Source organism: Acartia tonsa, chromosome 12 (assembly GCF_053477335.1).
Source record: "Acartia tonsa isolate MP-2025a chromosome 12, ASM5347733v1, whole genome shotgun sequence".
In the NCBI taxonomy this organism is placed as follows: domain Eukaryota; kingdom Metazoa; phylum Arthropoda; class Copepoda; order Calanoida; family Acartiidae; genus Acartia; species Acartia tonsa.
This window is the reverse complement of record NC_137271.1, coordinates 52,355-168,720: the sequence shown is the minus strand read 5'-3', so window position 1 is coordinate 168,720 and position 116,366 is coordinate 52,355. Positions and strand designations below refer to the sequence as shown.

The 116,366-nt window shown below is 34.7% G+C and overlaps 3 protein-coding genes and 2 long non-coding RNA genes across 5 annotated transcripts; 1 reads left to right on the top strand and 4 right to left on the bottom strand.

Moving 5' to 3' along the window:
- Positions 1–3,070: 3,070 nt before the first annotated feature.
- On the bottom strand, positions 3,071–4,262 carry LOC145333027 (uncharacterized). The gene is made up of 2 exons (XR_013884410.1): positions 4,140–4,262; positions 3,071–3,368 (listed from the first exon to the last, which is right to left on the bottom strand). It is a non-coding gene; the product is annotated as an uncharacterized LOC145333027 (long non-coding RNA).
- A 29,962-nt stretch (positions 4,263–34,224) lies between these two features.
- LOC145333563 (N-lysine methyltransferase SMYD2-like) lies at positions 34,225–86,447 on the top strand. The gene is made up of 18 exons (XM_080178724.1): positions 34,225–34,295; positions 55,005–55,129; positions 56,521–56,569; positions 56,986–57,022; positions 57,727–57,788; positions 59,213–59,304; positions 61,528–61,578; positions 62,695–62,755; positions 72,249–72,292; positions 74,145–74,210; positions 76,891–76,931; positions 78,244–78,292; positions 79,999–80,055; positions 81,191–81,237; positions 82,687–82,749; positions 83,162–83,222; positions 83,992–84,067; positions 84,429–86,447. Exons 1-18 carry the CDS (start codon positions 34,229–34,231, stop codon positions 84,512–84,514), a joined length of 1,134 nt encoding a protein of 377 aa, XP_080034850.1. The 5' UTR covers positions 34,225–34,228; the 3' UTR covers positions 84,515–86,447.
- Positions 86,448–86,458: 11 nt separating this feature from the next.
- LOC145333564 (uncharacterized) lies at positions 86,459–92,410 on the bottom strand. The gene is made up of 2 exons (XM_080178725.1): positions 92,078–92,410; positions 86,459–87,654 (listed from the first exon to the last, which is right to left on the bottom strand). The coding sequence occupies exon 2, from the start codon at positions 87,590–87,592 to the stop codon at positions 86,633–86,635; it is 960 nt and encodes a 319-aa protein (XP_080034851.1). The 5' UTR covers positions 87,593–87,654; positions 92,078–92,410; the 3' UTR covers positions 86,459–86,632.
- A 989-nt stretch (positions 92,411–93,399) lies between these two features.
- On the bottom strand, positions 93,400–94,991 carry LOC145333889 (uncharacterized). Its single transcript, XM_080179146.1, has one exon. It carries the CDS (start codon positions 94,928–94,930, stop codon positions 93,422–93,424), a length of 1,509 nt encoding a protein of 502 aa, XP_080035272.1. The 5' UTR covers positions 94,931–94,991; the 3' UTR covers positions 93,400–93,421.
- A 3,527-nt stretch (positions 94,992–98,518) lies between these two features.
- On the bottom strand, positions 98,519–102,104 carry LOC145333530 (uncharacterized). Its single transcript, XR_013884530.1, has 3 exons — positions 101,164–102,104; positions 100,001–100,078; positions 98,519–99,465 (listed from the first exon to the last, which is right to left on the bottom strand). It is a non-coding gene; the product is annotated as an uncharacterized LOC145333530 (long non-coding RNA).
- Positions 102,105–116,366: the final 14,262 nt, after the last annotated feature.

Genomic DNA, 116,366 nt, shown 5'->3' with positions numbered 1-116,366 from the left:
GATTTAAAACTTTACATGGTGGTTCCTGTAGTGGTTAGGTACGATTTAGAAAGTGTAGCAACTCTAAAATCGTTACTAGAATGTCAATATGTTTATTTTAAACATATTTATTTTTAACTTTTTTAACAAATATTTCTATGTGTTATGATAAACCGATTGGTCTGAGTTTTGGAATCTGATTCGCACAACAAAGTACATCGTAACTCTATAATTATGTCTAAAAATGTAAGTATGTCCTTATCCTGCATTTCAGCAGTACAAGTTTACTTACAATTTTGTTTCGTATTTAATACATTTAAAGGGTGAGCAAAACAAATTCGTACATTTCAAAATTCAAATTGCACGGCTTGTGTTAATGTTAGAAAACAGGTGAGCATACCGTTAGAACTGCTATAAAGTCTTTTTTTTGGAAATATAAAATCAATTCCTGTGCTAGGCATTGGTAAGGAGCTACGCGTTAAAATGTCCCAACTGACGTAAAACTTGACTTGCAAGTATATTAGAGAATAGGGTGTGCAAAAAGAGCTACGTACAATTTGAATTTAAAATTCCGTTTGTCCTACCGTTTCAGTGCTTCGCTTTTATGGATGCTGTCATCCTTGTTAAAATTCAAATTGCGCGGCTTGTGTTAAAAGAAGAAAAATGTTATGCATACAGTTAGAACCGCTATGAACTATTTTCATAGTAATATATGGACGGTTCTTGTGCTACAATGAAATAATCTAGGAGCTAGGTGATAAGATGTCCTAAATTTTACTGGCAAGTCAAGTTTCGAGTCAGTTGGGACATTTTAACACGTAGTTCCCTCACTATACGAAGCAGAGGAATCGTTTTTATATTCCCAAAATATAAACTTCATATCGGTTTTAATGGTATGCGTAACTTTTTTCTACTATTAACACAAGCCGCGCAATTTGAATTTTAACAAGGATGACAACATCCATAAAAGCGAAGCACTGAAACAGTAGGACAAACGGACATTGTCAGAACTGAATAATCAGAATATAAATGTATAAGAGTAAAAGCAAAATTGTAAGTAAATTTGTTGAAAAACTGCTTGATACAGGATAATATTTATGGACATTATCATACTTACATTTTAAGGACTTGTTTATAGAGTTGCTTCACTTATTACATTATACTTTATTGTCCCAGGAATCAATATGCCAAAAATCTGATCAAACAGATGATTAGATCACATAAAAATTTGTTGTTGAAAAGTAAAAAAATCAACATGTTTAAAATGGACGTACAGAAATTTTGGTAATGATTATAGAGTTGCTACGCTTTCTGAATCGTACCTAACTACTAAAGGAATCACCATGCAAAATTTGAAATCGATAGGACAATTCTAACATGCCTGAATTAACGAAAAAAGCTATCCGTTACGGACGTACGGACGGACCGACCCTAATTATAGAAAAGCTTCGCTTTTAAAAATGTACGCATAGTAATTTACAAACTTTTCAGTGTAATATCCAAAAACCGCCTAGGGAAATTTTAGGTACCTTTGGAAATACATTTGGATTCACACAATTATACTAGAAACGTCCAAAATTTAAATCATTGCCTCAGAATGTTAGAATGAAGTATTATCTAGAAAGTGAAGCAACTCTTGTGACTATTTAATCGGAAGACCATAAATACACTAATTTTTTAGATATTTATTTATGTTCTCAGTAAAAAGATCGTGCGATCAAAGGGATGGTTGTCTAAAGAGCATGTGAACATATAATCATGCTCGCACAGCACAATTTAGTAAGATTTATTTCAAAGATGCAATAAAATAAGATCTCATGTCTATCCTCTCCTCATAAAATATCTTCAACCTGTATGTCCATAATATTTGTATTGTAATTTGGGGGAAATGTGACTTTCTCGGCTGCTAATGAAGATAGAGAGCTATAATTTTCAGTGAAAATTCCATTGGCAAATGCCTGTCTAGTCTATACATTATTTGCCCCTTGTTTGTCAGTCGTGCTTATAAACATGTTAATCCATTTCATGATTTTCGTTCTTTGCTACTTATGGATGGTGTCATCATTGTTTTATTTAACTTCTAATACATTTGAAGGTGGATAGGTTAAAATTCAACAAATAAAACTTGGTTGGCTCATAGAATGTATGAATCAAGAAATTCTTTCTAAAATAAGTATTTTATTTATCAAAACATAAAAAAACATATAACAGTAACTTCAATCTTTACAAATAAATACAAACAATGATCAAAGTTGTGTTATACAATATTTAAAGGAGTCATTCCATGTCATTTTCAGGTGAAATTAAAAGAAAGATAAAATCCATAGGTAGAAATTATAAAAAAATGTTTCCATGAAGTGCATTTAACAATTGCAATTCAATATTCAGATGAGAATAGTTATTTATCGCATCATATTATAGATAGCATTCTGCAAATATAAAAATAAAAATGTTTAAGATATGAAGCCAAACTGGAAATAAGGGAGAGGGTGGAAGTGACAATTTTTTTAAACCAAATATAAAAGTCAAAGAAATTCAATTAAATAAAGAGTTACAGCTCTGAGATTTGACATGGCAGTTGTTTTGTAGAGGTACAATATGGAAATATGAAGCAACGGCGGTTGAACCACCGCTCCCGCCGAAAACCGCCGTTTTCCGCCGAAATTTATATTTGCCTTTTCTCGCTAAATTAGACAATTTTCAATCATCTAAGATATTTTTTTCCATATAAATTTCCCTTATATGTTCACTTGACACTTGGAATATTTCAAACATGTCAATATCAAGATTGCAAGTGTCAAGTGTAAATCTATTTATACTTCATACTTCCAGTAAAACCACAATTCTCAACTATTGCATTAGCAGCCCTCCACTTTCCTGACGTTCCTTATATTTGCATTTGGCGAGAAAGGGCGATAAAAATTCGGCGGAAAACAGCGTTTTTTGGCGGGAGCGGCGGTTCTTCTGTCATTTCCTCACAATTCCGCAACTGCCATGTCAAATCTCAGAGCTGTAACTCTTTATTTAGTTGCGTTCCTTTGACTTTTAGTTTAGGTTTAAAAATGTCACTTCCGCCTCCCCTCTTATATAGTTTCTGGACATTCAAATTAAATCTCAAATCTGTTATAAAAATAAAAAATTAATAGCAATTAAAACAATATTAAATGTTTTGTTTACTGCAATGTGTAGGTGTAATATCATTGAATTAAAAAATATGACAAAAAATCACAAAAGTTATACATGTATTTAAGTATTGAATTATCCAGTATCATGATTTAATTTTTAAAAACAAAGCTCTGCTATTTCAAAACCCAAAATATTGAGCTTTCAACAAAGTGATTTTGAATGATTATCTTCAGTTTTTCTGATATCACCGTCGTTGCCATTATCTAAAGAAAAAAATAGTTTTAATTAGATAGTTTTAAGACAACGTATATATCAAGCTTGGGCTGATTTTAATTTTGAGGGATGTAAAAAAAAATGCGCAATTCGCACATCTATTATTCAACTCAGGGATCGACACTTTGATTTTTGAGTGGGTGGATGGACATATAGGGGGGTGTAGGCAACCCGCTGACATAAAAAATACACCCTTTTGTTGTCTGTTATACAGCCCCATCGATTTTTGTATAAGGAGGAGTCAAATTTTTTATTGCGCTTCACAACCCCCTGACAAAACCCTGTGCACGCCACTGATTAGAAGGTGTTGTTAATTCATTTTAAACATGATTGACGTAAATCCTTATAATAAAGTAACAGGGTCTTTGTTTCTCTGTACCTAAGGATCTCGCTAACCACTGAACCGATCTGGTTCTCCTTCACAGGGCAGCTTCCCATTGGTCCCGGGAAGGTTTATAATTATTTTGGGGTAGTCTACCACCACACTCCCAAGAGAAATCGCCCGTAGAAAAAAATACCCCCTACCCCCCCCCCCCAAAAAAAAAAACTAAATTTTAAAAAATGGGGTTTGGTATTCAACTCTCCTCTCAAGTACCGCTAGAGGCCTCTAGGGGCGTAGCCGCTAGTAAATAATAAAGTAAATAAATATCCTATACATTCATGTTCAAACAATTTGGATCAATAAAAAATAAATCCATATTTATTACAAGCCAATCGGGGACGTGCTTTGGCTTTCATCTTAATCTGTATCAAATATTTACCTTTCACAAATTTAAGTAATACGGATGTGGTTCAACTTTGATGTTAATCATATTCTTAATTTCTGAAATTTTAAAATGTAAAATCAAACATATTCTAGGATTTTTAATATTATGATACATGACAAATGTTATAAAGGTATTGTCGTCTAACTATACTCTTTGTTAATCCAAAAAATATAGAATATTAAGGCAATTGAATTAATATGGTATAAGAGTATAACATAATCTCATCAAAAAACATAAAAAATCATCACAATTTAATAGGACTTAATTAACTATTTTCTAGGAATGATCATATTAGAAAGGCTACGCTTCGTTTATTGTACTTAAACATATATAATATATATGAAATATAAAAATCCTGATTCTTCAAAAATATTTAAGGGAAGCCCTACTACGTTTCCAATTTTGGTTTGTATGACTTATATTTTTTAACTATTCTGCATTCACTAATTTTGTCTTTCATATTATAAAAAACTAAAAAATGTTAATATGTTTTAAAAACTCATTTTAATCTAAAAAATCAAATCAAATATGAAACAAACTCGGAAATCAAATCTGCTACAAAACAATAACAAAAGTCAGCTGCTACAAATTTTTCTGTAGAGGTAGAGATGGACAAAATATTAGTCGTAATTTTTAACCCATACCCAAATGAGTATTTGTAAAAAACATATGTATTTATTCATTTTTATCAAACTATTTTGCAATAAATACAATTACAGCATTATAAGACTATGAAAAACAAACTTTTATTCTTTTATACTATGATAAGTAACTAAAATGAAAACGGAAAAAATACTCAGGAGAAATTTGTCTAATTCTATATATTCTATAAATTGGTATAAGGATTTGGATGGAAGTACTAGCCTAATCTAGACATTATACAGATAATTTCCATTTTAAAATGCTTCATTTATCGACAATTACACAGTAACAAAACAGTAAAATAAAAATTCGATATAACATAACTAATTAGACACTGTTAGGAAAACTTTTAAGCTATATTTTATAACCAAATTGTCATTGGAAATAGATTTAAACAGTAAAAATGTAGTCAAAGCAGCTTAAAAAATTTTTCTTCCCTTCCCCAACAAGGTTTTTTCGGGTTTAAAAAGTAAATATTTTTTTTCACAAGGAACTTTCAGATATTTTTTTTAGTTAATGTTGTTTTAAAAACACCCTTTTTTTCGTATATTAACAGAAAGTTTTAGCTTCACACTCCCTTTAACCAAAAAAATAACAATTTTTTAAGTCATAAAAGTAATATATATTTCTTATTACTTAAAACACCTATTCAATTAAACTTAAAGTAAAGAAAAGTTTTAAAATCAAATAAATGATTATCCAATAATGTTTAAGCTCTTATCTGAACTATCATACCTTTTTATTAGGGGGGGGGGGTTGCTCGATATATATTAATCTTGGATCCCATTAAAGCTAGAAGTCTAAAAATTTGTATGTGTTTTGCTTGATCAAGAAAAATATTCTTATTTTATATTTTTAACATTATATACTCCCTTTACCCTTTTATTGAGCAACCTTTAACAAAAGGTTCTTTCATACTTATTAACAAAGAAGAGTAGAATTTATGTTGATTAAGATAGAAACTGTATCCTTTAAAGTAAAATGAAAATAAAAATCAAAGTCTTACATATCTATGATCTAGAGGGATAAGACAATTGCCGATAAATTAATGTATATCCCCAATGCTAATACACAAAATTGCCCCTTCTATAAATTGCAATTAGTTGTTGAAATGTTTGGACACTCAACTAATAAACCAACCAATCAAATTAATAAAGTCTAAAAGTTGTTATGCCTACAAATGAGAAAACACTATTATAAAACATTGTGGACTAGAAAAATAAACAGCCCATTGTTCCATCCCTCCCTGCTAAAAAAAAAACACAGAAAATGAGTAAGAAATTGACTGATCTGTATGTAAACTATGTATTAGAAATCTCAAAATATAAATTTTAGGGGCAGCGGCCTGCGGTAAAACAGCTGCAGATTTTCATTAAATATTAGTTGGTCGTGTAATGTTGTTAGATTAGCTTAAGTTAAAATTTGAAGTCTCTAAGTCAAAAATTGAGGTAACAGGAGCTAATTAAAGATTTCTTGAGACCTGCAGGATCAGGACCTCCAGGATAATACCTGGAACCGGAAATTTACTTGAACAACTAGATTTCATATTGGGATGTAGTATTATAGGATATTTTAGTATTTGAAAGATGAAGTGCTAAGTTTAAGTCATGAAAAAATAATTTTGCTCTTTACCTGTATGATCCTGCCAGGTATCCTGGCATCCTGTGCCCGCCAGGATGGAGATATTCAACTTTCAGTTATGTATCGTGCCCATTTTAAACAAGTCACTCAGTTGAAGCTCTATATCTTTCACACACAGAAAATGAGATAAAAAATACCTGTAAGGAGGGGGGGGGGGGGCGCCCCCCCCCCCCCCCCGACTGTTAAGGGTTACCTAACATTGATTATTGGATTGTGCAATATCTTTTGATATAATTCCCGTCAATGTAGCTCAAAAACAAAGGAAGGTACAGCTTCTGATATGTGCTTATTAGACTATCTTTAAACAACCCCTTGACGCCCTTTGTGTAAAACCTCTATTATAAGTACTTTTCACCATTATTTTAAAAGATATATGTATACTTATTGCTTTTTAAATAAAATTTCATCAAAATGTTCAAAAATGATTTTTTGTCATTTTCCGGGATTTCTGGAACACAGTGCAACGTAATCTTAATTTATTCTTTATTTACACATTTTAGCAGGCTTTGTTAACAAGTACAATAATGTACATAGTTGCAGTGGCGTGCAGATGATTTTGACATCCCCCTTAAACAAAAATCAAGGAGAGTGGGAGCTTATAGGGGGAGGGGTGTATGTTACAGAAAATAAGAGGAGTGTATTTTAAGTTTTATGGGGGGGGGGGGGGGTTGATACACCAACCTAGTTGTCAACCAACTTACTCCACAAGGACTCTGGTAGGAAATTGACAACTTATTCATATGTACTGTACTAAATCAATCATTACTTGGACTAATTTAACCAAATTAGGGTTTTTTTAGGTTTTTGATATTTCATACAACCCCCTTAAGTTATTCATTACAGTAAAATACAATTTTAAAATTTATTTACTGTGTAAATATGCATAAATATGTTGTTTTTACTGACAATTATGTTGATTTTTACTCAAAGCATATATCTTGTAGACAATAAAATGATTATAACTTTCGTTCTATTTAAGATAAATTGATGAAATAAAAAGTACATTCAATTTTATTAAGCTGAAAAGTCACTTATTGATATTAAGAAATAATAAACCCCTTTGAGTGGGGGAGGGGGGGGGGGCATTGAGTATCGAAATAAGAAACTAAAGTAAATTTCTTTTCTACGGTGGGTTTTAATGATTCATATAGCAGCCAAACTGTTTTAGGCAATACCCATTTGTCTGTCTGTCCCTCTGTCTGTCTGTCCTTTTGTCTGTCTGTCCCACCACTTGTCTGTCTATCTGTCTAACTGCCTCTCTTTTGGATTTCAATGAATCATCTAGCATAGCCTAATTGTAATTTGTTAATGCCTCAAAGACTCTCTGTTACTATTTACCTGTCCCTCTGTCTGTCTGATCATTCACAGGTTCTCTATTGGATTTTATCTAATTAATTGTCTATTTTAGTAAAACTTTGATAATTCTTCTTGCCCGTCTGTCTGTCTATCTACTGAGTTTCTACCCTTGGTCTAACAGACTTATTCACTTAATTTAAAAAAAAATAGATTTAACTAATAATATGGTGGTATCTTGGGATCAGTAATATTTGACATAATATCATTTGACATAAATTCATTTCACATAAAACATTTGGCATAAAATCACTTCACATAAAGGTACATTTGACATAAAAACATTTGCCATAAAGGTACATTTGCCATAAAGGTACACTTCACATAAAAACGTTTCACATAAAGATACATTTGACATAAAGGTACATATGATATAAAGGTACATTTGACATAAAGGTACGTTTGACATAAAGGTACACTTGGCATAAAGGTACATTTGACATAAAGGTACACTTGGCATAAAACGTTTCACATAAAAATACATTTCAAAGTGTACCCGAGGTTGTCATTTTTTTCCCCGAGCATGGCAACCGGTAAACAGAATCTCAGTTCTGCACCACAAGCCTTGCACGACTGAAGTTCCCATGTCTATACAGTCATATTTATATGAAAATATTTTTAGAAGATTTTTGAATTTTTTTTTGAAGATTTTCCCCAAGGTAATTTTGCTTTCTTTTAATAATAAATAAAAATTTCGAAAATCTTCAAAAAAAAATTCAAAAATCTTCTAAAAATATTTTCATATAAATATGACTGTATAGACATGGGAACTTCAGTCGTGCGAGGCTTGTGGTGCAGAACTGAGATTCTGTTCACTGGTTGCCATGCTCAGGGAAAAAAATAATACTAGGAAATAAATGAGATACCAGGGAAAAAAATGACTACCTCAGGGAGAAAAAAAGAATATTTACATCCACTATTTAAGGGGTTATTTATATGGGAATGTACCTTTATGTCAAATGTACCTTATGTCAAGTGTACCTTTATCTGATATGTACCTTTATGTGATATGTACCTTTATGTCAAATGTACCTTTATGTCAAGTGTACCTTTATGTTAAATGTACCTTTATGTCAAGTGTACCTTTATGTGAAATGTACCTTTATGTCAAGTGTACCTTTATGTGAAATGTACCTTTATGCCAAGTGTACCTTTATGTGAAATGATTTTATGTAAAACGTTTTTATGTCAAATGTACCTTTATGTCAAATGAGTTTATGCCAAATGATACTTTATGTGAAATGTTTTATGTGAAATGAATTTATGTGAAGTGATTTTATGTCAAATATTACTGATCCGGTATCTTGTACCAAGAGATACACAAATAACCTTGTGTTGAAAACAAAAAAAATAAAAAATAATTCAATTTCTTCTATGAAGAAAAGTGTAATACATGTTCCTTTATTCTCTTTGTACATCAAAAATATGTTTCAAATTTATAATATCAGGTTATATTCCATTAATTTATTAACAACTAAATTTTTTGACACCCCACTTATGACTTTTAACAGCCCCCTTTAACTAAAATCAAGGGTGATTTTATTAAGATTTTACCAAACCTACTTTACATAAGAAATTTATTACATTTTAAAATTGTTTTAATAAAAAGAGGATTGGGATATATCTCCCTCCCAACATTAACTTTAAAAACTATTGTAAACTCTTGGCCGCTTCCAGCTTAGCTGCGGCCATTAGCAAGCTGCCAAATGAATTTTTTTGTGGTATTTTAAAAATTAATAAAATAAAATTAATGGTCTTCTTATCAATAAAGGGGGGTTTGGTGCTGGAAGGTGGGCAAAATTGATACATATTGAGCTAAATTTTTTTAACAACCTAGTCCAGTAGTTACTGCATCTAAAAGAAAAACAAAATTAAAATTTTTTTTATAAGTTAGGTAAGAAAAACTGCAAAAATGGAATTTGACTTTGCAGATTTCTTGCTACACCTTCATATGTTATTATGTTTTTTTGGTAAATTTTAGGTTTATATTGACATACTAGAATTGAAATTTTGTAAAAATCTTTAAAATTGAGATCACACAAAAGAACTAAAAAAACATTCTTTTTGCAGATTTCATTTCTTTGAAGTGCTCGTGAGGTCACAATTATTGCATCACAGAAAAAAATATTTAGCATTTTTTTGCTTAAATCAACCACATTTTTACTGGGGGCAAAAATTTTTTCAAAATTTTTTCATGGTGGGATGATTTAATCTACAATATATACTTTTGGCTGTTGACAGCTGTTCTCAGCCATTTTTGGCAGTTTTCAGCTGTTATGACAGCGAAATCTAGAAATTAAAAAAGTGTTTTTAGTAATATGTCCTTGTCCATGACATAAAGTTATAATGTTAATTAAGAAAAGTTTAATTCAATGGAAATATTCAATTTTTTATATCCTTATAAGCCATTACCCAGCTGCCACTATTTTTGGTAGTATTTTTCAGCTCAACACCCCTTAAAACCTATTCCTAATGAATGATTCCTACGTAATTATTGCTGGATTTGCCCTGAAAATAGCCCAAAAATGGCTAAACAGCTGAGCAAACAGCCCTTAGCCATTACTTTTCTAAATTTTTGTTCCATTTTTGGAAAAAAGATCTACCAAGGATTACTCATGCCAAGTTTTGTAATGAAATTCGAATTCTAGGTGCCATTTGTGCATTGATTACATGATGGTTGCCTTAACCCCCCCCCCCCCCCTAAAGCTTAACTTTTTGTTAAATTTTGAAAAACAGACCTACTAAGGATTACACATGCCAATTTTCATAACAAAATTTGGATTAATTGATTATGGGATGGTTGCATTAACTCCTTTCCCCCCCCCCCCCCTACATATGTTTGAGAGTTTCCTCATGTCTCAATTTACTAATTAAAAGTTGTACAGTACAGTTGTACAGAATATTGCAAGATTTTTTTAGTAAAGTCTGGTAATTAATTTACCTAAAAATAGATAGCATAGAATTATCTGAATCAGTGACTTGCTTAAATACACCCTCCTTAAACACCCCCAACCCCACTTTATTTTAAGGGGTGTACATTTATTTCCTTTATACTCCCTTGGAATTTATAGAGGGGTGTATCTGAGGGTGTAGGCTCTTGTCAAGAGGGTGGACATGGGTGGACACCTAGGGAGGTGTATCCATCCCCCTTAATTTTACAAGGGTGGTGTAAACAACCCCTATACCAACCTTTTGCACGCCTTTGATCTTAACTATACTTTTAGAGTACATAAAGTTGTAAATTCAGTAACTATTCTACAAAAATTATCTTCCTAAATTGATATATGATTTTCAGGGTAATCTCCGGTGGACTAAACATTAAAATTTTATGGAAAAAAAGATATCTTTGGAACATGCATGTCTTGAAATTATCCCCCCTTTGTACTCAACACGCATTATTAATTCTAAGTGCGTCAATTTTGCGTTTAAAGATACCCTTAGTTTAAGCATTAATTTCTTCAAAAATTGATGAAAAAAGATTTGATAAAATGATAAAAGTATATGTTAAATGAAATAACCAGCAAAAAAAATTACAAAATTATGTTAAATAGAACAAAAATTAGAGCATTTTGTATGCCTTATAAAATGCGTATTTCTCATAAAAATTGTAACAATTTAGTGTGTTGAGTAAAATATTTACAAACTTCCCGCTTTTATAAGTAGCTAGAGCCTTTGTGACTCAAAGTATAAAAAAAGTGTCCCTGAATTGGTATAGGGGGTGTAGAAGAGTTTATGGGGTTGGGCACCTGGGAATAGTGGACAAAATAATGCCATATCTCCCATACATACGCCGTCATGCGTCAGGTTGGAATGGTGACGCAAATTTCAGATCCATCCTCCCCCCTTTATTTTGCCAAGGGGGGGAGGGGGGGCTTGATAGTGATACCCCTCATTCTGCATGCCTCGGCATAGTTGTTCATATTTGTTTAAGACTGCAAAAAAAACAAAATGTTGTACTCATTTTAATTGATTATATACATTAATTTATAGTCCATTGTCCTATCCCTTAAGATCCCTGATTGAAACAAAAAAAATCAATGAAATCAAAATACGCATTTATTGATTATTGCTTATTTTCCTGTTTATTGGTTACCATCGTGTCGCGTACGTGTCTGAACATGTCTTACAAACAACGTTTACAAGTAAAGATTTACAACATTTAACTAGTGTCTTTGGAACGGTTGATTCTAAATGAAAATTTAAGCATGCTAGAATTATCCTATTCATTTCAAACCTTAGGGTATGGTCCCTTTCGTGGCAACGCCTCTTAAGGGGCATTTCGTCGTATTTTCACAATAACTTTCCATCTAATTCTAATTACCTAACCCAACTTATCCTAAACTAACATATTAAAAGCTAATGTGAAAATACGACGAAACTCCTCTTAAGAGGCGTTGCCACGAAATGGACTATACCCAAACCTTGTTTGTAGAGGAAATGAAGAGAAAAATTTAAAAATTAAGATTATAGAAAAAAAGAAAAAAAATGGGGTGAGATGATTTTTTTTTCGTGGTGGGGTTCCCATCCCCTCCTCCTTTAAAAATAGCTCAAAGCCAATGCTGGACCAGTAGATATATTCCCTGAGAAGCATAACCTTGTCGGTCAAGTGGTTTCTTTAAGATTCTAAGCTTCAGACAGGCGGACGGACGAACATCTATGATATGTTTGTTCTTGTCTATTAAATTCTATAGGTGCCTCTTAAATGGATATAGAATACGTGGATATATTGACAGGGGTAAATTTGTCGTAAATTTAGGTTGCTAATAAAGATCTGATTATTGTATACTCGTATATTCAGTAGGAAGGAAAAGTGGGAGATGGGGTAAATAAGGTGTTTCATGATTTTAGCCAGCTGGTCGTACATGAAAATCTGGTGCAACATCCATGTGTTTATATATCGATTGCCTCTAACTAAAACTGTACAAATTAAACAAACGTAAAGCCAATGCTTATGAAATTCAGAACAAGGTCTTTTATCAACAACAAGTGGACCAAGTGGAGGGAGGGGACATTGGAATGTAAATCACACTGTTACCCTAAGTTCTCTATTATCTTATTATAATTATTATCTTATTCGTTGGCTTAAAAACTTTAGGTACTTGAATTTTATTTAATACTTAACATCAATATTTTTACAGTATGGCTTCGAACCGAATAATAACCTCTATATTAGAACCGGTTCTCAGCCACACTGAAAAATCATGTGATGCAAATAATTTTCCACAAATATTAATATAAAAATCATAAAATTGAAATCAATTTTGTCAGCCCTGACCATTTTAATCTTATAATTTTACATTTTGGTATCCGCGGAAAGCTGTCTGTAATACGGCACGATAAATAAATATTCTCTCTAAAAATGGGAGAGTATTACAAATACAATAGCAATAAAAAGTATATTGCCAGTATAAATGCGCAAAAAAACTGTACAAAATTATTTGATAAAGTGAAAGTAAAACTCAGTTCATTTTTATTTTTTGTTTCGTTCACTTTTTCAAGGCGAAGCATAGCAAATTTTTCCAGGGAACGTCAGCCGCGCAAAGGTCCCGAATTGAAACCCGCTATTGTGACAAAAAAATTTTCTCGAAAAGATGGAATGTCTGTTGAGGAAAAGGTTTGGACATCAAGCTTAATTTTAAAGTTGTAATATAACGATTTCAATAAGGCCTACACGCGGCTGACGCGTGGCTGCCGAGCCCTTAAAGTTATATTTATCTTATTTTTCGTTCTTAAAAATTATAGTAAATCTAAACATTTTTTCATATTTCAAAAGCGTAGATTTTCTATATTTAACGTCATTCCGTCCATAAATCTTTAACATATTGATCTCAATTTAGGTATGTTAGAATCGTCAGACTAATTTCAATCTTTTTTTGTGACAGACAAGAACAATTTTTGTAGCAACTCTATAATCATTACCAGAAAGTATGTACATTTTAAGCTCCTGATCTTATATTAGCTTCAGTTACGTGATTCTGACAAACAATAATAAGTGAAAATTCCCCAGTTTTTTTTCCACTTCCCTTTAGTTACAGAACAAACAAAGCAAGTTTTAAGCCAAGTGGCGTACCACAAAATATCTAAATTTTGAGCAATTTCAAATAAAATTGCTGAATCACAGCTTCTGATTAGGTATCTGGACAATATGTCTCAAAAAACAGCCATGTGACGTCATAAAAATGAGGGATTATCCATCTCTTTTTAGGGGTTTTCTTTCCCACTTCTCTCATCTCTCTTGTTTTTATTACGTCACATGGCTGATTTCTAAGACACCTTGTCTCGAAATGGTAATTCCTAGGACTTTAACACACACTGTTATAAGCAAAGTTTCTTTATATTTCAGTAATAAAATTATAAAAAAAAACATAACCACACTTTTGCTTTCATTATGAGTTAACTTCATAAATCACGTGCATCATTGTTGCTAAGAAAAAGATATGAATGCATAGACATACTGTTGGATAAACTTACAGACAGACATACAAACCTATAGACAGACTTAAAATTAGATAATTAAGAAAAATATCTCTATGATCACATGGAAATTTACATTGCTGGAAAGAAAAGACAGATAGACAATCAATCTTACAGACAGACTGACAAACAGCCAGACAAACAGACAGACTTAAAACTGGATTATTAAAAACCTTTATAATCACAGAAAATTCACAGAAAAAAACAGACAGACTAATAACCCACAAATAGACAGACAAACTTACAAATAAACTTACAGACAGACATAAAAATGAATATTTTTTAACATTACCTCTATACAGACAGACGGACAAACAATCTTACAGACAGATCGACATACAGACAGATAGACCTAAAATAGATTATTATAAAACCTATTTATATAATCACATGCGACTAACATATGCTGTTAACAAAATAATTAAAATTCTTTACATTCAATTGTTTAGTAGCGAAGCCACTCTATGATTCACTTTGTCCTTTCGTTGCGATAAAGGGGAAATGTTATTTTCTCGGCTTCTATTTAGGATAGGATTCTCTTTTTTTGTGATGATTCCCTTTCTAAGTTTCTAACGAGCACCCTCTATAGAATTTACAGAGTGGACACCAAACGGCGATTTCCAAAAAGGCAAAATCACAAAATGGCCAATGTTACAAAACAGCGATTGTTACAAAACGACGATCACAAATCGGCGAATGTTGGATTTTTTTAAATTTTGAACATTTTTTATTTTGAGTGTAGATTTTAGGTTTTGTAAAAGTTGCAGTTTTGTGATTTCGCTGTTTTGTAAAAGTCGCCGTTTTGTAACATTCGCCGTTTAAAAAACGCTGTTTTGTATCCACTCCAAATTTACTTGGTCCGACGTTTCAGTTCTTCAAAAGACACGTCTTTTTATTTTTTTATGAGTGTTTTATGATCAAAGGTTTTGTGATTTAAAAAAAGTATTTATTACATTTTTTATCTTTTTGAATCTTTTTTTGACAACTAAACTTCTTCTCTATGACTCACTTTGCTCGTTCGTCCAACCATGATTATCTTGTGCTTCATTTATTGCATCGTAGGACAGCTTTTCGCGTTTTGTTAGCACCGAGGAGCCAAAAACTGGTATTAATATATGATTTTATGATATATGAATATATGATTTTAATATACATTACATGTCTTTTAGGTATCGTTCAGTACCGGTTCTAATCTAGCGGATATTAATCGGTCTCTAAGCCATACTAGAAATTGCTTTAAGGTCTTATATAAAACTTGAAATCAATGATTTTCCTCACTAATATTTCCTTGTGCGGCTCTAGACTTCCTTGTTGGTAAATCTTAGGATGTCTTCTAAGATCTTCTGAACGGCTGGACCGATCGATTCACAATTTTCATATTTTTACATAGATTTTGGGAAGTTTCAAAATTACCTAATTCATGCTCAACCAATGACAATAAGAAAACAACATTGAATTACGAATCTACTCTCCTCTCCAGTACTACAGCTCGAGACCTAGCCCTTGTGGAGAATTTTTTTTCTACATGGACAGTGCATATTTTATTACAAATTAGGACAGGTTTGGCATTTTTAAAAAGAACCAACTGTCTAAAGTACTTTAAAGCTTAGATAACAATTAGTGGCTTAAACGTTTGGATACCTAACTAAATGAAGTAACAAATTTAAAATTCAAGAGAAAAATCCCCAAAGTTTTTAATACAACAAATAAGAAAGCATTGTTATAAAACCTTGGCGAGTAGCGTAATAAACACCCATAGAGAAAAAAATAAAAGAGAGGAATCGAAGCAACTAGAAGACGAAAATAGGCAGTGGGCCTAGAGGCCTACTCAGCGCTGTTGCCGCGCTAAAATTTATTGCCATTGCACTACTTTTCAAATGGGAGGATTAAAAATTATTTTAAAAAATATTTGGCGTTATCCTCTTTTTGTACCCCCCCCCCCCCGACTACAGACGAACAACTATTTTAGGTTAGGTTTTAGGCTAGGGAACCGAGCGCTGCGGCTAGGCAGGCAAGGGGGCCGAGCGCTGCGGCTAGGCAGGCAAGGGGGCCGATCGCTGCGGCTAGGCAGGCTAGGGAGCCGAGCGCTGCGGCCAGAGTTCAGAGTTCGCTGTTGGGGGGGGGGGTTACTAAAATTTTCAATATTGAAAAAAAAATTTCTAAGAGGATAATACCAAATATTTTTTTACTTTTTACTATTTCCATATTTAGGGCAAGAATATTAGATTAGAAATTTTTGTTTTAATGTTTTAATTAAAAATTACATAGAATTTTATTTTTATTTAAAAAAATTTGTTTATGAAAGATGAATCCTTCTATTTCTAAAAAGGGAGAAATTTTTTTCATAATGAACATTCAGCTGATTCTGACCGCCCACGGCTGTTTGCTAAATATCGCTTTTCTTTTTATTCACATTATTATTTATGATTGACTTACAAAAAGCCCTGGGCGGCTTTTGATTTTCGTCTGCTTCTAAATTTAGGGATGGGGAAGTAGTATTTTACCATGAAAAAAGGGTGAGTATTCATCCTCTTATCCTTTTTCCTTATGTAAACACCCCAAAGTCTTTTACCTCCCTGTTTATAGAATAAATTCAGCGATAGATAAATTGAAGAAATTTAATTTTAAAGAACTTAATTCATTGTAGCATGAGAGTTGTTTGAAATATCCTTTAACTAGCGGCCTTTAGGGGGCACTTGAGGAGGGGAGAGTCTAATTTATTATTTTAGATTTTAGGTAAAAGAATAAGTAAAAACAATTTTTTTTTTTTGGGGGGGGGGGGGTGGTTAATTTCTTTCTAGCGGCGATTTCTCTTGGTAGGGTGGTGGTACACTGTTAAAAATAATTTTTTTTTTTAGCATCAGATGATACTCTATATTCCTCACATTAATGTATAGTATCAATCCGTACGTAGTAGGAAAAAAACCTCATTACGATACAAGGAAGTTTTCAATGCTGTTTTAAGTATTAGGTAATGTTCTGTGAAGTAACACGTAGTACTAAATAATGTATTTGTCTGTTTAGTATTGTCTAATACGCTCTTGGGAATATAATTCAATACGGTAGAAGTAATTTTTCATTGCCCTCCTTCGCAGTTGTTGTTACCCTCTATCATAATTTTTGATACTTTGTAGGGAATGAAACAATGATAGTTTTAGTTTATAGTATTTTTCAAAACATACTCAAAATCTTAAACGATGGGTGATTTCGTAGTGAAATGTTACTGTTTTCAATATTTTCAAAATACTAAAATAACCCTAACAATATACAAATTTCCCTATATATTCAAACGACAGGAAATTGAGACTTCACACCTTTGTTAACATTTTCATACGGATAGAAGGGGTCAACTTATGCTAGATTTGGGATGTATTTGTAAGATACTACATATGTTCACATATCTTTACGGTCAAACATTGTCAGAAAATCATAAAAATTCCGGAAAATATTATCATACGAAGAAGGTTTATGGCCTCACTAGAATTTTATGACTTGGAATAATAAAGGTTTGGTGAATAGATTTTTTTTCTATCATCACGCAATCTCGTAGCAAGATTATCAAGATAGTTAATCTTAGTTCTTATTGCTAATTTCGCTTGTTTTTTTATTTTCATTTTAACAGCATTTCATGCTTAATAAACCAACCAATCACAATTAAAGAAAAAAAGTCTCCAAAGTTGTTATTGCTAATTTATCTTGCTTTTTTATCTAGCGGCAACTTTTGACTTGTCCAGTTACTTTATGTTCTGTTGTGTTTGTCAGTTCAAATAAAGAAATAGGATTTTGTAGATTTATTAATTATGTATTATTTTTTAAAAATGTTATGTAACCCCCCCCCCCCCCCCCAATCATATTTCTTAAAATATCTTATACGTGAGTCACACACAAAGGTGCATATATATTGTTCATGAATTCTGGCGTGGGGGGGGGGGGGGGGGTTACAATGATGCATCAGATTCAGAAGTAGCTATTTATTTATCTAATATACCAACCAAAGGTTTTTTTTATAATATCTATATGTGATACTTAATTTTTCAAAATATTGCTTGACTTTGATGTATCAATGATCAGAAATAGCTATTTATTTATCTAATATACCAAACAAAATTTTTTTTTATAATATCTATATCAGTTACTTAAGTTCTCAAATTTAAAATATAGCTTGAATTTTCTAAAGAATAATTCTTACAACATTTCTGTACGAACACCTTGGCTGACCGTAATATCATGTTACCAGTTACTTACCACCCCCCCCCCCCATATTGCTAATTTCTCAATTATGAGATCTTATTGGACAATCACATATACATTTGCCTATTGTAGAAAAGGATATATACGTGGATATTATGACAAGGGAGAAATAGTGGTCTATTTAGATTGCTAACAGTGAACTCCCTTATTGGTTAGGTCGATAATTCATTAGGAGGGGAGGGGATGGGGTAGGGAAGGAGAAGGGAGTAATCATTACTTAGACTACTGCGTAATTGCAACTTAAATTCAAATTAAAAAGCTGAAATGTTATATGAGTCATTATAAAAAGCTTGAAACAAGAAGGACGTTATCAATCTGTTATGGGCTTTATGGCAGACAAACAAAATTATATATAGAAAAAATTTAAACTTATAAAATCATTAGATTAATTTAATATCCCTCCCATATATATCTTTACTAATACAACAACAGGAAGTTGAGGTTTTGATATGAGCAAGGGGTCCAACCTCTCTTTTTATAAAGCAGGGCTTTTCTATAATTAGGGTCGGTAGGTCTGTCCTTTAAACATTATTCTGTATTTAACAGTTTTACAAAAAAACAACGTATAATTTTGTCAAAAATAATCCAAAAATATTATGCTTAATTTCTTCTGACACTCTACAAAAGTTAATATTAGTCATTCCATTTTAGAGCTTCGCTTTTATGGATGTTGTTATCCTTGATTTTCTCAAAGGAGATAGTGTAAAAAGTAATGATAAATTGGAGGAGGAGGGAACAGTATTTTTAATTATCCAAAGTAGTAAGCGTTTTTGTCTGTCCCGAAGGATCTCGCTAACCGCTGAACCGGTATTGTTCTCTTTTACAGTAAAGCTTCTTATAGGTCCTGGGAAGGTTTTAAACTCCCCCCCCCCAAATATTCTTTTTTTACTCTCCTCAGATTCCTGGGTATGAATCATAGATTATTTGTGTGTGTGTCCATTCCATTTTAGAGGCGCTACTACAATGGAAATATTATTACTTGGATGCTGCATCATATTTTCATGTATTCTGATAAAGTGAAACTCATAGATGGCTAAAATAACCATACCCCCCACCCCCCAATCTACCCACTCCCCTTCTACTAGATGAACTAATGAACAATAAACGAGTTCTATGTTAGCAAGCTAAATTAACTACAAATTTTCTTTCTCAATATATCCATGTATATTTCATATTATTTCATTGTTTGTCCATTTTAAAGGTGCTACTACCCGGAAGGCAAGTAGGGATTGAATGGACTGTAAAGTGTAAATTATACTGGTACCCAACGTTTTATAATCACGTTTTCTCATTCGTTTGCTTGGACTTATAAATGTATTATTTTTGACAAAATCATACGTCATTTTTTTTTGTAAAACTGTTAAATACAGAAAACTGTTTAAAGGACATACCTAACCGTAATTGACGGACATACAGACTATAATCATAGAAAAGCTCTGCTTTATTAAAAGTAAGGTTTCAAGTTCGACCCCTTGCTCAAATCAAAACCTCAACTTCTTTTCTATTATAAGAGTCGGTCCGTACGTCTGTAACAGTTAGCTCTTTTCGTTATCAGAATGTCCGTATGTCCATTTCAAACATGTTGATTTTCAAGTTTTTCAACATCAAGTTTTTATGCATTATAATTATCTGAATGATCTGATTTTTGGAATACAGATTCCTAGAACAATTATGTATAATGTTATTCAGTTCTGACACTCTACAGGTGTTAATGTTTGTTTGTCCTACTATTTCAGAGCTTCCCTTTCATGGATGTTGTCATTCTGTTTTTATAACTTTTATAAATGCTCAAATTAAAATCAAAGTTTAGAAAGCGTAGCAACTCTATAATCACTACCAGATTGACCGTACAACTATTTTAAACATGTTGATTTTTTTAGTTTATTACATACAAAATGATATTTTATTTTTCTAAAAAAATAGCTGTTTTAATGCATACAAAAATTATTGCATGAGAATACTGAAGGGGTTGGAAAGACAAAAGTATAAGTACAGATTCTATATATAACATATCTCCGCCCATTTCCCTATCCAATTAAAATTTTAGCTAACAAAAAATAGCTATTTGTTCTGAATGGACGGAACGATCCTAATAATAGAAAGCTTCGCTTAAAAAAAAAGCTTATTATATAAGTTTTACAAGCAGAGAATCAATACAAAACAAACAGATTCTATTTTAAAAAAAGATTAATTTTGCAGATTTGTAATTGATTGCTTTCTACCTATTCCCTAGAAAGGTCCAGGTCATGCTCTAACTAAGGATCTCACTAACCGCTGAACCAATGAACAATAAAGCTTCTTAATTAAAAGTGAAAGTTAAATTTTGTTTCTTTTAACTTTTAAAACTACTCATATTTAAACATCAAGTTCCTATTGTAAAGATTTATGGGAAGGGGTGGTTATTATATCTACTGCTGTTAAAAACAAAGCTTTTCTATAATTGGGGTTGGTTTCACATCCGTCCGTCTGTACATCTAGAACAGATAGATTAAGAAAGTGGTACAACTTTATAATATTAACTTATAATTCTGTTTATACTTATACATTTATATTCTGATTATTCAGTTCTGACAATCTACAAGTGTTACTGTTTGTTTGTACTACTGATTCGCTTTTATGGATGTTGTCATCCTTGTTGATAAACCTTCCGATTTCCTTTATTTGGCTAAAGTTAAACAGAGTTGCCTCCCCCCCCCCCCATATTCAATTGAATATGATTTACTACTATTTTCTGCCAAAATAAAGGTAAAAGGTAAAACATGGACAATAATAGTTATTCCTTTCATTTACTAAGTATATTTGCGATTACTTTTATTTAATGAAATCTTCCAATTTTTAACATGTACAAAACGGCCTGCCTAATTGCTTCAAGATCCATGACAGATCTATATAGGAAATAAATGTCTATAAACGAGCTCAAGTTTTCCAAGGAATATATGATTAAAACTCATAGTGCTCCAATAATCCATAATAAACTCTCATTGCCCAGAACGATAAGACCCATTATTTTACTTTATTAAAAATAAATTCATTTTTTTCATTTCATGTTGCTATTTACCTTATATTGACGTATTTAATTTCTAATCATAAAAAAGAAAATTTAAATTTATAATATGATAAATTTAAGAAAACTCTGTTTTAAAAGAATTCGATTGTGGCGACATTTTGTGTGTTCAAATATTTAACTAAAATTGCAATCATCATCATTAACCCTTTGGTGATGGTAATGTAAAGAAAAAAATATAATTTAAAAAAATCTTTTAAAAATCATTTAAATTATTAAATATTTACTTTCTTTTAGATAGTAATGCCGGGTAAGGAAAATAGATTTTTTGAGAAATAGATATGCATATAGAAAACTAGCCAATAGGGAGATAATTATATCGAGCCAACTCTAGTTGTATTATAAACGGCTTTCCGCGGATATAGAATGTACAATTATAAGATTAAAACCAGTTTTTAGCCCCGAGGTGCCGAAGAAAAAAAATAATTCTATATTCTAATCTCCCTCCCCCCCCCACAAAAAAAAAGTTGCTCTTAAGAATTCATTTGTAGTTCAGGAAGGGAGCAGAGAAAATAAGAACGGCTTGTTTTTTTCCTATGCCTTGTAAAGTAAATCATATTCAATTGAATATGGGGGGGGGGGGGGGGTAATAAACCCTGTGTGAACACACCCCATAAACCTATACAATAGGAAGTTTAAATATGAGCATTTATAGAAACAACAAGGATGACAACATCCATAAAAGCGAAGTGCTGAACTGGTAGGACAAACGGACATTAACATTTGTATAGTGTCAAAATTGAATAATCAGATTATAAATGTATAAGAGTCTATGCAAAATTGATTATAGAGTTGCTACGCTTTCTTAATCTTACCTAATTACTGCAGGAATCACCATGCAAAGTTTGAAATCGATAGGACAATTCTAACATGCCTAAATTAACGAAAAAAGCTATCCATTACGGACGGACGTACCGAGTGACGGACGGACGTATGGACGGACCGACCCTAATTATAGAAAAGCTTCGCTTTTAAAAATTAACTTTTATGTGAGACAATGTTAGATATACCTTTGTAAGAATGTGTTTCTAAGGACCAATTTTTAAAAGCGAAGCTTTTCTATAATCAAGGCCGCTCCGTCCTTTACTGATATCTCTGACAATATCCATTAAAGCGAAACATTAACATAAATGTATAAGTATAATCAAAATTATAAGTAAGTATTATATAGTTGCTATGCTTTCTAATTCTATAAATTCTATACAATAATAACATATTAATGATGGACAGACTGACGTCTATAACCAACACAAATTATAGAAAAGCTTCGTTTAGTAAAGAGGAGAGGGGAATTTATTTATTATTTCCTAATTTCCATATGTCTTGTGTTGTTATTCTTGGGGGGGGGGGGGGGTCATAAATCAAGTTCATATATCGGGGAGTATATTGTCAAAGCTAAAGCCATATAGAATTTCATATCGGTCAACCCTTCTTAAATAGGGGAGGGGGGGGGGGGGAGTATATTGTCCAAGCTAAAGCCATATAGAATTTCCATTGTGTTCACTTCACTATTTTTAAAAGCGAAGCTTTTCTATAATTAGGGTCGGTCCGTCCGTACGTCCGTCCGTAACGGATAGCTTTTTCCGTTAATTTAGGCATGTTAGAATTGTCCTATCGATTTCAAATTTTGCATGGTGATTCCCTTAGTAGTTAGGTACGATTTAGAAAGCGTAGCAACTCTATAATCATTACCAAAATGTCCGTACGTCCATTTTAAACATGTTGATTTTTTTTACTTTTTTAAATAGCTTTTTTCGTTAATTTAGGCATGTTAGAATTGTCCTATCGATTTCAAATTTTGCATGGTGATTCCTTTAATAGTTAGGTACGATTTAGAAAGCGTAGCAACTCTATAATCATCACCAAAATGTCCGTACGTCCATTTTAAACATTTTGATTATTTTACTTTTTTAACAACAAATTTTTATGTGATCTGATCATCCGATTGATCTGGTTTTTGGTGTATTGATTCCTGGGACAACAAAGTATAATGTAATAAGCGAAGCAACTCTATAATCAAGTCCTAGAAATGTAAGTATGTCCATAAACATTATCCTAAATCAAGCTGTTTTTCAACAAATTTACTTACAATTTTGCGTTGACTCTTATACATTTATATTCTGATTATTCAGTTCTGACACTATACAAGTATTAATGTCTGTTTGTCTTACCGTTTCTGTGCTTCGCTTTTATGGATGTTGTCATCCTTGTTCATTTAAAACTTCTTAAATCTTAATGAATATTACGTAAAGAAGTTGTATCAACTTTTTTTTTATAGCTAGCCGGTCCTTTTAGTAAGTAGTAGATGTAAAATTTTTCATAGAATTCAGATATGCAATCGGTTTTTTTGTAGACCTCTTATTTTTTAAGTAATTTAAGTTTAAAAAAAAAAAATTAAGTCGATTTTAAGGTACTAAAATGCAACAAAAAAAAAAGAAAGAAAATGGCCATTATGAACAAAAATAGTAAGATCTTTAATTTGACACCTTACTTTTTCAATTCTGTCAGGTAATTATTGAAAAAATCAATTTTTTTAAACCCACGAGAATAAAAACTTTGAACTCAATTTTATCATTTCACAAGTAAAAAAATATGGGTTCATATATACCTTTAGAATCAGAAAAATATTACGAATCCAATGTAAGCAAAATTGAAAAAAAAAGTTTACAATATAGTATATAAACTACAATAAAAGGAATTATATGAAAATATCATATTATATTGTACAGGCAACGTCTTAACTTTTGAATTGGGTATAAAAATGGGAAGGGGGTATAGAGGGGGTAAAGAGGGGGTAAAAAAGGGAAGACGATAGTGTTGCCAGAACAAAAAATACAATTGGCCATTTTTATATTTTTTTATTTTTTTACTTTTTTTCAATTTTGCTTACAATGGATTCGTAATATTTTTCTGATTCTAAAGGTATATATGAACCCATGTTTTTTATGTCTGTTTGAGAAAATATTTAGGTCTAAAGTTTTTATTAAACCGAGGTTAAAAAAATAGATTTTTTCAATAATTACTCAACAGAATTTTAAAAGTAAGGTGTCAAATTAAAGATATTACTATCTTTGTTCTTACTGGCCATTTTCTTGTTTTATTTTGTTGCGTTTTAGTACCTTAAAACCGACTTAATTATTTTTTTAAAAAACTTAAATTACTTAAAAAATAAGAGGTCTACAAAAAAAACGATTGCATATCTGAATTCTATGAAAAATTTTACATCTACTACTTACTAAAAGAACCGGCTAGCCATAAAAAAAAAAGTTGATACACCTTCTTTACGAAATCTTACTGGACAGACATACTTACAAAACTACGTTCATATATATTTAAGATTTTAGATTTGTTTTGTAATTTGTTCCTTCAGTATTTTATTTTTTTTTTTAAGCGAAGCTATTTCATAATTAAGTTTTTGTTATAGACATTTTTCCGTGCATTTTAAATTTGTTTCACTTTTCCCATGATTACTAAAATAAAAGAATAATGTCAGTTGTCTATAATACGATAGGATAAATATCTATTCCAATATTGCTTTTAAATTACATATACGGCACAAATTTTGACGTTGAATGTGCGTGTGTGCGTCTGTTTTGATCTAGCTGACCTTTACAGGGTAGCTTCTTATAGTTTAATTTGTATATTTATCTTTCTTTTTTGCTTTTAAAAATTTATGTATTTATTAACGTTAAGCTTCAGACACAAGCCAACAAAAAAAACTTTTGCTAGAAATATGCGAAGGTTCTGTGATCATATGAACAGGCTATTTTATTTGAGAAATCCAATATTTTTAAAAAACCTCAAATTGCCCAATAAAATTAAACGGTCTAGCTAAGTTTTGGAAAGGGATAATTAGTGATTTACAACGATATCCTGGCCGTATGAAAATGTATAGCTATTTCAATATCTATCATATATCCATTTAACCCCTTCATTTCACACGTTTAACCCCCAGTATGAAAATTAGGGAATTTAGCAATATTTGGCACCAATTTTAATATTTTGAAGCCTTAAATTAGTTTTTGAAACTAACGATATGACTGGAATGAAACTGTTTTACTTTGTATGAAAGATCAGTTTATAATATATGATTATTATATGTACATATACATTTTGTTATATCAACAAACATACCAAGCAGAGCCATAAAACATTAATTTAAATGTAAATTTAGTAAAAAAATTACTTTAAAGATGTTTAGGACTAAACATTATCCTTAAAAATAAAAACTATGGTCAGTCATAATTACAAAAAACAAAACTATAAATCTGAGCATAAATAGTAACATTTCATCTTTGTCTAAAACGACCAAGCATTGAAACACTTCCATGAGAGGTGTGCATGAATGGTGCCTGTTTCAATTATTCTTTACAGAACAGATTCGTACCCTAGAACGAATGAATAGTTACTATTTTAATAAACCATTCTCTTGTGTATTGTCTGATACGCTACAGCGTATGAAATAGTACTAAATCAAGAAACATTTCTACAGCGTATTTTCCGATACCCTACAACGTATAAAATATTACTATTTTTATAAACTTTTCTACAGCGTATTCTATAGTACCCTAGAGCGTATCAATCGATACTAAAAAAAAAGTATGGGTTCTGTATAGTAATAATTATTGTGTTATATAGTATTACATAGTGTTATATATTAATTATATAGTTGTAGGGTACTTACGGGTCCAATACTCTCCAGAGTATCAATTGATACTAAATAAAAAAATTATTTTTAACATTGTAACCTCCACCAAAATAGTTATAAACCTTCCCGGGACCTATGAGAAGCTACCCTGTTAAGGAGAACCCAATCGGTTCAGCGGTTAGCGAGATCCTTTGGTACAAACATACAGACAAACACACATCCTGTTACTTTTAAACGATGCGATTCAAAACTTTTAAATTGTCATCAGACCTTATCTTGTTGACGATAAAAATATGTTTTGATCATTTCTACACTTAAGTGACATGTAAAAATCAAAGAATTTTCCTTTTCAACAGCAAGGCATACCAGGATGTCTGTCTGTGTGTTTGTAACGAAAGATCTCGTATTACAAACAACTTTCTGCAGATATTAAAATGAAAAATTTTAAGTTTTAAAAAAAAAATATTAGCCCCGCTTTTAACCTTCCCAGGACCTATGATACCTATACAATAAGGAGAACCATATCGGTTCAACGGTTAGCAAGATCCTTTGGGAGAAACAGACACATCTGTAATCCTATTATATAAAGTAGTAAGCTTTTTTTGACTGTAGCGATGGATCTCGGTAACCGGTAAACCGCTACAGTGAACCTTCTTATAGGTCCTGAGATGGTTTTAGGCTATTTTATTTTTACAAATAAGTCTGGGTTTGATATTAGGCTATTTTTCTGCCTTAAATATCCCTTCGGATATAGAGCTCCTAAATGCTAGGGGGGCAACCGCTAGTTATTTTCTAAAAGGATAAATAGGATATAATAAACATTAGACTATAAAAGTTTTAAAGATTTTTAATCAATATAATAGATTTGAAATCTGCATAAAATTTTAAGGATTTTTTTTATAAAATTAGTTTTTTATATAATTCTTTATTTAAAGGCGCAAATACAAATTAAGTTAAATAATTTTGAGATCTGTGATTGGTGGATTGAAAACTATCTGCGCTCTGATTGGAGAAGCTTAAGTGACGTACATCATTCAACCAATTAGAGCGTAGGTAGTTTCCAATCCAGCTATCCTATTGGTCAAAATTTATTAACTTAAATCGTATTTGCGCCTTTAAATAAAGAATTATATAAAAAACGAATTTTATAAAAAATCCTTAAAATTTTATGCAGATTTCAAATCTATTATATTGATTAAAAATCTTTAAAACTTTTATAGTCTAATAAACATACACGAAAGATACACGGACCTTCTCTTTTAAATTAGAAAACTTCGTCGGGAGTTCTAACATTCTTACTAAACAGTTTTGTTATAGCAAAATAAACATTTTATGAAAAATAGATATAAACATGGATAAAACAATGAACAATAAATACATTTTAATTTTCAACATAATTCTTTACCATTAAGAGATGGGAAATGCCATGACTATGGTAACTGGACAAAGTGTCTCAAAAATCAGCCATGTGACGTCATACAAATGAGGGATTATCCATCTCTGTTTTACTGGTTTTCCTTCCACTTTTCTTCTCATCTCCTTCATTTTTATGACAGCACATGGCTAATTTTTGAGACACTTGTCCACATGTCCAGTTACATGAATTGAATATGTAGGAAAGTTCTATTTGAAAATGAGACTTTTCTACAATTAAGTCAGCCCTTACGTCTGACCAAAACAGATAGCTCTGCCTCATGGTGATTCCTCGGATGACAAGGAGTCATAAAATAAGTATAAAATCTCTACAATAAAGTCCTCTTGCATTGAGTGCTACAAACAGAGACCCTAAAAGTATATTTAGCTAAAAACTCTATTTTACCTATTTTGTGAAAACAAATTGAATTATTCCGTGCAGGGAGGAAGGGATTATTTGGCTATTTATTACTCTAGCCCCCAAAGTTTTGTAATATTATTCTTTTATCAGTTGTCTTAACAACTTTGGCTTGGGGACTTTTATTAAATCTTTATTTATACAGTGTGTTTTTTATGAGAACTTTTTTTAATGCAATTTTACCCCACTTATAGTTATCAGAATTTAATGATTAATGACTTATTTTCTTCGTTTTTTAATGCAATTTATAAAAACAACAAAAAATATTACAGTTTTTGTTGAAAAAGTACAGTAAAGTTCAAAATTCAAAACTTAGGTGTCAACATCTAAAAATGGTTTTAGCGCATTTTTCTTATGTTCAAATCTTCTACCTTTTGCAAAACGCCTCAAAGTTGAGATATAGAGCTATAAATTTTTACAGATACTGTTGGGGACATATGAATATGTCAAAGTTTGAAGGCCATATCTCAATCATGGAGGGAGTACAGGCCCCCCAAAGTGGACTACTGAAAATCCAATTTTTTTCTTGCAAATGGTAGAAGATTTGAGCATAAGAAAAATGCGCTAAAACCATTTTTAGATAGTGTCACCTAAGTTTCGAATTTTAGATTTTACTGTACTCTTAAATTAAAAAACTAAAATATTTTTTGGTTGTTTCATAAATTGCATTAAAACACGAAGAAAATAAGCCATTAATCATTAAATGCTGATAATTATAAGTGGGGTAAAATTGCTTTCAAAAAAGTTCTCATAAAAAAAACACACTGTATGTTTTATAAATTAAGTATCCAAACATTTCAACCACTAACTGTAATCTACAAAAGGGGTAATTTCATATATCATCATTTATTGGCCATTGACTTATCCCTTTAGGTCTCTGTATTCCGTATCTTTCTCTCCGTCTCTCTGTGTATCTATCCTAAGCAAGTTTCTAAAGCTATTCAAAGTAGTTGTGTAACAGTTCTATATAAGCCTCATCTAACCTTGAAACCTGCTGATATAATAGGGAAACTATTTATCCCTAGGAATATGTTATCCTAATCAGAGAGGGAGGGGACCTTGGCCCCAAAAGTTTTATAAAAATAATTTCTTATTCGTTGGCTCAACAACTTTGGGGACTTTTAATGAATCTTGAATGGTTGGTTTATTAAGTTGTGTGTTCAAACGTTTCAACCACTATTTCTAATCTACAGAATGGGTAATTTAGTGTCACATCATTGGGAATATACATCAATTTATCGGCCATTGTCTTATCCCTTTAGATCCCTGAATCCAAATACTTTCCATTTCTCTCATTATCTCTATAAGCCTCTTGCTTTCTCAATTTTTCCCTATATCTCTCTCTCCTTTTCTCTCCCGCTGTCTCTTTCTCTCTCTCTCTCTCTCTCTCTCTCTCTCTCTCTCTCTCTGTCTCTCTCTCTCTCTCTCTGTCTCTCTCTCTCTTTCTCTCTCTCTCTCTCTCTCTCTCTCTCTCTCTCTCTCTCTCTCTCTCTCTCTCTCTCTCTCTCTCTCTCTCACCTTTCTCTTATTCATGATATCTTTCATGAGAATCTTACAAAAAAGTAAAATTTAAAAATCTATAAAATATTCAATTTTTAGTTATGCTTTTAAGAATCTATTTTTAGGAAAAATGTTCAATATCCTCGGACAGCCTATATGGGAATTTATTTTACTTCTGAGCCTTTGTCAGGAAGTCCTTATGAGAAGTTTTTACATTGTATTTTTAATGTCTTTAGATATGACACAGTGTTAGGAGAATTAAGAATCCCTATGTTTAATGATATTTTTATGAGAAAATGACAATGCTTTTTAAATTTTAAAATTCTTTTAGATCATAGACGTCCAAGGGGGGGTAATGGGGCGATTACCCCCCTCATTTAAAATTTACCCCTACCCTGGGGGTGCCGTAGGCACCCCTAACTATTTAGGAGGGGGTATTTACCCCCCCCCCAAACAATTTTGGGGGGGTAAAATAAAAAATCTCTAATAAAAAAAAAATTTTGCGCGCTTCGCGCGCATTTTTAATACTATATATTTTATAAAATTTAAATTAACCCCCCCAAAAATTTTACCCCGGGGGTAAATTTTGGGGGGGGTAAACTAAATTTACCCCTGCCAACAGATTTCAGGGGGGTAATTACCCCCCCAAGCAAATTTTACCCCCGGGGTAAAAATTTTGGGGGGGGTAAAAAAAATTTGCGGCGCGCTTCGCGCGCCATTTTACCCCCCCCCCCCAAAACGAATTACCCCCCCTTTCAAAATTTTTTACCCCCCCCAAAATAAAAAGCTTGGACGCCCCTGTTTTAGATCTTTTATTCTTTTTTAATTTAATACTTTTCTATAATTTTGACTATATTTATAATTTTTATTACATTGTAAAATACCCTTTCCTCTGTATGTGTTCTATTAAAGCGATTCCTAGAATGTATTACGTCTCAATCAGTAACAGTATTAATATACTCGAAACGTAATGTGATAATATGATAAAAAGTTACTCTAAAACCCGCCTTCACTTGAGAGAAAAATCTGTGAAAGAAAATTTTTGTTTCAGTAGCTTTTTATTTTCCCCCAACAGTGCATACTATATATATCTAGTGATTTTAAAGTGACAGTTTTACTTGGATAAAGTATTATAGTAGTAAGGATTTTTTTTGTCGTCAGATAATTAAAATTATGTGATGAATTTTAGAAAGAACAAATTATTCTATACAGGAAGGGAGGGGACATTGGGCTGTTTATTACACTAGTCTCTAAAATTATATAGTAACGTTTTCTTATTCGTTAGCTTAACAGCTGTCAGGACTTTTATTGGTTGGTTCATTAAGTTAAGTGACCAATCGTTCCAACCACTAATAGTAGTAATTTACTAAAGGGGTAATTTTGTGTATCATCTTTGGGGTTGAACATCACTTTATCGGCCATTGCCGTAACCCTTTAGATCCCCGTATTCTGTCATACTGAAAGATCATGTATAGCATTGGTTTACAAACAATTTTCCATAAACATCAAAATAAAAAAAAACTAAGAATAATACCATATTCATTTCAATATCCACGGAAAGCTGTATATAATGTGATGCAATGAATACCTAATATAGTTATCTAGAAGAAGGATAGATAGATATCAGGGATCTAAGAGTTAAGACAATCGCCGATAAATTGATGTACATCCCCAATAGTGAAACACAAAATCACCCCTTCTGTAGATTAAGATTAGTAGTTTAAACTTTTGAACTCTCAACTTAATGAACCAATCATTAAAAATTCAAAAGTCCCTAAAGTTATAAAGCCAACGAATAAGAAAATGTTATTATAATACTTTGGGGACTAGTATAATAAACAGCCCATTAGCCCTTCTCTCTCTCAGTAAATATACAGATAATGTTATTAGTTGACCGTATAAATAGTACGGCGTACCTTTTTACAACGAGATTCAAATATAGGTCGCTGCTATAACATGGATGTTTTGGCGTTTCTTCATAATTTGAAAATTAGCAATTATTAAAAAACAAGAATGACAATATCAAGATAGAGAAACTCAACAAATCAGACATACAAAACATAGTGCCTGATCGTCATAGAAATCAGTTAATTAGGATTTTATGATATACCGAAGAAAGTTAAAAAATCTAAAAATTATTAAAATTACTTTGAAACCGATTAATGTCTGCTGGAAAAGAACCAGTTCTCAGCCATACTTTTTCGGCCCTTAGGGGCTCATATAACCGGATTTAATCTAATAATTAATCATTTACTATCCACGGAAAGTTGTCTATAATACGATGCGAAAATAATTTATTCTGTTAATGAGTTTAGAATTAAAACGCATTCTTATGTGTATATTATTATTGCTACAAGAATTATCAGGTTTGAAGTCGATAGGACAATCCTAACATGCCTAAACTAACAATAACAAAATATTACAGCAAAAATATTTGTTATTTGGGGGAAACATATTATTTTGCTTTCATTCGTACTAAAGTGTAAAACAATGGATATAAAATACATGGATATATTGACAGGGGAAAATTTGCCGTCAATTTTGGTGGCTAATATGAGCTTCATTTATTGGTCAGTTCTTTCATCCATTAGGTGGTAAGAGGGTGGGTGAGGGTTAACGTTATTTTAGCCAGCTGCGAATACCACTTTATAAGAGTACATAAAAATCTGGTGCAACATCCAAGTAATAATATATCGATTTGTAAAACATGCTTTTTATCCGTCCTATGAAAACAATCTTTTTACAATATTCATCTACTTTTTAGTTGAAAAGCATTTCATTAATTCGGGTCTGTCCGTCCGGATAGCTCTTTTCATTAATTTAGAAATGTAAGAATTGTCAAATTGATCCAAACTTTGCATTCATCCTGTATTTATTCATTTTGCAACAAAGAGACCAGTAGGTTGCCGGTAAATTCCGTAAAGGTGTGAGTTTTAAGGCTTAAAAACAGAAGTAGAACGATAATATTCTCTACATATGTGTATTACTTATTGAATAGAACCATAGCCAAAAATAAATTTTCCAGTTAACGATACCTGAAAGTTTTTTTAAAAACCTTAATTTTTCACTGAATGCTTTGCTAATGTCAAGTTGACAAAAATAAATTTTTAACATATAATACATAGAATTACCTTGGACAATCAAATAATGTTTAAAAAAATTAATATCTTTAAAATAATTGGCATTATTTGTAATTTTTGAAACTATTTCCAATAATTTTTTATGATTCTCTATATTGTTATTATTGTCAGTTTGACATTAATGAAGCATTCAATGAATTTTTTGAGTTTTAAAAAAATTTTTTTTTGGTCTATAGTTCTTTTCAATAAGGAATACACATATTAAGTGATTATTATCGTTCTACTCCTGTTTTTAGGCCTTAAAACTTACACCTTTATGGAATTTATCGGCAACCTACTGGTCTCTTTACGTACAATTTTGCTTTGATTTACAAATTCATGTACTACTTTACACTCTACTAGAGTTGCTTTGGAGATGCGATCCCCAAATTTCAAAATTCTTTGAACGTGCGAACACGACTTTTACAGAAATGCTTCGCATCTAGTCCACTTACCTATATTTACTATAAATTTTACATCATATAAAATTCTGATCTAAATATTTGATTGACAAGCCATGGTAATTATCGCGCGTAACTCAGGCACAAGATACAATTACTCTGGCTAGCCCTAAGGCACTTTTTATATGTTTTTACGAATTTATTAGTCTATTCTTACCAATATAATACCTTATATGGGTAATGCTAGCCTAATCATGGTAAACTGTATGTGATTGAATATTGTTATATGCTTATTAAAACATTATGTCTATTGTTAAAGTAACCATGTAACCATCCTGTACTAGTATGTATGCCTACAACCATAGTTTCATTTACATCACAAGTTTAACATACAAACACTTTATTAAACAGACAAGGGCTTAGATCCTTATAAATAGTTGTTGTTATAACTTGCACTTCTTAAAATATCTCAGTTATTCATTGACTCTCAAACCATCAAGTTCTTCTGGCTTAATGGTAATGACTTAGTTGTTTTGGCATGCATTGTAGTTTAAATTTAGGTCCCTCAGTACTTAGCATGAATTGTGCTTAGGTCTTATGTTAGAGATCTAACACTTAGCACAATTCAAGGCTTTGGACTTAGGGCATTTTCTGTCCTACACTACTTATGTTTATTATCACTTATCCTGTAAATATTTTCATACTTAACTTATTCACTTGTAATGTAAATACACTTTATAAAACCATCTTCCTTCTTAAGTGCTTAATATACTTATATGATATAGATCGAACACCATAACCAGCCATTTATTCTTAGATTAAAGCAATATAATACTTCGCGTGGGTCTTTGTTGAGCTACCACGGGTTCAACCAAATTCGTATTATACTTGCGGGAGTAAAAGGAAAAGCATTCTAAACTGACGAACCGACAATGAGAATGTCTATGTGTATTGCAGTAAAAGTAGGTTTTTAAGTAGTACTCATAGAAGAGCGATCTCCATACCATAATATTGGACAAGCGCCCCATTCGCACTACCAGCTTCGCTCATAAAATTAATTTAAGTTAGCCAACTTGTTTTAATTCTGTAATTTTCATTTTAATGACCGCGGACAGCTGTCTATAATACGATGCGATAAATAACTATTTCAGATATAAAAATGGGAACAGAAGGATGTTCCACGTGTAGTAAGACTCAAGCCAAAAAATGTACCAATTGTTGTAAAGGTAATAGATAGATATACAATAGATAGATATACAGATGGATAGATGGTTAGACAGATAATTAGATAGATAGAGGTACAGAAAAGTAGATAGATAGATATAAAGATAAATAGATAGATATATGGTCCACATTGTATGAATAATAAAAGATTATTTGCAACGCATCATGTTTCATGCATTATAGCAATCTACAATTACAATTATCTTTTAATACTTTTAATAGATAGAAAGAGAAATTAATAGATAGATAGATATATAGATAGACAGATGGATAGATAGATAGATGCACAATCTATTATGGACAGATGGATAGATAGATAGTTTTACAGATCAAAACAAAGCTTGTTAAAACTTTACTGGACCCAAAAAGCGAAGAAAATATATTCTGTAGAATAAAAAAGTTACATTTTTATTCGATTGTTATTAGTAGCGAAGCTACTTTATAATTCGAAATGTCCGTCCGTCCGTCTGTCCGTCTGAGACAGAATAGGGGAAACGTGATTTTCTCGGCTCCTATTAAAGATAGACAGCTGAAATTTTTTGACAACATTCCCATTATTAAGGAGCACAATTAACTATAAAACATTAAGGGCGGTCTTAGCAGGTTTTAGGCTATTTTTGTATTTTTCACATTTTTCTCCATATCTTCAGTGTTTATGGTCCGATTTTCAAAATTTTTTCAGTTATTGATATCAAAATTAAATTTCCTGTCATTTACAGAAAACAACCATGACGGCCACACTGCAATTTTGCAGGTTTTATGCTATTCTTGTATTTTCACATTTTCACCATATCTTCAGCGTTTATTGTCCAATTTTCAAAAATTTTTCAGTTATATATATCAAAATTAAATTTCCCTTCGTTTAAAGAAAACAACCATGGCGGCTAGACTGTCTTTTATCAGGTTTTGGCTATTTTTATATGTTTTACATATTTCCCCATATATTTGGTGTTTTTGGTCCAATTTTCAAACTTTTTTGGGATAAATACACTTTAAATCTACTTTTACGTATTTCCATCCACGATTTTTTGTGCTTCGCTACTTATGGATGTTGTCATCCTTGTTTATTCTATGAAGCAGGGGGTAAAAATATCCACAAATTTGAAAATAGGCCAACCAACAATAATTTATAGGTATGTGAAACTAAATAAACCTCAAAAGTAATAAATTGATATGTACTAATTGCAAGCGAGCTTTTCTATAGTTATTAAAAGCAAAGCTTTTCCATTATAATAGGTAAAAGCGTATCAACTCTATATTCTTTACCATAATGTCCGACATCTATTAATAACTTTTTGACAACTTTTATGTGATATAATCATACTGATTCATAGAACAACAAAGAATAATTTTATACGTGAAGCATCTTTATAATCAAGCCCTAAAATGTCCTTAAACAGTATCCTTTATTTAAGTAGTTTTGTAGCCAATTTACTTACATGGGTTTGTTTTGATTCCTTAATATAAAAAAATCTTTTATATTTAAACGGAGGAATATGACATAGAATTTCTATAAATCTAAAAATTACATGATTCATTGTTCTATTTCTATTTGTCAGAAATATATTTTTCTGGTTATTTTCAAAATAACAAGGATAACAACATGCAAAAGTTTTTAAAAAAGAATATTGATTGAACAGACAGACAAAGCGGGTTAAAAAGTAGATGCTCAGTAGAAAATAGAAAAAATAATAGATAAATTATTTGAAAGGGTATTGTGGTATTCGGCAACCGTGAGCCATGCCTATGGCACCCCTGACCGGGGTTCGGGGAAGGGCCAAAGGCCCTCCCCCGAGTCCTGGGGAAGGGGTCTGCCGACCCCCTCCCTATGCCTAGAATTAATGATTGAATCTGACAGCCTTATTATGGTTAAGCTGCATTGTTAATTCTCCCCACCCTTCCCAGGGATGGGGGATCATTATTGCCCAAACTGACTATTGTATATGTATTATATTGCTTTTATTTATGATTATTTATTCCTATCTGTGTAGCTATTGTTTGTTGTATATAACTTTAGTAATCCTTAGACCTTCAATAAAGGAACAACTGAATAGATGCTGTTTGTTATTTAGTGATTGCTAGAGAAGCGTAGCTTCTCTATAGTATAGGTGTCCACGTCTGTTCACACTGCCGTAGTCATTTTGAACTCTGGTGTCTGCCATTTATCCTAGGCGGATACCACAACTTTTGGTGACAGCTGTGTGAGATTACGGCAAACCACAAGTGTAGAGCAGACGCGCAGCTGAGGCTAAGGTACTCCCAGCAGTGAAACTGGCAAAACTGACACAAGCAACCTGAATTACCCACCCTGGATAGCAAGGTCTAAATCTGTATCCGGCAGTTGTGGAAGCGAGACAGCGAAACTTGACGGAGAACCGCGAGAAGCGCCGACATCTAACGGAGAATTGAGCGCTCAAGGGCTGAAACAGGCCTGCGGACCGGCTGAAAATAGGCCAACATTTACTGCAAGAGATAGCAGGATTCGAACCAGCGGCGCTGCAGGACGGGACATTCCCTGCCGCCGATAGACTGAAACAAGCCAAGGATTCGAACCAGCGGCGCCGCAGGACGGGACATTCCCTGCCGCCAACAGCCGGATTCGGATACACGGCGCTGCAGGACGGGACATTCCCTGCTGCCGATAGGCTGAAACACGCCAAATAGCTGCGAGCTGCGAGCCAACATACGAGTGTAGTGTACCAAGCAGAGGAAACTACGTCAACTCCAAGTATCCTGAGAGGCTACAGCGCAGCCACCCATCTAGAAAAAGCAGATATTATATCACATTGTAGGGATTACCACCCTAGTGTGATGGCTAAACAATAGATTTATGAGCAAGGATTGGCAAACAATTTGTTGTATATTGTGATAAAACTAAAAATAGAACAGGCTTGGTAAGCAAATCTGTTATGTATTATGATAAGGCCAAAAATAGAATCTAGATGTAATATAACAATGCCTTGATAAACAATCTAACCACCCAAGCCTCCAGCACAACAAATACACCCCTTATTCCAGAGGAAAGGGAGGGGCCCACCCTCCATTGAAGAAAATACAATCAAGGTGACATAACAATAAGCCCAGGATTAAGGAGAAAGGGCATCATTACCTCACCACACAGTTACCTCAAACCCACAGCACTCCCCCTTCCCCACAGGGGGAACGGACGGTTTTACCCCGTCCCCTCACGCGCTTCCCCCCTCCTACCCACACTTGACTAAGTCCGCCCACGGTGTGGAGCTAGCGACCGGGAGAACAGAGCGCCATTTACGGGTCGCGCAACAGAGTTCGGGACATATCATAAAATTCAACGGACAAAGCGGACCAATGAGAGAGCGAGTTGAGGGATAAGTGCGCGTTTTACCTGTGTGCGCGGATTTGACAGTGCGTAAGCGCGCTGCAAGGAAAGGATATTTCACGCACACACACACACACAGGAGCGGAGCTACTCCATAGCATCTAACAGAGATATTTTTAGAAAATAAGAATTACAAGCTTCTCCCTCCTATCTATAGTGTGATAAAGGAAAACCCAATCAGTTCCTGACAGCAGTTCAGACCCTCAACAGCTATCTACCCCTACCAGCCTACTCTACAAACTCAGAATAAAACTAGTGACAAGTACATCTAAGTTATATCTTTGTAGCTAAACTACCAACCTAGTGATAAACAGTGTTGGCTGCTAGGCTAGAAAGCCTCAAGTGTAAACCATTTATAATATTGCCTTATAACTTTGTGTCCCGCCGCTGAACCGTTGACCCGATGGAGCAGCCGCAAGCGCCAGGAGGCGACCAAGCCCAAGGATGGCTCCAGGATGACCCCCAGCCGGCTCCAGCCGAGTACCGCAAGCTGATGCTGAGAACCTGCCGGAGTATAGAGGGCCGCCCAAGCAATCCTGGAGTTCCCACATCCGCAGACTCGAGATGTCATGGGCGGCTTACCGCGTGCCGCCCCATGACACCCTCAACCGCCGCAACGCCCTTTTACTGTCACTGGTAGGGCAAGCGGCGGAAATGGCTTCTCATCTGTTTGGCGAGGCAGGCCAAGCCTTGACATACGAACAAGTCAAGGCCGAGTGTGAAATGTTATTTTGTCCAGCCTTTGAATCCCAGACTTTGAAGCAAGCCTTCAGGGATTACAGGCAACACTCGACAGAACCTATACAAGCATACATATCCACAAAGTGTGCCTTGTATAGGGAGGCCTACAGCCATGAGGATCTCGAGTTATTAATCGATGAATTAAATCGTGGCATTCGTAACGCTAATGTGAAACGTGAAATGATGAGTCATGAGATCGCCTCTGTACCTGAGTACACGAGGCGAGCCATGTTCACCGTCACAATGATTACCAAGCAGCTGAAGGAGGGTGTGTGCCTAGTGGACGCCACCGACGGGCTCACGGGATCAGCCAGCGTCCAGTTGCCCAACTACGACGAGTCGGAGCCAATGGAGATTGGCGCCTTGGCTCCGGGTCTCCACCAGATGGGGAAGGTCGCCCCAGATGACAAGACTTCAGGCTGCTGTTACCGCTGCCAAGGGAAAGGCCACCGAGCCCGAGACTGTCCGACGCCTATGGAAGTCAGCCTGGAGGAGAGACGAACCCAGCCACGCCGTGACCGTCCTGCCAAGTGCGAGCGTTGCCACTATGCTGGCCATACGGCGGCCGAGTGCAGAGCCGACTGGGACCAGGTAGCCGGCCGGAGGCGCACTGCAGACAAGGGCGCTCCCCCAGGAAAGCCCAGCAGAGTAGCCAACATGGAAGGGAGCGCGCCCCCAGCACCACCGCAGCAAGCAGCCGCCCCCAACGCAGCGGGCCGAGCCGACGGAATGCCGCAGTTTGGAACCGTTCCAGCTAGGATCAACGTACTGGGAGGCGCGGCTGAACCCAACCAGGTTGGCCTGGGCTTCAGCCTCAACCACCTGGGGCCGGAGTTTGTGCAGCCCAACAACATTGCCGAGCCAGAAGTTCTGAGGCCCCAGCCCTTTAGCCTAAACATGATGGGGCCTGCCCGACCGAGCCTACCCAGCAAGAGTGGAGGGGCGCTACCCAGCGTCACTGAGACAGTGTACGGGGAGGCCCTGGCGGCCGTTGAACGAGAGAGGCAGGAGGCGCTAGCCAGCGCATCAGAGTCGATGTATGGGGCGCCACCCGGCGCCGCCACCTGCGATGACTGGGGGGTGCTATCCAGCGCCTCCAACCTGGTGCCTGGGGCGACAACCGTCGCCGCCACCAAGATACCTGGATCCTGGAACGAGCCAGCAGTCCCAGAGGAAGGGGTGGCACCCGTCACCCCCAGTCAGCCAGCGCCACCAGCCTGTAGGGAGAGCCCAGCCATACACCATCCAGCGCCCCCTGCCAGCCGAGGGAACCCAGCTGCCCAGCACTTCCAGTCGAGCCAGGATAAGTTAAATTTAACAAATGTATTGTATCCAAATTATTGTAAAACCCCAACCTTGCCTGTGCCTCCTGCACCAGAGGCTGGGGAGATTGAAATTTGGGGATATAAGGACTTGCCTGTGCCACATGCACCTGAGTTTCTAGGGCAGGGGAGGGACGTGAGTCAGGGCGAGCCTGTGCCACACGCACTTCAGCCCCATGCCACTGGGCATGCCATGGACAAGGGAAGGGACCCCTTGGGGCTAGGGGAGCCGACACCCAGGCAGGCGCCAGTCGCCTGTCAGTCTGTCATTGGGGAGGGTATCGGGGTGCCCCGGACACACAAAGATAACGCTCAATGGAAATTTGTATCTAGCCAGGAGCAGCCCAGCCGTGTCCAGCCCCAAGAAGCAGCCGTGACCCGAGCCGAAGATCCCCAGCCGCGTGCGCGAGGTAGATGGCTGTCTGGTAGCTTCTCACACTGGTGGATGGTTCTGTGGGGACTACTGCTGGCAGCCGTGTGGCCTACAACTAGCTACGTCCTGGTAGGGTGGGACTGCGCCAACCCCACCCACGTCACCGCCTACAATAAGGAGAAGATGTGTAGCACGGAACCGCTACACCAGGAGGTGCCCCTGGGCCATGAAGTACATGTCCTGCAGCAAGTCAAGATTAGGGAAACAACAGGATACAGTTGTCAGCTCACCGTGTCCCAGTGGACATTCAGGTGTGGGGTATGGGGTCACCTCAAGGTGACCTCGGTCCCCACCCTCATGAGGCCAACCAAGATTGATCCAGAAACATGCCGAGACCTGGCCAGGAACCGAGTCTACACGCTGCCAGGCAAGACCCAGCCACTGACGTTCCAGCTGAACCATCCCCTGTTCTTCACCCTCGACATGGTGGGCGCCCTGGTCAACAGCCCCGAGGGGGTGGGTTGTGAAGGGGAGGACGTCCACTTCGAGGGCCAGCTGTACCGCAATGAATTAGTGCTCCAGGAACGACGGCTGCTGGTCAAGGAAGAGACCTACGTAGTAGAGGATGGACGGGTGGAGTCCCAATCTGACCACCTGACCCTAGAATGTCCCCATTCTGAGCTGTCTTGCATCACTGGGGAAGCAACCTACGTGTGGGACCACCTGGGGAGAGACTGCCCCTTGAGGCTGATCCGCAGCCTCCAGCCTAGCCTAGTGATGGATGCGTTCCTGGTTGACCATCAAGCCCAGTTCTTCATCAACATGACCACCCCCACCTCAATAGTGAACTGCGACTTTGAGGCCCATGCCACCAACCACCCAGCATTGTTCGTGGCAGCTGACCCGGCCGCGGCCGCGCTGCCCAGAGTATCGGCCAGGGATGTGGATGTCCCCCTGCAGGCCCAGATACATGCAGGCTACATTGGATTTACCCTGGAGACACGCATGAAAAGCACAGCGGCAGAAGAAGTAGCGGCCAATTGCTGGAAGCTCCAGCAGCTAGACCCGGCCCACCCGGTGCGTGTCCAGGGGAGCACGTTCTCTGTGTTGAGGGGAGATGTCCTGCTCCAGCTTACCTGCCAACGCAACAAATACGTTGTCCGTGAAAGCAATGAATGTTGGGACAAAGTACCAGTGGAACCCACAGGATTTGTAGACGCCGTGACACGGGTGTATAGCGGCCACGCCACCAAGATTCCCTGCTCCTCCACCTACCCCCTGACTGTGCACGCGGAGGAAGGCTGGATAGAGCTAACCCCCGCACCTAAGAAGAGGCCACCCCCGCTGGATACGCCCAAGCAGCTGCTGACAGAGCCCTTGGATGACTTTAGTTCAGGAGGCTTGTATTCGCAGGCTGAGTTGAACGACTGGCAGCAGCTGCTAGCGTTCCCAGCGTATAAAGCCGCCATGCTGACCATCCTGTCCTATGGCTCATGCGTTCAGCAAGGTAGCTGTTCGGCCACCGGAGACCATGGGATCGTGTCCTACAATATCGACCGACTGGCGGAGGAAGGAGAGGCCGCCCTGGATGTCTGGGCTGGGTTCAGACAAGCTATTCACGAGTGGGGAGATGGCGCAGCCATACTGTGTTTGCTGTTGTTGATCCTCAAACTGCTGGGGGATCTGACCATCATTTCCCTGGCAGCCGCACAAGGAGGTGTACGGGCCGCCATGAATGCGATGTCACAAGTGTTCCTGTACCATCCAACCTTGTACAGGAAGGCCTTGGCCAGAGCCCGGCTCACCCATGCCAAGTCCCGGGACTTTTCAGTAGACTGGGATGCCATTCCCATTGGCCGGGAAGCCGCCGAGGAAATGGTGTCCATGCAATCAGCCGATAGCGGGCATGACCGCCCAGGCAGGCCTGGACCGCCCTCTGGAAGACCCCGCGGCCCCTCGGGAGGCCAGGCTGCCGCTCAGACGGTCAACTTGGCAGCCAGTGCCCCAGCCGCTGCCAACAACAACCAGAATGCCCCGCTGCTGACCGGCCCCGCAGCACCTGTGCCCCACGCCAACCTGACACCTGCCGGCGCCGAGCTACGTGTCCAACCAAAGCCAGCCTCTACCTTCTATCCCACGTTGGGAGCCCATCAGCCCTGAAAATCACCACTAGGATTCCATTGAATCATTATCATTTGTATATATCTTAGCCCTAAGGAGCGGGCGGAAGGCCTCAACCACTGTCGGAAGTCTGGCAGGGAGACCCCCTCCCAGCCTTCCGAGGGGAGAGTTGTGGTATTCGGCAACCGTGAGCCATGCCTATGGCACCCCTGACCGGGGTTCGGGGAAGGGCCAAAGGCCCTCCCCCGAGTCCTGGGGAAGGGGTCTGCCGACCCCCTCCCTATGCCTAGAATTAATGATTGAATCTGACAGCCTTATTATGGTTAAGCTGCATTGTTAATTCCTCCCACCCTTCCCAGGTGTAACGGATCGGACGTGATTGATAGCTTTTTTAAAACTAATAGAGCCCGCCTCGAGCGGTGTGGCGGCACTTCACGTTGAGTTGGTAACGTTGTGGCTGAAGCGATTCAAGAGCGAAGCAGCTCGTTCCCTTCGTTTGTACGTCTCCGCTAAGTTAAAGAACGAAAACTACACGCAAGTACCCACAGGGGATTTTATATGTTTCTGGATAATTAATTGCAGCTAGAGATAGCTGCCCATAAATTGGAGTTGATACTCTACTAACAACTGTTTGTGCGGAACTGATGTATTTTCAATAGACAAGTATAGTTTACACAAATTAATGAATACATATTATATCAATATACATATAGGAAAATTACAGAGAGTATTGAAGTAATGCGGGGGCGTTTCTGATCATGCAGGGATGGCTAGGGATACACGTAGGTCTGCACAGGATATATCAGCAGGCCGGAGTGTATGTTGAGTTTCCCGTTTAGTCACGTTCAGTTGTGCCAGGGAAATCTCCGTGATGCATTGAGGATGCCAAATCCCTGGATAACTGGGAGCCTTTCTCTACAAAAGTACATAAGTTAAGTATCGCCTAAAACCTACACGCGTAGATTATAAAAAGGTCAGATATACATATAAATGCGCAGCATTATATGTATATCAATTTCTTGGAAAAATATGGCCTCATATGAGATATCATAAGATTTTAACAGAATATAATAAGTACAAATGTTTCATAATTAAAACTCGAAATCCGTCATTTGTGGGCTTAAAAATTCAAATAAAAGTAAAATCAATAGAGAAAAATAAACGCTTTAAAATGGTACTAATTTCATAAAAATCTGTCCACTCGTTTAGGATCACGAAAATGTCATTCTGCTTATTTTACAAGTATCTCAAGTAAGACCCACTACATTTTCTCCCCTTTTTATCTGGCTAGACAGACGTGCCAGATAACATAACGCTCAAATTGGCAAAGACAATAGACTGGTCGGCCAATATTACCTATTATTCTGTCATGGTATTAAGGTTGATAGCCTAGATGTTTTAGTCGCAGTGTTGTATGATGGCAAGGATGCAGGATCTAAAATGATGGGCTGTATCTCTGTCATCTGTATCTTCGGGGTTGATGTCGTTGGCAATAGCGACGTTGTCTCTGCTGATGTCGTAGGTTCTCGCCTCTCAGTTCTGGTATCGGCCTTCTTCTTTCTCATAAGCTTCTGGTAGGAATGCTTGTTATAAAGATAAAGGTGGGCAACTAAGGCGATGGCGGCTCCAGGTCCTACACGTAGAAATGTGAGGATAATGCATATCAGATTAGTAATAAATTTTAGCCCTAGGATGACCAGGCATGCGAATGCCATTAGATCGCCATATTCATGGAGCCAGCTCTTGACGCTGCTCCATAAGTCAATTTTGCGTTCCATGTCCGGCACTAGATTATCAAGGGTGTACAGGGGTAGGTTGTTGGTGGAAAGTTGGTTACAATTTCCGTCGCCAATGCAGAGTCCGTAGGTGATCTCCTTCAGGCTTGCCTCGGTGTAGGAGGGGAAGGTGAGGGTGTGTAACCATTCAGCTCTCTCTCTTTCCGTGTAGATTCCTCCATGGCTGAAATCCGTCCAGTTAACTAGAGGGGTGTCGATGGTCATCTCCATGGGGGCCTGAGTCTTGATGATGGCGGGAGTCAGCTGAATCCAGCCTTCTTTAGACTTGACAGTTAGGGGGAAAGTCGCGGAACACGTTACCCTTGTAGAATGCAACTTATAATGTTTAGTTGCAGCATCTGCATAGCCATCAGGATCTAAAGGTATGTCTTGATAGCAGTTGATGTCGTCCTTGATCTTCTGAGTCCTCTTGGTGCATTGGAAGGTCATCAAAAGGTCTCCCTTCAAGAGTCCATAAGTCTGCTCGTGTAGCAGCACTGGTTGGTCTGACTTTCCATGGTAATGGGTCTCGCATATGGTCTTCCGTAGTGTTACATCTAGTTGGCTGAAGGTTTGGCGCATACTGTAGGCTAAATAATTTAAATGTACTGCAGCTTGAAGGTTAACATCTATTTGTCCGGGGTCGATGGTGGCGAGTCTGCTGAGGTCGCTGGTCTTGCCCAGGTAGATGCCGTCGTGGTCCGTGGTGAGGACATTAAAGGGGCAATGCATTAGCTTCATTGCACCTGTAGTGTTGAGTAAAACTTGCTGCTGGTGGTCCACTAAGTAGGTGTCCATGGTGGTGAGGGGGTTGATGGTGTTGACCATCTGTAGAGTGCAGGAGCTGTCGTTGATATTCCAGACGAATGTCGCGGCGCCAGTGATGCACTCCCCTTTATGATATGGACATGGTAGAGATAGATGGTCGGTCTCACTCTCTACCTTGTTGTTGCTTACCAGGAAAGTTTCTTCTTTAAGTAGAATCTGGTACTCAGCTAACTTCAGGGTGTTGTAGTGGATGGTGTCGCCCATGCGGATGGTCTGTCCAATGCAGGTGATCTTGTCATCCTCCATCTTCAATGATCCGGCTAAAGTTGCCGAAACGTAGGTCGGGCGGTTAAGCTTCACTTTAATCGGGTCACCGTAGCCAGAAATTTGATATTCCTGGACCAGTGACATGCGGCGGCAATTTTCTGCAGTAATATCCTCGTGCCTCATGGTTTGGGGTACCTGTTGTAACTTGAGATGGCCCCAAACTCCACACTTGAAATGGTATAGGGATACCCTCACTTCGCAGGAGTATCCGTATACCTTTGTCAGGGTTGGCCTCTGTAGAATTGTGTAGCGCTCCTTCACTGGAACTTCTTGTGTAGGTTCCTCTGCTCTGCATATTGTTTCCTTGTTGAACTTCTTGATGGTGGAAGGGTTTGTGCAATCTACAATGTCTAGTGAGTAAGCCTCACTAGTTGGTGCTACCGAAGCCGTTAGCACCGCGATCAGTGGTAGGAAGATTATCGACATGATAAAATTCCACCTCGCGAGTCTCTAGGATCACCGCTTGACACACTCGTTGATTCTTGTTGAACTCCACTGTTTCGGTACTCAAGTTCCAAAAGACTGCTTGTATCTCGCCGGTGTAGTCGCTGTCCACTAATCCTGCCAGTAGAATTACTCCTTCCCGTTCTATGCTTGAACGGCCAAATAACTTGAGAAAATATCCGGGGGGCACACGGGTGTGTAGCTTGAGAGGGACGCAAGTCTGCTGTCCAGGGGGAAGGATTGTGTGGGCGGGGCAGTATATGTCATGGCCCGCACTTTCTCTCGTACCCTTGTATGGCAGCTTTGCTCCGCGTTTGACGGGGATTCTGATTGTCCGCGCAAGTGTTGCCACTGCAGGCGGGTCCATATCCTCGTCCGAGCTGTCTAGCACCTCTTTGCTCTCTTCCACTTGCTGTTGCCAAAGTGTCCCACTCCTCTGCTTCTTTCCTCCGGATTTAACCCTCTCCCCTTTTTCGGGTGAGTCCGTGGACGGCTCCTCATTGTCGCTCAGAGCGCGCTTCTCTACCCGGGGTGCGGAAGGGTATGTGTATGTAGCTCGCTCGCGCTCTCTATCTCGGCGCGGTGTCTGCGGGGGCGAGCTTCTTCTCGGGCTTCTCTCTCTATCGGGGGTTCGCTTGGCATCTCTCCGTTGAGTGCCCGAACCGGACGGTTCGCAAGATTGATCTCTCTCCCTCCCTCTCTTCTCACTCTGCTCTCTGCGCGGTGTGCGCTGCATCGTTGGTGATCTGGGCGGTGGTGTATCCGGTAGGGGAAGGTTGAGGGGGTCAATGTTGGGCGGTGGTGGTGGTGCTCCTCCCGGTCTATTGGGGGGTCCTCCCTCTTCATCGCTGTCATCCCCATTTGAGAAATCAACTCTTGGATTAGGCGGCTTCGCCTGTTTTTCTGGATTCAAGGGAATTTGCTCCCCTGCTTCATCTCCGTCTTCTTCAAATGGTTCTGGGGGAGAAGTTGGGTCTCCGTCTGTCATCGCTGGGGGGTAATATGGTTTTAACCGACCAACATGTACAACCAAGTCCTCCTTTTCTCCCGCTGGTATTGTCTGAATCTTGTATAAAACGTCGGCACACTTCTCGGTAATTAAGTATGGTCCACTCCAATGTTTGGTCATCTTCTTCTTTGCTTTACCATGGTTGGGTGCCAAATAAAAAACTTTATCGCCTACTCTAAATTCGCGATTGCTGTGATACTGCAAAGCATTTCTTCGAATGGTGCTTGCTTGACTCTTCGCCATGGCTTCATACATGGTCGTGTATCTGTCCAATAAATTTCTCACGGCTGTGGGAATATCCTTGTCATCGTCGGGGTTTGGTAACCGCAAAATCAAATCCGCGGGTAGAGTAGCCTCTCTACCCTGGAAGGCGAGAAAGGTGGTCACGCCGGTGCTGCTGTGGATCCTCGTGTTGTACGCCAGGACAACTCCAGGTAGATACTCTGGCCATAGAGTCTCCCGTCCTTGGATCACGGTTCTCAGCGTCTCTTCCATGGTCCGGTGCCACCTTTCTATAAGGTTACTCTGGGGGTTCGCCACGGGGCCTAGCTCGTGCTTAACACCGAGCTTCTGCAAGAGTTTCTTCATGATGGTGTTGCAGAACTCTTTTCCCTGATCGCTGTGGAATGCCTGCGGGCATCCAAAGGTACAAATGAACTTGTCCATGATCGTCGTGGCGACCTCGTCGGCGGTCTTCTGTTTCAAGGGGTACGCTTGAACAAAGCGCGACCATCCGTCCTGCAGCGTCAGGATAAAATTGTATCCTTCTGGGGTTGTGTCGAACTTGCCTACCACATCCATGTAGATTGTCTGCAGAGGATACCCGTTTTGAATGGGCACATGCGCTCCTATCTTGATGTTGGCCTTGATGTTCTTCTGGACGCAGTCATGACAGACGGCGATCCTCAGACGGATGTCTGCTTGATGTCCCACATAGTAGAAATTCCTCAAAAACTTTGATATCGTGGAGTGCATGCCAAAATGCGCTCCAGTGGTAGTTCTGTGGCAGTGAGTGAACACCTCTTCTCTCAGGGACAAAGGGACCATTATCCTGCGTCGCTTCCCTGTGAAGGTCTGTATCTCCTGCTCAATAACTCCATCTTCTGCGATCCGCAGAGTGTCAAAAATCTCGGCCAGCCGGTGCACGTCCCTACTTTCTCCACGCAAAGTTGCCTTGTCTGGTGCACGCCGGTCGACGCCAATCCATCTACGAACCTTCTCTAGAATAGGGTCGTCTAACTGATGCTTGTACACTCGGTCTCTGTACCGTTCTCTGTTGTCAGGAAGCTCGTCGGCCGGCTCATCCTCTACAGCTCCGACGTACTCCTCTTGCTCAGCCTCTTCCTCGGCTGTCGGGTCTGGCATATCAGCATCGGTGCGCCGGCTTAACGCGTCGGCGTTGGTGTTGAGTCTCCCTGGCCGATGAACCACACGGAATTCGTAACCAGCCAGCTCCTCTGTCCACCTGGCCATCATGCCAGTGTTCTTCTTCAGTGACTTCAACTGCTTGAGGGCGCTGTTATCCGTATTAATTTGGAACGGCTTGAAGCTCAGGATCGTCCGAAACTTTCTGATGCCATAGATGACTGCGGAGGCTTCTCCTTTCCATGAGGGATATCTCTGCTCCGCGCCAGTCGTCTTGCGTCCCATGGCGGCGATCAACCTTTCGGCGCCATTCTGAACCTGACTCAGGATCGCACTGATAGCTCTTCTCGAGTAGTCGGTGGTCAGTTGGAACGGGGTATCCGCTTCAAAATCAGGCACAGCGCGGATGGGTGCATTCTGGAACTTGTCCTTCAACTGCTGGAACTGCTCATCCATCCCTGGGGTCCACTCTAGCTTCGTGGCTTTCTTCTGTGCATTCATCTCACACGTCAAGTCGGCGTACTCAGGTATGAATGTCCTGTAGTACCCGTAAAAACCGAGAACACTATTCAACTCAACGCTCCACATACTCAGGCACCATACCAATACCTTCATGACTCAGCATGTGGCCAAGGTACTGTATCTTCTTCTGGAACAGCTTGCTCTTCTTTGCCTTCAGCTTGATTCCTGCCTTGCGGTGGGCCTCGAAAACCTGTCGCATCTGGGGTACATGATCCGCAACTCTCAGGTTGTATGATATTACGTCATCGAGGTAGCATTGCGCTACCTCGCTCCCCAGCGGGTTCATTGCGGTACTGATGAATCTGCTGTAAACCGCTGGTGCTGTGCTGATGCCGAAGGGCATGCGGCGGAATTGCCACAAACCCGTTGGCGTGGCAAAAGCCGTCAGCTCCCTGGATGCTGGATCGATGGAGATGTTGAAGTAGGCGGCTGTGGCATCTAACGTAGAATATACACGATGTCCTCCTGCGCGGTCCAATAGAGTCTGTATCCTCGGCAGCGGGTAGCTGTCTTGCTCTAGACAACTGTTTAACCTGCGGAAGTCCACTGCCCATCTGATCTTTCCATCCTTCTTGCGCACAGGAACAAGGGGGCTCGCCCATGGCGATGAACTCGGCTCGATCACTCCTTGGTTGAGCCAGTCGGCCATCTGCGCCTCCAGGTCCTTCAACATCTTGGGGTTCAACTCCCTGTATCTCTGCCTGATGGGCTCCGTCCCTGGCTTGAGCTTCAACTTCATTGTTACCAGGTCTGTGTGCCCAGGGGCCTCTCGACTGAATATGTCTCTGTACTCGTAAATAAGCTCCTTGACTTGCTTCTTGACGTCGGGGTGCTCGTTCAGTAACTCGTTGTCCTCCATCTCCAGGTCCTCCCACACTTCCTTGAACGTGGGGTTCTCCATCTGTTCCTTCGTCATGGGCTTGTTGGGGTCGCTTGCGTTGATCTCGGACATCGACTGTATAACTTCGTGGGGCTCTCTCAACACCAAGCTTTCGGTGTTGATCACCATACTGCTGTCCTCACAAATCTCGGCGGTGAACACACACCCGGCCGATGCGACACACGGCTGCTCTTGTAAATTCACAACAGGGATGCGGACAATCCCATTTTGTTGGGCTCTGTATACTCCTTCCAACACACGCACTGGACTATCATCTAAAACGGTCTCTTCTACCATGACAGTCATTTGCGGTCGGAGTTCTCGGCTAGGAAGAAAATTCACGACAGACACTGACTCTGGCGCGAGAATCCTAGTCGCTTGGACGGACAAACGGACAGGACGCGGCCGCTTTCCTACTGCGACGGTTTTCAAACGAACGGCCGGCCCTTGGGAATTACGAAGCGGTCCCTTGACATTACGTGTCCAAACGTTTTTGCGCTCAAAATCTGCTTTTGCTTTGTGCTTAAAAGAAAGTTGCGCAACATATGATTCGACGGAATCCGGTTTAAGTGCTAAAAACTCACGTGAATGGTGCACATTACCATTTGCAAAATTATCTTCTGCTTTACATAATTCTTTAATAGTGGGTTTGCAAACATTTAGGGCACTACTATAGCTACTTATTTCCGCATTCAATTCCTCGAAGGCTCGTAATGAAACACTTATCTGAGGGTTGGGGGGCGAGTGCTCCCCCGGCGGTTTTCCAGACCGCTCTTCGTCTTCTGAGGCACTTGGAGCCTCGTAGTCGATGGACTGCACAAGCGGAACTCTCGTCTGCTTCACGACTAACGCCGCCTGCACCGGTGATGAATAATCTAGAACTCCACGAATCTCCTCGACCCACTTGCACCCAAGATTGATGGGGGTGCGAAGCTCAGGTATAACCAATGCCTCTCGAATGTAGCTAGGACAGTCATCTCCCAGGATGACGCTAATGTTGTAAACACGGCTGATGACGTCCATATCTCCGCCATTCGCCGCTGTTCCCACTGTTAAATTGCAAGGAACGATCGGCAACTGTAGTTTCCGGGCTAACTCCTCATTTACGGCGACTCCTTCGTGCAATTTATTACCGGTATCGATGAGACCATAGGTCCGCACAGTCGGTCCATTTGCACGCAGGCTGATCTTGACCATGGCCCGGGCGCCTCGTCGTCCTTGCATCTGGTTGAGGGTGGTAGGGTCTACAGCTGCTGAGGGACTCCGACCTACCGACGGGAGCCCTCTCTCACATTTTTTGAAGTCTTGCTTCTGTGGCCAACTGCTTCCAGACAGTTGACATCTCCATAGAACTGTGCCTGGTCATCATCTCCTACGCCGCTGTCAGTGTCTCCAGGTTCGTTGGTACGCATCTCTCGCACGGCATGGCGGCCACGGTCTTGCTGCTGTCGGCCGCGTCCACCGCTGTTCGCGTTCTTCTCCTGGTTTCTCTTGCGCACGTTCGCCAGCCGGTCCTCAGGAATAGTACACGTCTTCTGCCAATGGCCAGGCGTGCCACACCTCCGACAGTTGCCTTTCGGTTTGTCTTTGGTGGCACCGCCCGTACCTTTACTCGCTTGCTGCTTCTTCTTAGGACAATTACGCGAGTAATGGCCAGTCTGGTTACAATTGTAGCACTTGACGCTACTGGTTCCATCTCCGACAGCGTTGACCTCCATATCCTCGGTGCCGTCGTTGCGATAGATGACACGGTTGGACGTGGCAAGGCCATCCATGGAGGTATCCTCAGCGTCTCCATGGTGAATAAGCTGGCGCTGCGTGGCAATCTCGTTCATAATGACATTCCGTAAGACACCCATGCTGGTAATACTAGGTAACTGACAGAAAACTCTTTTCCGTACTTCTCGGTGGCGTAAGCCAAGGGTTACCTCCTTCCGGAATTGACCTGGGTCGCGGTTGTCTGGGGAGTAGGCCTTCAACCACATCTGCTCTTTCTTAGCAAGATACGTCTGCGGAATCTCGTTCTTGCCTTGCGACAACTGCTTATACGCGTCCTTGTTGATGTCTGAATCTGACGGTGCTAGGAATATAGCATCCAGCCTCTCCATCACTTGCTAAAGGGTGAGCACATCTTGGTTGTCGGCGACTTCTCTGGCCATCTGGAACGCTTCTCCGTCGAGACTCATGATGTACTGGCCTTTCCTGCCCTCTTGATCTGATGGGTGATGACGGGCAATTCTAAACGCATTGGCCATCTTTGTCTTGTGGCCATCCCAATCTTCTCCGGCACGGTTGCAAAACCGAGGGAAATTCTGCTTGTTAAGTTTCCTGCGCTGGTTCTCCAACCAAGTGTTGCCTAGCGCAATGAGCTGAGCGTTCTCATTCGGCGCTCCTTCTGCTTGTGCCTCTTGAATGGCACGCTGCAAATTCAACTGTTCTAGGTCGGCAGCCTGGGCAGCTTGCGCCATCATTGAAACTTAACGAAAGTTCTTCAAAATTTAAAGAAAACTTTACCAAGTTGGTGTTCCAGACGTCAGAATGGTCCCACACTGGTCTCCAAACACAGGGGTCTTCGTCCTTTCTGATCTCAGTTCTCATAAAAACTGTCTGGTTGCACACAATCGTCCGAAATTACCGTAGTTCCTCGGGGTAATTTCCACGTAAATCTCCTGTTGAGCACTTCGGTTTATCCAAGCACAGCTGACACCAGTTTGACTGTAACGGATCGGACGTGATTGATAGCTTTTTTAAAACTAATAGAGCCCGCCTCGAGCGGTGTGGCGGCACTTCACGTTGAGTTGGTAACGTTGTGGCTGAAGCGATTCAAGAGCGAAGCAGCTCGTTCCCTTCGTTTGTACGTCTCCGCTAAGTTAAAGAACGAAAACTACACGCAAGTACCCACAGGGGATTTTATATGTTTCTGGATAATTAATTGCAGCTAGAGATAGCTGCCCACAAATTGGAGTTGATACTCTACTAACAACTGTTTGTGCGGAACTGATGTATTTTCAATAGACAAGTATAGTTTACACAAATTAATGAATACATATTATATCAATATACATATAGGAAAATTACAGAGAGTATTGAAGTAATGCGGGGGCGTTTCTGATCATGCAGGGATGGCTAGGGATACACGTAGGTCTGCACAGGATATATCAGCAGGCCGGAGTGTATGTTGAGTTTCCCGTTTAGTCACGTTCAGTTGTGCCGGGGAAATCTCCGTGATGCATTGAGGATGCCAAATCCCTGGATAACTGGGAGCCTTTCTCTACAAAAGTACATAAGTTAAGTATCGCCTAAAACCTACAGGCGTAGATTATAAAAAGGTCAGATATACATATAAATGCGCAGCATTATATGTATATCAATTTCTTGGAAAAATATGGCCTCATATGAGATATCATAAGATTTTAACAGAATATAATAAGTACAAATGTTTCATAATTAAAACTCGAAATCCGTCATTTGTGGGCTTAAAAATTCAAATAAAAGTAAAATCAATAGAGAAAAATAAACGCTTTAAAATGGTACTAATTTCATAAAAATCTGTCCACTCGTTTAGGATCACGAAAATGTCATTCTGCTTATTTTACAAGTATCTCAAGTAAGACCCACTACACCAGGGATGGGGGATCATTATTGCCCAAACTGACTATTGTATATGTATTATATTGCTTTTATTTATGATTATTTATTCCTATCTGTGTAGCTATTGTTTGTTGTATATAACTTTAGTAATCCTTAGACCTTCAATAAAGGAACAACTGAATAGATGCTGTTTGTTATTTAGTGATTGCTAGAGAAGCGTAGCTTCTCTATAGTATAGGTGTCCACGTCTGTTCACACTGCCGTAGTCATTTTGAACTCTGGTGTCTGCCATTTATCCTAGGCGGATACCACAGTATAATTATCAGGGCTTGGCATCCGCGCTTAAGCCGCGTGTAAGCCTCAGTGAAATCATCATTTTATAACCTTAAAATTCAGCTGGATATCTAAACCTGTTCCTAAACAGACAACCCACCTTTTCAACTTTTTTTTGCTCACAAGCGGATTTAACTTTGAGGCTTATGTGCGGCTGAGGCGCGGCTGCAGAGCCATGATAATTATTTGATATACGTTTTTATGTTTTTTTTCTTAATTTATATTAATCAATTATTCATCAAAAAGGAAAATTCTGGTTTACACCAGATTTTCTCAATATTATTTATGTCAAAACAATTTTATTTTTAGATTATAATAAAGAAACAGGATCTGTGTGTGTTTACCGAAGGACCTCGCTAACCACTGAACCGATATGGTTCTCCATTATAGGGAAGTTTGTCATAGGTACTGGGACAGTTTATAACTATTTTGGGGGAGGGTACCACCACCCTTCCAGGTGAAATTTAAAATAAAAAAACTTTTTAAAACCATAATTGACAGTGGGACTCCCCCCCCCCCTCCGGCTTAAAGGCCCCTAGAGTCTTATATATTTATTGCCTGTTTATTAACAATAGTACGTTCTAAGAGAATATATAAAGATGGTAAATAAATAAATTTATAAACAAAAATAAAAACTTTAGAGTTCCAAAAATAGAATTGTAAACATAATAGATTCTATCTATCTATCTATCTATCTATCTATCTATCTATCTATCTATCTATCTATCTATCTATCTATCTATCTATCTATCTATCTATCTATCTATCTATCTATCTATCTATCTATCTATCTATCTATCTATCTATCTATCTATCTATCTATCTATCTATCTATCTATCTATCTATCTATCTATCTATCTATCTATCTATCTATCTATCTATCTATCTATCTATCTATCTATCTATCTATCTATCTATCTATCTATCTATCTATCTATCTATCTATCTATCTATCTATCTATCTATCTATCTATCTATCTATCTATCTATCTATCTATCTATCTATCTATCTATCTATCTATCTATCTATATATCTATCTATCTATCTATCTATCTATCTATCTATCTATCTATCTATCTATCTATCTATCTATCTATCTATCTATCTATCTATCTATCTATCTATCTATCTATCTATCTATCTATCTATCTATCTATCTATCTATCTATCTATCTATCTATCTATCTATCTATCTATCTATATATCTATCTATCTATCTATCTATCTATCTATCTATCTATCTATCTATCTATCTATCTATCTATCTATCTATCTATCTATCTATCTATCTATCTATCTATCTATCTATCTATCTATCTATCTATCTATCTATCTATCTATCTATCTATCTATCTATCTACTTATCTATCTATCTACTTATCTATCTATCTATCTATCTATCTATCTATCTATCTATCTATCTATCTATCTATCTATCTATCTATCTATCTATCTATCTATCTATCTATCTATCTATCTATCTATCTATCTATCTATCTATCTATCTATCTATCTATCTATCTATCTATCTATCTATCTATCTATCTATCTATCTATCTATCTATCTATCTATCTATCTATCTATCTATCTATCTATCTATCTATCTATCTATCTATCTATCTATCTATCTATCTATCTATCTATCTATCTATCTATCTATCTATCTATCTATCTATCTATCTATCTATCTATCTATCTATCTATCTATCTATCTATCTATCTATCTATCTATCTATCAGTATCTATCTATCTATCTATCTATCTATCTATCTATGCTAGTGAGTTACTGCAGCCAAGAGTGCCAACGAGCAGACTGGCCGAAGCACAGAGCCATATGCTACCCAGTATCTGCACAGAATGTTGGTCTTGCTGGCAGGGGGTGGGTGGCTACCAGGAAAATTAAGGTAATAGATAGATAGATAAATAAATTTATAGATAGATAGATGGATAGATAGATACATAGAATGTTGGTCAGGCTGGCCGGTGGTGGTTGGCAACCAGGAAAATTAAGGTAATAGATAGATAGATAGATAGATGGATAGGTAGATAGATAAATTGAAAGTTGGTCAGGCCGGCATTCGTTGGATGGTAACCAGCAAAATTAAGGTAACCAAATATATAAGACTAGCGGCTACGCCCATATCCCCTAGCTCAACCAAAATAATTAGAAACCTTCCCAGGACCTGTACATGGCTACACTGCACTGTATAGAAAACCCATATTAGGTCAGATGTTAGCGAGATCCTTCGGTACACACACAGAGACAGACACGGATCCTGTTACTTTTAAATATGGATACTATAGATCAGCCTCGGTGCTGACAAAACTGGTTTTAATCTTTTAATTTTTTATTCTAACATCCGCGAAAAACTGTATGCAATTCGATGCTATACATATAACTATTACTATAACGTAAGAGAAACTTTTTATGTCACTTAAGGAAACTTGTAGATTTTTTTTTCATTTGATACTGTTGTTAAATACTTAGAAACTATTTGATCATTCTGTTCAGTTATGTCAGGGATCTTAAGGGATAAGACAATGGATGATAAAATAATTTACATCCCTAATAATTATGTTCTATATTAACCTTTTTGTATATTCAAATTATTGATTGAAAAGTTAGAACCGACCAATCAAGCTTTAAAAAAAGTCCCAAAAGTAAGAAGAACCATATCAATTCAGAGGATAGCAAGATTCTTTGGTACAGACAGACAGACAGACATCTTATTACTTTATTATCAGCATTTACTTTTTCACGTTAATTGGCCTCATAGTTGGTTGTTTACTAAATTAGTCCCCAAAGTTTTATAATAATGTTTTCTTATTCGTTGGCTCAACAACTTTAGGAACATTTATTCCATTTTGAATGATTGGCTCATTATGTTGAGTTTTCACACCTTTCAACTAGTTATTGTAACCTACAGATTGGTTGATTTTGTGCAACATCATTGGGAATGTGAATCAATTTATTGGCCATTGTCTTATCCCTTTAGATCCCTGAAAGTTTATATAAGTTTCGCGTGCTGCACAATTAAATTAAAGAAAACATTTTAATTCCCAGCATTCTTTACTTCAGGCTAGTTTCATTATGAGAATAGAGTAAATTTTAGAGATAAACAATAGAGGGGTAGGGGATTTAATAACTGTATGTCCCCTGCCCGAGGACCCTGTGCCGACTTTCAATTGGGTCTTTGAAAATAAACCAATCTTTTTAGAAAAAATGGATGGAATTAAACTGCTGGAGGCCTCTAGGGGCTAAATCCCTATTGGTTAATAAAATAATATGTTTTAGATGGGTGAGTTGATCTTGAGAGAGACTGCTTCAATCGCTTTACCAGAAGGAATTTAGACATTTTATTTTATAATAATCTAAAACATGGATATCATCATTCATATAACCGTAAAAGCGAAAGTCTAAAATTGTACAGTAGAACATACAAACAATAACGCTTATAGAGTGTCATAATTTAGTAAGCACAATTTTGATTTTTAAGTATTAACAAAATTGTATACAAATTTGTTGTAGGATACAGTTTAATGATATACTGATATATTTTAAGGAGTTAATCTTAGAGATGCTTGTTTTCCTTGTTTTCCTTGGAATCATTGTTTCAATAAAATCAGAAAAATAGGATAATTATATAATGAAAAATGTTGAAAATAATCACGTTTAAAAGTTTAAAATCTATAGGACAATTTTAACATGTCCTAACATATCTTTTTATGAGTTTATTTTGAAATGTCTGAAAACTTGTAGAAACTGGAATATGGGAAGCGGGAGAAAAAATATACAGGTAAATATGTTATTGAATTTAAGAGGTCAATCCTTATATAAAAATAACAGGTTGTCTCTCTGTACTAAAGGATCTCGTTAACTGCTAAACCAAAATGGTTCTCCTTTACAGTGTAGCTTTACATAGGTCCTGGAAAGAAAAAACAGCCTAACTTAACACAATATTTCTCAAGATAGATATTTTAAAATAATACATTTACATTTTACTAGAGGTCTCTGGGGGGCATATCCACTAGTAGATGATAAATAGATGATAGAACAAATGGTTTAGTTAATTTAACTTTTAAGTTTAGAAACAAAAAAACTGTAAGTTATATAGTCAAACGCTTTGGTAACATCAAACTGCTAAAACTGTTTTTATTTAACTTCAAGAAAGTTCTACATTTTTGTTCAAACATACCTTAATCTATATATGTGTATAATACTGTTATATAAAGTTGTAAGTTTTTTGTCTGAGGCTTAAGATCTCAATAACTACTGAGCCGACTTGATTTTCTTTTTAGTTAAGCTTCACATAGGTCCTGTGTTGGTTTTAAGCTATTTTATTTTGAGAATTAAGTTTTGGGATTGTTTACAATTTTTTCTAGCTTCACTCTTTCCCTCTGATGCTAGGGGCGCAGCCTCTGGTATCTAATGATTACTAAGAATCATTTATATTTATCTATCTATCTATCTACTTATCTATCTATCTATTTATCTATCTAGACAAGTAGAAAAGCTGACTAAGACCCAACAAGAGGAATTCTACAAATTGACGAGGAAAAAAGGTGAGGGATATAAAGGGATAAGACAATAACAAATTAATGTGTATCCCCAATGATGATACGCAACATTACCCCTTCTTTAAACTTCAATTAGTGGTTGAAACGTTTGGACTCTTAACTAAATGAGCCAACCAATAGAAATTCAATAAAAATCTCAACGATTGTTAAGCCAACAAATAAAGAAACCGTTAATATAAGACTTTGGGGACTAAATGAAAGAAAAATAATACTTCCCTGCGAAATCAAAGATAGAGGTGACAATGGACTGTAAATTATAATAGTCCCCAAAGTTTCATGAACACGCACTTCCATTAGTTGGATTAAAAATTTTAGAGTTCAAGGGGTAATGTTGTTTATCGTAATTGACCATCAATTCTTATTTTCTTTTACAGTTGAAAAGTTGTTAATATGTCCTTGCTTTGCTATTTAATGTATTATATTTGTACTATTTATACAATCATAGGTTGTGTTATAAACAAGTACTACAACACCTATAAAAGCGGACCTCTGAAACCGTAGAACAAACGAACATATTAACCTCTAGTAGAGTGTCTTAATAAGCAGAACATTAATTTGTAAGTCGTAACACAATTATACATATATTTTGTTACAAAATTTCGTAGATATAGGATACAGTAAAATGACATACTTTCTTTTTTAGGTTTTTTTTTACAGAGATGCCTCGCTTATAACATTGTACCTTGTTGTTATATGAATCATTATTAGAAAGCCCAAATGAATAGGATAATTGTATCATACAAATATTGTTGTCAAAAAGTTTTAAATCAGCACGTTTTGCATGGACCTTAATTAACCTTAATTATAGAAAAGCCTCGCTTTTAAATATAAGCTGTATTCAATTAGTAACTAAAAATGAGAAGTTTAAAATGAATAAACTACGGATTATAATTTTTTATTCACTTAATTTTTAAATTTTATATATTTATTACTCTGATAGTACATAAATTCTAAAACCTGTAAAATTATGATTATTAATAGAGAACTAAAGGATAAAAACATTTAATAAAACTGTTTCCAAGCTGTTGCCGAGAAATTATGATTATTTAATACCTATCTTACACTAGCGGCTACGCCAATTTGAGGTCTCTGGGGGCACTTGAGGTGGCGTGGGGTTGAATTCGACCCCCCCCCGTCCATTTTTCTATATTAGTTACAAGAAGAAAAAGTGAAAATTCTTATTTTAAGGGGGATCGTATATTTCACAGTTTTAAAATTATTTTTGAATGAGAGTGGTGATCTCCTACCCAAAAAAAAGTTCTAAACCGTTCCAGGACCTATAAGAAACTTCATTGTAAAGGAGAACCATATCGGTTCGTTCAGCTGTTATTGAGATCATTAGTTTTAAACAGACACACGTAGTTTCTGTTACTTTTATATAAGGATAATTATGTAGAAATTAATTCCAGGTTTGCTGGAGGTTTCTGAAAACCTGCTGGAGGCTGCTGGAGATGATGAAAAGAAATTGGAGATGGCTAAAACTGTTGCTAGGACCATTGAGGTAAGATCACGTTCTAATATTCTGTTTACCCCAAAGTTTTTAAGCCATTGAATGGGATAACGGGTTTATATACCAGTATGATTTACCATGAAGTAGGGCTGTTTCTTACACTAGTCCCAAAACTTTCATTATAACCTTTTCTTTTTCGTTGGTCAAGCACCTTTGGAGACTTTCATTGAAGTTTAATTGGTTGATTTATTAAGTTGAGTGTCCGTCCAAAGTTTCAGCCACTAATTGTAATCATTAATTTTGTGTATCATTTTATCGGCCATTGTCTTATCCCTTTAGATCCCTGGCATTATGCAATGTTACAGAAAATAGTTTTCATTGAGTTGCACTATCCGTCTTGTCTTAATTTATGCAACTAAATTTATCAATCAATATATTTCTCATTTATGTCAAAATTGATTGAAACTCTGTCCGCGTTATTTTCTCATTTGCCATTAGAATTGATATATTATTACTTGGATGTTGCACCAGATTTTCATGTACTCTGATAAAGTGATACTTACAGCTGGCTAAAATAACGATACCCCCTATCAACTTTCTTTACCCCTATCAACTCGCATTCTACTGGATAAACGAAATGCCAAATAAATAAGGTGTAGGTTTGCAAGCTGAATTGACGACAAATTTTCCCATATCAATAATTCCACATATATCATATATCCATTGTTATACATTAAGCATGTCTGAACAAGGATGACAACATTCATAAACTAATAAATAGTCAAAAAAAAGGGACAAATTAATATTTCTTATAGCTTAGCAGTACTTTTGGTTGTCATAAAACGCAATATTCAATATAAGTCGGGTACCGTAGGGGATAAGACAATAGATACCAAATTGATATAAATCCCTAATATTGATTAAAATTTCCGACATTGTTAATTAATGAACCATCCAATCAAAATTTAATAAAAGTATCCAAAAGTTTATGCTTACAAATAAGAACATGTGATTTTGAAACTTTATGGTTTAGCCAGCTACAAGTTCACTTTATTTGAGTATATGATAATATGGTATAAGATCCAAGTAATAATAAATAGATTCTAATGTTTATATAGATGAATAATAACTGTACTAATTCATACTGAAAATATATAGAAATTTTCAAATATTTTAAATATATAGTAAAATTAAAATATTACATAATTATAGAAATGGAAATTGATTTTCACCAGAGAGAGAGGTGACATTTGGCTGTTTATTACAATAGTCCAAAAAGTTTTATGATAACGTTTTCTTATTAACAACATTAGGAACTTTAATGAATTTTGATTGGAAGGTTCATTAAGTTGAGTGTTCAAACGTTTCAACAAATTATTAAATTTAATTGGATGTACATCAATTTATCGGCCATTGTCTTATCCCTTTAGATACCCGGATTTTCACACTACAATTCCATTCATTCGCATTTCTTTTGCCGGCTTAATTTCTAATTTTGAAATATGAGCCAATATAATCCTCTCCTTTAGTTTTTATTTTAAAGCGAAGCTTTTCTTTAACTAGGATCAGTTCGTTCGTCCGTAACAGATAGCTACTTTATTTTGTTAATTTAGACAAGTTAAAATTGTCCCATTGATTCATTTTAATGATTCATATAACAATTAGGTACGAATTAGGAAGCGTAGCAACTCTAAAATCGTTATCAGAAAATCAGTATGCTATTTTTTGTACTATAATCAAATCCGAAAAAAGAAAGTTTGTCCTTTCACTAAATCCTGTGCTAGGGGAGGGGGGGGTTATTGGTGCCCCAAATTAAAAATTATGGATACTACAGATTTTCTCGATGCTTTCATATTGTATCACATGCATAGAAAATTATATTTGTCAGAAGTTCACAACATTGCATTTCCCTTAAGAAGTTAGAAAATTTATATTTATACAAATTTTGAGTTTGATGTTTTGAGTTTAAATCTACATTTTTTCAGTACAATTACTGTTTATTATATAAGGACATTATACTATACATAACTACATACGTGCCAATCGATGTATTATTACTTGGCTGTTGCACCAGATTTTCATGTACTCTGATAAAGTAATACTCACAGCTGGCTAAAATAACGATACCCTTTATCCACCCTCTTAGTCTTTACTACCACCCCTCCCCTCCTACTGGAGGAACTGACCAATAAATGGAGCAATCAAGCTACTTGTCTTTTATTCTATCCAACTTTTTTCTATGTTAAAACAATGATGAAGATATTTTTTGTTCAGGAGACTGCAATATTTTTCAACAATGACATCAAGACAGAGGATAACTGCAAGGAATATATACTTTATGCAATAGATAGATAGATAGATGAATAGGAACTATAAGTACCTTCACCTCAAAGAAGACCCATATCTGTTCAGCGGTTAGAAAGATCCTTCGCTACAGACAAAAATTACTACTTTTTATAATATCCATAGACACCGTGTTTCGCCCTTTTAGGGCTCATCAGTATGGCTCAATTCATCAGAGTTAATTTTGCACGTGGCGGGGCTTGAACCGGGAACCCTTAGATTACCAGGCCAACACCCTACCCATGGCGCCATTACCCTAATAGGATTGATTGATAGACCCGACTTTGAAATGAGTCTTTGAAATCAGCTAATAGCGTCGGAAATATAAACACAGGCGAGTCCCTACAAAAGAACAGAAATCAAATTGCTAGCAGACGGATAGGATCTCTGTCACTTGAGCCAGATAGTTGTCTGGATTATACATCTATACTTATACATTTATTGTTAATGATGAGAGAAAATTGTCGTGTCTTGTGTCATGTAAACAAAAATGTATGAGGTGAATGGATATATTATTACTTGGATGTGGCACTAGATTTTCATGTAAAGTGATACTCGCAGCTGGCTAAAATACCGATACCCTCTATCCACTCGCTTTACCCCATCCACTCTCCATACTGAATGTACTAACTGACCAATTAATGAGAACTGTCATAGCAAGCTAAATTGACAACAAATTTTTCCCTGTCAATATATATCCACGTATTCTAAATATTCTATATCCATTATGAGGTGTATGGACAAAGATACTTTCTCTTTCTTATTCAGAAAACTAGTGGCGTAGACAATAAATGTATAATAATAGATGAATAATCCAGACAATTGCTCATCCCAAGTGGTGGAGACCCTTTTCATCTGCTAGCACATTGCTTTCAGTTCTGTTGTAGTGACTCGGGTGTGTTTATATTTCCGACGCTAATGGCTGATTTCAAAGACCCAATACAAATTTGGAATAGAGTTACCGCCCTCTGGACAGAGTTACATATAGCTTGTGTCCCCTCTATTCTTTACTTTAATTTCGAGAAAGCTTAAGGGGGGGGGGGGCTTAGCCGCTAGTGATAAATATTTTCATGCTTAAAAGTATATTGATCACCGTAGTGCCTATTTTTGAAGCTGGCCCTCACAAATCACAGCTGTGCACCAAACAGCAGTTGGACAGGTAAAAAAAGTTTTAAATCGTCCGTTCGTCCGTCCGTCTGTCAGTCAGTAAGGCAGTCCGTAACGCTTTAAGGTAAATATGATTTTATCGGTTGCTATTGAAGATAGACAGCTGAAAGTTTTAGTGAAGATTCTTATGACATATGAGTATCTAATATATGCACAGTTTTGTCCGTTTGTCTATCGGTCATGCTTCAAAAGAAATAACCCCTATTTTGTAGAGGGACAAAGTGACTCAAAAATCAGCCATGTGACGTCATAAAACTGAGGGATTATCCGTCTCTTTTTTTATGGGTTTTCTTTCCTACTTCTCCTCTCATCTCCCTGATTTTTATGACTTCACAAGGCTGATTTTTGAGTCACTTTGACCCTCTACCTTATTTTTCATGATTTTCTTTAACTTATTCTCTATAACCCACTTTTTCAGTTGCTGGCTAGGATTTGTACTATTTAACTTTTCTCTTAATATCATAAATATTTATTACATCAATGTGTTCTAAAATTCCATAATGTTAAAGCTAGGCAGAAGAAGGGACGTTTATAGCCATAGGGTAGATGCTCATTGGTGACAGAAATATTCTTAAGGATTTTCAGAAGTCTAACTATTAAAGCAGGGAGTAAAATGAGCTGTATATCTTAAATAGCAGAAAAGAAATTTGCTTTTACAAAAAACGTGTGCTAAAACAACCTCTTGAAACTTTTGAATTAACATTAAAACTTTGTTTTAACAAAGTATTTTTATCTCTGAGTCTAAGTTTAGAATAGTTATTTATTGCTTCGTATTATAGACAGCTTTCCGCGGACAGTAAATAAAAAAATATAAGATTAATTTTTCCGGGCTATCAAAACTGGTATTGATATTGTGATTTTTAATTTTATTATTCTTAGAAAATTGTCTATAATACGATACGATGCATGATTTTTCAGTATGGCTGAACAGCGGTTCTAATCCAGCGGATATTAATCGGTTTCGAAGCCATACTGGAATACATGTTATGCGTTATGATAGTTTTATCTTAATGAAGTAGAAATGTTAAAACAACATTGTTAAATATAGACATATAATACAAAACAAGGATGAAAACTGAAAAAAAGCGAAACTTAACAAATTAGATAATTGATTATTAATATTAAAAAATATATGCTAATTCGCTCGTAAAAATGTAAGATGTTTGACGTTTGAGACATGGAGGGGGTGGACATTGGGCTGTTTATTATACAAGTCCCCAAAGTTTTATAATAACTTTTGGGACTTTATTTATTAAGTTGAGTGTCAACTACTTATTGTAATCTACAGAAGGGGTAATTTTGTGTGTCATCATTGGGGATGTATACCAATTTATCGGCCATTGTCTTATACCTTTAGATCCTTAAGGGCGTTTGATCCACAATTATCAATTTGCTACGATAATAACATAATGCCGAATTGTCATAAGAATCAATAAATAGATTTTAAGTTTAAGTAATTGGGATAAGTATATTGAGTTGCTACACCTAGATTATGCCTTATTGTTATAGTTATCATTATTCATACACAGTAGATATTTAAGGGAGATTCTTATATTTAATATTAGCGGATGCGCCTCTAGCTTATAGAGGCTCTATATTTGAAAGTGTAAGAAATTAAGAAAATAAGGATAAAATCATTCTAAGACATTATAGCCTAAAACCATCTTGTGACATAAATGACGCTTCCCTAAAATGGAGAATGGAGAAAAAAACATGCTTTATGAACTGGAATTCTATATTTTACAGACAGTTTACTAAAAATCCTAAATGTATAGAACAGCTACGTTTTTAAAATGCAATATTTCTTGCAATAACATGTCAAAAAAGGTGTTCGCCAAAAAAAGTAAAAAGCAAGTGTTTGTGACTTACTTATCATCGACATAAGGGAGGGAGGGGGACATTGGGCTGTTTATCACACTAGTCCCCTAAGTCTTATTATAACGTTTGGGGACTTTTATAGAATTTTGATTGGTTGGTTCATGAAGCTGAGTGTCCAAATGTTTCAACCATTAATAGTAATCTAGAGAAGGAATAATTTTGTATATCATTTTGGCGATGTATATCAATTTATTGGCCTTTGTCTTATCCCTTTAGATCCCCGAAAAACGTGTCAAAAAGGTTTTTATCCGAAGCTGTTCAAGACTGACATATCATCAACATGCCTTTATATTTTAAAACTTTACGTCGACATTAACATTAACAATGCTATTCTGATAATGACATTTTTTTACACACGCCAATAGAAAGATTAATGTGAAATTTAACAACTTGAATTTCTTTTTGAAGGAAAGAGGTAAGGATTTTTCACGTTAAAATAATCTTGTAAATTGCTTAAACAAGATTTAAAGAAACCTTTTTGGAGAAGTCCATTGGTCCATTGGTTTGCTGGATTTTTGTACAGACAAACAGAAAGACTTTTACTGTTTCTTTTTATATAAGTATAACTATAATAAAAATTTGTTTTAAAGGACCGCACATTAATCAACTAAATTACAATGGTCAAAAACCTACAAACCTAATTATGAAAACAAAATCTATTTTAAAAGGTTTAAGGAAAGCAAAGCTTATTAGAACAAACTTTGCGTGTTTAAAAAAGCAAATATATGTGCAATAAATTTTTAAAGCAAAGCTTTTCTATGATTAGAGTAGGTCCGTCCTTCCATCTGCCAGTAACGGTTGGCTGTTTTAGCTAATCTTAACATGTTAGAGTTGTTATTTCAAAATTTGCAGGATGATTCCTATAACAATTAGGTACGATTTAGGAAGCGTAACAATTGATATTAAATTTTTTGTATGGTATTATTATTCTGTTCATCTGATTTTTGGAATAAGATTTCATGACAAGGACAACAAAGCTCAGTATTAAAAGCAAGGCGTCTCTATAATCAAATCCAAAAAAAAAGAAAGTATGTCTTTTTTTGTATCCTGTATTTATTCAATTTTGCAACAAATTTATGTAGAATTTTGTCGAAACTTACAAATTAATGTTCTTTAAGTTCTGACACTCTACAAGAGTTATTGTTCGTTTCCCCTTCTTTCTGATTTTAGAGTTTGCTTTTATGGATGTTGTCATCCGAGTTTAAGTAAAAAGAAAGTATACTGTAGCTAGAGGAGAAATTCCTCAAAAAGCTAATATAAAAAAACAAGGATGACAACATCATAAAAGTTAATTGGATTATAAATCATACTTGTACGTCCAAACTTTTGTTAACTTAAAAACTTTGGGTACTTTTATCAAATCTCAATTTGTTGGTTTAAACTTTTCAACTAAAATTTAAAAAGGTTTAATATTGTTAATCATCATTGGGAATGTACATTAACTTATCGTCTATTGTCTTATCCATCTTATTATATAAAGTAGTAAGCATTTTTTTTGTCTGTAGCGAAGGATCTTGCTAACCGCTGACCCGATATCTTCTTATAGATCTAGGTCCGTCCGTCTGTCTGTCTGTCCCATAAGATCTCGGTAACCACTGAACCAATCGGGTTCTACTCTTCAGGGAATATACCTACTGGTCCTGTGGTGGTTTTAGGCTATTTTCTTGGTGGGTGAGACACCCCCAACCCCCCAAAAACAAAAAATCCCCCCCCCCCAATTTTTTTTTGTAGGGGATTTCCTTGGTCCTTTTACGTATTTCGCCCAAATCTTTTTTATCACCTCTTGGGGCTCTGCCCCAAGAGGCTAGGGGCGAAGCCGCTAGTATTATTTAAAGTAGTAAACTTTTTTTTGTCTGTTGCAAAGGATATTGCTATACGCTGACCCGATATGATTCTCCTTTACAGTGAAGCTTCTCATAGAGGTCTTTAACTATTTTGTGGATGGTACCTTCACTCTCACAAGAAATGTATCCCCTCCCCTAAAAAATATGATATATATCGACTATAAATTACCAAAAATTAACAAAGCGTAAAGTGAATCTACTAATGTTGTCATCCTTGTTTTTATTTTTCAACATTCCTTATAATGATGCAAAACTAAATATAAACAAACCCATCTTTTTTTTATAAAGATCAAGAATAGTTATTCATTGCATCGTATTATAGACTGCTTTCCGCGGATACTAAAATGAAAAAAAATTATGATTTAAACCTTTGGCAACTCGGGGATCACAAAACTTGTATTTATGATTTTCAATTTTATATTCGTGGAAAATTGTCTATACTTGATTAACCGGTTTCAAAGCCATACTGGAAAAATATTTTCGTCTACTTTTAGTTGTTAATGTCTTGCTTCGATACTTTTGGATGGCTACTTAAAAGGATTACTATGAAGAATTTTACTAAGAAAGATTAATTTATTGCCCATTGTCCTATCCCTATATTCCTGCTGTTGATCACATGAGATAATGAACAGGGAGGGAGGGGACATTGGGCAGTTTATTTTTAGTCCCCAAAGTTTTATAATAACATTTTCTTATTCGTTGGCTTAACATCTTTGGAGACTTCTATGTAACTTTGATTGGTTGGTCCATTTAGTTGAGTGTCATAACGTTTTAACCACTAATTTTAATCTACTGAAGGGTTAATTTTGTGGATCATAAATGGGGATGTACATCAATTCATTAGCCATTGTCTTATCCCTTTAAATCCGTGGATAATGTTAGGTAAAACTCAGGGGTAAATTACGCCCCTTTAAGTGCGTATTAGGTACAGGGGGGGGGAAGGGGTGAGCCGACCCTTCCCTACTTTCAATTTTAGTTTCAAAAAAAGGGATGAAAAAATTTAGTATGGCTAATTTTTTCAAGGGGGAATTTTTTGGGATGGTGGTTGCACCCTCCCCTCAAAAAGTTATAAACCTTCCCAGGAGCTCTGAGAAGCAACATGCAAAGAAGAACCATATCATTCCGAACACAGTAATAGTGTCTGACTGATTATGACGTATAACAAAAAAAATTAGCCAATGAGAGGCCACTATAAATTTTACCATTGGTCAATAACGGCCTCTCATTGGCAATTTTTTTTTGTTACGTCATAATCAGTCAGACACTATTACTGTGTTCTATCATTCCAGACAAACAGACAGACATCCTGTTACTTTTATATAAGTCCAGTAAACTGTATGTTAAAATCTCCTCAAATAAGCATAGCAAAAACAGTGATACCTGCCAGAAAGAGAGGGGACAATGGGCTGTTTATTACTCTAATTTCAAAAGTTTTATAGTAACGTTTACTTATTCGTTGGCTCATTTTTGATAGGTTGGATCATCAAGTTGAGTAATTTTAATCACTTAAACCACTAATTTTATTCTACTGAATCATCATTGGGAATGTACATCAATTTATCGGAAATTGTCTTATCCATTTAGATCCCTAGATACTTGATTTTTCTACAATAATGATAAATTTTATCTCCATTGTGCTATCCCTAAATCCATGTTGAGATCTGAGTCGATGTACTGAATTTTAGTTTACGAAATGTACCTAGCTTCCGCGTCCTATCTCAATATTTACTACTAGCTAAAAAAGCTTCAAACTTCAAAAAATATATTCAAATTTGAAAAATTTAAATTTTGAATGTATAATGTATAAATCGTTTATACATTATATCGCTTTTCCCTTTGACCGGAGTAGCTGAAAATAGCGTTTGCAATAATTGGGTTTTCTGCTGTACAACTTTGGAAATTAGGGAAGAAATAGGCAATCCATTTTCAGCACATCTCTGAGTCACATGATAGTTGAGGCGGGGAAATACTTTTCTAACATTAGGAACAAAAAATATCAAGGGTGTCCCCTCCCTTCTGCATAATGTTATACACAAGCGGTTTGGCTCCTAGCATCTAGGAGCTCTGTAGTCGAAGGAGTTAGCAAAATAGAAAAATAGCCTAAAACCAAGATATAAGACTTGAAAGCCTAAAACTTTCCGGGGCCTATAAGAAGCATCCATAAAATAAAGAATCGGTTCTGTAGTTATTGAAATCTTAAGCTACATACAAAAAAAAACAATAAAACTTGGGTTTATTAAAAGCAAGTTGAAGGGGTAAATAGCAACTTTAATACTGCTTATAAGTGTTGAATTTCTATTTTATAATAACGTTTACTTATTCGTTGGCCTAACAACCTTAGAGTCTTTTACTGAATTTTGTTTGTTTAATTTATTTTGTTGAATCTACACAAGAATAATTTTGTGTATCATCATTGATGATGTATATCAGTTTATTGACCATTGTCTTATCCCTTCAAATCCCTGATTTGCTATTGTATATTTAAGCAATTATAAAATACTCTGTATGTGTGACATCGATAGCACACCAAATATCTTTCCTATAGTTAGGCGTAGATGCATCAGGTGTAACTTTCAAACAGTAAATTATTTAAATAAAAAATACTACTTTTTTATTTTAGTGGGAAGGTCAAAAGGACTCATAAATAATAATCTACAAATTAGATTCAAATATACAATCAGTTTAGTTTATTTGGTCTGGGGTTGGTTTTCGGCTATTTATGCCCTCTCCCTTCAAATATATACTGAGCCCCTAGGTGTTAATGAATATAGGTAATATATAGAAAGACTTTTGCTCTTTTTCAATATTATTTTTTGATTAATTATATGAACATATTTTTTGTTCCTCATTAGATTACTAAGAAAAGGTGTTTATACGTTACTGTTAAACATATAAGTACAAAGTTAACTTTTTTTGAGGGGTGGGGGTTAATTTTTTTCTAGGGGTGATTTTTTATAGGAAAGTAGGTGGTACCCTCTCCAAAAATAGTGATAAACCTTCCCAGGACCTATGAGAATTTACATTGTAAAGGAGAACCGAATCTAGATCCTTCGGTGCTGACATACCCACAGAGATCCTGTTACTTTATTATAAGGATATACAGAATACATTATTGTCATCTAAAATCTAATTCTTACGAGTATTTATGTTGATAAAACAACAACAAAATACCTTCATACAGAAAAATAAATGTACGCAAGGTCAATATTCTGAAATACACAAGAAAAGAAACTTAAAAATCAAATTGAGATTAATTTATCTTTTGTTGTCCCATCCATGTATCCCTTTAATGCCTGGCCGTGGAATTTGTAAAATTTGAAATTGTCTTACTGACCTTATTTTTCAACAGTAAGGTTTATACAATTAGTAAAACAATTCAGCTGTTATCATTTCAATATTAACAAAAGTAACAGTATCTGTGTGTATGTCTGTACTGATGGATCCCGCTAACCGCTAAAACGATATGGTTTTCCTTTACATGATAGCTTATCATAGGTCCTGGGAAGGTTTACATTTATTATGGAGGAGGACACCTCCAACCTCCCAAGAGAAAATAATTCACCATTTTAAAAAATATCCTCCCCCCATTTTTTCAAAAATAAAATAAAAATTTGGTTGTCGACTTCAACCCACAACGCACCCCCCCCCCCCCTCTCAAATGTATAAACACCATTATTAAGGCTTGATGAAAAGAAATTATCTAAATTGTCCGTCGTAATTTATACAGATGAAAGATTCTTTAAATAAAAAGAAATATTTTTAAGATTATTTTTAAAGTTTTAGGCAAAAAATAAAACTACAAATTATAATGTCTATCCTTTTATATAAAGTAGTAAGGTTGTTTTGTATGGAGCTTAATATTTCAATAACTACTGTACCGATTGAGTTCTAAAATTTAGGGAAGCTTCACATAGGTCCCGGGTTGGTTTTAAGCTAGTTTATTTTCGGATTAAGGTCCCCAATCAATTCAGAGCCCTTAGATGCTAGAGGCGCATTAATTCGCTATCCTATAATAAAAAGTACTAAGCTTTTTTCTGTAGCAATGGATCTCACTGACCTCTGAACTGATATGGTTCTGCTTTACAGTGGAGCTTCTGATGGTTATGAGAAGGTTTAAGGCTATTTCATTTTAATAACGGTTTGAATCTATTTTTCTGGCCTTTAATATCCCTTCGAATATAAATATAGGGCCCCTATAAAATTCTTGATTTTTACAAATGATCTTTGAATCTCCTTGTCGGTATTACCATCCATGATTTTTAATGTTTCGCTACTTTTGAATATTATCCTCCTTGTTTTATTGTTTAAAAGAAAGCAAATTTGAAAATGTATCGAATATAAATGTGTCGTTGACCCTAAAGCATAAAATTGTAAAAAAAATTGTATTTTATGTTATCAATGCTTCATTGCAAATTGAATGCAGTCAAAGATCCCTGTAACAGCATAAAACATAAACTTGTAGTGTCAGAACATAATAAGAATAATATAAATTTGTAATTATAAACAAAAATTGTACACAAATTTGTTGTAAAATTGCTTAAATACAGGTTTCGAATGTCTTTAGGATTGTAAAAATGATTAGCTTATGTGCTTGTTGTCCTAAGAATCATTATGAAAAAAATCCGATGAATAGGATAATTATGTTATACAAAAATTGCTGTTTAAAATTCAATATGTTTTTAATAAACGTAAGATAATGTTTATAGAGTTGCTACGCTTTCTAAATTGTACATAATTGTTACAGGAATCATCATGCAAAGATTTAAATCAATAGGAAAATTCTAACATGCCTTAGTTAACGATTAAAGCTATCCGTTACGGACTTAAAACAGATCCTAATTAAAGGATTGCCTTTAAAAAACTTCAAATTATCAAAGTACAGAAAAAATAATAAGATTGAAACTTACGGAAATTTTGCCTTTAAAACATATTAGTGTAAAAATAATCTCTTAAAACTAAAGTTTACATACATCAATTTAGCCTATGTCACAAAAAATGCTTGCTCGCCGTGTGTGACGCAAATCGGCGGATTTCATAATTTAAAAATGTGTAATATCACAGTTCACTTTCAGCATTAGCTAGACTAATATCTTACTGTTATTCTACTGAGAATAAATGTCTATTGACCCGACTTAATATTTGTACTTTGAATTCCCAACTAAGTTAAAACTAGGAAAATTAGAATATTTTCTGAGCGGAAGTAAAAAAGATTATGTGTGCGAATCGATATATAATAATTAATTGGATGTTGTACCAGATTTACATGTACTCTTAATGAATGATGCTCACAGCTGGCTAAAATAACGATACCCCCTTCCCCCCATCTTCCCTCTTTACCCCATTCCCTCTCCTCCTACTGAATGAACGAACTGACCAAATCTATAAACTTGTTCAATAATATTTTTAAAATTTTTCCTGCTAATCTTTTTTTGTCTTTTAAATATTATGTTTACTGAATAAAACTAAAGCGAAGCTTTTCTTTAATTAGTGTTGTTCCGTAAAATATAGCTCTTCTCGTTGATTAAAGCACGTTAGAATTGTCCTAGCGTTTGCAAGCCTTGTATGATGATTCCTGTCATAGTTAGGTACGATCTAGAAAGTTATCAGAAAGTCAATACGTCTATTAAAAACGTGCAAAACAATTCATTATATTAATCTGATTAAAAAAATAATGATTCCTACCTGTGTTTATAATAAGTACGATTTACAGTCCATTGTCGAAGCCCTCCCTCCCTAAAATAACTTAAATGTATATTTTTTTAGGAGGAAGTAAAAACCCACGACAGCTGGAATTGCGAGCAGCTAAGGTAAACCTTTTTTCAGATAAAAAACAATGTTCTGAATAACACATTCAATTAGAATTATTAAATGTTATAATTTGTTATATATATGTATATATAGATATTAGGTTATTTAGGCAAAACTGTATTATGATATATATAAAAGAACCAGGTGCCATTTTTATACCTATAGTTTGACGAAGTTTTATTTGCGTGTAATATATTACTTCTATAAATATCGCTAAGTTCTCTCTCTCTCTCTCTCTCTCTCTCTCTCTCTCTCTCTCTCTCACTCTCTCTCTCTCTATTTCTCTGTCTCTTATATACAGTAAAATGAATATAAATTTTCCATAATAAGCAAAAGTTAAGAGTTTCTTAAAATAATAGAGCAAAACGCAGAGATCTAAAGGGATAAGACAATGGCCTATAAATTGGTGTACTATACAACCCCAATGATGATACACAAATTAACCCTTTTGTAAATTAAAATTAGTGGTTAGAACACTCACTTAATAAACCAACCAATCAAAATTCAGTAAAAGTCTCCAAAGTTGTTATGCAAACAAATAAGATAACGTTATTATAAAATTTGGGGACTAGAATAATAATAAACAGCCCATTGTCCCCTCTCTCTTTGTGCAAACCAGCAAAACCACTCTAACTTGAAAATGGACCACAATTAAAAAAATAAAAACGAAATTTCATCCTCATTTTAGTAAAGGTTAAAAACACATTTTCAAATAGTTAATATAAGTGGGAAGGGGATTTTATTAATGTATTTTGAATCTTATTAATTATGTTGTATATTTTCTTATACATCTAATTTTATTCATGGAGGGAATGGAATTTGGACTGTAAAATACAAAATTTAAATAAGCTCTCTCGCCTGTTAAATTGAAAACTTTGGGTACTTTGATTGAATCCTAATTGGCTGTTTAAAACTTAAGGTGCCCAAACTTTTCTACCAATAATTTTACGTATCATGTTTGGAATGTATACACATTAATTTATGGTACAATGTCTTATCCATTAAGATCCCTGAATATTATTACAAGGTAAAATTTGTTTAGAAGAATCACATACATTAGGACTATTCTAACATGGTTAAAATTAGGACTTAGGTTAGGACGTACAGACGGACGATTCTATCCTGAATCTAGAAAAAAACTTTATTAAAAAAAATTAATAGAACTAAAGTAAACATCAGAGTAAATTATCAAACACGTTGCCAAGTTCAAACTGCTCAATAATCAGAACATTTATTTTATTTTCAATCTTTCTATCAAGTTTTAGTTTCATAACTCTATTATTGTCACCTATAATAAAAAGTTATTTGTTTATCTATTTATCTATCTATCAATTCATAATCCATCAATACAGCTTTCCATCTATCTATCTATCAATGCATCTATTTATCTATGATCTATCTGTATATAAGCTGTTACATATATATCAATAAGGCTACTTATTTATCTATATATCTATGTATGAATCTATTATAACAATAACTCTATTTATCTATGATTTGTCTATAAGATATTCTTGATCAATCCATTTATCATTAAAGCCACTTATTCATCTATCTCTACCTATATAATAATACATCTATTCATCTATTTATATATCAAAAATGCTGTTTTATCTATAATCTTTTTGGCTGTTCTTGATTAACCTATCAACAAATAAATCTATCTATCGATATATCTATTTATCCATCTATACTTAATATCATTTCAGCTATTTATCTATCATCTATCTATCTATAAGCTGTTTTTGGTCAATCTTTCTTTCAGTAAAGCTACTGTATCTATCTATCTATCAATGCATCTATTTATCTATCTATCTATCAATTAATCTATTAATCTATTAATCTATTTAGGTTATATCAGCTGGGGAAGAAGTAACTGTAAACTATATCATTGTAGAAGCTAGATTCTCAAATAAAGTAAGATATTTGTTTTTGCAGGGCTCAGCAGCTGCGCATTAGCCGCGACTAAGCCTTAAATATAAACCAGTTTGGATACTTTGAAATTTTGTTTTGAAAAGTGGGATTTCCATATTTGAGTCAGGTTTAGACTTCCTGCTGATTTTTATTATGAAAGATTAATTTCCCTGAGGCTTACAGGCGGCTGACGCGCGGCTGCCAAGCCCTAATTTTTTATCAGCTCGTATATATAGCATAGAATCACAGACAATTTTCTACGAATATTAAAATAAAGTCATAGAACTAATGCCTGTTTTTATACCCTGGCCCTTCGGACTGTCGTGACTAACAAAACTGATTTCAATCTTAAATTTTCATTTTAATATCCGCGGAAAACTGTTTATAATACGAGGCAATAAATAACTGTTTTGTGTTTGCATTATTAAATCGTAACAAAATTATTTTAAAACTAAAATTAGAAAAAGCAAATATTTAACGTAAGCATTTCGAATAAAAATCTAAAAATATAATTTAAGAAAAGATGTTTTCATTCTTAAAGTGACTCGTAAGCAATTCCTTTCATAAAAGTTTTCTCCTATACATAGCAATTTTAAAAACTTATATATGATGCACTAGAATAGATATTTATAGCATCGTATTATAGACAATTTGCCACGGGTTTTAAAAGTTAAAATTTGTAAGATTAAAATCAGTTTTCTTAGCCCCAAAGGGGCTGCAGGCCCGGGCTAACAAAACTAATAGTAAATTAACAAGCATATGAATATTTAGCACATTTAAACTTTTTCTTGGAGAGAGAATGATGAGACCATTTATACCTCCTCCCTCCACGAAACAAGATATTTATAAGAGGGTTAAATCACACATTTCCGGAGTGAAATCACGGGTGGACCCTCAGATGTAAAAACTTTATTTTAGTGTTTGGCTAAAATGACTTGTATCTGTAAGTACGTCTAATAACACCCTTTGCTATTTTTAAAATCCTAGAAAATTTTTTTTGCAAGAAAATTGCATAAATTCGCAACCTTTTCTAGCACCACTACTTAACTCGAGTTTTAAAACTTTTTATATAAAATCCTTTTTACAAAAAATATCAATAATTACTTAAAATTAAACCTGAAAGAAAAAAAATCTCATTACACGTGTTAATTTTCATGTTTTAGGTCTTTTTTTGAGGAAAGTATAACTTCCACATTTTTGACAATAATATATTTTTTTAACATTTCAAAGTAAAATGTAATAAAACTTAAACGACTTTTCTTGAATTATCAGTTAAAAATTTCATCAAACATGCAATTTAAGTGATGAAAATTTAATAAAATCATTTTTTGAATGTTTAGAATTACCAATTTTCTACATTTAAAACAAAATGTTAACAAAATTTAAAAACATTCTAATATATAACTTTATAAATCAATAACATTTTATAAAATGATGTTTTAAAAAATAAATCATTAAAAGGTATTAAAATGCATTTTAAGTTGCTTAAAATTAAAACGAGAATATCTTTTTACACTTTATTCTTTGTAATAGAGATTAATCGTCATTTGCTGAAAATGAAACATTTAATAAACTAATTGAATCTTTTTGTGACCATATTTAAAATTTTTAATTTTTACACTAAGGTGTTTTTTAATAAAAAATCTTTGTTAATTTCTGTTTTACGACAAAAAAAGAAAGGGACTTTTTTACTATTTCTAGGTTATCTTATGCAATTTAAACTATATAATATGAAATATATTTTAATTGTCTTTCTTTTGAGCCACAAAACACTGTAAAATGTAACATATATGCAAAAATAACAATTTTTTCATGAATATTATAATATCCTTATATGACATTGCGTCAGTGCTTATTCTTAAGATCATATGTTCATGAAAAGTAGCCATAACTTGGAGGGTTGCGCTATTTATTAGAATATTAAATAAACTTGAATGGTAAAAATATTAGCATAACCTTTGTCAATTCAAATGCTTTAGGTATATGATTCGGAAAGTAAGTTAAAAAATAGAGAATTTGCTGTGTATACTGTTGAAAGACTTTTAAAAATGTGAATTACAAAGCAATCCTAAAAGATCAGGTCGTAGGTGAGTCTTAGTCGGGGGTTTTCTGATAGCAAATATTGCGTTATTGGTATACAATGTAAAAAAAACATTTTAAAGAAATTCTTTAAATAAAACTTAACGTGTATTGACAGTGCAAACATCTTAATGCTAGCAGACATATGTTTATCAACATTTGCCGAAAACTATTTCCAGAAGAAAAATTATTCAGGTTTCTACTTCATAATTTTAAATATTTTTTTTCTGATAAAATGTTTGACATATATCGTATAATCATTTACCAAAAGAAATATTTTGATAATTCAGATTTCAGAGAAGATGAATCCCTTAAAAAAACTAAGACGACATTTTGCATCTTCTGCTATGACATTTTAGAAAAAAATATAAAAAAAACAAAATTTAGTATGAAAACTATTTTTATCGATTTTTCTGAAGGTATTATTATAATCTGTTGGTTTGTTATTACCATTTACTTATATCGAAAGTGCCAAACATTGTACCCTAACTTATTCATTTAATAAAAAACTTTCCGTGTTAAATGTAAATAAAATCTGTTTAGTAAAATCCAAGGACTAAAATTATTAATTATATTTTTTTATTAAATCTTTTATATTTTTTAGAGTGCCAGATTGAGGAGATTATTAGATGGTTGGGGGTTCACGTAAGTAATTTTTAAAGGCAAAGCTTTTCTATAATTAGAATCAGTCAGTCCTTTTAATCTTGATATTTGAAATAATGATTCCTAGGACAATAGTTTTCAATATTATAGGCGAAACAATAGATAATCAATTCCCTAAAATGTCCCTAAACAGTATCCTGTATTTAAGTAATTCTGCTATAAATTTATACACAATTCTGTTTAGACTTGTAAATTAATATTTTCTGACGACCTACAAGTGTTAATGTTCGTCTGTCCTACAGTTTCAGAGCTACTAGTTTTAATCACTACTTGTTTTGAACCACCCAATTAAAAATCAAAGTACCCAAAGTTTATTAGCCAATGAATAATTTAACGTAGTTATAAATCTTTGGGTGCCAGTGTAATTTACAGTTCAATTTCCACTTCTTCGTTGATAATAACCAATCCTTATATAATGGTACCACTACCCTCTTTAGAGAATTCTCCCCTAGAAAAGAAATACAAATATTTTAAAGTGCCGCTATAGACCGCCACTGGCGTGGAAAACATTTTTCAACAAAAAATATTTTAGAGTGAGGCTAGAGAACTTCAATGGCATAGAAAACATTTCAAAGTGCCACTAGTAGCCTCTAGGGGAGAAGCCGCTCGTACACAATATTCACGAGTTTGCCTAATCTAGGTTATGTCAAATAACGTTTTTTTTGTTACCAACTCAAAATTATGGCTGACCTAAGCTGAAAATGAATTAAATGTACTTTTCCCTAAAGATATATGTCTAGAAATATGTCGGTATAAATTTAGCCTAATTGATCAATAAATAATGATAACTCCTATTTTATAAATAGTAAGGTTTTTTGTCTAGCTTAAAATATCGATAAATTCAGCTTCCATTATATTAAAGCTTCATATATGTCCTAGAAAGTTTTTAGGCTACTAAATTTTTATTTTTAAGTCTTGAGTTTAGGCTATTTTCTGCTTTTTCTACCCTTTCGAATGCATAGCTCCTAGATGCTAATGGCGCAGCCGCTAGTTAATATATAGAGATATTAAAAGAATCATTGCCTATAATATAAAAAAGTAAGTTTTTTTGTTAAAATATAAACTGCTACGTATGTACTTCTTATTTCACTAGTCCCCAAAGTTTCATAATAAAGTTTTATTATTCGTTGGCTTTGAGGACTTGGATTAAATTTTGATTGGTTTTGATTTCAACCATTAATTGTTGTCTACATATGGGATAATTTTGAGTATCATCATTGAGGATGTACATCAATTTATTGTTCATTGTCTTATCCCTTTAGATCCCTAACTTGTAATTGTAAATTTAATTTAGGTGTTGTTGTAATCTTTGTGACTTCAATGATGAACATTCTCAATTACAGGTACACAGTTTTTCGGGAGTGATGGGGGGGGGGGGAAGGATTGTAGATTAGTTTTAAATTTTACTATCAGAGGAGTGCAGAAGCGGGTGTATCCACCCAGGGAGTAAGGGAGGGGACAATGGGCAATTAATTCAATATAAGAGTTATCAAAGAAAGGGCATGAAATCCAGTTTAATCCAATAAATTTGTAGGAAATTACAAAGGGATTGTCAATTGAATAATAGATTTCCATAGCGTCAAGTAAAGTGAAATCATAACTTGTTTTTCATGAAATATATTGAGGTTTTATGGTGTGATTTTTATATTATTGGACCCGGCCAGCTGCTAGCAAGAATATGACTGCCCCTTTTTATTCTGTTTATTTCCCTTGCCCCCACCTCCCTTCTCCCCGTCTGCTACATTCCAAACTAACACAACGAGTAGTTATTTCCCTTGCCCCCACTTCCCTTATCCCTTCTCACCGTCTGCAATATTCAAAACATACATAACGAGTAGCGGCATTTCATGCGCAAGTACCCAAACTCAGTCAGAAACTGCTAAATTCTTGCACATTCCCTTTAAGCCAGTACCCAAAGTCTGAGACTCCTAAAAATTGAATATTCGATCCATTGTCCCCTCCCTTACTCCCTGGTATCCACCCCACAATGCGTATGAAGGTGCTTTGACTTTTGTGTCGGAACCTAAATTGGGACATAGTGCATTTCATTACCCTAGGTTAGGTAACTTCATTTCACTTTTCAATAAAATCTAAAATGCAGCCGTTTTTGAGAAAATTAGATTTGAAAATTTCAAGTTCAATTTTCATCCCCTAGGAGTTACCGCATAATCATGACAAGAAAAGCAAATATTGTTTATTTAAAATGTTGAACAAGTTTGCTTTTATAAAGTTCTTCATATAACCACTTCTGAAGTGAGTTGATTCATAGCCATTGTTCAACATTTTAAATAAATAATCTTTTCTTTTCTTGTCATGATTATGCGGTAACCAATTTAGGTTCTGACACAAAAGTCAAAGCACCTTCGAACGCACTGTGACCCCCTGGCAAAATTAATGCATTTTTAGTGTGGGGGGAGAGGGTGGATACACCCCCATCCTAGGTGTCCACCCCATACACAAAAGTCAACACCGCTCTGATACAGCCAAGGGGGGTTGCAGGGTAATAAATTCACACAACCCTAAACCAATCTGGGGAAGCCTTTTTTTACTTTTTTTTGGGTGGCTGAAAACCAAGGGGATGTATTTATGTCTGTTTATCTGTATGTCTACTCTGTCCTTGAATTTGTAAAGCTCTTCTTTACTTTATTTTTTTGGTCCTTTTACCTATTCTAAACTATTCTAGATGAAGGAAGACAACATGAAAGCTGTCTTAAAGTATTCTTTACGTCTATTCTGTCCTTCAATCTATAAAGCTCTTCTTTACTTTAATTTATTACTCCTTAAATTAATTTATTGGACCTTACATTTGTAAACTATTAATTGATGTAGAATTTACGAGTATAGTATGACAGGAGAAAAATTGACGCCAATGTAGGTTGCAATTTCCCCACGCTTTTATTTGTCGGGCCGTTTATCCAGTAGGAGGGGAGGGAATAAGGTAAAGGAAGGGGAGATCGTTAATTTAGCCCGCTACAGAGTTTACTTTCTTAGAGAACATGAAAATCTGGTGTAAGATCCAAGTAATATTATATCCATTAAACTATTGTAGATGAAGGAAGACAATATCAAAGCTGAAATTGTTAAAACTCAACAAGAAATGACTCAAGTAAGATTTTTACTCCACCGTATGATAAGACAGCTTTCCGTGGATGGTAAAAAAATATAAGATTTTTTTATCATTATTCGTAAAAAAATCTATAATATGATACGATACATGATATGATGATTTATTATGGCTGAGAACCGGTTCTAATTCAGTGGATATTAATCAGATTCGAGGCTATATGCTTGAATAGTTATTCTTAGAAAATCAAAGTGAAAAATTTAAATCACCTTTGTTGGCCATACTGGGAAGAAGACCCGGGCTAATTAAGCTGGTATTAATTCGATGATTTTTATTTTAGTATTCGTTAAAATTTGTCTATAATGTGATGCTATACATGATTTTTTATTATGGCTGAGAACCGGTTTTAATCCAGCGGATATCAATCGGTTTCGATGCGATACTGGAAAAGTTTTTCCAACACTAAATATCTCCAAGCAAAACTTTATCCTATGACATTTAATTATCTAAGGCTAACTTATACAATTGCTGCTTATTAGCAACAAATGTGTACACTTTTAACCCAATAATATAGTCGGACTGTTCATATTCTGTGTTTCTATTGTTCCAAAAAATATTACATGTTAAAATAAAGATATAGGTTCTAGAGTCAAAGTCAGGGATCTAAAGGGATAAGACAATGGCCGTTAAATTGAAGTATATACCAAACAAAATTAGCCCTTCTATAGATTACAGTTAGTGGTTGGAACGATTGGACAATCAACTAAATGCACCAACCAATCAAAATTCAATAGAAGTCCCCAAGTTTGTTAAGCAAACAAATGAGAAAACGTTATTATAAAACTTTGGAGACTAGTGTAATAAACAGCCCAATGTCCTCTCCCTCTCTAGGACTAAATGCTGATTTCAGTGGGTTACAAACTTAGATGTTTAAAAAATATAATGTTTAGTATAGGATTAAAACACTAGAGGGGGAAGGGGTTAAATAACTGTATTTCCCTTTACCAATGACATTGTGCCACGTTCAATTGTGTCTTTGAAAAATAACCAATGGTGCCGGGAATATTAACACAGCCAAGTAGCAGAAAACAATTTGCTAGCAGACGAAGAAGGTCATTGGAAAAGGGGGGAGGTAGTTATCTGTCTATACATCTATACTATAGATATGTTGTTTTAGGAATGTGATAAAAACCCCGCCCTTGTCAACTGGAGAGCTCTCTGTAGGTGAGTAATTAAACTAAAATAATAGAGGGGGCACGAGCTTTACCCACGAGGTGAGGACCCTGTGCCGACTTTTAATTTGGTCTTTGAATATTAGCCATAAAGCATAGACAAGCCGCTACAAAAAGAACAGAAAGCAATTTGCTAGCAGACGAAAAAGGTCCATACTACTTTAACCAGGTAGTTGTCTGGGTTATACATCTATACATCTATGATTATTAGTGATTATCCAGCTAGCTTTCTTTACAGAGGCGTGAGGATGGTATCCATCCCCCTGGCAAAATAAAGGTGTCAACTCCCCTAAAACATCCAAAAAATTTCCTAGTGGCGATTTCTCTTGGGGTGGTGGTGGTACCAAACAATAAAATAGTATTAAACCTTCCCAGGACCTATGAGAAGGCACCCTGTAAAGGAGAACAATGTCGGTTCAGTGGTTAGCGAGATTCTTCGGTACAGCCAGATCCTGTTACTATTATATGGAAAAATGTTCAAATTCTATTTATATTTTGAATTGCAAATGAAGTAAACTAAAATAGCCTGAGCTGAAAGGAAAAATTGTCAGAATCGATTTATTATTACTTGGATGTTGCATTAGACTTTTATGTACTCTGGTGAACTGATACTCGCAGCTGTCTAAAAATAACCCCCCCCCCCCTATTCACTCCTTCAACCCAATCCCATCCCCTCGTACAGGATAAAGGACCAATAAATAAGGTCCATGGTAGCAACCCAATAGGAAGACAAATTATACCTTGTCAATATATCCACGTTTACTATATCCATTATTGTCAGACAATTTATTTTTGACACGCGGCACGCATATTATAAATGACCATTTCAAAGTACTTACAATATTTTTTCTTTAAAATGTTTATGTGAAAATAATAAAATCTATTTGCTAAAATAGCTAAATTTATGTGTATGCAAGATCTTAACTACTAATTTCAATAGATTTGAATTTGTGCTTGGCAGGTTTTATGCCAATAATGATACGCCCCATCCACCGCCTTAACCCCATCCCCTCCTACTGGATAAATGTACTGACCAATAAATGAGGACCATTGAAGCAACCTAAATTGACGACAACTTCCCCCGTCAATATATCCAATCCACGTATTCTATATTCATTATAACTGCTAATATTATACAGTTTCATTTAAGAATAGCATTTGATATTTATCAATTTATTCAGGATCAGTCCCTTTCATGACATAGCCTCTTAAGGGGCGTTTCGTTGTATTTTCATATCACAGTAGCTTTTTTCCTATTTCTCATGCGAGGCCTTTTGCCTAACCCCGTGGGGCAATCACCAAACCCAACCTAACCTAAAATAACCTATTAAAAGCTACTGTGAAAATACGACGAAACACCACTTAAGAGTCGATGTCACGAAAGGGACTATACCCAATTATTTTATATTAATTTTTGTAACTGATTGTTTCTTTGTTTCAGTTTACAGAAAGAAATTCTGGACCTTGTATCTCAGCTGATGTCTGCTCAACTATTATTATTCAGGTAAATCACAAGTTTTACAGTTCGGCTGCGAAACTGACAATAACTGGTTTTCAACCATACTGAAAAAGCATCGGATAACAGACAATTTTTTAGGAATATTAAAATGAAAATCACAATATCAATACCAAGTTTGTTGGCACGGGCTTTTTCATTTTGATATCGGCGGAAAGCTGTCTATAATAAGATGCAGTAAATAACTATTTTAGTATGACACTTATCCTATTTATTTCTATTTGAATTGAAATTGGCTACTATATGGCTTTGAAACAGAATATTATCCGCTTCATCGTATTACAGACAATTTCTACGAATAATTAAATGGAAATCATAAAAATAATCTTAAAGTTTTCATGTTTATAACCAACGGAAAGCTATCTATAATACGATGCAATAAATAACTATTCTATTGTAGAGAATATAATTCCCTGGTCCACCTGTCCCAACTTGCCAGAAATGAAACTATGTTAAAACAGGTAACTAAAATATTATAAATTTAAATCTAAATATGTTTCTTTCATTAATTACCTTATAAGACTAGGTATTATAGTTTAGAAAACTTTTTTTTCTTTAAATTTTCAGACTGCCATATACAATACTTTCTGTATAACCAGTTATTTAACCTGATAAAAATAAAAATGAAGCAAATAAATGGTCTACTTAATGGTTTTTGCAGTCCTGTGGCTTCGAAACCGATTAATTCATCTGCTGGATTAGAACCAATCTACAACCATACTGAAAGATCACGTATAGCATAGTATTACAGACAATTTCCAGGAATATTAATATAAAAATCATAAATTTAATACCAGTTTTTTTAGTCCGGGTCTTCGGCCCATTGGGGCTAAAAAGCTGAATTAAATTTCATAATTTTACATGTTCATATCCTCGGAAAGCTGTTTAAAATACGATGCGATAACTAACTATTACTAGCAGAAATATACTGCTTTATTAATAGTAATTAGGTTCATTAATATGTAATGGCTAGAATAAATAGAATCAAACGGCTACCTACCTAGAAGCTATAAGGATGAGGGGGGGGGATAGTAAACCCTTACAATTTCGTTTAAAAAAGATAAAGGTGTTAGATGAGTTTAGGTTTCCTCCTGGATCCATCTGTAACTTCAATGTAAAGGAGAACCATATCAGTCCAGCAGTTGTCTAGATCTTTAGCTACAGACAGATAAAAAATCAAAAGACATCCTGTTACTTTTAAAAGGGATTATTGATAATCTTATTTTACAGGCGTTGGAAGAGTGGGAAGAATTGTTGAAAAAGTTGAATGTTGAAAGAGCTTGGAAAGATTTTAATATTTGTAAAGGTATAGAAAATAGATAGATAAATAAATCGAAAGATAAAAATTGACGGCAAATTTTCCCCTGGCAAAACTGCATACTAAATTTCATGCAATATGATTATAGAGTTGCTACAGTCATAGGTATCATGATTGATAGGGCTTATAAAAGACCTTAGATATAGAAATGCTTTACCTAAAGAAATGTCGGGTATGGTCCCTTCGTGGCAACGCCTCTTCAGGGGCGTTTGCCCCGCAGGAGCTAGAAATATAATAGGAGAAAATCTACTGTGAAAATAAAACAAAGCGCCCCTAAAGATACTCTGTCATGAAAGGGACCATTCCCGAAACGTCTTAAGAAATCTTCTAATAATAAATAATATTTCAGATAAGCTAGAAGAATATTCCTCAATGTTAAAGAGTAAAAACCCTCCTAAGGATGAAGAAATCATGCAGTTCCTATGGCTTATGTGATAATTCTAATATTAATAACTTAAGTGAAAACTTTTCAGTATAATTTGAAATTAAACAGACATATAAAATGTGAAATATCAACATGTTTTAAACATCAACAGACTATCTGGTAACGATTATAAAGTTGCAACGCTTTTAAAAGCGAACCTAACTGTTACAGGAATCGCTATGCTAAGTTAATAATCTATAGGAATACTCTAACCTGTCTAAGTTAACGGAAAGAGCTATCCATTTTGGACAGACCAAACGAAATAATTATAATTATAAAAAGCTTCGCTTTTAAAAATAACTAAAGATAAGTAAACTAATTATTTCTTTCTTTGATTATAAAAGTAAAACAAACCGTTTAAAATTGAAAAAATATTTTTTTTACCAATAAAAATTAGGATTAGATACCAAGTTCATAAAGTACTTTTTTTTAACACACACCCCTCCTTAACCGAACTTTAGATTTTAAAAATGTCCCACATAGAGGTCTTAGAGGGGACTTTGGGATAGGGGGATAGATTATTAGCAAAGTTGTATGATTTACATTTTTAGATATTACTCTAAAAAATTAAGACAAGAGTGAAGTTTGTATTTGGATATTTAGTGTAATTTGATCTATAATCTTAAAACGGCCATAGCTTGGAAAAAGGAACAGCTAGGATTTTGTTCTCAACTGATTCTAACTACCACTAGGTCCTCTTTGAACGCCCGAATTGTCCGAACGTAAGGGACATTTTTTAAATCTAAAGTTCGTTTAAGGAGGGGTATGTATAAAATCTTTAATTACATAGTAAATATTGTTGGAATTTTGTAGATAAAATTACTATTTTTATATTTCAATGTCAATATTAAATATTTCTAAGATAGGGATAGTGTTTCCAGAATGGCTTCAAAACCGATTAATATCCGCTGGATTAAAACCGGTTCTCGGCCATACTAAAAAATATGTATAGCATCGTATTACAGATAATTTTCCACGAGTAATAATTAAAATATAAATTGTAAAATTAATACCAGTTTTTTATCCTATTCCTGCGTCTTCGCCTCTCGGGGCTATCAAAATGGGTTTTATTTTTATAACTTTTCATTTTAATATCAATGGAAAGCTGTCTATAATACAATGCGCTAAATAACTTTAAAAAAGACACTTAAAACTGAAATCTTTGACAAAATATAAAATGAAAAAATAAATAAAGGGGGAATGTTGTATTGTAGAAATTTCGCAATAAGATTAGTTAGGTCATAATAGTTATTTCTCGTATCGTATTATAAACGGCTTTCCGCGGATATAGAATGTACAATTATAAGATTAAAACTAGGTATTTCTAGCCCCGTGGTGCCTAGCATATAAAAATAAACAAAGTTCTGTTAAAAATAAACAAATGTAATGTACCATTAAAACTGTTCTACAAAATTTTTTTGCTATTTGAAATTGTGTTGCTCATATTTAACAAGCATAAATATTTCAGTATGGCTTCAAAGCCGATTAATATCGGCTGGCTTAGAACCGTTTCGCCGCCATACTGAAAATTCATGTATTGCATCGTATTACAGAAATTTTTTTACGAATATTAATATGAAAATCATAAATAAATACCAATTTTGTTTGACCTTAGAACCCACGGGGATAGCAAAACTGGGTTTAAACCTATAATTTTTTATTTTAATATCCACGGAAAAATGTCTATGAAACGATGCGATAAAAAACTATTATGATATTTAATGCAAAGTATATTTTTTACAAATGTATAATTTATATTGTAGTTATAAGTTGTCTATTTATGTAATCAAAAGCTAATAAATAAATATTTAAAATTAAAAATTTTCTACGATTGAATTGAGCAAATAGGAAGCATTGCATTACTTTTAGATTATTAATATATAAAATAAAAGTGGTAAGTTTAAAAAATATTAAAGTTTAAATTTTATTAACACATTTATTTCCAAATTTCAATTCAGCGGTTAGCGAGATCCTTTAGTACAGACAGACACACAAAGATCCTGTTATTTTTTATAAGGGTTAATGAGACTTACAAAGTATTTACATGATTATGCTTATATAATGGTTATCAACATATGTCACATGAATATGGTTTCCTTCAAGTCTAGTATGTTTATAACAGCTGGGTACTAAGGTAAATCTGAGGTAAATTCTTCCCAATATTTTTTCACCAAATCTTCTTCTTCTACAACTTGCATTTCAACATTTTCTGTTTTCACTTGAGAAATATTAGTTTTGTCCTCTTCCTTTATAAATACTTGTTCAAATTCAGGATTATCAATATTGTTGTCACTGATATCAATATTGTTGTCACTAATATCAATATTGTTGTCACTAATATCAATATTGTTGTCACTAATATCAATATTATTGTCACTAACAGATATATTACTCTTACTAGTATGTATTTCATGTGTCTTTGCATGTTTATTTCTGCTGCTGAATTGAGTAAATGATTTACCACAAACACTACAGGAGTATGGTTTCTCTCCTGTATGTGTTCTCATATGAATGTCTTTACTTTGAGATTGAGAAAATGATTTTCCACATATATCACATGAATATGGTTTCTCACCAGTATGAGTTCTCATATGTGTATCTCTACTATATGCTCGTGAGAATGATTTACTACAAATATTACATGAATATGGTTTCTCTCCTGTATGTGTTCTCATATGGACATCTCTATTTTCCTTTTCGGAAAAAGATTTACCACATACATCACATGAATATGGTTTCTCATCAGTGTGAGTTTTCATATGTCTGTCTTTACTTTGAGCTGTGGTGAATGATTTTCCACATATTTCACAGGAGTATTGTTTCTCTCTAGTATGAGTTCTCATATGCTGATCTTTACTACTTAATCGCGAAAATGATTTTCCACATACATCACATGAATATGGTTTCTCACCTGTATGTGTTCTCATATGTGTATCTTTACTTTGAGCTGTGGTGAATGATTTTCCACATATTTCACAGGAATATGGTTTCTCTCCTGTATGTGTTATCATATGAGTATTTCTATTACTAGCTGTACTAAATGTTTTGCCACAAATCTGACAAGAGTTCTTCTCTTTTTCACTATCCATTATTCTATGCTGTTATATATTTATAGATATTTGATATTCCTTTAATGGCATCAGTTACAAATCTGAAATAGTAAACTTTTATAATTTCAAATAAACTCAAGTATCTACTTTCGTATCAATTCTTTCTTTGCTTTATTATAAACACTATTGGAAGGATATAAAAAAGGACACCTGCTGGATTTAATGATAAGTAATGTATTGCAGTATTATAGGTGAGTCTGATGCCCAATATTAAATAATTGACAACTACCTAATTAATTGTTATCAACTGATGGTTGTATCTCATTGCTTTAGACAAGAATACAAGGGGGGGGGGGGGGGAAGTTTGTACACTTATAGGAAATGAAATTCAGTACCAAATATTGGGAGGGTACTGTGGGCTTGTTTTTAAAGTTATCAACCTAATTCTTTTTGTAGGCTCTCTTATATGACTGGATATACACGTATTTCTTTGAAAATTGAATTTCGGCACTTTCCTTCTAGGGCTTGTGGAGCAATAGACCCCCCAAAACACTAAAAATATGAGTTCTGAACTTATTTTTAAAGATATCAACCTGATTTTTTTTTATAATACTTTTTTAACATAACCGAATCAACGAACCATTACAGATTTCATTTTGGGACTTTCCTTCTAGGGCCTTGCGGAGCAAAAGACCCCTCAAAACACTAAAAATATGAGTTCTGTGCTTATTTTTAAAGATATCTACCTGATTTTTTAAAAATAATACTTTTTCAACATAACTGAACTTGGTAACTTTTACAGATTTAATTTTGGGACTTTCCTTCTAGGGGCTTCTGGAGCAATAGACACCCCAAAACACTAAAAATATGAGTTCTGAGCTTATTTTTAAATATATCAACCTGATTTTTTTTAATAATACTTTTTTAACATAACCGAATCAACGAACCATTACAGATTTCATTTTTGGGACCTTCCTTCTAGGGGCTTGTGGAGCAATAGACCCCCCAAAACACTAAAAATATGAAATCTTACCTTATTTTTAAAGATATCAACCTGATTTTTTTCAATAATACTTTTTAACATAACCGAATCAACGAACCATTACAGATTTCAGTTTGGGACTTTTCTTCTAGGGCCTTGTGGAGAAAAGACCCCAAAAAACACTAAAAATATGAGTTCTGTGCTTATTTTTAAAGATATCTACCTGATTTTTAAAAAATAATACTTTTTCAACATAACCGATTGAAGAAACCATTACGGATTTCATTTTGGTACTTTCCTTCTAGGGGCTTGTGGAGCAAGACCCCCAAAATCTACGAACTATTACAGATTTCATTTTAGGACTCTCTTTCTAGGGGCTTGTGGAGCAAAAGACCCCAACACTAAAAATATGAGTTCTGAGCTTATTTTTAAATATATCAAACTGATTTTTTAAAATAATACTTTTTTAACATAACCGAACTAAGAAACCATTACGGATTTCATTTAGGGACTTTACTTCTAGGGGCTAGTGGAGCAAAGATCCCAAAAACACTAAAAATATGAGTTCTGAGCTTATTTTTAAAGATATTAACCCGATTTTTTTATAATACTTTTTTAACATAACCAAATCTACGAAACAATACAGATTTCATTTTGGGACTTTCCTTCTAGAACTAGTGGAGCAATAGACTCCAAAAAAACACCAAAAATAGGAGTTCTAAACTTATTTCTAAAGATGTAAACCTGATTTTTTAAAGAAAACTTTTTTAACAACTGACTTAATGAACCATTACAGATTTCATTTTAGGACTTTAATTCTAGGGACTAGTGGAGCAAAAGACCCCCCAAAACACTAAACATATGAGTTATTTCTATACCAAGTATTTTGAAACCTTAATCTAGTCGTCTTAATGTAATTTTTTTTCAGAATACTAGGTACATAATATTTGAATATGACTGTGAATTGATTCAAGCGCATTTTCATTGGACCCTAGAAGGAAATCAAAATCTGTAATGATTACCTAGTTCATTTATGTGAAAAAATTTCACATTAAAACAATATTTTTAGTGTTTAGGGGATCTTTTGCTTCACTAGCTTCTAGAAGGAAAGTCCCAAAATTAAATTATTAAAGGTGGGTTGTATTTGTTTCTTTAACGCACACCTAATGAGAACTCCATTAGTTCTGGTTACATACCTTAATTCTATGTGTTTGTTGATCAGTTTATATTTTGAGGACTCCTTAAGTCCTGGTTTAATACCTCAAGGTGTTGAGATTCATGTTTCAATTTGAGTGATGTATGAAGTTTCTATCTTCTAATTGTTGCAGAAGCTGGTTTGAAGCTCTTCCCTTGGCGGGAATGTTGTAAAACTTATAATAATTTCGCTTCAAACTAAAGACAATATTTATTCTTAGAACAACGACGACATTTGAAGTGCAGTTTATTGGTGATGCTGCGTTCGTTGTTTTATTCTTGGAACAACGACGACATTTGAAGCGCAGTTTCTTGGATATGCCGCGTTTGTTGTTGTTTAAATATTTCATCATGCTATTCTGTGTCAGCAAACATATTCAGTTTAGAACGTTTTTTGGTTGTGAGAGGTTAATATAATTGTTTGTGTGATTTACGTTAATATTAATTTTAATGTATTTTAAATGGTTGTTATAATTTTACGAGAATATTTTATTTAATAAGTTTATCTTTTTTCAGAGATTTTCGTAGTAAAATTTAGAACAACCTTAGATTGTCAATATATCTGTGATAATGAGCATTCGTTTAGTGCCGGGAACATAGTTTTAATTGTTCAAGCTCAATAAATCAGTAAAAAACTAATCTATATGCGTATCTTAAGTATTACGTTAATAATGATAAAATGTTTCATTTTCTCTCTTAATCGGGTCAATCGTTAGGACCCCATAGAAGTCATTTTACAGCTGTTTATGAGAAGATATCTGTAGCAGAGGCAAATAATGATTAAGCAAAAAAGAGTTTGTTTAAATATTTTGGAAATGATGGATGTAGCACAGAAATTATGATGTAGCTTAAGCAGTAAACTATGTATTATCATGTACAGGTTGGGCTTATAAAAGAATAGAAAGAGGGAGGTCATTTTCTAGTAAATCCCGTAAAGGTGTGTGTTATAAGGCCTAAAAATAGTAGTAGAACAAAAAGGTGCTCTATATATTTGTATTCCCTATTGAATAGAACAATAGGGAAGAAATTTTTTTTTTTTTTTTTTTGATAACCGTACCTGGAATATCTTTAAAAAAATAAGAAATTTCTATCAAACGCTTTGTTTGGCTCAAACTGACACAAATAAAAAAAATATAATTATAATAAATCAACCTGTAAAGAATGGCTTCATCCTTTGTTTAATGGTATAGATTGTTCTTAACCTTTACCTTGTACCTATAGAAAACATTATTATTATAATTATATTTTTTTTAAATTTTTGTCAGTTTGAGCCAAACAAAGCGTTTGATAGAAATTTCGTATTTTTTAAAGATATTCCAGGTATGGTTATCAAAAAAAAAAAAAAATTTCCCTATTTTTCTATTCAATAGGGAATACAAATATATAGAGCACCTTATCGTTCTACTACTATTTTTAGGCCTTATAACACACACCTTTACGGGATTTACTAGAAAATGACCTCCCTCTTTATTCCCATCCTAAATTTGTAGTTAAAACAATCAATTCCTTTTCCCGAGGTTCTTAAAATTTTTTTTAATTCTCCAAAAATATTTCAAAATCTTCCAATTAACACCTTCATAGATTACATTAGAACTCTAAATCTGTCAGAGAGTGATATGGTCACTATCGGAAGGGAAAAAACATGTAAACCTGGTTTTTTTTTTACATAGGAATGTTTCTTCTTATCACTACCATGGCAAGGAATAAACATTTTTTGTTCAGGGAATAACATGATGGAGCAATAGCTAAAGTAGTTATTAGAAATATTTCATTTAATCAAAGTATTAGTGGTAAGTTTTGTTATTTAGGTGATTAAAAAATAGAATCTGCAAAGAAAAATATATAAAGATGTTGTTTATTTATATCTTTGTCTCTATCTAAATTCTAAATATCTATTTAAGAAAGTAGGTACATAAAAAAGTGGTATTTGTAAAAACTAAATATAAATTCACATATTACATAATTAAGGTTTTGGTCTGAAGCTAAAGATCACAGAAAATACTGATCCAACTGGGTTGTACTTTTGAGTGACACTTTATGAATGTCTTTGGTTGGTTTCAGGCTACTTACTGACATCCCCCGCCCTCTCTAGAGTATGGGGGATTTGCACTATCTATAGAAGTTTTATAAGTAAGTACCTATATAATTGATATTGAAAAAAAAATATTATTACAACTGTATTACAAGGGACAGAAGAAAAAGCATGAAACAGTTTTGCCTATTAAAACTATATTTTTTATTTCATTATTGTTTTCATGGAAAATTTGCTTAAATTCTTAATCAGACAAAAATATTGAAGAAAAATCACATTTACTATTCTGGAAAATTATAAAAAACATTTTACTCACCTCTATTTTCCCTCTTATAAACTCCAATCTACAGTTCCTATTATTTCTCCTTTTTTCTTTCAATACATTTTCTATTTATCTGAAAAAATAATGAACTATGTTCTGTACATTATACAAATAATAATCAAGTATATGGAGTATGTTGGTATTGTACATTATTAAAAAATACAAGACAAGCTTAGCATCAGTTGTAAGTATTTAAAGAAATCAAAATGTTTATAGTTCCATAAAATACATTTGAAAAAGAAGTTATAGTTTAAAAAATGGCGTAATGCAATACATAATTTTTTTTTTAAATGTTTCATCTTAAAAAAAATATTATATATGAAGGAATAGCTTTCATTTATAAAATATTATTCTCGGACCTTAAAGCTAAACTCAACCAGGGTTGGCAGACAAAAAACCACCCCAAAACCCACCCGGTTTTTTTTTGCCCTTTAACCCACCTTAAAAAACCCATGGGGTATTGGGTTTTGGGGGTTTTATTAAAAAAAAGTAAAATTGTTTCAAAAATAAGTTTATTTTTCATTGTTTATATAAAAAAAATATGTTTTTCATTGACCCCTGTATTTAACAAAGGAATAGACTGCTGCTATTACTACTTGTGCTTGATTTTGCCATTGGCATGGGCTAAGGAAGAGATATACCAGCAAGAAAACAATCTTAGGATCTTTAGATTTTTGCATTTTTTCTGTTTTTCCTGTATATAGCAGCCAACTTTTCATCTTTCTTATGTCCTAGCCAGTTTCTAAATATTAAAAGAATGGACCTAATTGTACTTTGTACTTTTATAGTAACTATTAATAGGTTATTTTAGATTAGGTTAGTTAAGGGGTAATGATGGCCCCGCAGGGGTAGAAATAAGAAAAAAGCTACTGTGAAAATACTATGAAACTCGCTGCGCCATAGAAAGAATCGTCTATTATATATTATATTTAATATATTATTCAAGCTTTTACAGTATAAAAACTATAAAAACCCAAAATACCCCAAAAACCCCCTAAAACCCGTGTAAAACCCCTATTTTCCACGACCCCGGGGTATTTTTTAAAAAAACCGGGTTTTGCACAGCCCTGAACTCAACTATTGCATTACTGACAGATCAGGCAATTTATATACTTTATTTGCATGGGTACAGGAAATCTTCACAATTAATCACTCTTTAACAGTTCCTGTACCATTTACCATTTTCTACACAGAGATGGAATGATTTACAGAATTTTTCAATGATTAATAATATTATTTTATTCATTAAAACAAGAATTTACAAGAATAGGTAGATATTATAGGGTTTAATACAATTAATACAAAAATGTCTTCAATTTTCATTGCAATTATATTTTCCTAAATCTCTGAATCACAAATATTGTAACTAACATAGAGATAATCACCAGTTTCTTCTTCTTTTACATCAACATCTGCATCAGCTTTGTCAATGAAAGTAGGCTCCTCTTTAATAGAGAGAGGATCATTAGTAAGAGTTTCATCTTCCTTAATTTCTTCTTTTACATTCATGATATTAAAAGCTTCATCATTATTCAAAGGTTCATCTTTAGTAGTGAGAGGATCAATAAACACATTTTCTACAAATTCTTCATTTTTAATTTCACATATTTTATCCATATGATCAATAATTTTCTCTTTAGTTTCTTCTACAACAGTTGTAATTGTTCCATCTATCTGAATTGTGAGAGGATCTTTATTAAGGGTTTCTTCTTCACTAATAGAATCAAAATCTTGTCCATTATTTATTTCAGAAAATGATTTTATTTCTAAAGGTGAAAGTTTCCTTAGCTTGACACAAACAGGTTTCATTGTTGATAGTAGACCATTGTAGTTGTACTCATGTACAGTCTTATGTTTATTAACATCCAGGAATAATTTACTGCACTTGTTAGATGTATCTAGTCTCTTTCCAGTAGTATGTTTCCTCATATGTCTGTCTCTACTTCCTTTCTCTGAGAATGATTTTCCACATATGTCACATGAATATGGTTTATCACCAGTATGTATTCTCATATGTCTATTCTTATCACTAGATGAAGTAAATGATTTCTCACATATTTGACATGAATATGGTTTCTCTCTTATATGTGTTCTCATATGTAAATCTTTACTACTTGACTGTGAGAATGATTTACCACATATATCACATGAATATGGTTTATCTCCAGTGTGTGTTTTCATATGTAAATCTTTACTACTTGACTGTGAGAATGATTTACCACATATATCACATGAATATGGTTTCTCTCCTGTATGTGTTCTCATATGTGTATCTTTATGCTGAGCTGAAATGAATTCTTTTTCACATATTTCACATGAATATGGTTTCTCACCAGTATGAGTTCTCATATGAGTATATTTATTACTAGACCATGAGAATGATTTACCACATATATCACATGAATATGGTTTCTCACAAGTGTGTGTTCTCATATGCCTAACTTTATCACCAGACTGTGAGAATGATTTCTCACATATATCACACGAATATGGTTTTTCTCCAGTATGTGATCTCATATGCTGATCTTTACTACCTAATTGAGAAAATGATTTTTCACATATATCACATGAATATGGTTTTTCCCCAGTATGTGATCTCATATGAGTATCTTTATTTTGATAATGAGTAAATGATTTCCCGCATATTTTACATGAATAAGGTTTCTCTCCAGTATGTGTTCTTATATGAGTATCTTTACTTTGAGCTGTGGTGAATGATTTTCCACAGATATCACATGAATATGGTTTCTCACCAGTATGTGTTCTCATATGAGTATTTCTATTACTAGCTGTACTAAATGTTTTGCCACAAATCTGACAAGAGTTCTTCTCTTTTTCACTATCCATTATTCTATGATGATATATGATTTTAGATATTTGATATTCCTACAGTGGCACCAGTCACAAATCTGTAAAAGTAAACTTAAATAATTTCAAATAAAATATCTACTTATTAATTGCTACTATAATAATGTACATTTTAATGGTATTAAAATAGGACACCTACTATACTTAATTGCGTCTGATGCCCGGTATTGATTAATTAAATCTCAATGCTATACATAAGAACACAATTATTTGTGATATAATTATCAAGTAGATGCTCTTAATTTTTTGAGAAAAGGATTTATAATTCAATGTTAAAGAAGCTTTATAAACATACAGTATGACCCTCGAAAAAGTATTTTTAAGCATCTGCAGCCCATATTTCTCAATGAATTATCAAAAAATGTATATGTCCTTGTTCTCTGTAGATTTCCACATAAGTAGATATAAAAATATTTTTTTTACATCAAATAACAGCTGAGATTTTTAGAGCCAAAGTTTTGAAAAAGTGGCTGAGGAAAAGGTAACTTTTCAAGAAAAATGTTTTTTTTTTAAAGTGAAATGACGTGTTTTCCTCATAATTTCAATACTTTTTATAAAACTTATAAAAAGATGTTTCCAAGAAATTTATTTCATGCTGAAAGCACTTTTTTCACTTGCTCTAAAAGGCATTTTTAGATTAGTGTAAATTGCAAAAACACCCTTACAGAAAGAAATCCTATAAAAAATAGTAGCAAATTGAAAGTTTACATAAATAGAAATCAAACACTTTTTATTTTATCAAAATAAGTTAAAAAACCAAAAAGTTACAGCTACAAACTTTTATTAAACATTTAACAATTTAAATGATTTTTATGTGTCTTAGATTAATTTGATGAGTGGGCGTGAATTTATTGGTAAAGGTGGCGCTAATCCTTCCGGTAATGAGCATAAATTGGGGAGGGGTTTATTTAAGGTCATATTAATAAGTGGGAGATATTATAAGATTTGATGGAAAATGGTTATAAGAAAAATGTATTCAGTAAAATTTGAAAAGTAGTTTTTTATAAGTAAAAGTAACGTTTTTTAATGCAATAAAAAATGTATCAATTGTAAACTTGCTCTTCTTTCTTATTTGTTTTTTAACTGGTTGATAAAAAGTAATATACTAATAAAAAACTAAGAAATATTTAGCAATATCCAGTTTCTCAAGCACTTTTTCAAAACTTTGGCTTTAAAAATCTCGGCTGTTAATTGATGTAAAAAAAATATTTTGATATTCTTTGATGTAGAAAATTATAGAGAACAAGTACATATGAATCTTTTAATATTTTATTGAGAAATATAGGCTGCAGATGCTTAAAAATACTTTTTCGAGGGTCATGCTGTAGATCCTGCACAAATAAATTGTAGAAATACAATGCTAGTAAACTGTAGACATACAATGATGCTATAAATACTTACCTAGATATATTATAAAATTAATCCAAATATTCTTTGGAGATCCAAATTCTGACTGGTACAACAATATTATTCCAAATAATAATTCTTCAACAGTCTGAAATAATTAAATTAATTTTTAAAAAGATTTATAATGAATAAATATTGATCAATAGCTTCCTTAGAAATTTTTGTATCTTTTATTAAGATGATTTAAAGATTATTTTGTTTTAAACTTTTCGCCAGCACAAAATATGTTTTAATTGGTAAAGTTCCCGGCGACTTCTAATTTTTAATTATGACTGGGTATAATTAAACTGGTAGAATTAGCAAAATGATAAAGTAAAATCATATATAAATATAAATCAGCCGGATATCTGTATCACCTGAACCTGGAGGCCGATTTCTATTTTTCTATGATATGTTAATAACATCCAAAAGGATGAATATTTGGTAAAAAAAGTGTACCTCTAACTCTTCAAATAAGAAATTTTAATTTTTACCTGTCCAGAGTGGACCTGCACCACCTGAACCTGGAGGCCAATTTTTATTTTTTTGCAGATATGTTAAAAACATTCAGAAAGATGCTTATTTTGTTTTATAAGTTGCTCTCTAACTCTTAAATTTTTATCCAATGTTCTAGAAGTTATATCAATATAGATTCTGCACAAATAAATTGTAGAAATATAATGCTTGTAAACTGTAGACATACAATGATGATAAAAATACTTACCTAGATATATTATGATTTTAATCTGAAATTCTTTGGAGATCCAAGTTCTGACTGGTGCAACAATATTATTCCAAATAATAATTCCTCAGCAGTCTGAAACAATTAAATTAATTTTTAAAAAGGTTTATAATGAATAAATATTGATCAATAGCTTCCTTAGAAATTTTTTGTAAGATGATATAAAGATTATTTTGTTTTTAACTTTTCGCCAGCACAAAATATGTTTTAATTGGTAAAGTTCTCGGTGATTACTAATCTTTAATTATGACTGGGTATAATTAAACTGGTAGAATTAGCAAAATAGTTGATAGTTAATAAGTCACCGGTATTTAGAAATGAACAAGGGTAACAATTCTTATAACTCTTCCAGCTCTTTATTTTCTTTTTCATCCTTTTAATCTGAAATATTTGCACAATTATCAGGATCACACAGGTTGTTTGTTCTTTAGGTCAATAATATTTTTACAGCCGGGGAAAAAAATAAATCTTGTGCAGAATATACAACCACTGTTTAAATCTTAGATTTAGTGGCATCCACAGAGTTTTGCCATGGAGATTAAAGCATGATTTGGGTGATAAATATCAGAATTTTACAATTCCTATATTAAAGAGTGTTGCCCCTTCCCTCCTTAACCCCTATTCTACAAGCTTATGCTTAGATTTACTCAATAAAAAGTAATAATTTTAAAAATATGGTCAGTAGAAAATCATATGTTAGAATTATATTAGGTCATATTTTAGAGTTTATTATACGCATCTGGGGATTTTACATACCTGTACATTAGGTAATTTCAAAAAAAAAAAATTTTGGTCGCGGTTCAAATACCTGTTCTATACATAAAAATAAGCAATACTATGAATTTTTTTGGTTCTATCTTGATTCTAAGTGGTAGAAGGTAAAATCAAGATTTTACGAAAATACGCAAAGAACGAATCTTTAAACCTGAACATTAAGGTTATCGGTTACCGGTCTTTAGGCTGTTCTAAGGGCACCAGTTTGTCATTTTAGACTATTATTTTTAACGGTAACTGCCTTTCATTTGCCTTGGCATTTCTAAAAAGATATAGAACGCCTTTCTGGCCTATCTGTGGTCTGAGATCTGAAAAATTTGTCAAATCAAGGTTACCTTTGTACTCTAAAGTCATGTATCGAGAACTGAAAAACATCAAAGTTTCAACCTAGTTTTTAACACAATAACTCTGAAATTGGCCACAGATGAGCAAGAAAAATGTTCTTTATCATTTTAGTAATGGCTTTGGATTCTACTAGGAGGTACCATTTGAACATATATTCTGAAACGACATGAAAGGTGGCATTAAAGTCGAGAACTGAAAATATTTTAAGATTCTTGGATTTTGGTAATTATTGGTAGTATATTGGCCATAGAATCAGTTATAGGTGTCCAAATCACTTTCAAAGGTGTTTTTGTTGTCAGGGTAATATGCTGGGTCAGATATTTTAGAGATAGAGGTAGAGTATGACAGTTAGTATGTACTAAGACATTTATCCATTAGTATCTGTATTCCTTTTTAAAAGATATTTCAATTTTGAAGCGTTTTTCAGCAATTCTTACAAAAAACCGAAAATGGCAAAATATTGCAAATTTTCATCAAACAAGGATGACAACAACCATAAAAGCGAAGCTCCAATCTGGTTGAACAAACTAACATGAACACTTATTGAGTGTCAGAATTGAATAAGCAGAATACAAATGAATAAGTTGAAAAAAATAGTACATTGTTGCAAAACTGCTTAAATACAGGATGTCTTTACTTTGAGATTGAGAAAATGATTTTCCACATACATCACATGAATATGGTTTCTCACCAGTGTGTGTTCTTATATGTTTATCTCTACTATATGCTCGTGAGAATGATTTACTACAAATATTACATGAATATGGTTTCTCTCCTGTATGTGTTCTCATATGGACATCTCTATTTTCCTTTTCGGAAAAAGATTTACCACATACATCACATGGATATGGTTTCTCATCAGTGTGAGTTTTCATATGTCTGTCTTTACTTTGAGCTGTGGTGAGTGATTTTCCACATATTTCACAGGAGTATTGTTTCTCTCCAGTATGAGTTCTCATATGCTGATCTTTACTACCTAATCGCAAAAATGATTTTCCACATACATCACATGAATATGGTTTCTCACCTGTATGTGTTCTCATATGTGTATCTTTACTTTGAGCTGTGGTGAATGATTTTCCACATATTTCACAGGAATATGGTTTCTCTCCTGTATGTGTTCTCATATGAGTATTTCTATTACTAGCTGTACTAAATGTTTTGCCACAAATCTGACAAGAGTTCTTCTTTTTTTCACTATCCATTATTCTATGCTGTTATATAATTATAGATATTTGATATTCCTTCAATGGCATCAGTTACAAATCTGAAATAGTAAACTTTTATAATTTCAAATAAACTCAAGTATCTACTTTCGTATCAATTCTTTCTTTGCTTTCTTATAAATACTATTGGAAGGATATAAAAAAGGACACCTGCTGTACTTAATGATAAATAATGTATTATAGGTGAGTCTGATGCCCAATAATAAATAATTGACTACTACCTAATTAATTGTTATCAACTGATGGTTGTATCTCATTGCTTTAGACAAGAATACAATTAATTCTTTATTACTATAATCTACATGTATTTGAATGGTATAAAAATAGGACACCTGCCACACTTAATGTCCAATACTTAATAATACTTGAAATATCAAAACTAATGCTATACATAAGAACACAATTCAATGTAGAATAAGAATTTTTTATTTATACATTTAGCTAATAGCTACCTATTAATTTTTAAATTTTGATAATCTAGATTTACTGTAAAGTCATTATTGAAAAGAGAAATACTATTAAATTAAAGAATCAGAAATTTATTATTATAAATGGAACACTAATAACAATTCTTACCAATAAAAGAGATGAATCAAAAACTTTTGTTGAGACCTGAGCTCTGACTGGTATAAACAACAATATTTTCTCAGCAGGCTGAAATAATTAAATTAACAAAAAAACGAGATTGCTGCTGTTTATGAGAAGATATCTGTAGCAGAGGCAAATAATGATTAAGCAAAAAAGAGTTTGTTTAAATATTTTGGAAATGATGGATGTAGCACAGAAATCATGATGTAGCTTAAGCAGTAAACTATATATTATCATGTACAGGTTGGTATTATAAAAGAATAGAAATTAATTCCCATCCTAAATTTGTAGTTAAAACAATCAATTCCTTTTCACGAGGTTCTTAAAATTTGTTTTAAATTCTCCAAAAATATTTCAAAATCTTCCAATTAAGACCTTCATAGATTACATTAGAACTCTAAATCTGTCAGAGAGTGATATGGTCACTAGAGGAAGGGAAAAAACATGTAAACCTAGTTTTTTTTTTACATAGGAATGTTTTTTCTTATCACTACCATGGCAAGGAATAAACATTTTTTGTTCCAGGGAATAACATGATGGAGCAATAGCTAAGGTAGTTATTAGAAATATTTCATTTAATCAAAGTATTAGTGGTAAGTTTTGTTATTTAAGTGATTAAAAAATAGAATCTGCAAGGAAAAATTTATAGAGATGTTATTTATTTATATCTTTGTCTCTTTCTAAATTCTAAATATCTATTTAAGAAAGTAGGTACATAAAAAAGTGGTATTTGTAAAAACTAGATATAAATTCACATATTACATAATTAAGGTTTTGGTCTGAAGCTAAAGATCACAGAAAATACTGATCCAACTGGGTTGTACTTTTGAGTGACACTTTATGAAAGTCTTTGGTTGGTTTCAGGCTACTTACTGACATCCCCCGCCCTCTCTAGAGTATGGGGGATTTGCACTATCTATAGAAGTTTTATAAGTAGGTACCTATATAATTGATATTAAAAAAAAAATATTATTACAACTGTATTACAAGGGACAGAAGAAAAAGCATGAAACAGTTTTGCCTATTAAAACTATATTTTTTATTTCATTATTGTTTTCATGGAAAATTTGCTTAAATTCTTAATCAGACGAAAATATTGAAGAAAAATCACATTTACTATTCTGGAAAATTATAAAAAATATTTTACTCACCTCTATTTTTCCTCTTATAAACTCCAATCTACAGTTCCTATTATTTCTCCTTTTTTCTTTCAATACATTTTCTATTTATCTGAAAAAATAATGAACTATGTTCTGTACATTATACAAATAATAATCAAGTATATGGAGTATGTTGGTATTGTACATTATTAAAAAATACAAGACAAGCTTAGCATCAGCTGTAAGTATTTAAAGCAAATCAAAATGTTTATAGTTCCATAAAATACATTTGAAAAAGAGGTTATAGTTTAAACAAGGATGACAACATCCGTAAGTAGCGAAGCACAAAAAATAAAATCATAGATGGTAATACGTACAAGTAGATTTAAAGTGTATTTATTAATTGATTTATTGGAGAAAATAAACACGAAACCCTGTTCTATTTTGTATAATGATGAAAATCAAAGTAAATAACATAAAAGATGCTCATGACAATAGGAAAAATTATTTTGATACTGATATCCCAAAAAAATTTTAAAATTGGACAAAAAACACCAAAGATATGAGGAAATATGTAAAACATACAAAAATAGCAAAAACCTGCTAAAAAGCAGTCTGACCGCCATGCTTGTTTTCTTAAAACGACAGGAAATTTAATTTTTAAATCCTTAACTTAAAAAAATTTGAAAAATTGGACTATACACATCAAAGATATGGAAAAATTGTTTCTTTAAACAACAGGAAATTTAATTTGATATGTATAATTGAAAAAATTTTGGAAATCGTACCATAAACACCAAAGATATGGAGAAAAATGTGAAAAATAAAAAAAAATAGCCTAAAACCTGCTGAAAGACAGTCTGACCGTCATAGTTGTTTTCTTAAAAGGACAGGAAATTTAATTTTGATATCTATAACTAAAAAAATTTTGGAAATCGGACCATAAACACCAAAGATATCGAGAAAAATGTGAAAAATACAAAAATAGCCTAAAACCTGCTTAAAGGCAGTCTGACTGTCATAGTTGGTTTCTTTTAAGGACTGAAAATTTAATTTAGATATCTATAACTGAAAAAATTTTAAAAATCGCACCATAAACACAGAAGATATTGAGAAAAATGTGAAAAATACAAAAATAGCCTATAACCTGCTAAAACCATCGATGTTTTATACTTAATTGTGCTCCATATTGATGAAAATGTTGTCAAAAAATTCAGCATTCTATCTTTTATAGGAGCTGAGTAAATCCCATTTCCCCCATAGCGTTACAGACTGACGGACAGACGGACAAAGTGAATTATAGAGTAGCTTCGCTACTAAAAATGGCGTAATGAAATACATACATTTTTTTTTAAATGTTTCATCTTAAAAGAAAAATATCATATTTCTTCTTTTACATTCATGATATTAAGAGCTTCATCATTATTCAAAGGTTCATCTTTAGTAGTAAGAGGATCAATAAACACATTTTCTACAGCATGACCCTCAAAAAAGTATTTTTAAGCATCTGCAGCCCTTATTTCTCAATGAATTATAAAAAAATGCATATGTCCTTGTTCTCCATAGTATTCCACATAAGTAGATATAAAAATATTTTTTTTACCTCCATTAACACCGGAGATTTTTAGAGCTAAAGTTTTGAAAAAGTGACTGAGGAAAAAGTAACTTTTAACATGAAACGACTTTTTTAGCAAAATTAAGGTAGAAATCCTTTTATTTTTGTTACTAGCAGAAACTTTATACAAAAATGAAATAAAAAATTTAGTTTTTGAGTAAAAAGCATTTTTTTACACATATTTTTTGAGTCTTTTTAGTTTAATGATATTTTGAAAAACTTACTTATTAGGCAAAATTGTTTAAGATTAAAAAACCAAATAAATCTTTATGAATATATCAGGAAAATTGTTTTTGTTTCACAATCCTAACTTTAATAACAAAAAAGTTATAAAGAAAATAAAATTAAAACATAATGATTTTTTAGTCTAAAAAGCTTAATTAACCCCCTATTAAGTGATTGAGATGTCAAAAAAGGGGGCGGAGCAACTGTCATAATTAATCCTTTTCTCAAATAAGGGTTAATAAATAACCTAAAATTTGCAAATAATCAATTCATTCAGTAGTATTTTTTGCCATTAAAAATTTATATTTTTTGGTGGAATAAAAAAGAAATAATTAGTTAACTTGTTTTTCTTTGTGTATCATTATTCATTTGCGAGAAAAACATAATATAACCATCCAAAAAATAAGAGAAACAAAAAAAAATTCTTTTTCTCAGTCACTTTTTCAAAACTTTAGCTCTAAAAATCTCCGGTGTTAATGGAGGTAAAAAAAATATTTTTATATCTACTTGTGTGGAATACTATGGAGAACAAGGACATATGCATTTTTTTATAATTCATTGAGAAATAAGGGCTGCAGATGCTTAAAAATACTTTTTTGAGGGTCATGCTGTACAAATTCTTCATTTTTAATTTCACATATTTTCAGAGTGACCACTCAAAATTTACAAATATATAGTACATTTATAGTACATAAAAATTTTCATTTAGTACCATATAGTACACAAAATTTAAACTAATATGGTACCATATAGTACCAAAATTTTAACTAAGGGGGGGGTTTTTAATGCAACCATCTCGTAATCAATGTATAAATGGCACTTAGAATTCGAATTTGGATATGAAATTGTGCATGAGTAATCATTGGTAGGTCTATTTTCCCTAAATCGAACAAAAAGTTGGAAAAGTAGCGGCTAACGGCTGGCGGCTCATCCGTTTAGACATTTGTTGGGTATTTTCAAGCAAAATCCATCACGAAACCTCTCTCCACATAATGCTCTTTTCCGATCCAAAACGTTTTCAAAACGGTTCTAGCCGGAAGTTGCTGGTACTAGAAATCTAAAAAATGTTTTTTTGTATCATTTCACATGATTTAAAGCAAAAATATGTTTCAAAAAGTTGATTTCTACGTAATTTATGAAGATTTGCCCTAAAAATAGCCAAAAAACGGCTAAACGGCTGAGCCGTTAGCCGTTACTTTTTCAACTTTTTTTTTCGATTTAGGGAAAATAGACCTACCAAGGATTACTCATGCACAATTTCAGATCAAAATTCGAATTTTAAGTGCCATTTATACATTGATTACGAGATGGTTGCATTAAACCCCCCCCCCCCTTATGTAGTAATACCATATACCTGTAAAATACCTCTTATGGGCGAGGCTGACAGCCCGAGACCAAAACCAGTCCGAGTCCACCAGCCCAGGAAAACTAAGGGGAGCAGTAGTGTCCCCTTTTCTGTCCATTCACCCTAAATAATTTCAGTTTAGTCTTGATAATCTTTTTAGGTTTACCATTAACGTCACCCTTATATCCCCGCTAGGGCCGCAGCCCTTAGAGGGATTTTTATGGGGTGAGTTAAAGTTTCCCCTTCTCTTCATTCCTAAAAATGGTTATGATTAGTATCGCTGTGTGCAGTCTTCCTAAAACTAGTTTCTTAAATGTTAGTAAGGGAAAGATTTGGTGAAAGCGTACAAATACAGGAGAAGTCATACGCACGCTTAATTTATCAGGGGAAAGTTTTCAGTTGGAGGTAAAGCATCAGACTGTGGTTTTAAAATGTCTTTTAATGCAAATATGGAACTTTGGACTGAAATGAGTAACCGTTTACAAGGCCTGCGAGCGGCTCTGATAGATAAGGCTCGAACTGACGATAATGATGTTAAGAGAGAAGTTGCGAAGAGTCTGTACAATAATGGGTATCTAACCACCCAGCTTGAGTACAGCCGCCCAACCCCTGAGCAGCCTGTGGATGCCCAGGCTGATGAGCTGGCAGCACTCCAGCATGAGGTTGATATGCACGAAGCCACCAGTATTGCTATTTAAGGCTTTCAGTCTTAAGTACCTAGTTAAAACTGATTAATTTTTTAAGATTCAGATTAACTATCTAATTTTATCATGAAAGTGTTGGAGTCCTATCTATAATTTTGGAAATCTACTCTAATAAATCTGATAAAATCTAATGTTATAGTTTTTAATACTTTACCGCGACCTGTTAAGCAGTTGGGTGTTTGTCTGTCAGTTTCACCTTAAATGTTTTAATCTTTCAAGTCAGATATTTATAGTTAAATAACTATAAATTAGGTGTAATTGTATTAGAATATCCTTAATTTATTCGGCTAGGTTTTAGCCGCTTTAAGTTTGCAAGGTTTTTGCAAATGTAAACCAGCTAGTTTTCCTAGCTTATATCTAATATTATTGCAAGGTTTTTGCAATGCCTTTTGTATGTGAGACGTAGTTTTCCGTGATTATTAAATTTTCACCTGAAGATATTTGGCTAGGTTTTAGCCATTCCGGACTTGCAAGGTTTTTGCAAGTATAATCTTAGCTAGGTATTCTAGCTTTCGTTACCTAGGTATTTTTGCAAGGTTTTTGCAAATTATGGTCGACTAGTTTTTCTAGTCTTACAATATTATGGTTTTCACGCTATTTTTATTCTAAATAATCGAATCTACGCGTCGCTTTGATGAATTTAAGTACGTTATCAAGGTTAAGGGTGGGGAGATCTATAACTCGCAAGAAAATATGTCCTAGATGTTGTTGTCTTGCATGGCTGAAGGCTGGGCATTCTGTTAGGTAGTGTTCTACTGTTTCAGCATCATCAAATTCTTCACACTGTTTGCAGGTAGGTGCGGCTTCTATTTTCATGTTATTTAGGTGATAGCCAAGTGTTGCATGGCCAGTATAAATTTGTGTGATCATGTTCATCATCCTTCTTGGTTTAGTTATCAGTTTTCTCCACATACCGTTTCTGACACTGGGTAGCATCATTTTTGTTTGTCTACATGTTGTGATCTTCTCCCATTCTTTCTGCCAATTTTTGAGGGTGAAGTTCTTAATTTCAGCTTTTATATTTGCGTCTGAAACAGGGATACATTCTCCAGGTGTGTGTATTTTCATCATTGCTCCCATTTTCGCTTTTCTATCGGCCACCTTGTTTCCAAGGTGGCCTTCGTGTCCAGGTACCCAGGCTACTAGCACTCTGTTGTCTTCTCCAAGTTTGTTTAGCAGTCTTTTAGTTTCGAAAATGACTTTGCTTCTTATTTGATAATTTTGAATTGCTGTTATAGCAGAGGTGTTATCTAGGTAGAAATTTACCGTCTTATCCTTTATGTTGTTTGATATGAGTGTGAAGGCAGCTTCTGCCAGCGCTAACAATTCAGCCTGATAGACCGTCGTATGACCTCCCAGGTGTTGTGCTCCACTGATCTTCAATCCTCCTCCAGTTATAATGTAGCCAAATCCTGCTCTTCCTGCCATCTTACTGCCGTCTGTGAAGCATGTGATTATCTCCTGGTCCTTTCTACCTGGTTTCAGATTGCTTTCTCTAGCCTCTTGTCTGGTGCCGATTTTTGTTTTAAATTGTGTTGGTACAAATTGTGTGTGTACCATTCTGTCTCTTGGTAAAAAGATTGTTTTAATGTTCTTTGCAAGTTTGCGGATAATAACTGCATGTGATTTTTCACTGACTATTTCAGCCTGCTGCACTGTCCAACCGTTGTTCCATATCAGTCTCTTGTAGGTGTTGATACTTTGCGCCTGTAGGTGAAAGACTATGGGTTCTAGTCCCAGCATCACTTCCATCCCCGCCGTGGGGGTGGACTTCATACTGTTGAGTATGGCCAGACATCCTTTCCTTTGCACTCTCTCCAGTCTTTTCCTATTCTTCCCATTCAGTTTACCTGTGATGCCTTCAATCCAAATCATGGCTGCATACGTCAAAACCGGCCTCACTACCGCTGTGTATAGCCATCTGCATATCCTTGGGTTCAGTCCCCAATTTTTTGATACCATCCTTCTGCAGTACATCATGGACATGGTTGCCTTGTCTGTGATATTTCTTATATGAAGATCCCATTTAAGATCACTCCTGAATGTAACTCCAAGGTATTTCATACTGGATACATACTCCAGCTCAGTTCCATACATGTAGATTTTTGGTAGTACAGGATTTTTCTTATTGGTGAACAACATTAGTTTTGTTTTGCTCGCTGAAAAGCTAAGTCTGTGGTCTTCAGCCCATTTCTCCAGTATGTGGATGTCTCTCTGTATGTTTTGTGCACAGGATATTTCATCCCAGCCGATTGAGATGTCCAGTATGTCATCTGCAAATATGTAGAGATCTGTTGGATTTCTCTCTGGCATTCTATCACTCAGGTTCTGCTGATTATTATTCCATAGGTGAACACTTGCTACGGAGCCTTGTGGTGTGCCTCTAGTTGTTTGCTTTGAAACCATGACGTCATCATGCATGGCTGTTACTTTTCTATTTTTAAGCATTGCCTCGGTCCACATAACAGTTTGTCTTGATGCCCCCATTCTTTCCAGGTTGTGTATCATCATATTTATGGAGGCGTTGTTGAAGGCGGCGTCGATGTCTGCGAACAGAACAATCGCACACTCGCCATTCAACTTTGCCTTCTCAATTTTCGCCACTACAGCATGGAGACAGTCCTCTGTGTTGGTGCTTTCCTTGTATGAGAATATTTTCTTGCTAGTTTTAGATCTGAGATGATTTTCACTAACTTCCCAATAAAGTGTTCTTTCCAAACCCTTTAATAGGAAGCTAGAAAGGCTAATGGGTCTTTTAGATTTGGGATCAAGACTGTCTTTTTTACCAGGCTTATCAATAAACGCTACCCTGGTATCTAGCCAGGTTCTTGGGCACTTACTTTCCCTCACACTTCTACGCCACATCTTCACAATGTCCCCCCCAATGATTTCAATGCCTTTTTGTAGATGACATGGAAAAATGCCATCCATGCCAGGAGATTTAAACGGTTTAAATGATTTCAATGAATTAATAACTGTTTCAATATTAATAACTTTTTCAATATCGATAAAATTATTGTTATTACTATGGTCATAAGGCTCTGTATGTCTGTCATCTTGTTCGTCAGGAAAATGTGTATTTAATAAAACATTTAAGGTGTCCTTGATGTTTTTTGTGTACTCCCCATTAGGTTTTCTCACCGTACCCAGCTCTCTATTGTTGTTCATCTTCATCAGTTTCTGTATCCTGGCTGCTGCGTCAAGCTTATCCATTTCCTGGCACATATTGTACCAGGCTTTCTTCTTGGCTGATTTTACTAATGTATCATGCCTATTTCTAACCGCCCTATATTCTGCTGCTCTTTCTTCATTATTAAATCTACCTACCCTTCTCCTATGAAGGTTAACTAATTTTTTACTAGCCTCAAGGTTCGAACTCCACCATTGTGGACGATTTTTTGTTCTTTTTTTAACACTAGGACAACTATCATTGTAAGCATCTATAATATCATCCCTGAGCTGGTCTGCAGCTATATCTAAGTCTACCAAGTCTACATTACCTCTTTTATTCCGTTTTTCTTGTAGAATCTCCTTGTATTTCCGCCAGTTGGTTTTCTTTATACATCTAAAATTATCAGAGTTATTTATGTTAACATTTTCAGTTAGTTCGAAATCTAAATACGCATGATCAGAAAAGGATTCAATGTCGCTGACCCTCCATCCAACGACCCTATTAATCAGAACATCCGAGACAAAAGTAATGTCTAAAACCTCGCCTCTCAAGATGTTAGAAAAAGTTGGTTTGTTACCTTCATTTAAAACTATAAGGTTTTTTGAGATAATGAATTCAAGTAAGTCTTCTCCCCGCTTTTGGGACTCTGACGAGCCCCAACTCAGATGTCTTGAGTTTACATCTCCCCCAATGATAAGTGGTAAGCTATTAACTCTGGCATATTCAACCAGTTCTATTAATTTTTTGGCGGGCGGCGATTTTTTCTCTGCCTCTGGTTCACCTGGACAATAAATAGAGCAAAAGATTATTTGTTTATTATTAAACCTGAAAAGAACAGCTGTATGATCTCTGTCCGTGAATTGGTTAAGTTGGCAACCCCTAATTTCCTTGCTGGTAGCTATGCAAGCCCTATTATCATTATCTCTACTACAATAAATATTAACATTGTGAAAGAATTTTACCTTATTATTTGAAATATACGGTTCTTGTACAAGGATGATTTGTCGTCTAAATCCTGTCCGTTGAGCATGTGTTGTCGTCATCGTTGTATCCGTCCGGTCATGGCTCCCAGTCAGCCTGGCACCATATTGAACTGTAGCAGAGACAGCCCGGTGGAGATTGGCCTGGGAGATTGGTGTGTATTTATTTGTCAGCACTGGGTTGAGCATTTGTCTCAGGGAGTATGCTCTCGTACTTCTTATATGCCTTGTCTCTCAAGTCCTCCTTCACCGCGGTGATCATCCCACCGTCGGATAGGAAGACATATGACATACCGAGCTTCAAGCGGCCTTTTAGCCTGATGAGTTCCTTGAACAGCTTCTCATCCACCTGCAATCCGACTGTAAAGAAGCCATTCTCCGTGTCTGACAGCTTGTTCTTGGTGATCTCTGTCACCTTGAAATGATAGTCCCTTGACTCTCCGGTCTCAGGGTTGACATATTTGTCCTTTATGATCTTGTTCCACAGTTTTATCTTGATCTCCATTGTTGTCAGATCCTCGCAGAAGAACTTTGTGTGGATCTTGCCCTTCATACTGCGGTATAGTCTCTCCTGTGGCTTGTAGATTATAAACCTTATGTCCATATCTTTGATCTCCTCTGTGTGAGGGTCCATCCTTTTTATCTCGTTCTGGACAAACTTGGCCGTGTTGCTGTTGTTACACGCAATCCAGCCCGTGCGGTTGTTGATTCCGCCAAAGATTGAAAGATCAAAGTCTTCATTTCCATTTGTCAGAAATTCACAATATTTGTTGACCATGGTAACGTCCACATGGTCAAAAGCTGCCTGATCTATCGCTATGCTATCATCATCGTAGCGGAATTCATAGATGATATTATCAGCTGCCAGGGTTGCATAGCTAGGTCTGCTATGAACTTCATCCATCACTTCTTCTTCTATGAGCTTTGTGATAGATGGTCCACCAGTAGATTCTTCTTTTGCTCTCTTGAGCTTGTTGAATTCAAAATCCCGCTGTTTTTTTGCGGCACGCTTATCAGCACCAGTTCTCCTCCTTTTTTCCTGAATATCAGAGATATTATTAGGGTTTACATTTTTCTCTTTCTCTTTATTCTGTCTTTCAGTCTTTCTTTTATTTTCTCTGCTTTTGACTTCTTCTTCTTTCTTCTTCTAAGGCGTTCTGTACCGATAGTACACTGCCTACTGCTCGTGCTTTAACGTCTTGTGTCTGGCCAGGTTTGCTACTGTGATCATCATCCCACAGATGTCACATCGGGATCTTCTTGATGGAGGTCTTGGTCCCGGTGGTGGGGGGTTCTGCCCCCCGCATGTTCTCCTGTGCCTTGCAAAGTTGCTGGTTGTGGTCTCCCTTCCACAGTCTCCACATCTCCTCCTGTTTGGATCCTGTGAGGCTTCTCCCGAGCAACTTTTCTGGTGGTTTTTCAAATTTCCTTCTGCTTCAAACTCCTGGTTACATAATTGACATTTGAATGTAACCTTGTTCTCAGATCTTTCATGTAGTCGTCTTCTGTGTGTAATAAGTCCAGCTTTGCTCTTGCAGATCTTTTCACAGCCTTCAAACTCGCATGTAAAACCTGGCATTTCATCAGGTTCTTCTGCTCTCGGGTTTCTCTCCATTCTACCATCTGTCCATGTCTTACCTCTGCTGTTTTCCCACTTCTCCAGGTGGTCCATCCTGGCCTTGACAATGGCTTTCCATCCTTTCCTGTCCTTGGTTAGTGTTCCAATATTGGTCCAGTCAATCTGTGCCTCTCTTAAGATGTTTTTCCAGTACAAGATAGTCTTTCTCTTCTTTCCTGGAACTTTCTCTCTGGTCTCTAGGTCTTCCATCCAACCTAGCACAACTGCTTTTACTGTTCTGTCATCTTTGAGTCTCATTACGTGACCTATCCTCTCCAGCACTCTTTTCTCTATCTTCCATCTCAAAGATTTCACTCCAAGGTCTTTCCTTACATCAAACATGTTTTTACCTTCCCGTTGCATCTGAATTAGGGGGGGGCCTGTCCTTCTGCTCCATACCTGTCTGTACTTCTTGTCCATCATACTCTGTAGCTTCTTGATCTCTCCTCCATGCCAGGTTCTTGCTTGGCAGTCAAACAGGACTGTGCTCTCCACACATGCTTCCACAATCTTAGCTTGACTCCTCTTGGACAACTTGCTACCTTTTAGTCTGTTTTTCACTTTCATCCAAGCTGCTCCTCCCCTTTTCATTTATTTTCTCTGCTTTTGACCACAATGAAAGGTTCATTGTCATCATCATCCTCATCGTCCATGTCGAGTATAGCTGGGTCTACGTAAGTAATGTCCTTAGTGTTTCCTTCCATGTCTAACTTACTGTCATTTGCCGTCCAATTAAGCTCTGTTATCTCTTTAGTTATCTGTAAGTGTCCAACAGTCTTTCTTATTTCCTCTTTCTGATTGTCTTCCAAGCTCATGGCACTGAGCTCAAGACTATCATCCTTGATCGATTGCGCGTCATTGTTAAAAGAATCATCATCAATATCGACATAATCATCATTAGTAGCATTGGTTCTCGTAGATGAGTCCCTATGTACATTCTGACTTTTTAAGTTCTCAAAGTTCTTGCCTTGGGTCCTTTCGTTTCCGAAACCCCCTGGCATTACCTGTACAGTAGCCCTTTCAACGCCTTCCGCCTGCTCAGGATCACTTCCGGCGTGGGTATCGGTAGCCATCGGGGATGTTCCGCCCCTAGAGACCGCGCCGCCGCTACCACCGACGCGCCCTCCATCTCTGCTTGTTTTCTTGGCCTGATTCATTTTTGAGGAAATTCTGCAAGATTAATTTATTTTTAACCATAGGCAGTTAATTTAATTAATCTTGGTGAAGAAAGGAAAAGAAAGTAGAGGGATAGATGGAGGAAATGACAAGAGTCTGAGATCTTATGCTACATGACAAAAACATTCTACTTGAGTCCATGAGCTTAAGTTAGGTGAAGTAAGTAAGCTATGGAATAAGAAAAGAAGTTAAGTTTTGTCTTAATAAAAATATTAAAAACTGAAACCCTGACTCACTTTTTAAGAATAGTCGCTACTAATTAAAAAGTTTAACAATATATTTACTATTTTTCACCATTGTTTAATAAAAGGGATAGTTTCACGAAGTGCATTTTAAAAAAAATAGTGAACTGTAAGTTTTTTCTATTTTAAATAACGTAGTAGTGCATAATATAAAGTTATTGATTAAAATTAAAAGATTTGACCAGGGATTTTCCTTAAAAAATGAGTTTTTCATTTTTATTTTAAACTTCGTTGCATGTTATATATGGCAAAAACTTTTTTCTCATAAATACAACTTTAGATAGCATTTACTAGTTAATAGAACTTCAAACTTTTTATACAACAAAATACACATAAGAACAAAGAATGACCAATAAAATATTTAGTATGGTACTTAGAGTAGTGATCTTTTTATATGTCTTAGTAGAATATATTAGGCATTGGATAGATATGATTGTGATAAAGAATTTTAACATTGACCTGACCAAACTTTTTTTATTTGACAATATCTAAAAAAGTGATTTGCAACATAAATTACATGAGAATGGTCTATATATATATGTTGTATGGTTAGTTGATATTTCCGCGTGAGATAATGTGTATATTGTAAGTAAACTGGACGGTTTTCTTTACTTTTTTAAAAAGAATCTATAGAAAACCTGTCCTATAATGAACTGGACGTTATTTTTTTTATGTTTTTTAAGTAACTTGTCCCAAGGGGAACCCCTGTTCAATTTTTTTATAACTCTTGTGAAATATGTGGAAAAAGATTCTCTGATATTGTTGTTTTGGCTATACATATTTGGAAAAAAATAGACCATTTTCATGTAATTTATGTGGCAAATCACTTTAACTTTTTTCGATATTGTCAAATAAAAAAAGTTTGGTCTGGTCAATGTTAAAAATTCTTTAACATATAATCATATCTATCCAATGCCTAATATATTCTACTAAGACATATAAAAGTTCACTACTCTAAGTACCTTAACTCTTTAAATACACTTCATAGAACTATCCCTTTGAACTTGAACTTGAAAATTTGCGGTAACGCTTAATCTAAGTGTACACAATGGTGACCCTAGCGACTCCTTACGGCTGTATGTGTAACTACTTGAGACAGGGTTGCCGTCAATCATAAGCGTTGGTTGTACTTTTTATTTTTATTTGTTTAGCCGACTTAATTTTGCTCTTGTTCGGGAGGGTAGAAAGTGGAAAAATTTTAAAATAGAAATGTTAACATCTCTTTTTGTGGGAATATTTGTAAGAGTACCATTTTTGGGGGAAAAAATGTGAAAATTTTCTAAGTAGACAACCAGTGGTACTCAGATATGGCGACCGTGGTATGACAGTAATTTTCTCGGAAATCACGCAACCTCGTTCCTTATAATTAGATCTCTCAATTATTAAGATAATCTAACTATAAGTTTGGCCCTAGTTCTTCATAGCCTAATTGAGAGATGTTAACCCCTAGCTTAATTTGACTAATTTACACTTGTAAGATTTGCTGAGCAGCATCTACACACCTTTTAGTTGGGTCCCCTGGACCGTAAGCCCCCGTGCCTCGACAAGGCTTGGTGTATCTACGACCCTCTCTTAACCCACCTAGACTGATGCTCCCTTTCGAGCGGCTAGGCAAGGGAGGGCACACGGGAGTAGTAATACCATATAGTACCAAATATTAAAAAATAGTACCTATATATCTTATTAAATAAAGTAGTAAGGGTTTTATGTCTGAAGCTTAAGATCTCATTAACTACTGAACAAATGGGTTAGCAATTTTAGGTAAGCTTCACTGAGGTTGTATGTAGGTTTTGGGCTATTTAATTTTCAGAATTATGTCCTGGGATGTCCTAGAATCTAGGTACTTAGCTGCTAGTCTATAATACAAAGAAGCTTGATGTCTGTCCGTCTGAAGATTAAGAATTTGGTAACTGCTGAACTGAATGGGTACTACTCTCCAGGGAATATACATACTGGTCATATAGTGGTTTTAAGCAATTTTTGTGGGGTTGGTAAATCCTAACCCCCTCAAAAAAAAAAAAAAATGATATCCCCCACTAAATTTTTTCTTGTAAGTAAAAAGTAATTGCTGAACCAATTGGGCTCTACTCTTCAGAGAATATTTGTACTGTTCATGTTGTGGTTTTAAGCACAGTGTGGGGCGAATCCGCAGAGAAAAAAAAAACAAAAAAAGGGGATAGGAAATCCCCATTAACAACCCCCCCCCAAAAAAAAAAAAAATTCACCCAAAATATGGGATATTCCTAGTAATTTTAAACAAAATAGTTTTCCTTAAAACTGAGGACTTTTTAATATGAAATAATAAGGTTTTTGTGAAATGATGAGGGAGCATTAAACAATTTTTTTAATTGGTGGAAGAACCTTTATTGCTTAATTAAAGGGACTGTGAACGAGAAAATTTCTCATCAGATATCAAATTATGTCCAAGATTGGGGGAAAATTTCCGGACTATTTAAATGTGCGGTTACTTGTCTTTTTTTCCTTCTATAGCTAACACTAAACTTTTGACATAGTTCTCTATTTTTCACAACAGTTAAGCTGACTTTTAACACAATCCTTGCTTTAAACCAATGTATAGTTACTTAAAATTGATAAAATAAGCAATATTTTTTATTGAATACCAAATACAATAACAAAGCTAGAAACAGGTTTTTTTATTAGTATCCAAGTAACTTTAGATGGCCCACTTTTAATTAAAAATTTGTAAATAATAAAGGTGCAATATTTATTTAGAAACAGTCTGATAAAAGTGTAAACTAATTCTCCAAAGTGGGTTATTTATTGTCCAACACAATAAAAAAAGGATATTATTATTTTAAATAACCTCTAGGATTCAACCCTTTGTAGACAGTGAGTGTTAATAGGACGTTTTTAGTTGATCAGTGTAGTGAAATGTGCTTAGAAAATGTTAATGTTAAGATTTAATAATCAGATGAGAAATTTTTATGTCCGCACTCCCTTTAAAGATGTCGCACATAAAGGTATTTATTAAAATTTACAGTGAGGATCTAAACCTATACATTTCACCAACTCAGAAATACCAATTTTTTTATAATTCAATGGGCGTGCTGTTCCAACCAGTTCCTTTCATGATATAATGACTATTGTAGTATTGATACTCAAAAAAGTGTTCTGGTTGCTTTTGTTCAGCAATATGTCAGTTTTGATTTTCATAAAAAAGGGAAGGGTTACCTCTGGAGGCTTTATGGCTTTATTTACCTTCCTGAAGAGTAGATTAAGAATCAAAAAATGGTTTATAAAAATATTGACCCTTGAAAAGTTATCCTTAAATAACTTAAAATCTGCTGATTTTGCTAAAACATCCAAAATTGTCAGTCTTTTGAGGATAGACCTTTCTATGATCAAAATCTTTAAAATCGTTTTTTTTTTAATTCTTTTATATACTCTTTGGATCTACTGCAGTTCACGGTAAAATATTGCTGGTAAGCAATATTTTCAAAAATCTATATATTTTAAAGGCTGCTAGCTGCCAAACGGCTGAGAAATGCGCGAAAAAGACCTATTTTATGCGTTTTTCTTCAGTGAAGCTTTCCCTGTGCATAAATGGATCTTGGCTATTCCAGATTATTTGTAGGCCTTCATAGGCCGCTTAAAATGGTGTGCGGATATGATCTGAACATTCAACCGTAAACTGCAGTAGATCCTACTCTTCGAAGCAAATTCAGGAAGGTGTATATAGCCATAAAAAAAATTCTTTTTTTATGAAAATCAAATTGACATATTGCTGAAAAAAGCTACCAGAACACTTGTTTTGGTGTCAATTGTCATTATATCATAAAAGAAATGGGTTAAAATAGTGCGCCAATTTTTTTTGCATTTTGAGTCGGTCTACTATACAAACACCTCCAATGTCCTACCCTAACCCAGCAGGGCATTCTTTACTTAACGTAACTTGGTCATCTAGCAATATACAGGAAAAGTACTAATTAAAAATTTAGCCTATGTATTTTGCCGCTTCAGCAATCATAAAAATATGAAGAACAAAAAGAGTTTTATATCTTATAAGAAATAATAAAAATGATTGAAGCAAAAAATATATGATCAAGGTGATTTTAAGAGTCATTGCATATTTCAAAGCTTATAATTTTACTTAACATACCCAAATCACTACTCTCTATATTAGTATGTATTAGAGCTGAAAGTACATTGTAATATT

Coding starts and splice junctions, on each gene's coding strand:
- LOC145333564 (XM_080178725.1), bottom strand. CDS start 87,592: ATGGATAGTGAAAAAGAGAAGAACTCTTGTCAGATTTGTGGCAAAACA.
- LOC145333563 (XM_080178724.1), top strand. CDS start 34,229: ATGGGAACAGAAGGATGTTCCACGTGTAGTAAGACTCAAGCCAAAAAA. Junction 61,579..62,694: donor AGACAGAGGATAACTGCAAG/GAATATATACTT, acceptor TGATCACCGTAG/TGCCTATTTTTGAAGCTGGC. Junction 72,293..74,144: donor TGGAATTGCGAGCAGCTAAG/GTAAACCTTTTT, acceptor TAATCTATTTAG/GTTATATCAGCTGGGGAAGA.
- LOC145333889 (XM_080179146.1), bottom strand. CDS start 94,930: ATGGATAGTGAAAAAGAGAAGAACTCTTGTCAGATTTGTGGCAAAACA.